At 39.3% G+C, this 110,731-nt stretch overlaps 1 protein-coding gene across 3 annotated transcripts; it reads left to right on the top strand.

Annotated features, from left to right (window-relative positions):
- The first annotated feature begins 674 nt into the window (after positions 1-674).
- Positions 675-74,802, top strand: LOC105605990 (butyrophilin subfamily 1 member A1-like). Of its 3 annotated transcripts, XM_042237237.2 has the most exons (15): positions 675-823; positions 1,638-1,813; positions 18,095-18,205; positions 19,104-19,124; positions 26,075-26,095; positions 29,225-29,245; positions 64,711-64,731; positions 65,396-65,416; positions 69,649-69,669; positions 70,799-70,819; positions 71,299-71,319; positions 72,154-72,180; positions 72,654-72,680; positions 73,230-73,256; positions 73,433-74,802. In XM_042237237.2, exons 2-15 carry the CDS (start codon positions 1,720-1,722, stop codon positions 74,002-74,004), a joined length of 1,026 nt encoding a protein of 341 aa, XP_042093171.1. In that variant the 5' UTR covers positions 675-823; positions 1,638-1,719; the 3' UTR covers positions 74,005-74,802. The 3 variants fall into 3 exon arrangements, with proteins under 3 accessions (XP_042093171.1, XP_042093172.1, XP_042093173.1); XM_042237238.2 differs by lacking the exon at positions 71,299-71,319; XM_042237239.2 differs by lacking the exon at positions 26,075-26,095.
- The last annotated feature ends 35,929 nt before the right edge of the window (positions 74,803-110,731 follow it).

Raw genomic sequence — 110,731 nt, forward strand, 5'->3', positions numbered from 1 at the left:
GGGCTGCCGTCTATGGGGTCGCACAGAGTCGGACACGACTGAAGTGACTTATCAGCTTAGCAGTAGGATTAATAAGGCTAAGACTGCAAAAACTTCTAGAGGTAGCATATGTACACATTCCTCTCTCTGATCTAGGTAAATACATAAATCTGGGACCCTGGTGTGAGAAAGTATCATTTAAAGTCTCTACTATATGCTAGGAGAAGGAAATGGCAACCCACTCCAGTACTCTTGCCTGGAAAACTCAATGGATGGAGGAGCCTGGTAGGCTACATTCCATGGTGTCGCAAAGGGTCAGACATGACTGAGCGATTTCACTTTCTTTCTTTCTATAGTTCCTTTTGGAGAAGGAAATGGCAACCCACTCCAATGTTCTTGCCTGGAGAATCCCCTGGATAGAGGGGCCTGGTGGGCTGCAGTCTATGGGGTTGCAAAGAGTTGGATACGACTAAGCAATTAACACACACATATGCACACTATATGCTATGATCTTTAAAATAATAATAAAAGTAATAAAAGCAGGGGGAAAGGCAGTCTGTACATGTTCATATGAGCACATATATATCTGAATTAAATACTTGGCTTTATTGTCATGTGAGGTTTTTATTATGGTCACATGAATGGAAAAGAGCAGAGTGCAGTCTAAAGTCCCCTCCCAGCTATCTCCTTTCCTTGTGCTACGCTTATGTCCCTGTTGGTTGGAGTACATAGAAGGGAAACAAGTGAGTGGTCTAACTGATGCTTCTAGGGCATCAGTATTTCAGAGAAGGCTTAAAAGGAGAAGAGAGATGCCCAGTGTATGCTAAGAAACTGATTAAGCCAGGTAAGTGTAAAAAGAAACTTTTATCATGTAGGAAAAGGGTAGTGTTGAAGAGAGAGAGAGAGAGAGAGAGAGAGAGAGAGTGTGTGTGTGTGTGTGTGTGTGTGTGAAGAATGTGAGAAAGGTCAATAGAGACAGCAAAGAATCTAAGCAAAATAAATTTAGCATCTTCAACTCTCATGATTTGTCCATCTTTGTTCTAGTTGGAAAGCCTTGAGGACCCTTCTAGAAAAGCTGTAATCCTCTCCAACCTTAGATATTAGGCTTTTATCTTGCTGTCTCTGGTCCTGAATTTATCTAGTTCTATCCTAGTTGGTTCTAGATCCTCTGCATGTTACTTGCATTATCTCTACATCCCTTGGTTTTCTTTCCATCACTGTCTAGCCAGCAGAGACATTTATTCTTTGTCAGATGAGAACAAGGTGAGTCTCTTTTCACCTGCACTCCCTCACCTGAACTCAATCATTCACCCAAAACCAATGCAAGAATTCATTCAGGCAAACCTTCTTCTAAAGGTCTGAAATCTTTCCAACACCTTCCAGCTTCTCATACCTCCTTCAGGAAGGAAGATGAGAATGAGAGCAGGTCTGTGGTCAGGTGGAGCGTCCCTCACTCCCGTGTACCGGTGCTGTCGGATGAGGCTACCTCACTCACAGCACAGGACCCAGGAGAGAAGCTCCTCCTCATCTCAACCCCTCCTTGATTTCCCACCTTGGATCAACCCAGACAGCAATCTTCCCTTGACTCCCCAGGGGATGCTGGAGGTCAGCTTTCCTGAGGAAAATGGTCCTGAGCTGTGATTTTTGTTTGTTTACAGGAAAGAAGCAAAGAAAAACTTTGTTTTCTATATAGGAGTCAACAAAGAAATCTCTGGGTTTCCATTTTTTACATCTTACATTATGATTAAATTATTCCATATCACTTCAGCTGCTCTTCTAACCGGCATGCTAGCTTTGTCTTATCAAGGCATCTCTCAGCAGCCTGGAGGAAATGGTAAGTTTGAAAAATGAGTGAAGTGGTATTTATAATACTAGACTTCTGCATGTTGCCAAGAAAAGATGTGAACAATGTCTTAATGTATCTGAAGAAAGTAATTTCCATGGACCATATCTGATAAACTCGCTCTATCATTTCATCATTCAGTTCCGTTCAGTCTCTCAGTCGTGTCCAACTCTCTGTGACCTCATGGACTGCAGCACGCCAGGCCTCCCTGTTCATCACCAACTCCCGGAGTTTACTCAAACTCATGTCCATTGAGTCAGTGATGCCATCCAACCATCTCATCCTCTGTCGTCCCCTTCTCCTCCTGCCTTCAGTCTTTCCCAGCATCATCATTCAGTGGTCACATAAAATCTGTGTTAACTCTGGGATCAACAGTGCTAAAGACATCAGATTATATTTTCCAGAATCTGCAGGGTCCACAAACTCTAATGGAGAAAGAATGATTAAATAAATAAAAGACTTAGGGAAAGGAAAGCTTTGTGAGATGTAGCAATTATTTTACTTTCAAATACATAATGAACTATCTAGTTTGATCAATAGTCAACTGATGGAATTACTCAGGCAGAATTAAGACTAATCTGTATGAATTCTTTTTTAAATCCACAGTAATATTTTTCTTTCACATTTATTAAGATATAATAGCACTGTATAAGTTTAAGGCATATGGCATCTTTTGCCTTTCATTTATCATGAAATGATTATCATAATGATTTTAATAAACATCCTCATCTCATATAAATACATATTCATAAAATAGAAAAAATTTTCTTGTGATGAGACCTCTTAAGATTTATTCTCTTAACAATGCTCATCTATAATGTAAAGCAGTGTTAATTACCTCTGTCAGGTTGTTTATTATTTAGTAGTTATTCATCTTAGAGCTGAAAGTTTGGTGCTGGGAAAACTGGACAGCTGCATATAAAAGAATGAAATTAGAACATTTTCTCACACTATATATACAAAAATGTATTCAAACCAGATTAAAGTCCTTAATGTAAGACCAGAAACCATAAAACTCCAGAAGAATACATAGACAGTACACTCTTTGACATGTCTTAGCAATATTTTTTATAACTTTCTCCTCAAGCAAGGGAAACAAAAGAAAAATAAACAAATGCAACCTAATTAAGTTTAAAAGGTTTTGTACAAAAGGAAACAACCTATTGAATGGAAGAAAATATTTGCAAATGACATGATCAAAATGGGTTAATATTCGAAATAAATAGTTCATATAACTCAATATAAAAAAAAATAAACCTGATTTATGAAAGGGCAGAGGAACTGAGTAGAAGATGTTTTTTCCAAAGAGAATATACAGATGAGAAACAGGCCTTAGTATCCTTTTTTAAAAATTTCTCAGGCATCTTTATTTATTAGAGTCTTTTTTTTTCTTAATTAATCTTGAACGGCTAAGTGAAAGAAAGTGAAAGTGAAAGTACTAACTCTAGTCTGACTCTTTGTGACCCAAGGGAATTCTCTAGGCCAGAATATTGGAGTTAGCCTTTCCCTTCTTCAGGGGATCTTCCACACCCAGGAACTGAAGCAAGGTCTCCTGCATTGCAGGTGGATTCTTTCCCAATTGAGCTATTCAGTTCAGTTCAGTTCAGTTCAGTCACTCAGTCGTGTCTGACTCTTTGCGACCCCAAAATCCCAGCACACTAGGCCTCCCTGTCCATCACCAACACCCAGAGTTCACTCAGACTCACATCCATCGTGTCCGTGATGCCATCCAGCCATCTATTCCTCTGTTTTCCCTTTCTCCTCCTGCCCCCAATCCCTCCCAGCATCAAAGTATTTTCCAATGAGTCAACTCTTAACATGAGGTGGCCAAAGTATTGGAGTTTCAGCTTTAGCATCATTCCTTCCAAAGGAATTCCAGGGCTGATCTCCTTCAGAATGACCTGGTTGGATCTCCTTGCAGTCCAAGGGACTCTCAAGCGTCTTCTCCAACACCACAGTTCAAAAGCATCACTTCTTCGGCGCTCAGCCTTCTTCACATTCCAAAATTCACTTCCATACATGACCATATGAAGAACCATAGCCTTGATTAGATGGACCTTAGTCGGCAAAGTAATGTCTCTGCTTTTGAATATGCTATCTAAGTTGGTCATAATTTTTCTTCCAAGGAGTAAGCATCTTTTAATTTCATGGCTGCAGTCACCATCTGCAGTGATCTTGGAGCCCCCCCAAAATAGTCTCACACTGTTTCCACTTTTTCCCCATCTATTTCCCATGAAGTGATGGGACCAGATGCCATGGTCTTCGTTTTCTGAATCATAAGCTTTAAGCCAACTTTTTCACTCTTCACTTTCACTTTCATCAAGAGGCTTCTTAGTTCCTCTTCCCTTTCTGCCATGAGGGTGGTGTCATCTACATATCTGAGGTTATTGATATTTCTCCTGGCAATCTTGATTCCACCTAGTGTTTCTTCCAGCCCAGTATTTCTCATGATATACTCTGCATATAAGTTAAATAAGCAGGGTGACAATATACAGCCTTGACATACTCCTTTTCCTATTTGGAAACAGTCTGTAGTTCCATATCCAGTTCGAACTGTTGCTGCCTGGCCTGCATACAGATATCTCAAGAGGCAGGTCAGGTGGTCTGGTATGCCCATCTCTTGAAGAATTTTCCACAGTTTATTGTGATCCACACAGTCAAAGGCTTTGGCATAGTCAATAAAGCAGAAATAGATGTGTTTCTGGAACTCTCTTGCTTTTTCCCTGATCCAGCAGATGTTGGCAATTTGATCTCTGGTTCCTCTGCCTTATCAAAAACCAGCTTGAACATCAGGGAGTTCACGGTTCATGTATTGCTAAAGCCTGGCTTGGAGAATTTTGAGCATTACTTCGCTAGCATGTGAGATGAGTGCAATTGTGCGGTAGTTTGAGCATCCTTTGGCATTGCCTTTCTTTGGGATTGGAATGAAAACTGACCTTTTACAGTCCTGCGGCCACTGCTAAGTTTTCCAAATCTGCTGGCATATTGAGTGCAGCACTTTCACAGCATCATCTTTCACGATTTGAAATAGCTCAACTGGAATTCCAACACCTCCACTAGCTTTGTTCGTAATGCTGCTTTCTAAGGACCACTTGACTTCACATTCCAGAAGGTCTAGCTCTAGGTGAGTGATCACACCATCGAGATTATCTGGGTCATGAAGATCTTTTTTGTACAGTTCCTCTGTGTATTCTTTCCATCTCTTCTTAATATCTTCTGCTTCTGTTAGGTCCAGACCATTTCTGTCCTTTATCAAGCCTGTCTTTGCATGAAATGTTCCCTTGGTATCTCTAATATTCTTGAAGAGATCTCTAGTCTTTCCCATTCTGTTCTTTTCCTCTATTTCTTTGCATTGATCGCTGAAGAAGGCTTTCTTATCTCTTCTTGCTATTCTTTGGAACTCTGCATTCACATGCTTATATCTTTCCTTTTCTCCTTTGCTTTTTGCCTCTCTTCTTTTGACAGGTATTTTTAAGGCCTCCCCAGACAGCCATTTTGCTTTTTTGCATTTCTTTTCCTTGGAGATGGTCTTGATCCCTTTCTCCTGTACAATGTCACAAACCTCATTCCGTAGTTCATCAGGCACTCTATCTATCAGATCTAGGCCCTTAAATCTATTTCTCACTTCCACTGTATAATCATAAGAGATTTGATTTAGGTCATACCTGAATGGTCTAGCAGTTTTCCCTACTTTCTTCAATTTAAGTCTGAATTTGGTAATAAGGAATTCATTATCTGAGCCACAGTCAGCTCCTGGTCTTGTTTTTGTTGACTGTATAGAGTTTTTCCATCTTTGGCTGCAAAGAACATAATCAATCTCATTTCAGTGTTGACCATCTGATGATGTCCATGTATAGAGTCTTCTCTTGTGTTGTTGGAAGAGCATGTTTGCTATGACCAGTGCATTTTCTTGGCAAAACTTTATTAGTCTTTGCCTTGCTTCATTCCAAGTCATTCCAAGGCCAAATTTGCCTGTTACTCCAGGTGTTTCTTGACTTCCTACTTTTGCATTCCAGTCCCCTATAATGAAATGGACATGTTTTTGGGTGTTAGTTCTAAAAGTTCCTGTAGGTCTTCATAGAACCATTCAACTTCAGCTTCTTCAGCATTACTGGTTGGGGCATAGATTTGGATTACTGTGATATTGAATGGTTTGCCTTGGAAACGAACAGAGATCATTCTGTCGTTTTTGAGATTGAATCCAAGTACTGCATTTCAGACTCTTTTGCTGACCATGATGGCTACTCCATTTCTTCTGAAGGATTCTTGCCCACAGTAGTAGATACAATGGTCATCTGAGTAATTTCACCCATTCCGGTCCATTTTAGTTCACTGATTCCTAGAATGTCGACGTTCACTCTTGCCATCTCCTGTTTGACCACTTCCAATTTGCCTTGATTCATGGACCTGACATTCCAGGTTCCTATGCAATATTGCTCTTTACAGCATCGGACCTTGCTTCTGTCACCAGTCACATCCACAGCTGGGTATTGTTTTTGCTTTGGCTCCATCCCTTCATTCTTCCTGGATTTATTTCTCCACTGATCTCCAGTAACATATTGGGCACCTACTGACCTGGGGAGTACCTCTTTCAGTATCCTATCATTTTGCCTTTTCATAGTGTTCATGGGGTTCTCAAGGCAAGAATACTGAAGTGGTTTGCCATTCCCTTCTCCAGTGGACCACATTCTGTCAGACCTCTCCACCATGACCCACCCGTCTTGGGTTGGCCCGCTGGCATGTCTTTGTCAGGTTTTGGTATTAAGTTGATGATGGCCTCATAGAATGAGTTTGAAAGTTTGCCTTCCTCTGCAATTTTCTGGAAGAGTTTGAGTAGGATAGGTGTTAGCTCTTCTCGAAATTTTTGGTAGAATTCAGCTGTGAAGCCGTCTGGACCTGGGCTTTTGTTTGCTGGAAGATTTCTGAATACAGTTTCAATTTCCGTCCTTGTGATGGGTCTGTTAAGATTTTCTATTTCTTCCTGGTTCAGTTTTGGAAAATTGTACTTTATAAGGATGTGTCCATTTCTTCCACGTTATCCATATTATTGGCATACAATTGCTGATAGTAGTCTCTTATGATACTTTGTATTTCTGTGTTGTGTGTTGTGATCTTTCCATTTTCATTTCTAATTTTATTGATTTGATTTTTCTCTCTTTGCTTCTTGATGAGTCTGGCTAATGGTTTGTCAATTTTATTTATCCTTTCAAAGAACCAGCTTTTGGCTTTGTTGATTTTTGCCATGGTCTCTTTTGTTTCTTTTGCATTTATTTCTGCCCTAATTTTTAAGATTTCTTTCCTTCTGCTAACTCTGGGGTTCTCCATTTCTTCCTTTTCTAATTACTTTAGGTGTAGAGTTAGGTTATTTATTTGACTTTTTTCTTGTTTCTTGAGGTATGTTTGTATTGCTATGAACTTTCCTCTTAGCACTGCTTCTATAGTGTCCCACAGGTTTTGGGTTGTTGTGTTTTCATTTTCATTCGTTTCTATGCATATTTTGAATTCTTCTGTGATTTGTTGGTTATTCAGAAGTGTGTTGTTCAACCTCCATATGTTGGCATTTAAATAGATTTTCTCCTGTAATTGAGATCTAATCTTAATGCATTATGGTCAGAAAAGAGGCTTGGAATGATTTCGATTTTTTGGAATTTATCAAGTTTAGATTTATGGCCCAGGATGTGATCTATCCTGGAGAAGGTTCCACGAGCACTTGAGAAAAAGGTGAAATTCATTGTTTTGGGGTGAAATGTCCTATAGATACCAATTAGGTCTAACTGATCTAATGTATCATTTAAAGTTTGCGTTTCTTTGTTAATTTTCTGTTTAGTTGATCTGTCCATAGGTGTGAGTGGGGTATTAAAGTCTCCCACTATTATTGTGTTATTGTTAATTTCCCCTTTCATACTTGTTAGCATTTGTCTTACATATTGCGGTGCTCCTATATTGGGTGCATATATATTTATAATTCTTATATCTTCTTCTTGGATTGATCTTTTGATCATTATGTAGTGAGCTTCTTTGTCTCTTTTCACAGCTTTTGTTTTAAAGTCTATTTTATCGGATATGAGTATTGCCACTCCTGCTTTCTTTTGGTCTCTATTTGCGTGGAATATCTTTTTCCAGCCCTTCACTTTCGGTCTGTATGTGTCCCTTGTTTTGAGGTGGGTCTCTTGTAAGCAGCATATACAGGGGTCTTGTTTTTGTATCCATTCGGCCAGTCTTTGCCTTTTGGTTGGGGCATTCAACCCATTTACGTTTAAGGTAATTATTGATAAGTATGATCCTGTTACCATTTACTTTATTGCTTTGGGTTCGGGTTTATACACCCTTTTGTGTTTCCTGTCTAGAGAAGATCCTTTAGCATTTGTTGGAGAGCTGGTTTGGTAGTGCTGAATTCTCTCAGCTTTTGCTTGTCTGGAAAGCTTTTGATTTCTCCTTCGTATTTGAATGAGATCCTTGCTGGGTACAGTAATCTGGGCTGTAGGTTATTTTCTTTCATCCCTTTAAGTATGTCTTGCCATTCCCTCCTGGCCTGAAGAGTTTCTATTGAAAGATCAGCTATTATCCTTATGGGAATCCCCTTGTGTGTTATTTGTTGTTTTTCCCTTGCTGCTTTTAATATTTGTTCTTTGTGTTTGATCTTTGTTAATTTGATTAATATGTGTCTTGGGGTGTTTCGCCTTGGGTTTATCCTATTTGGAACTCTCTATGTTTCTTGGACTTGGGTGATTATTTCCTTCCCCATTTTAGGGAAGTTTTCTACTATTATCTCCTCAAGGGTTTTCTCATGGTCTTTCTTTTTGTCTTCTTCTGGGACTCCTATAATTTGAATGTTGGAGAGTTACATATTGTCCTGGAGGTCTCTGAGATTGTCCTCATTTCTTTTAATTCGTTTTTCTTGTTTCCTCTCTGATTCATTTATTTCTACCATTCTATCTTCTATTTCACTAATCCTATCTTCTGCCTCCGTTATTCTACTATTTGTTGCCTCCAGAGTGTTTCTGATCTCATTTATTGAGTTATTCATTATATATTGACTCTTTTTTATTTCTTTTAAGTCCTTGTTGAACCTTCTTACATCTTCTCAATCCTTGTCTCTAGGCTATTTATCTGTGCTTCCATTTTGATTTCAAGATTTTGGATCATTTTCACTATCAATATTCGGAATTCTTTCTCAGGTAGATTCCCTACCTCTTCCTCTTTTGTTTGGTTTGGTGGGCAACTCTCCTGTTCCTTTACCTGCTGAGTATTCCTCTGTCTCTTCATTTTGATTATATTGCTGCATTTGGGGTGGCCTTTTTATATTCCGGTAATTTGTGGAGTTTTCTTTATTATGGAGCTTCCTCACTGTGGGTGGGGTTGTATCAGTGGCTTGTCAAGGTTTCCTGGTTAGGGAGGCTTGTGTTGGCGTTCTGGTGGGTGGAGCTGGGTTTCTTCTCTCTGGAGTGCAGTGGAGTGACCAGTAATGGGTTATGAGACGTCAAAGGTTTTGGAGTAACTTTGAGCTGCCTGTATATTGAAGCTCAGGGGTGTGTTCCTGTGTTGCTGGAGAATTTGCATGGTATGTCTTGTTCTGGAACTTGTTGGCCCTTGCGTGGAGCTTGGTTTCAGTGTAGGTATGGAGGCATTTGATGCGCTCCTTTGCTTAATGTTCCCTGAATTCAGGAGTTCTCTGATGTTCTCAGGCTTTGGATTTAAGCCTCCTGCTTCTGGTTTTCAGTTTTATTTTTACAGTAGCCCCTAGACTTCTCCATCTATACAGCACCGATAATAAAACATCTAGGTTAAAGATGAAAAGTTTCTGCACATTGAGGGACACCCAAAGAGGTTCACTGAGTTACAAGGAGAAGAGAAGGGGGGGGGGGTAGTTAGAGGTGACTGGAATGAGATGCAGTGAGATCAAAAGAGGAGAGAGCAAGCTAGCCAATAGTCACTTCCTTATGTGCGCTCCATAGTCTGGACCTCTCAGAGGTAGTTACTGAGTTATACAAGGAAGAGGAAAGGGAGGAAGTAGACAGAGGTGGCCAGGAGTATAAGAGAGAGGAATGAGAAGGAGAGAGGCAAATCGTGCCAGTAACCAGTTCCTTAGGTGTTCTCCACCATCTGGAACACACAGAGATTCACAGAGTTGGATAGAGAAGAGATGGGGGATGAAAGAGACAGAGGCCACCCGGTGGAGAAAAAGGAGAGTCCAAAGGAGGTTACCTTAAAAAGAAAAAAAAAAAAAAAGAGTCTTTTTGTTGAAAAGTAATAGTAGGTTATAGAAATAAAAATTAGAGGAGAAATAGAAGACTTAACAATTTTTTTAAAAAACTTAGAAAAAATAAGAAAAAAAAAGTAATGATTGTAAAAATAGTAAAAATATATATCTGGCCCTTCTCTGATGTTGTGGGTAGTGTAGGGTCATTCCCAAGGCTGTTCCCTCTGTTTAACTTCTTCTGTTTGCTGGTTTTCTAGGCTCACTAGTTCAGTCGCGCTGTGGGGAGGGGGGATGCTGCAAACAAATAGCACTGTCATGTACACACAGTGTCTCAGCCCCGCTGGACCTGTCCCTTCTCGCGGTGCACAAACCGCTCCGGCTCTACGATGCTCAACCGGGAACCGTCTGAGGCCGGCCCTAGGCTGTGTGCACTTCCCCGGTCTAAGCCGCTCAGGTTCAGCGCTCAGGCAGCCCTCAGAGGCACAGATTCGGTTGGGACTGCGTTTTGTGCCCTTCCCAGGTCCGAGTAGCTCAGGAGTTTGGCAAGCGCGTTCGCTGCAACTTGTCACCTTTTCTGCCTCTGCTGCTCAGTTTTCTGGGTGGACCACTGGCGCCCCTTGTGAGGCAGATGGTGACTGTCCAGCACCCCCAGAAGTATTAGCAAAGAAGCCTGCTTGCAGTTTGGTAAGTAAAGTCTCTCCAGGTCTGCAATTGCCCCTCTCCAGCCCTTATGGCTCTGGCTGCCTGTCCCCGGCGGGGGATGGTCTGCAGCCGGCTTTTTCCGTTCTGTCCTTTGTTCTGTGCGTGGTCCTGGTGGTGTATTATGTTCGAGATTTTCACATGGTAGCTATCCTACAGTCTGGTTTGCTAGCCCAAGTTAGATCGTTCTGGTTGCGCGTGGGGCATTCCTGCCCGGTTCTTACAAAGCAATGCAGCCTGCGCCTCCCGCACTTCTCTGCCCTGCCCCCACTTCCCAGTGGTGGATGCAGGTGTCTGTGCTGCTTTTCCGCTGGGGGAGTTACTGTTGGGCTTGTAATCTCTTGGTTTTAATTATTTATTTATTTTTCCTTCCTGTTATGTTGCCCTCTGTGTTTCCAAGGCTTGCCACAGACTTGGCAGGGAGAGTGTTTCCTGGTGTTTGGAAACCTCTCTTCTTAAAATTCCCTTCCTGGGATGGGCTTCCCTTTCCACAGAGCTCCCTCCCCACCTCCTTTGTCTCCTTTTTCATCTTTTATATTTTTTCCTACCTGTTTTTGAAGACAATGGTTTGCTTTTCTGGTTGCCTGATGTCCTCTGCCAGCCTTCAGAAGTTGTTTTGTGGAGTTTGCTCAGCATTGAAATGTTCTTTTGAGGAATTTGTGAGGGAGAAAGTGGTCTTCCCGTCCTATTCCTCCGCCATCTTAGGACCCCCCCACCTTGGGTTTCTCTTACCTTGGGTGTGGGGTATCTCTTCACGGCTGCTCCAGCAAAGCACAGCCACTGCTCCTTACCTTGGACGAGGGCTATTTCCTCACCACCGCCCTTCCTAACCTTCAACATGGGATAGCTCCTCTAGGCCCTCCAGCGCCAGTGCAGCCACCGCTCCTTGAATGTTGGGTTGCTCCTCCGGCCACCACTCCTGGCCTCGGGTGCTGGGTGGCTGCTCCCGGCCACCCCTGACCTCAGACACAGGATAGCTCCTCTCGGGTGTCACCCCTGGCCTCGGACGCAGGGTAGCTCTTCCCAGCCGCCGACCCTGACCTCAGACTTGGGTAGCTCCTCGGCCGTCCCTGCGTTGTAGCAGCCTGGCACTCTCGGCCACTGCCCCTGACCTCGGATGTGTGGTAACTCCTCTTGGCCGCCAACCTTCGACAATGGGGTCTTCCCAGCCCCTGCCCCCAACCTCGGACATGGGGTAGCTCCTCTCGGCCTTGCCTATTGCACCAGTCACAGAGCTATTAGGGTCTGGCTAAGTCAAGAAGGGTGGCGGGAGGAGATACCACTCATCCAAGGTAAGTAGGAGCGGCTGCGCTTTGCTGGAGCAGCCATGAAGAATTACCCCAAGCCCAAGGTAAGAGAAATCCAAGTAAAATGGTAGGTGTTGCAAGAGGGCATCAGAGGGAAGACACACTGAAACCATACGCACAGAAATCTAGTCAATCTAATCACACTAGGACCACAGCCTTGTCTAAATCAATAAAACTAAGACATGCCAGCAGGCCAACCCAAGACGGGTGGGTCATGGTGGAGAGGTCTGACAGAATGTGGTCCACTGGAGAAGGGAATGGCAAACCACTTCAGTATTCTTGCCTTGAGAACCCCATGAACACTATGAAAAGGCAAAATGATAGGATACTGAAAGAAGTACTCCCCAGGTCAGTAGGTGCCCAATATGTTACTGGAGATCAGTGGAGAAATAAATCCAGGAAGAATGAAGGGATGGAGCCAAAGCAAAAACAATACCCAGCTGTGGATGTGACTGGTGACAGAAGCAAGGTCCGATGCTGTAAAGAGCAATATTGCATAGGAACCTGGAATGTCAGGTCCATGAATCAAGGCAAATTGGAAGTGGTCAAATAGGAGATGGCAAGAGTGAATGTCGATATTCTAGGAATCAGTAAACTAAAATGGAATGGAATGGGTGAATTTAACTCAGGTGACCATCATATCTACTACTGTGGGCAGGAATCCTTCAGAAGAAATGGATAGCCATCATGGTCAACAAAAGAGTCTGAAATGCAGTACTTGGATTCAATCTCAAAACTGACAGAATGATCTCTGTTCGTTTCCAAGGCAAACCATTCAATATCACAGTAATCCAAGTCTATGCCCCAACCGGTAATGCTGAAGAAGCTGAAGTTGAACGGTTCTATGAAGACCTACAGGAACTTTTAGAACTAACACCCAAAAACATGTCCGTTTCATTATAGGGGACTGGAATGCAAAAGTAGGAAGTCAAGAAACACCTGGAGTAACAGGCAAATTTGGCCTTGGAATGAGGAATGAAGCAGGGCAAAGACTAATAGAGTTTTGCCAAGAAAATGCACTGGTCATAGCAAACATGCTCTTCCAACAACACAAGAGAAGACTCTACACATGGACATCACCAGATGGTCAACACTGAAATCAGATTGATTATATGCTCTGCAGCAAAAGATGGAAAAGCTCTATACAGTCAACAAGAATAAGACCAGGAGCTGACTGTGGCTCAGATCATGAATTCCTTATTACCAAATTCAGACTTAAATTGAAGAAAGTAGGGAAAACTGCTAGACCATTCAGGTATGACCTAAATCAAATCTCTTATGATTATACAGTGGAAGTGAGAAATAGATTTAAGGGCCTAGATCTGATAGACAGAGAGTCTGATGAACTACGGAATGAGGTTTGTGTTATTGTACAGGAGAAAGGGATCAAGACCATCTCCATGGAAAAGAAATGCAAGAAAGCAAAATGGCTGTCTGGGGAGGCCTTAAAAATACCTGTCAAAAGAAGAGAGGCAAAAAGCAAAGGAGAAAAGGAAAGATATAAGCATGTGAATGCAGAGTTCCAAAGAATAGCAAGAAGAGATAAGAAAGCCTTCTTCAGCGATCAATGCAAAGAAATAGAGGAAAAGAACAGAATGGGAAAGACTAGAGATCTCTTCAAGAAAATTAGAGATACCAAGGGAACATTTCATGCAAAGATGGGCTCAATAAAGGACAGAAATGGTATGAACCTAACAGAAGCAGAAGATATTAAGAAGAGATGGCAAGAATACACAGAGGAATTGTACAAAAAGAATCTTCATGACCTGGATAATCTCGATGGTGTGATCACTCATCTAGAACCAGACATCTTGGAATGTGAAGTCAGGTGAGCCTTAGAAAGCATCACTAAAAAGCTAGTGGATGTGATGGAATTCCAGTGGAGCTATTTCAAATCGTGAAAGATGATGCTGTGAAAGTGCTGCACTCAATATGCCAGCAAATTTGCAAAACTCAGCAGTGGCCACAGGACTGGAAAAGGTCAGTTTTCATTCCAATCCCAAAGAAAGGCAATGCCAAAGGATGCTCAAACTACCGCACAATTGCACTCATCTCACATGCTAGTAAATTAATGCTCAAAATTCTCCAAACTAGGCTTCAGCAATACGTGAACCGTGACTTCCTGATGTTCAAGCTGGTTTTTGAAAAGGCAGAGGAACCAGAGATCAAATTGCCAACATCCACTGGATCATGGAAAAAGCAAGAGAGTTCCAGAAACACATCTATTTCTGCTTTATTGAATATGCCAAAGCCTTTGACTGTTGGATCACAATAAACTGTGGAAAATTCTTCAAGAGATGGGAATACCAGACCACCTGACCTGCCTCTTGAGAAATCTGTATGCCGGCCAGGAAGTAACAGTTCGAACTGGACATGGAACAACAGTCTCATTCCAAATAGGAAAAGGAGTATGTCAAGGCTGTATATTGTCACCCTGCTTATTTAACTTCTATGCAGAGTACATCATGAGAAATGCTGGGCTGGAAGAAACCCAAGCTGGAATCAAGATTGTTGGGAGAAATATCAATAACCTCAGATATGCAGATAACACCACCCTTATGGCAGAAAGGGAAGAGGAACTAAGAAGCCTCTTGATGAAAGTGAAAGTGAAGAGTGAAAAAGTTGGCTTAAAGCTCAATATTCAGAAGACGAAGATTATGGCATCTGGCCCTATCACTTCATGGGAAATAGATGGGAAACAGTGGAAACAGTGTCAGACATTATTTTGGGGGCTCCAAAATGACTGCAGATGGTGACTGCAGCCGTGAAATTAGAAGACTCTTACTCCTTGCAAGAAAAGTTATGACCAACCTAGATAGCATATTCAAAAGCAGAGACATTACTTTGCTGACTAAGATCCGTCTAGTCAAGGCTATGGTTTTTCCAGTGATCATGTATGGATGTTAGATTTGGACTGTGAAGAAAGCTGAGCACCAAAGAATTGATGCTTTTGAACTGTGGTGTTGGAGAAGACGCTTGAGAGTCCCTTGGACTGCAAGGAGATCCAACCAGTCCATTCTGAAGGAGATCAGCCCTGGGATTTCTTTGGTAGGAATGATGCTGAAGCTGAAACTCCAGTACTTTGGCCACCTCATGCGAAGAGTTGACTCATTGGAAAAGACTTTGATGCTGGGCGGTATTGGGGGCAGGAGGAGAAGGGGACGACAGAGGATGAGATGGCTGGATGGCATCACTGACTCAATGGATGCGAGTCTGAGTGAACTCTGGGAGTTGGTGATGGACAGGGAGGCTTGGCGTGCTGCAATTCATGGGGTCGCAAACAGTCGGACATGGCTGAGCGGCTGAACTAAACTGAACTAAGTGGTGTTGGAGAAGACCCTTGAGATTCCCTTGGACTGCAAGGAGATCCAACCAGTCCATTCTGAAGGAGATCAACCCTGGGATTACTTTAGAAGTAATGATGCTAAAAGCTGATGCTCCAATACTTTGGCCCCCTCATGCGAAGAGTTGACTCACTGGAAAAGATTCTAATGCTGGGAGGGATTGGGGGCAGGAGGAGAAGTAGACGACAGAGGACGAGGTGGCTGGATGGCATCACTGACTCGATGGATGTGAGTCTGAGTGACCTCCAGGAGTTGGTGATGGACATGGAGGCCTGCCGTTCTGTGATTCATGGGGTCACAGAGTCAGACACGACTGAGCGACTGAACTGAACTGAACTGAAGTACTTGCAAATTTTATGTTTTTAAAAAATCTCACTCATTCTTTTGTTAATTTTTTTCATTGTTCTTGCTTTCTGCCTTGCACCTTTTTATTTCCTTCCTTTTGCTTTGATTTTAGTTATTCTTTTTATAGTTCCTTGATTCAGTTCAGTTGAGTCGCCCAGTTCAGCCGACTCTTTGTGACCCCATGAATTGCAGCACACCAGGCCTCCCTGTCCATCACCAACTCCTGGAGTTTACTCAAATTCATGTCCATCAAGTCGGTGATGCCATCCAGCCATCTCATCCTCTGTCATCCCCTTCTCCTCCTGCCTCCAATCCCTCCCAGCATCAGAGTCTTTGCCAATGAGTCAATTCTTCGCATGAGGTGGCCAAAGTATTGGAGTTTCAGCTTCAGCATCAGTCCTTCCAATGAACACCAAGGGCGGATCTCCTTTAGAATGGACTGGTTGGATCTCCTTTCAGTCCAAGTGTTTCTCGAGAGTCTTCTCCAACACCGCAGTTCAAAGGCATCAATTCTTCAGTGCTCAGCTTTCTTCACACTCCAACTCTCACAGCCATACATGACTGCTGGAAAACCATAGCCTTGACTAGATGGACCTTTGTTAGCAAAGTAATGTCTCTGCTTTTGAATATGCTCTCTAGGTTGGTCATAACTTCCCTTCCAGGGAGTAAGCGTCTTTTAACTTCATGGCTACAGTCACCATCTGCAGTGATTTTGGAGCCACCCAGAATAAAGATTGACACTGTTTCCACTGTTTCCCCATCTATTTCCCATGAAGTGATGGGACCAGATGCCATGATCTTCGTTTTCTGAATGTTGAGCTTTAAGCCAACTTTTTCACTCTTCACTTTTACTTTCATCAAGAGGCTTTTTAGTTCCTCTTCCCTTTCTGCCATAAGGGTGGTGTTATCTGCATATCTGAGGTTATTGATATTTCTCCCAACAATCTTGATTTCAGCTTGTGTTTCTTCCAGCCCAGCATTTCTCATGATGTACTCTGCATAGAAGTTAAATAAGCAGGGTGACAATATACAGCCTTGACGTACTCCTTTTCCTATTAAGAACCAGCCTGTTGTTCCATGCCCACTTCTAACTTTTGCTCCCTACCTGCATACAGGTTTCTCAAGAGGTATATCAGGTGGTCTGGTATTCCCATTTCTTTCAGAAGGTTAGTTTCATTACCCTTTTTGCATCTACTTATTCACTACTGCTATTTTTTTAACTTTTCAATTTTTCCCTTGGACTTTCACCTTCCACTGCATTCCTTTATGATCCTAGGCATACTGCTAAGTCGCTTTTGTCATGTCTGACTGTTTGAGACCCCATGGACTGTAACCCACCATGCTCTCTGTCCATGGGCTTCTCCAGGCAACAATACTGGAGTGGGTTTCCATCTCCTCCTCCAGGGGATCTTCCCCACCCTTGGTTCAAACTCATCTCTCTTATGTCTCCTGCATTGGCAGGCAGGTTCTCTACCACTAGAGCCACCTGGAAAAATTTACCTCTCAGATTGAAGCTTGCATGTGCTCAATCGTGTCCAACTCTCTGTGACTCCCTGGACTGCAGCCTGCCAGGCTCCTCTGTCCCTGGAACTTTCCAGGCAAGAATACTGGCCATTTCTTACTCCTGGGAATCTCCCTTGCCCAGGGATCTAACTTGCATCTCCTGCATTGGCAGGTGGATTCCTTATCACTGTGTCACCTGAGAAGGCATATAAATATATTTAAATTTGTCTCTCAGTTTGAAGCCTACACAATTTTTAAATGTATCTTTCTTCCACACATTGCCTTATTTTTTCTTGACACCTCCTCTGATTCTGGCATTTCCACCTCCATCTTTCACTTGATCCTTGTGACTGCATTTGACCCACCAAGAGAATCAAAGATAGCCTCCCCATCTGGATGTCTTTAGCTTAATCACATTTGCATAGTCCCTTTTGCTATGTAAGATAATATACTGTCAGAATCCAAGAATTAATTAGTATGTGGGAATTTTTAGAAGACCATTATTCTTTCTACCACAAAATATACTTCTGCATCATTCTCAACAGTACATGGAGATGTTTTATAGATTTTGTGCTTTACTCTCTGCAAATTTTAAATTCTATTTCCTTTTGCTGTTTTGATTGGGTGCCATAAAAAGTCTCTGCGAGTTTTCTTTCCTAATTTAGTCCTCTATGGCTAAATTAAATTAACCAACCATTCATTGGCCAAACATAGCTGATGTTAAAAAACATGTTTTTATTTTTTTGAATAAAGAGACAACTCTTAAACTCCTACAGATAGGAGAAGAAAAATGAAAGTGGATTATTCAGGGATGAAAGGGGGCAAAAAAATGAATATTGAATCTAACTGCACATGTCTATATTTTGTTTTTCAGAAAAATTTTCATGGAAAGATATAACTTTAATTGTGTTTGGAACTGGAGTAATTTTCATAGTAATAATAATTGCATTTTTCTGTTGTCACAAAAAAGGATACAAAGAACAGGGTAAGATATAAACAATGCAATGCAATAAATTATAACAAAGCCCAACAAAATAATTGGGAAAATAAAAATAAAGAAAGAGTAATATCAATTTTGTCCTGTGTTATTTAGAAAAAAAAAAAAGAGAGATTCCCAGGGAAGGAAAAAAATTCCCAAACTCTCCTTTTGTTTTTCAGCTAGTCTAATAATTAAGTTGACACAGATAAATTAGCAGGATAAAAAAATTAATTTTGTCCATACAGAGAGATCTCATAGGTGTAAAAACTAAGAAGTCATCAAAGTAGGATTTTATATACTTTTTAAACAAGGAAAATAAATTTATGAAGAAATGACATGGCAAAACACCTGAGGCTTTGGTACTAATTAATGAGGAAGAAATTATTTTGCAAATATATATCATCATATTTTGGAAATACACATTATCATATTTTCTCATTTTTAAATTATTTTTATTCTGATCAAAACTTACTTGTTCAAGATGTATAATTTCTTCATATATTGTCATATAAGGTTAACTAACTTTTTATGAGAACTTTGCATTCATATTTATAAATATCATTAATTCCAAATAATTCTTTTCTCAGGTTTACAGGATGTTCTAATTAAATTTCACATAAATTTGGCCAAGGTCCATAAAATATCAAGCCTTACTTAATATAGCTATTAATGAATATGTTTTATAATAACTATGAGAATTGAAAACAGTAGGATTTAAAAGCTTTCAATACATCATAATGACTGAAAATAGTTTTTCTGAAAATTATTAAACAACTATACAATCATATAAAAACTATAACATTTTGACTATTTTATAACATAAAATATTGATTTATTATTATGCTTCTGCTCTCTCTTCCCCATTAATCTAAGAGGCCTAATGAAATATTCCCTTCCCTTTCAGGTGTTCACCAAGGATACTCAGGTAAGATTGAAATATTAATCCCTCCCAATAGAAATAATTAAATTACTTAAGCATAAAAATAAGATAATATTATAAACTATAACTTGGTGCTAGTGATAAAGAATCTGTGTGCCAATGTAGGAGACACAGGAGACCAGGGTTTGATCCCTGGTGTGGGAGGAGAAGGGAATGGCAACCTCCTCCAGTATCCTTGCCTAGAGAATTCCATGGACAGAGGAGTCTGTCGGGCTACAGTACCTGAGGTCTCAATGAATCAGACACAACTGAGTGCATTTCCTCCTTTCAGAGCTTATTTATGAAGATTTTCTTATTAGTTGCTAAAGCTTCCATAACAAATTGGATAGGTTAAGAAACAGAAATTGATTGTCTTATAATTCTGGAGAATATAACTCTGTGATCAAGAGACAGTAGTGTCCAACAATCAGAACTGCACATTATTGATCTGCCACAAAACGAACATACCTGTTTCACCAACAATGAGATCAGGAATAGAACATCAACACACACAGAAAGCTTCCTTCTTGCACGTCCCAATTATAACCCCCTTATCCACAAAGAACCACTATTCTGACATCTATTAGCACTATAGATGATTTTTTTAAAACCATCATAATTTAGTGCATCTATTAGAAACAAAAATGTCAGAAAATGAATTTCATGTATATAAGGTCAACGGCTAGATGAATAGTTACATTTAACAGATATATAGAAGCGACATACATTTGTAATAGAGTATAAATTAAGAATTTTATTATATTGTTTGTGTTTTTCAAATATTCAACAGTATGATTTATTCGTATATTTGGAAAATTAAGCCCTTATAGGTTGCCTCATTTGCAAATATTTTCTCCCAGTCTGTAGGTTGTCTTTTCATTTTGTTTACAGTTCCCTTTGCTATGCAAAAGCTTATAATTTTGATTAGGGAGATACAAGTTGGATCCTTGGGTCAGGAAGATCCCTTGGAGGAGGAAATGGCAACCTACTCCAGTATGCTTGCCAGGGTAATCCTATGAAAAAAGGAGCCTGGCAGGCTATAGCCCATGAGATCACAAAGAGTCAGACATAATTGGCCAATTGAGCATGCATGCATCTATTTGTTTTATTTCCCTCTGGAGCTTCTCTTGTGGCTCAGCAGTAAAGAATCCGACTACCAATTAAGAGAAATGTGTTCAATCCCTGGGTTGGAAAGATCCCCTGGAGAAGGAAATAGCAACCACTTCAGTATTCTTGCCTGGAAAATCTCATGGGCAGAGGAGACTGGTGGACTACAGTCCATGGGATCACAAAAGAGTCAGACATGACATAGCAACTAAACAACAGTGCTCTTGATGGTACACACTTACTGTTAAAATCCTTATTTATTTGTCTTAGGAAACTGATCTAAGAAAATATTGCTATCATTTATGTCAGAGAATGTTTTGCCTATGTTCTTTTCTAGGAGTTTATGGTGTCATGTCTTATATTTAAGTATTTTAGACATTTGGATTTTCTTTTTGTGTATAGTGTTAGGGTAAGTTCTAACATAACTGATTTACATGTGACTGTGCAGCTTTCCAAAAAGGCTGTCTTTATTGTATATGCTTGCTTCTTTTATCAAAGATTAACTGACTATAGGCACACAGGTTTATTTCTGGGTTCTCTATTCTCTTCCATTGATCCATATATCTGTTTCTCTGCCAATACCATACTGTTTTGATTACTGTAGCTTTGTAGTATTTTCTCTAATATGGAAGGCCTATGCCTCCAGCTTTGTTCTTTTGCTTCAGGATTGCTTTGGCAATTTTGGGTCTTTTGTGGGTCCATAAATATTTTAGGATTATTTTTTCCTAGTTGTGTGGAAAAGGTCACTGCAATCAAAAAATGGGAATAAGAAAAAAAAAATAGGCATAGGACCTAAGTAGATATTTATCCAAAGAAGATATACTAATGGCCAAGAGGAACATGAAAAGATGCTCAATATTGCTAATTATTAAAGGAAATACAAATGAAAGCTACAGTGAGGTATCACCTCACACTTGTCTGAAAGGCCATCATCAAAAAGTCTACAAATAATAAATGTTGGAGAGAGTGTGGAGAAAAGGAAACCTCATGAACTGTTAGTGAGAATGTAAACTGGAGCAACCACTATTGAAACAGTATGGATTTTCCTTAAAAACATAAATATAGAGTTGTCATATGATCCAGCAACCCCATTCCTGGAATAACTGGAAAAGACAAACATTCTAATTTGAAAAGTTACGTGTACCCTAATGTTCATGGTAGCACTACTTAAAATAGCCAAGACATGGAAGCAAAACAGTTCAATTCAGTCACTCAGTCGAGTCCAACACTTAGCAACCCCATGGAGTGCAGCACACCAGGCTTCCCTGTCCATCACCAACTCTTGGCGACTACTCAAACTCATGTCCATAGAGTTGGTGATGTCATCCAAGCAACTCATCCATTGTCGTCCTCTTCTCTTCCCCCCCTTCAATTTTTCCCAGCATTAGGGTATTTTTTAATCAGTCAGCTCTTCCTAGCAGGTGGCCAAAGTATTGGAGTTTCAGCTTCAACATCTGTCCTTCCAATGAATATTCAGGACTGATTTCCTTTAGGATGGACTGGTGGGATCTCCTTACTGTCCAAGGGACTCTCAAGAGTCTTTTCCAACACCACAGTTCAAAAGCATCAATTCTTCAGCACTCAGCTTTCTTTATAGCCCAACTCTCACATCAATACAAGACTACAGGAAAAACCATGGTCTTGACTAGACAAAACTTAGTTGGCAAAGTAATCTCTCTGCTTTTCAATATGCAGTCTAGGGTTGGTCATAAATTTCCTTCCAAGGAGCAAGCATCTTTTAATTTCCTGGCTGCAATCACCATCAGCAGTGATTTTGGAGTCCAAAAAAATAAAATCTGTCACTGTTTCCACTGTTTCCCCATCTATTTCCCATGAAGTGATGGGACCGGATGCCATGGTCTTCGTTTTCTGAATGTTGAATTTTAAGCCAACTTTTCACTCTCCTCTTTCACGTTCATCAAGAGGCTCTTTAGTCCTTCTTCACTTTCTGCCATCAGGGTGGTGTTATCTGGATGTCTGAGGTTATTGATATTTCTCCCAACAATCTTGATTCCAGCTTGTGCTTCTCCCAGCCCACCGTTTCTCATGATGTACTCTACATATAAGTTAAATAAGCAGGGTGACAATATACAGCCTTGACATACTCCTTTTCCTATTTGGAACCAGTCTGTTGTTCCATGTTCAGTTCTAACTGTTGCTTCCTGACCTGCATACAGATTTCTCAAGAGGCAGGTCAGGTGGTCTGGTATTCCCATCTCTTGAAGAATTTTCCACAGTTTATTGTGATCCACCCAGTCAAAGGCTTTGGTATAGTCAATAAAGCAGAAATAGATGTGTTTCTGGAACTCTCTTGCTTTTTCCATGATCCAGCGGATGTTGGCAATTTGATCTCTGGTTTCTCTGTCTTTTCTAAAACCAGCTTGAACATCTGGAAGTTCACTGTTCACGTACTGCTGAAGCCTGGCTTGCAGAATTTTGAGCATTACTTTACTGGCGTGTGAGATGAGTGCAATTGTGTAGTAGTTTGAGCATTCTTTGGCATTGCCTTCCTTTGGGATTGGAATGAAAACTGACATCTTCCAGTCCTGTGGCCACTGCAGAGTTTTCCAAATTTGCTGGCATGTTGAGTGCAGCACTTTCACAGATTCACCTTTCACGATTCAAAATAGCTTAACCAGGATTCCATCACCTCCACTAGCTTTGTTGGTAGTGATGCTTTCTATAGCCCACTTGACTTCACATTCCAGGATGTCTGGCTCTAGGTGAGTGATCACTCCATCGTGATTATCTGGATCATGAATATCTTTTTTGTACAGTTCTTCTGTGTATTCTTGCCACCTCTTCTTAATATCTTCTGCTTCTGTTAGGTCCATACCATTTCTGTCCTTTATCGAGCCCATCTTTGCATGAAATATTCCCTTGGTGTCTCTAATTTTCTTGACGAGATCTCTAGTCTTTCCCATTCTGTTCTTTTCCTCTGTTTCTTTGCATTGATTGCTGAAGAAGGCTTTCTTCTCTCTCCTTGCTATTCTTTGAAACTCTGCATTCACATGCTTATATCTTTCCTTTTCTCCTTTGCTTTTCGCTTCTCTTCTTTTCACAGGTATTTTTAAGGCCTCCCCAGACAGCCATTTTGCTTTTTTGCATTTCTTTTCTATGGGGATGATCTTGATCCCTGTCTCCCACACAATGTCACAAACCTCCAGCCATAGTTCATCAGGCACTCTATCAGATCTAGTCCCTTAAATCTATTTCTCACTTCCACTGTATAATCATAAGGGATTTGATTTAGGTCATACCTGAATGTTTTAGTGGTTTTCCCTACTTTCTTCAATTTAAGTCTGAATTTGGCAGTAAGGAGTTCATGATCTGAGCCACAGTCAGTTTCCAGTCTTGTTTTTTTGACTGTATAGAGCTTCTCCATCTTTGCCTGCAAAGAATATAATCAATATGATTTCAGTGTCGACCATCTGGTGATGTCCATGTGTAGGATTTTCCCTTGTGTTGCTGGAAGAGAGTGTTTGCTATGACCAGTGCATTCTCTTTGCAAATCTCTATTAGCCTTTGCTCTGCCTCATTCCATACTCCAAGACAAATTTGCCTGTTACTCCAGGTGTTTCTTGACTTCCTACGTTTGCATTCCAGTCCCCTATAATGAAAAGGACATCTATTTTGGGTGTTAGTTCTAAAAGGTCTTGTAGGTCTTCATAGAACCGTTCAACTTCAGCTTCTTCAGCATTACTGGTTGGGGCATAGACTTGGATTACTGTGATATTGAATGGTTTGCCTTGGAAACGAACAGAGATCATTCTGTCGTTTTTGAGATTGCATCCAAGTACTGCATTTCAGACTCTTTTGTTGACCATGATGGCTACTCCATTTCTTCTAAGGGATTCCTGCCCACAGTAGTAGATATAATGGTCACCTGAGTTAAATTCACCCATTCCAGTCCATTTTAGTTCGCTGATTCCTCAAATGTCGACATTCACTCTTGCCATCTCCTGTTTGACCACTTCCAATTTGCCTTGATTCATGGACCTGACATTCCAGGTTCCTATGCAATATTGCTCTTTACATCATCAGACCTTGCTTCTATCACCAGTCACCTCCACAACTGGATATTGTTTGGTTTGGCTCCATCCCTTCATTCTTTCTGGAGTTATTTCTCCACTGATCTCCAGTAGCATATTGGGCACCTACCAACCTGCAGAGTTCCCCTTTCAATATCCTATCATTTTGCCTTTTCATACTGTTCATGGGGTTCTCAAGGCAAGAATACTGAAGTGGTTTGCCATTCCCTTCTCCAGTGGACCACATTCTGTCAGACCTCTCCACCATGACCCTCCCATCTTGGGTGGCCCCACATGGCATGGCTTAGTTTCATTGATTTAGACAAGGCTGTGGTCCTAGTGTGATCAGATTGACTCGTTTTCTGTGATTATGGTTTCAGTGTGTTTGCCCTCTGATGCCCTCTCACAACACCTACCATCTTACCTGGATTTCTTTTACCTTGAATGTGGGGTATTTCTTCACAGCCGCTCCAAAAATGTGCTTGACATCACTAATCCTCAGGGAAAGGCAAATCAAAACCATGATGAGATATCACTCACACATATTAGAATGGGTATTATAAAATAAACAAAAAATAACAAATGATGGGAAAGATATGGAAAAAGGAGAACCCTTATCAACTGTTGGTAAGAATGTGAATTAGTACAACCACATGGAAAACCTTATGGACATTCCTCAAAATCTTAAAAATCAAACTGTGTATTTATCCAAAGAAATGAAGTTAGTATTTGGAAGAGATTTGCAATCCCACATTCATTGCAGCACTATTCACGTTGGCCAAGATATAAATAGATGGGGAAACAGTGAAAACAGTGACAGACTTTATTTTCTTGGGCTCGAAAATCACTGCAGATGGTGACTGCAGCCATGAAATTAAAAGACGCTTGCTCCTTGAAAGAATAGTTATGACCAACCTAGACAGCATATTAAAAAGCAGAGACACTACTTTGCCAAGAAGGATCCATCTAGTCAAAGCTATGGTTTTTCCAGTAGTCATTTATGGTTTTGAGAGTTGGACTGTAATGAAAGCTGAGCACTGAAGAATTGACACTTTCAAACTGTTGTGCTGGAGAAGACTGTTGACAGTCCCTTGGTCTGCAAGGAGATCAAACCAATCATTCCGGAAGGAAATCAATCCTGAATATTCACTGGAAGGACTGATGCTGAAGCTGAAGCTCCAATACTTTGGCCACCTCATGCGAAAAGCTGACTCACTGGAAAAGACCCTGATGCTGGGAAAAATTGAGGGCAGGAGGAGAAGGGGGAGACAGAGGATGAGATGTTGGATGGCATCACCGACTCAGTGGATATGAGTTTGAGCAAACTCAGGGAGATAGTGATGGACAGAGAAGCCTGGCATTCATGGGATTGCAAAGAGTCAGACATGACTTAGCGACTGAACAACAACAATGAATATAGTAAATCTCACATGACTAAGGTGACAAATACAGTTTGGCACAAATATATGCCTTCTCTGCATCCTTCCTCACTATTTAATAAGTACCTGTTCTGTGCATGTGTGTACATTTCTATTTTAAAGTGAAAAAGAATGTCCCAATGAAAGAAGAATGGCTGATATTGTACGTTTCATTTCCTAATTTAGTTTCTTTTGCACTAAGGGGTGGAATGATGTAAAATGACACTGTCTCTGACTGATGAGATATCCTTTGCAACCTTACGGCTCCAGTTTTCACAAATATGGATCAAGTTGTACCACGGAGTAAACAATGAAAGGAATCCCAATTTTTGTTTTCCTTTCTTACCAACAATATGCTTTTATTTGGAATGAATTTTTATTTCTTCTTTTTACTTATCAGGGAAGAGTAAACAGGAAAGAGGCAAGTACCAATAAGTTTTCCGTTGTGTACTTTGCTATTCTTTTATCTGTTTCCTATATCTTTGAAACTCTTAATGTTGAAACTTCTGGTGATCACCTGCCATATCTCAAACAGTGACATGTTTTTGCATGATTTTATGTCAGTATCTCAACTTTCAGTAGGTAACTTTTTTCACTAGGTAACTTTTCAGTTACCAGGTGTCATTTGCAATTCAGTTTATGCCATTATTACCTCTTTTGTATTTCGATCTATGTCAAGAAGGCAAAGTGCTTCTGTGAACAGAATTTTAGCACCAAATATATGTCACATTTGAGTATTCTAAAGTTCTGACCTGTCAGTTTTCCCCAAGATAGGCTTTTTCAATTTAGAAAAAGACCTGATGAGAGGGTTTCCTGGTGTTTGGAAACTTCTCCTCTTTTAAGACTCCCTCCCGGGACGGGTCTCCATCCCTAACTCTTTTGCCCCTATTTTTATATTTTGTATTTTGTCCTACCTCCTTTTGAAGACAATGAGCTACCTTTCTGGGTGCCTGGTGTCCTCTGCCAGCATTCAGAAGTTGTTTTGTGGAATTTGCTCAGCGTTCAAATGATCTTTCAATGCATTTCTGGGGGAGAAAGTGGTCTCCCAGTCCTATTCCTCTGCCATCTTGGGACCACCACTCTTCCAATTTTAAATTTTCAAAAATATGTAGGACTATTAAATGAAATAATTTTAACATTGTGTGGTTCTCAATATGTGTAGAGGTGATGCATGCAAAAAAGGAAAGTAAAGGTACATATATGGATGTAAGAGTTCTATGTTTTACTTGAAATGGTAGAATATTCAGTCTGAGCAGAATGTGAAAACTTAGGTACACACTTTTTAAAATTTCTAGAACATTCATATATGAAATAGAATATAAAGAGACACGGCCAAAAGCTAATAATCAAATTTAAATGGAATGCTAAAATGTACTGGAATAATTTATTTAAAAGTAAAAATGGGGAAATAGAAGAAAATAAGGGATAAAGATAAACCAAATATAAAGCAGTAAACCTAAGTCCAACCATATGAATAGCTATATTAAATCAAAATGAACTAAATATGACAATTAAAATGGCAAAGACTGTTATACCAGATTTTTAATACACTGTTAAAAATTCACATAAAAATATTATCAATTAAATAAAAAATATGAATAGTAAACAAAGTATAAAAAGATATGCAGTATAAACACTAAAATAAAGCTTTCTTATACTAATAACTAAAGTAGAATATTTTGAGTAGAAATGGACATTAATTAAGGAGGAAACAGTTAATTCATCAAAATACCATAATCTAAATTCACAACAGATATAAACTTTACAACAAAAAGCATCAAATACATGAAGCAAAAGCTTCATAGAATAATGCTTGAATACACCAATATTCCTCTTTCAGTAGACAGGAAACAATAGGATTTATTGATAGAAGATCTAAATAAGACTCTCAACTTGACATTTATAAAGCACTCTACACAGAACTGTAGAACACACATTTTTTCCAATTCTTCATAGAATGTACCCCTAAAACAAAATTCAGGTGACAACACATGCTGTAGCAAATCTGTAGTAATAGAAGTTATATTCTATGACCATAAATAAATTTAATTATAAATCAATAACAGAAAGATAAATGGATTACTCTCCCCCACAGTATTTGGATTTAATCAACACACTGCTAAACAGAATAGGAGTTAAGGAGGAAATAACTGAGAAATAAAAATGTATTTGAAAATAAAAAAGTATTATATCAATGTTTGTGGGAGAAGTTGAAATATTGCTTAGGGAAAATTTTATTAAATTATATTCTTATATTCAAAATGAAGAATATCTCAATGAATTATCTAATACTACAGATTAAGAAAGTTTTGAAATGAACAAAATAAAACCAGAGCAATTCAGAAAAGATAATAAATATAATATGAGAAATCAATGATATTAAAAGCAGAAAAACAGTAGAGAAAATTAATAAAACTAAGTTTGTTCTTTGAAAAAACAATGCAGTTGTTCAACCTCTAGCCAGACTGGTGAGTATAAAAAAAAAATGAGAAGACACAAATTACCAAGTTTCTGTTTTTATATGGAAAATGGCAAAAGATTCAAAGTACTGAGGAAAGGGAAAAAATAATGTCAAAGGAAAGGTTAAGCAGAAATGATAGATAAAGAAAGAATAAGAAAGAGGTATAAGACAGCTGAGGCTATTTGGGGATTTAGAAAGTCATAGTACTTACTAATTCATCCATGGTGGAATATAAGGCTATGTTATTGTAACACAGTGGACATTAATGTTACTGAAAACAGAAAAGTCAGTGGTTGTTAATTTCTTCTTCTTAACCATCAGCTTGCCACATTTACCCTTGTGCAAGCAGATTTTAAGATTTTAATCTATGTTTGTTTCCCACATCACCTATATGGTACTTTCCATTTTATTTTTCAGATCAATTTTTGCAAACACCTGGTAATGTTTGTTCTTCAAGCACTCTGCTAATTTGCCTGTTAGAGACTTTTTTCCCTTGTTTTCATTCTCTCATTTTGTTTCTTTTGCCTTTTACTTTCTCTTACTCTTACTTAGTTTCCAACATGTCATACTACGTTTCTGCTCTCAGATCTACTCCATGCTCTGTTTCATTCTTTCCCCTTCTTCCTTTCTCTTCCCTTCCTTCATTCTCTTTCCTTTTGCTTATTATCTTCACTTTGTGCTTCAGAAGTATTCTGTATCTTCATGATAAGGTTGATAAGAAACAGATTAAAGGATCCACTGCTGTGATCATCAGGGTCATTTTCCGGATAAAATCTCCAAAATTTTCTTCTTTACAATCTGTTTGATTCTAAGTTGATAAGTCCCTATCTGTGCACATTGTAGTCTTTCAACTATCCTGAGAGAGGAGTGCATATTTCCTCTCTAAAGTTTATTCACTTTCCCATAATCATTCCCAAGAGAATATCTATAAAAGCCATCAGAGAAGGCCATTTTCAATTAGCTCCCTGGCTCTGGGTTTGAGTAATATCCCATCTCTATTTTTTCAGAAAATGTGACACTGACAACAACCTATAATTATTCTGATTGAATAATCGACTAAATAAATTAATATTTCTCTCTGTTTTTCAGATGCAGTAGTAACAGAAAATGGTAAGTTCCATTAGCCATTTTACACTGTGCACATAGTCTTTTGGATCTTTTATCCATGTTGCCTTGTTCCTTGTTGTTTTGCTGTCCTTGAAACAACATGTTCCTTACATGCTGTATGACTTAAATTTACATCATTGTGCCTCATTTTTTCTCACTCCAACTAAAGTCAACAAAGTTGTTTCCATTTGCACTTAAACACTATTGCATTTAAATCATTCATACTACAAGTTGTTCTCTATTGAAAAATAGACATACATGAACCATATTTGATAATGAATTCCATTAATTATATACTTCTGAATTTCTGGAATTTTTAAGTAGAGGAAATATGCACTTTGTCTAAAATCTCAGAGAATTTGCTTTTTAAACCACTATACAAATTAAGTAAAGTTTATTTTACCTCTTATTGCAGATGTTTAGAATTAATTACCTTCTACTAGAAGGAATATTAGGTAATAAATAATTTTTTGTTCTCAGTGAGTGACATCAGTAAAAAGTAAAAACTGAAGAAATGGAAAAAAGTACTAATTGACAAATTATGGGGGGAATGAACTTTCACTTTTCATCTCTGTCTTTTTGAAGACACGGGTTCATAGTAGCAATACTGAGTATTAAGCTGATGAAAATTTTTGAATGAAGGTTTCCCTGTAGAAAGAAAATGGCCATGTGAAATTTGAACAAACTATAATTCAATAATTTCATTGTATTGTGGTAAGAACACTTATGTGAGATATAATAAAATTTTATGTGCACAATGCAATGTTGTTTACTATAGATACAATGTTGTACAGAAAATCTCTAGAATTTATTTCTCTTGCTTAACTGAAACTTCATGCCCATTCATTAATAATTTCCTATTTGACCATCAGCCTGACCCTCGACAATCTTCACTTCACATTTTTATTCTATGAATTTGACTATTGCAGATACTAGGTTTAGGTGGAATCATGCAGTATTTGTCTTTTTATGGCTGGTATATTGGCTTATAAATTTCTTTTCTTGTGGTTTTTGTGTTAGATTTCTTTTCCTCTGTGGTTTTGGCATTAGGGTGATACTGGCCTCATAAAATGAGCTGGAAAGTTTCCTCTTCCCTTCTTTTTTGAAAGAAATTGAGAAAGTTTGGCATTCAGTTCAGTTCAGTCACTCAGTTGTGTCCAACTCTTTGGGAACCCATGAACCACAGCACACCAGGCTTCCCTGTCCATCACCAACTGCCAGAGTCTACCCAAACCCGTCTCCATTGAGTCAGTGATCCCATCCAACCATCTCATCCTTTGTCGTCCCCTTCTCCTCCCACCCTTAATCTTTCCCAGAATCAGGGTCTTTTCAAATGAGTCAGCTCTTCACATCAGGTGGCATTAATTTTTCTTAAATACTTCATAGTAAAAATACAAAGAAAATAAAGAATTTTGAAAGAATCAAGAGAAGAGAGAAAACCATATACAAGAATACCCTCATAAAGCTATCAATGGATTTCTCAGAAGAAACTTTGTAGGTCAGAAGAGACTTGGATGATGTACTCAAAATAGTAAAAGAAAAATAACTGCCCACCAAGTATATTATATTTGGCAAAACTAAACTCCAACAATGAAAAAGAAAGAAAAAATTTGCAGACCAAAAAGCTGACTCATAACCACTAAACCTGCTTTACAAGAAATGTTAAATGAAGTTTTTCAAGTTGAAATGCAAGGGTATTAATTACAACATAACATTTGAAAATATGAAACTCATTGGTAAAGTTATGTAGTCAAATTCAGAATACTATAATACTGCAATGGTACATAAATCACTTTTACATAAATGGTACATAAATCACTTTTAACTCTAGTTTTAAAAAAGTTAAAAGACAAAACTGTTTAAAACAAATAAAGAAACAAACAGATAACTAGTGGGAAACTGCTGTATAATACAGGGAGCTCAGCCCTGTGCTCTGTGATGAACTAGGGGGGTAGGATAGGGGCTAGGAGGGCGGCTCAAGAGGGAGGGATATGTGTATACTTATAGCTGATTCACTTTGTTGTACAGCAGAAACCAACACAATATTGTGATGCAATTAGCCTCCAATTAAAAATGAATTAAAAATGATAATTTGTTAATAGATATGCAATACAAAAGAGGTAAATTATGACATCAACAACATAAAATAGAAGAATAAATGGAAATTTTCTTTCAAACTTATACAAAACTCAACTCAAAATGGATTAAAGACTTGACCTTCAGACTTAGAAGAAAACCTAGAGAAAAATCTCTTTGACGTTAGTCTGGGCATATTTTTTATATGACTCCAATAGCACAGACAATAAAAATTTTTTGAAAATAGACCAATGGGATTTCATCAAAATCTTCTGCACAGCAAGGAAAATGACCAACAAAGTAAGGAAACAACCTGAGAATAGAAGGAAATATTCACAAACCATGTATCTGAAAGGGTTAATATCCAAAATATATAAAGAATTCAACTCAATAGCAAAAACCAAATAACTCAAAATGGCAAAAATCAAAAAACTATTTTACTCAAAACAGCAAAAAACAAATGTCAATTTAAAATGGACAAAAAAATTTGAATAAACATTTCTCAAAAAAAAAAAACAACATACAAATGGCCAATAGGTTTGCAAAACAAATTTTAAAAAATGTTCCAAATCACTAATCATCAGTTCAGTTCAGTTCAGTGACTTAGTCGTGTCCGACTCTTTGCAACCCCATGGACTGCAGCACGCCAGGCCTCTCTGTCCATCACCAACTCCCGGAGTTTACTCAAACTCATGTCCGTTGAGTCAGTGATGCCAACCCACCATCTCATCCCCTTCTCCTCCCACCTTCAATCTTTCCTAGCATCAGGGTCTTTTCCAATGAGTCAGTTCTTCGCATCAGGTGGCCAAAGTATTGGAGTTTCAGCTTCAACATCAGTCCTTCCAATGAATATTCAGGACTGATTTCCTTTAGGATGGACTGGTTGGATCTCCTTGCAGTCCAAGATACTCTCAAGAGTCTTCTCCAACACCACAGTTCAAAACCATCAATTCTTTGGCGCTCAGCTTCAGGGAAATGCAAATGAAAACCACACTAAACTATCATCTGATAGCTGCTGAAGGGACTTTCCTGGTGACTCAGACAGTATGGAACCTGCTCGCAATGTGGGAGACCCAAGCTCAATCCCTGGGTCGGAAAGAATCCTGGAGAAGGGAATGGCTACCCACTACAGTATTCTTGCCTGAAGAAATCCATGGACAGAGGAGCCTGGTGGGCTACAGTCCATGGGATCACAGAGTCAGACACCACTGAGCAACTAACACCATCATAGCTGCTAAACAGCTTTATCAAAAAGACAAAAAATTCAAAAAGGAAACAAAGAAAAGTTTGGCACAGATGTGGAGAAAAGGGAAAAGTGTTGCTAAGAATGTAAACTGGTACAGTTATTGTGGAAAGTGCTATGTAATTTCTTTCAAAAATTATAACAAAAATTACCATATGATCCAGCAATCTTACCTCTGGATATAAATCCAAAGCAAATAAAATCAGTATCTCAAAGAGATAGCTACACTCCTGTGTTCACTGCAGCATTATTCACAAAAGCCAAGATATGGAAACAACCTCTATGCTCAGCAATAGAAAAACACATAAATATATGGAATGTATATATCCAGAATAGATATATAGAATATTAGTGCATTCTATTGTAATATAGAATATTGTAGAATATTATTTCTTTATAAAAAAGAAAGAAACTGTCATTTACAATAACATGTATAAACCTAGAGGACATTATACTAAGTGGAAATAAGCCAGAAATATAAAAGTAACACATGATCTCACTTATACTTTTTAGTTTAAATCAGAATGGCAAAAATGTATTGCTTTGCTGTTTCAAATCTTATGAACTACAAACCCAAATGTGACACAAGCAATTTTAAAAACTGTTTTCACCAGCCTTCCCAACCCCAAAGGAGATTAAAAAGTAGTAATGTAAAATATTAAGGTCAAGTTGCCTTAACTTGTTGTTCACTCTGTAAGTCATGTCCGACACTTTGTGATCCCATGATCTGCAGCATGCCAGGCTTCCCTGTCCTTCACCATCTCCCAGAGTTTGCTCAAACTCATGTCCAATGAGTCAGTGATGCCAACCAAAGATGTCATCCTCTGTTGTCCCCTTCTCCTCCTGCCTTCAATCTTTCCCAGCATTAGGATATTTTCCAATGAATTGGCTCTTTGCATCAAGTTGCCAAATTATTGGAGCTTCACCTTCAGCAGCAGTCTTTCCAATGAACATTCAGGGTTGATTTCCTTTAGGATTGACCGGTTTGATCTCCTTGTAGTCCAAGGGACTCTCAAGAATCTTCTCCAGAACCACAGTTTGAAAGCATCAATTCTTCAGCACTCAACCTTCTTTAGGAGAGCCTACTGGTGGCTCAGACAGTAAAGAATCTTCCTACAATGCAGGAGACCTGGGATTGATCCCTGTGCCAGGAAGATCCCCTGGAGAAGGGAAGAGCAACCCACCCCAGTATTCTTGCCTGGAGAATTACATGGACATAGGAGCCTGGCAGGCTTCAGTCCATGGGTTACAAAGAATTGGACATGACTGAACGAGTAACACTTTCGGCCTTCTTTATAGTCCAACTCTCACATCCATACATGACTACTAGAAAAATCAAAGCTTTGACTATACAGACCACGGTCGGCAAAGTGATGTCTGTTTCTGTTAGGTCCTTGCCGTTTCTCCGTGTGTGTGTGTGTGCATGTTTATGTATGTATATATACATTTTGTTACTCTAGGAAATCTCATTGATAACATGCCTCAAAAGTCTAGGGCTAGTTCTAAGATGCTTCTGAACCACTTTTCAGAATCATAACACAAGAATTATTTAAACCTTCGTATTTTTAGACATCAAATGATGTTCTTTAAATTGTAGTGATGTTTTCAATGGAATAGATTTTAGAAATCTACCTTTTTAATTATGGAATGGATGTGACAAAAATGTTGCGGGAAAAAACTATTAGAAGAGGTTTGTTGCAGCTTCTTTATAATGTTCATATATGTGTGTTTATATATTTTCTCTTGCCAAAAGGATCAAGAATATTTTTTACAAATTTACCACCACAATATTCCTGAAAATTTTGTCAATTAATTAAATTGATTGCATTTCCCCTTTTTTCATTTACTATAGAATATCTCTGGACAATATTGACTTCTGAAACAATTTGTGTGTGTGTGTGTGTGTATAATATCATATAAGAAACAAATCGCCAGTCTAGGTTTGATGCAGGATACAGGATGCTTGGAGCTGGTGCGCTGGGATGACCCAGAGAGATGGTATGGGGAGGGAGGTGGGAGGGGAGTTCAGGATTGGGAACACGTGTACACCCGTGGTGGATTCATGTTGATGTATGGCAGAGCCAATACAATATTGTAAAGTAAAATAAAATAAAAATTTTTTTAAAGCAACACTGTATTTTTTTTAATGAAAAAAAAAAATGAACCAGTCTGTTGCTCCATGTCCAGTTCTAACTGTTGCTTCCTGACCTGCATACAGATATCTCAAGAGGCAGATCAGGTGGTCTGGTATTCCCATCTCTTTGAATTTTCCACAGTTTATTGTGATCCACACAGTCAAAGGCTTTGGCATAGTCAATAAAGCAGAAATTGATGTTTTTCTAGAACTCTTTTGTTTTTCGATGATCCACTGGATGTTGGCAATTTGATCTCTGGTTCCTCTGCCTTTTCTAAAACCACCTTGAACATCTGGAAGTTCATGGTTCATGTATTGCTGAAGTGTGTCTTGGAGAATTTTGAGCATTATTTTACTAGCGTGTGAGATGAGTGCAATTGTGCGGTAGTTTGAGCATTCTTTGGCATTGTCTTTCTTTGGAATTGGAATGAAAACTGACTTTTTCCAGTCCTATAGCCACTGCTGAGTTTTCCAAATTTGCTGACATATTGACTGCAGTGCTTTCCCAGCATCATCTTTCACGATTTGAAATAGTTCTACTGGAATTCCATACCTCCACTAGCTTTAATCGTAGTGATGCTTTCTAAGGACCACTTGACTTCACATTCCAGGATGTCTGGCTCTAGTGAGTGATCACTCCATCGTGAATATCCGGGTCGTGAAGATCTTTTTTGTACAGTTCTTCTGTGTATTCTTGCCACCTCTTCTTAATATCTTCTGCTTCTGTTAGGTCCATACCATTTCTGTCCTTTATCGAGCCCATCTTTGCATGAAATGTTCCCTTGGTGTCTCTAATTTTCTTGAAGAGATCTCTAGTCTTTCCCATTCTGTTCTTTTCCTCTATTTCTTTGCATTGATTGCTGAGGAAGGCCTTCTTATCTCTTCTTGCTATTCTTTGGAACTCTGCATTCACATGCTTATATCTTTCCTTTTCTCCTTTGCTTTTCACCTCTCTTCTTTTCACAGGTATTTTTAAGGCCTCCCCAGACAGCCATTTTGCTTTTTTGCATTTCTTTTCCATGGGGATGGTCTTGATCGCTGTCTCCTGTACAATGTCATGAACCTCCGTCCATAGTTCATCAGGCACTCTATCAATCAGATCTAGGCCCTTAAATCTATTTCTCACTTCCACTGTATAATCATAAGGGATTTTATTTACATATACCTGAATGTTTTCAGTAGGGGCCCAATATGCTACTGGAGATCCATAGAGAAATAACTCCAGAAAGAATGAAGGGATGGAGCCAAGAAAAACAATACCCAACTGTTGATGTGACTGGTGATAGAAGCAAGGTTTGATGCTGTAATGAGCAATATTGCATAGGAATCTGGAATGTCAGGTCCATGAATCAAGGCAAATTGAAAGTGGTCAAACAAGAGATGGCAAGAGTGAACGTCGACATTCTAGGAATCAGCGAACTAAAATGGACTGGAATGGGTGAATTTAACTCAGATGACCATTATATTTACTACTGTGGCAGGAATCCCTTAGAAGAAATGGAGTAGCCATCATGGTCAACAAGAGTCTGAAATGCAGTACTTGGATGCAATCTCAAAAACGACAGAATGATCTCTGTTCGTTTCCAAGGCAAACCATTCAATATCACAGTAATCCAAGTCTATGCCCCAACCGGTAATGCTGAAGAAGCTGAGGTTGAACTGTTCTATGAAGACCTGCAAGATCTTTTAGAACTAACACCCAAAATAGATGTCCTTTCATTATAGGGGACTGGAATGCAAAAGTAGGGAGTCAAGAAACACCTGGAGTAACAGGCAAATTTGGCCTTGGAATGCGGAATGAAATAGGGCAAAGACTAATAGAGTTTTGCCAAGAAAATGCACTGGTCATATCAAACACCCTCTTCCGACAACACAAGAGAAGATTCTACACATGGACATCACCAGATGGTCAACACCGAAATCAAATTGATTATATTCTTTGCAGCCAAAGATGGAGAAGCTCTATACAGTCAAAAAAACAAGACTGGAAACTGACTATGGCTCAGATCATGAACTCCTTATTGCCAAATTCAGACTTAAATGGAAGAAAGTAGGGAAAAGCGCTAGACCATTCAGGTATGACCTAAATAAATCCCTTATGATTATACAGTGGAAGTGAAAAATAGATTTAAGGGCCTAGATCTGATTGATAGAGTGCCTGATGAACTATGGAATGAGGTTTGTGACACTGTACAGGAGACAGGGATCAAGACCATCCCCATGGAAAAGAAATGCAAAAAAGCAAAATGGCTGTCTGGGGAGGCCTTAAAAATACCTGTGAAAAGAAGAGAGGTGAAAAGCAAAGGAGAAAAGGAAAGATATAAGCATGTGAATGCAGAGTTCCAAAGAATAGCAAAAACAGATACGAAAGCCTTCTTCAGCTATCAATGCAAAGAAATAGAGGAAAAGAACAGAATGGGAAAGACTAGAGATCTCTTCAAGAAAATTAGAGACACCAAGGGAACATTTCATGCAAAGATGGGCTCAATAAAAGACAGAAATGGTATGGACCTAACAGAAGCAGAAGATATTAAGAAGAGATGGCAAGAATACACAGAAGAACTGTACAAAAAAATCTTCACGACCCAGATATTCACGATGGAGTGATCACTCACTAGAGCCAGACATCCTGGAATGTGAAGTCAAGTGGTCCTTAGAAAGCATCACTATGAACAAACCTAGTGGAGGTGATAGAATTCCAGTTGAGATATTTCAAGTCCTGAAAGATGATGCTGTGAAACTTCTGCACTCAATTTGCCCACAAATTTGGAAAACTTAGCAGTGGCCACAGGACTGGAAAAGGTCAGTTTTCATTCCAATTCCAAAGAAAGACAATGCCAAAGAATGCTCAAACTACCGCACAATTGCACTCATCTCACATGTTAGTAAAGTAATGCTCAAAATTCTCCAAGCCAGGCTTCAGCAATACATGAACCGTGAACTTCCATATGTTCAAGCTGGTTTTTGAAAAGGCAGAGGAACCAGAGATCAAATTGCCAACATCCGCTGGATCATCGAAAAACAAAAGAGTTCTAGAAAAACATCAATTTCTGCTTTATTGACTATGCCAAAGCCTTTGACTGTGTGGATCACAATAAACTGTGGAAAATTCTGAAAGAGATGGGAATACCAGACTACCTAACCTGCCTCTTGAGATATCTGTATGCAGGTCAGGAAGCAACAGTTAGAACTGGACATGGAACAACAGACTGGTTCCAAATAGGAAAAGGAATACGTCAAGGCTGTATATTGTCACCCTGCTTATTTAACTTCTATGCAGAGTACATCATGAGAAACGCTGGACTGAAAGAAACACAAGCTGGAATCAAGACTGCCGGGAGAAATATCAATAACCTCAGATATGCAGATGACACCACCCTTATGTCAGAAAGTGAAGAGGAACTCAAAAGCCTCTTGAAAGTGAAATTGGAGAGTGAAAATGTTGGCTTAAAGCTCAACATTCAGAAAATGAAGATCATGGCATCTGGTCCCATCACTTCATGGGAAATAGATGGGGAAACAGTGGAAACAGTGTCAGACTTTCTTTTGGGGGGCTCCAAAATCACTGCAGATGGTGACTGCAGCCATGAAATTAAAAGACGCTTACTCCTTGGAAGAAAAGTTATGACCAACCTAGATAGCATATTCAAAAGTAGAGACATTACTTTGCCGACTAAGGTCCGTCTTGTCAGGGCTATGGTTTTTCCAATAGTCATGTATGGATGTGAGAGTTGGACTGTGAAGAAACCTGAGCACTGAAAAATTGATGCTTTTGAACTGTGGTGTTGGAGAAGACTCTTGAGAGTCCTTTGGACTGCAAGGAGATCCAACCAGTCCATTCTGAAGGAGATCATCCCTGGGATTTCTTTGGAAGGAATGATGCTAAAGCTGAAACTCCAGTACTTTGGCCTCCTCATGCGAAGAGTTGACTCGTTGGAAAAGACTTTGATGCTGAGAGGTATTGGAGGCAGGAGGAGAAGGGGACGACAGAGGATGAGATGGCTGGATGGCATCACTGACTCAATGGATGCGAGTCTGTGAACTCTGGGAGTTGGTGATGGACAGGGAGGCCTGTCGTGCTGCGATTTCTGGGGTCGCAAAGAGTCAGACAGGAATGAGCGACTGAACTGAACTGAACTGAATGTTTTAGTGGTTGTCCTTTCTTTCTTCAATTTAAGTCTGAATTTGGCAATGAGTTTATGATCTGAGCCACAGTCAGCTCTCAGACTTGTTTTTGCTGACTGTATAGAGCTTCTCCATCTTTGGCTGCAAAGAATATAATCAATTTGATTTCGGTGTTGACCATCTGGTGATGTCCATGTTTAGAGTCTTCTCTTGTTTTGCTGGAAGAGAGTGTTTGCTATGGCCAGTGCATTCTCTTGGCAAAACGCTATTAGTCTTTGCCCTGCTTCATTCCGTACTCCAAGGCCAAATTTGCTTGTTACTCCAGGTGTCTTTGACTTCTTACTTTTGCATTCCAGTCCCCTATAATGAAAAGGACATCTATTTTGGGTGTTAGTTCTAAAAGATCTTGTAGGTCTTCATAGAACCATTCAACTTCAGCTTCTTAAGCATTGCTGGTTGGGGCATAGACTTGGATAACTGTGATATTGAATGGTTTGCCTTGGAAACGAACAGAGATCATTCTGTCGTTTTTGAGATTGCATCCAAGTACTGCATTTCAGACTCTTGTTGACCATGATGGCTACTCCATTTCTTCTAAGGGATTCCTGCCCACAGAAGTTGATATAATGGTCATCTAGTTAAATTCACCCATTCCAGTCCGTTTTAGTTCACTGATTCCTCAAATGTCGACATTCACTCTTGCCATCTCCTGTTTGACCACTTCCAATTTGCCTTGATTCATGGACCTGACATTCCAGGTTCCTATGCAATATTGCTCTTTACTGCATCGGACCTTGCTTCTATTACCAGTCACATCCACAACTGGGTATTGTTTTTGCTTTGGCTCTATCCCTTTATTCTTTCTGGAGTTATTTCTCTACTGATCTCCAGTAGCATATTGGGCACCTACTGACCTGGGGAGTTCCTCTTTCAGTATCCTATCATTTTGCCTTTTCATACTGTTCATGGGTTCTCAGGGCAAGAATACTGGAGTGGTTTGCCATTCCCTTCTCCAGTGGACCACATTCTTTGGGACCTCTCCACTATGACCCGCCTGTCTGGGGTTGCCCCACAGGGCATGGCTTAGTTTCATTGAGTTAGACCAGGCTGTGGTCCATGTAATTAGATTGACTAGTTTTCTGTGATTATGGTTCAATGTGTCTGCCCTCTGATGCCCCTCGCAACACTTACCGTCTTACTTGGGTTTCTCTTAGCTTGGATGTAAGTAAGCATCTTTTAATTTCGTGGCTGCAATCACAATCGGCAGCGATTTTGGAGCCCAAAAAAGTAAAGTCTGACACTGTTTCCACTGTTTCCCCATCTATTTCCCATGAAGTGATGGGACAAGATGCCATGATCTTAGTTTTCTGAATGTTGAGCTTTAATCCAAGGTTTTAGGTATAAAGTTAGGTTATTTATTTGACCTTTTTCTTGTTTCTTGCGGTAAGCTTGTATTGCTATGAACCTTCCCCTTAGCACTGCTTTTACTGAGTCCCATAGGTTTTCGGTTGTTGTCTTTTCATTTTCATTCATTTCTATGAATATTTTGATTTCCTTTTTTATTTCTTCTGTGATTTGTTGTTTATTTAGAAGGGTGTTGTTTATTCTCCATATGTTGGAATTTTTAATAGTTTTTTTTTCCTGTAGTTGATATCTAACCTTACTGCATTGTTATCAGAAAAGATGCTTGGAATGATTTCAATATTTTTGAATTTACCAAGGCTAGATTTATGGCCCAGGTTGTGATCTATCCTGGAGAAGTTTCCGTGTGCACTTGAGAAAAGGTGAAATTTATTGTTTTGGGGTGGAATGTCCTATAGATATCAATTAGGTCTAACTGGCCCATTGTATCATTTAAAGTTTGTATTTCCTTGTTAATTTTTTGGTTCATTGATCTATCCATAGGTGTGAGTGGGATATTAAAGTCTCCCACTATTATTGTGTGACTGTTAATTTCCCCTTTCATACTTGTCAGCATTTGCCTTACATATTGTGGTGCTCCTATGTTGGGCTAATATGTATTTATAATTGTTATATCTTCTTCTTCGATTGATCTTTTGATCATTTTGTAGTTTCCTTCTTTGTCTCTTTACACAGCCTTTATTTCAAAGTCTGTTTTATCTGATGTGACTATTGCTGCTGCTGCTGCTAAGTCGCTTTAGTCGTGTCCGACTCTGTGTGACCCCATAGACGGCAGCCCACCAGGCTCCCTCGTCCCTGAGATTCTCCAGGCAAGAACACTCGAGTGGGTTGCCATTTCCTTCTCCAATGCATGAAGGTGAAAAGTGAAGTGAAGTCGCTCAGTCGTGTCCAACCCTCAGCGACCCCATGGACTGCAGCCTTCCAGGCTCCTCTGTCCATGGGATTTTCCAGGCAAGAGTACTGGAGTGGGGTGCCATTGCCTTCTCTGTGAGTATTGCTACTCCTGCTTTCTTTTGGTCTCCATTTGCATGAAATATCTTTTTCCAGCCCTTCACTCTCAGTCGGTATGTGTCCCTTGTTTGGAGGTGGGTCTCTTGTAGACAACATATATAAGGGTCTTGTTTTTGTATCCATCCAGCCAGTCTTTGTCTTTTGGTTTGGCCATTCAACCCATTTACATTTAAGGCAATTAGTGATAAGTATGATCCCATTGCCATTTACTTTGTTGTTTTGGGTTAGAGTTTATACACCCTTTTTGTGTTTCCTGTCTAGAGAAGATCCTTTAGCATTTTTGAAGAGCTGGTTTGGTGGTGCTGAATTCTCTCGGCTTTTGCTTGTCTGTAAAGGTTTTGGTTTCTCCTTCATACTTGATTGAGATCCTTGCTGGGTGCAGTAATCTGGGCTGTAGGTTATTTTCTTTCATCTCTTTAAGTATGTCTTGCCATTCCCTCCTGGCCTGAAGAGTTTCTGTTGAAAGATCAGCTGTTATCCTTATGGAAATCCCTTTGTGTGTTGTTTTTCCCTTGCTGCTTTTAATATTTGTTCTTTGTGTTTGATCTTTGTTAATTTGATTAATATGTGTCTTGGGGTGTTTCACCTTGGGTTCATCCTGTTTGGGACTCTCTGTGTTTCTTGGACTTGGGTGATTATTTCCTTCCCCATTTTATGGAAGTTTTCAACTATTATCTCCTTAAATAATTTCTCATGGTCTTTCTTTTTGTCTTCCTCCGGGACTCCTATGATTCGAATGTTGGGATGTTTGGGTCTCTGAGGTTGTCCTAGTTTCTTTCCATTCTTTTATTTTCTCTCTCTCTCTCTCTCTCTCTCTCTCTCTGCTTCATTTATTTCCACCATTCTATCTTCCACCTCACTTATCCTATCTTCTGCCTCAGTTATTCTATTGTTGGTGCCCTCCAGGGTGTTTTTTATATCATTTATTGCATTATTCATTATTGATTGACTCTTTATTTCTTCTAGGTCCTTGTTAAACATTTATTGCATCTTCTCAATCCTTCTTTCCAGGCTATTTATCTGTAACTCCATTTCGTTTTCAAGATTTTGGATCATTTTTACTATCATTATTCTGAATTCTTTTTCAGGCAGACTCCCTATCTCCTCCTCTTTTGTTTGGTTTGGTAGGCATTTATCATGTTCCTTTACCTGCTGAGTATTTCTCTGCCTTTTCATCTTGTTCAGATTGCTTTGTTTGGGGTGGCCTTCCTGTATTCTGGCTGTTTGTGGTTCCTCTTAATTGTGGAGGTTCCTCCCTGTGGGTGGGGTTGGATGAGTGGCTTGTCAAGGTTTCCTGGTTAGGGAAGCTTGCATTGGTGTCCTGGTGGGTGGAGCTGGATTTTTTCTCTCTGGAGTGCAATGAACTGTCCAGTAGTGAGTTTTGAGATGTCTATGGGTTTGATGTGACTTTGGGCAGCCTGTGGGGGCGCTTCCCTGGTGGCTCAGACGGTAAAGCATCTGCAAGACCTGGGTTCGATTTCTGGGTCGGGAAGATCCCCTGGAGAAGGAAATGGCAACCCACTCCAGTACTCTTGCCTGGAAAATCCCATGGATGGAGGAGCCTGGTGGGCTGCAGTCCTTGAGGTTGCAAAGAGTCAGACATGACTGAGCAACTTCGCTTCACTTGGGCAGCCTGTATATTAAGGCTCAGGGGTATGTTCCTGCATTACTGGAGAATTTGCATGGTATATCTTGCTCTGGAACTTGTTGGCTCTTGGGTGGAGCTTGGTTTCAGTGTAAGTATGGAGGGTTTTATTCCCTGGTGGCTCAGACAGTAAAGCGTCTGTCTACAACGCAGGAGACCTGGGTTCGATCCCTGGGTCGGGAAGATCCCCTGGAGAAGGAAATGGCAATCCAGTCCAGTCCTCTTGCCTGGAAAATCCCATGGACAGAGGAGCCTGGCGGCCTACAGTTCATGGGGTCGAAAGGAGTCAGACACGACTGAGCGACTTCACTATATATACCTACACTGAAACCAAGCTCCACCCAAGGTATGGAGGGTTTTGGCTTCCCTAGTGGTTCAGAGGTTAAAGCATCTGCCTCCAATGCGGGAGACCCAGGTTCGATCCTTGGGTCGGGAAGATCCCCTGGAGAAGGAAATGGCAATCTACTCCAGTATTCTTGCCTGGAGAATCCCATGGACGGAGAAGCCTAGTAGGTTACAGTCCACGGGGTTGCAAAGAGTCAGACACGACTGAGCGACTCCACCTTATGGAGGGTTTTGATGAGCTCTTATCAATTAACATTCCCTTGAGTCAGGAGTTCTCTAGTGTTCTCAGGTTTGAGTTTTAAGCCTCCAGCCTCTGGTTTTCAATCTTATTCTTACAGTAGCCTCAAGACTTCTCCATCCATACAGCACCAATGATAAAACATCTAGGTTAATGGAGAAAGGAGTCTACACAGTGAAGGGCACCAAGAAAGGTTCGTTGAGTTACATGGAGAAGAGAAGAGGAAGGAGGGAGATAGAGGTGACCAGAAGGAGAATGGGGGGAATCAAAAGAAGAAAGAGCAATCTAGCCAGTAATCAAATCCCTATGTGCTCTCCACAGCCTGGAACACCCAGAGAGGCTCACAGAGTTACATAGAGAAGAGAAGAGGGAGGAAGTAGATAGAGGTGACCAGGAAGAGAAGAGCGGGGTCAAAAGGAGAGAGACAGATCTAGCCAGTAATCCGTTTCCTAAGTGTTCTCCACAGCCTGGAATATCCAAAGAGATTCACAGAGTTGGGTAGAGAAGAGAAGGGGAAGGGAAGAGATAGAGGTGACCTAGGAGAGAAAAAGGAGAGTCAAAAGGGGGAGAGGGAAACCAAGCCAGTAATCACACTCCTAAGTAAAAATGGGTACCGAAGATTGCATTCTTAAAGGTACAAAATTGATAACAAGTACCAAAAAACAAAGATTAAAAATCTAGAGTAGAGGTTAGACTCTCAAAAATACAATATTTAAAAAAAAAAGGAAACAAAATCAAAAAATTTTTTTTAATGTATATGAAATTTGCTTTAAAAGTAGGATCTTTTCTTTTTTGCAAGGTTATAAAAATGAAAATAGAAGGAGTAATTAAGGAATTAAGAATTTGTTTAATGATAATAGTAAAAATATATCTAGGAATTTCTCTGGAGCTGTTCCGGGCAGTGTGGGGTCAGTTCAGTTTCAGATAGTTCCTTGTTCCAGCTTTTACTTCTCAAGGTCTATAGGCCCCTTCCAATGTAGTCGGTGATAACTACAGGGTTTTAATCTGTTGCACCTATCACTTCAAAGCAGTTCCCTCTGTTTACTTTGGCTTCGTCTGTCTCTTCAGTGTCTAATTTCCATCCTGACACAAGGGGGCGGTGGTGGACACTTTTTTAGGCTCATTTGTTCAGTCGTGCTGTGGGGAAGGAGGAACACTGCAAACAAATATCACTGGTGTGTGTGGGGAGTGCTCGCAGTGTGCTCACAGTGTCTTGGCCACACTGGGTTTGGCCTCACTTATGGCGTGTGTGCTTTCCCAGTCTACACTGCTCAGGCTCCAGGTTGCTCTGCAGGGTAACTGTCTAAAGCGGGCCCTGGGTTGTGTGCACTTCCCAGGTCTAAGTCGCTGAGGTTCAGGTTCTCAGGTACTCCACAAAGGTGCAGACTCAGTTGGGCCTACGTTTTGTGCTCTTCCCAGGTCCGAGCAGCTCAGGCGACCAGGTGCTTGGCAAGCGCACTCTCCCCAGGTGGAGCTGTAGGTCTTATCACCTCCTCCTCCCAGCCACTCGGTTTCCTGAGTGCACATTGGGAGCACTGTCTCAGGTGTGCCATGTGTTTCCTCTGGGCTGATGATCTCTGGCTGCGACGCTCCTGGGGGATGTCAACCGTCCAAGATCCCAGGAAGACTTGGTTAGCAACTGGGAGCCTGCTCGCAGTTTGGTAAAGGATGCCGTCTCTGGGGCTGAGATTGCCCTTTGCCTGCTGGCTCTGGCTGTAGCTGCCTGCCTCTGCCTCTGGCAGGGGATGGGCCGGTCTGCAGCCGGCTAGCTCTCCTCTGGTATTCGCTCAGTATTTTGTTCTGTGAGCCAGCCAGCATGCCTTAGGTTAAAGCTTTTCAAGGGAAAGTTCTCTCTTTCTCTTTTTTATCTCTCTGGCTATCCCACAGTTTGGGTTGCTATCTCATGTTAGCTCCCTCAGATTGCCCTCAGGGCATTCAGGCCCAGTCCCTACCCTAAGAAATGTAGCCCGCACCTCTCTGTTTAGCCTCTGCTTGCTGGTGATGGATGCGAGCATCTGGGCTTCTTCTAAGCTGGGAGTTGCCATTAGGCACATAATCTGTTGGGTTTATTTATTTATTTATTTATTTATTTTTCCTCCTGGTTATGTTGTCCTCTGTGATTCCAAAACTCCGAACAGACCCACCAGTGGTAGGGTTTCCTGGTGTTTGGAAACTTCTCCTCTTTTAAGACTCCCCTTGTAGCTCAGGTGGTAAAGAATCCGCCTGCCATGTGGGAGACCTGGGTTCGATCCCTGGCTTGGGAAGATCCCCTGCAGAAGGGAAAGGCTACCCACTCCAGTATTCTGGCCTGGAGGATTCCATGGGCTGTTCTCCAGCCCATGGGGTCGCAAAGAGTTGGACACAACTGAGCGACTTTCACTTTCACTTTACTGAGATGGGTCTCCATTCCTAACTCTTTTGTCTCTCTTTTTATCTTTTATATTTTGTCCTACCTCCTTTCGAAGACAATGGGCTGACTTTCCGGGTCCTCTACGGGAGAAGGCAATGGCACCCCACTCCAGTACTCTTGCCTGGAAAATCCCATGAATGGAAAAGCCTGGTAGGCTGCAGTCCATGGGGTCGCTAAGAGTTGGACACGACTGAGCGACTTTACTTTCACTTGTCACTTTCATGCACTGGAGAAGGAAATGGCAACCCACTCGAGTGTTCTTGCCTGGAGAATCCCAGGGGAGGGGGAGCCTGAAGGGCTGCCGTCTATGGGGTCACATAGAGTCGGACACGACTGAAGTGACTTAACAACTGTCCTCTGCCAGCATTCAGAAGTTGTTTCGTGGAATTTGCTCAGCTTTCAAATGATCTTTCGATGAGTTTGTAGGGGAGAAAATTGTCTCCATATCCTATTCCTCTGCCATCTCAGGACCACCCCCCTTCCAATTTTAAACTTTCAAAAATATTTATGACTTATTAAATGAAATAATTTTAACATTGTGTGGTTCTTAATATGTGTAGAGGTGATGCTTGCAAAAAAGGAAAGTAAAGGTACATATGTGGATGTCAGAGTTCTACATTTTACTTGAAATGGTAGAATAATCATTCTGAGTAGAATGTGAAAACTTAGGTACACACTTTTTAAAATTTCTAGAACATTCGTATATGAAATGGAATATAAAGAGACATGGCCAAAGGCTAATAATCAAATTTAAATGGAATGCTAAAATGTACTGGAACAATTTATTTAAAAGTAAAAATGGGGAAACAGAAGAAAACAAGGAACAAATATAAACCAAGTAGAAAGTAGTAAACCTAAGTCCAAACATAAATAGCTATATTAAATCAAAATGAACTAAATATGACAATTAAAATGGCAGAGACTGTTATACAAGATTTTTAACACACTGATAAAAATTCAGATAAAAATATTATCAATTAAATAAAAAATATGAATAGTAAACAAAGTATAAAAAGATATGCAGTATAAACACTAAAGTAAAGCTTTTTTATACTAATATACTAATATAAAAAAGAATTTAAGTAGAATATTTTGAGTAGAAGTGGACATTAATTAATGAGGAAACAGTAAATTCATCAAATATCGTAATCTAAATTCACAACAGATATAAACTTTACAACAAAAAGCATCAAATACATGAAGCAAAAACTTCATAGAATAATGCTTGAATACACCAATATTCCTCTTTCAGTAGACAGGAAACAATAGGATTCATTGATAGAAGATCTAAATAAGACCCTCAACTTGACATTTATAAAGCACTCTACACATAATTGCAGAACACATTTTTTTTCTCAATTTTTCATAGAATGTACACCTAAAACAAAATCCAGGTGACAACACATGCTGTAACAAATCTGTAGTAATAGAAGTTATGTTCTATGACCATAAATAAATTTAATTATAAATCAATAACAGAAAGATAAATGGATTACTCTCCCCCACAGTATTTGGATTTAATCAACACATTGCTAAACAGAATAGAAGTTAAGGAGGGAAAAGCTGAGAAGTAAAAATGTATTTGAAAATAAAACAGCATTATATCAATATTTGTGGGAGAAGTTGAAATATTGCCTGGGGAAATTTTCTTAAATTATATTCTTATATTCTTTTTTTTTTTAACTTTAAAATATTGCATTGGTTTTGCCATACATCAACATTAATCCACCATGGGTGTACACATGTTCCCCAACCTGAACCCCCCTCCCACCACCCTTCCCATACCATCCCTCTGGGTCATCCAAGTGCACAAGCCCCAAGCGTCCTGTATCATGCATCAAACCTGGACTGGTGATTCATTTCACATATGATATTATACATGTCTCAATACCATTCTCCCAAATCATCTCACCTTCACCCTCTCCCACAGCGTCCAAAAGACTATTCTATACATCTGTGTCTCTTTTGTTGTATCACATACAGGGTTATCATTACCATCTTTCTAAATTCCATATATATGCATTAGTATACCAAATTGCGGAGAAGGCAATGGCGACCCACTCCAGTACTCTTGCCTGGAAAATCCCATGGGTGGAGGAGCCTGGTTGGCTGCAGTCCATGGGGTGGCTAAGAGTTGCAGACGACTGAGCGACTTCACTTTCACTCTTCACTTTCATGCATTGGAGGTCATGGCAACCCACTCCAATGTTCTTGCCTGGAGAATCCCAGGGACGGAAGAGCCTGGTGGGCTGCCTGCTATGGGGTTGCACAGAGTCGGACACAACTGAAGCGAGTTAGCAGCAGCAGCAGCAGCATACTGTATCGGTGTTTTTCTTTCTGGCTTACTTCACTCTGTATAATCGGCTCCAGTTTCATCCATCTCATTAGAACTGATTCAAATGTATTCTTTTTAATGGCTGAGTAATACTCCATTGTGTATATGCACCACGGCTTTCTTATCCATTCATCTGTTGATGGACATCTAGGTTGCTTCCATGTCCTAGTGATTATAAACAGTGCTGTGATGAACATTGGGGTACATGTGTATCATTCAATTCTGGTTTTCTTGGTGTGTATGCCCAGCAGTGGGATTGCTGGGTTGTATGGCAGTTCCATTTTCAGTTTTTTAAGGAATCTCCACACTGTTCTCCATAATGGCTGACTAGTTTGCATTCCAACCAACAGTGTAAGAGGGTTCCCTTTTCTCCACACCCTCTCCAGCATTTACTGTTCATAGACTTTTGGATCGCAGCTATTCTGACTGGTGTGAGATGGTACCTCATTGTGGTTTTGATTTGCACTTCTCTGATAATGAGTAATGCTGAGCATCTTTTCATGTATTTGTTAGCCATTTCTATGTCTTCTTTGTCTGTTTAGTTCTTTGACCCATTTTTTGATTGACTCGTCTATTTTTCTGGAATTGAGCTGCAGAAGCTGCTTATGTATTTTTGAGATCAATTCTTGGTCAGTTGCTGCATTTGCTATTATTTTCTCCCATTCTGAAGACTGTCTTTTCACCTTGCTTATAGTTTCCTTTGTTGTGCAGAAGCTTTTAATTTTAGTTAGGTCCCACTTGTTTATTTTTGCTTTTACTTCCAATATTCTGGGAGGTGGGTCATAGATTATCCTGCTGTGATTTATGTCGGAGAGTGTTTTGCCTATGTTTTCCTCTAGGAGTTTAATGGTTTCTGGTCTTAGATTTAGATCTTTAATCCATTTTGAGTTTATTTTTGTGTATGGTGTTAGAAAGGGTTCTAGTTTCATTCTTTTACAAGTGGTTGACCAGTTTTCCCAGCATCACTTGTTAAAGAGATTGTCTTTTCTCCATTGTATATTCTTGCCTCCTTTGTCAAAAGATAAGGTGTCCATGAGTGCATGAATTTATCTCTGGGCATTCTATTTTGTTCCATTGATCTATATTTCTGTCTCTGTGTCAGTACCATACTGTCTTGATGACTGTGGCTTTGTAGTAGAGCCTAAAGTCAGGCAGGTTGATTCCTCCAGTTCCATTCTTCTTTCTCAAGATTGCTTTGGGTCTTTGAGGTATTTTGTATTTCCATACAAATGGTGAAATTATTTGTTCTAGCTTTGTGAAAAATACCGTTGGTAGCTTGATAGGGATTGCATTGAATCTATAGATTGCTTTGAGTAGTAGACTCATTTTCACTATAATTGATTCTTCTGATCCATGAACATGGTATATTTCTCCATCTATTAGTGTCCACTCTGATTTCTTTCACCAGTGTTTTATAGTTTTCTATACATAGATCTTTTGTTTCTTTAAGTAGATATATCCCTAAGTATTTTATTCTTTTCATTGCAATGGTGAATGGAATTGTTTCCTTAATTTCTCTTTCTGTTTTCTCATTATTATTTTGTAGGAATGCAAGGGATTTCTGTGAGTTAATTTTATACCCTGCAAATTTACTATATTCATTGATTAACTCTAGTAATTTTCTGGTGGAGTCTTTAGGGTTTTCTATGTAGAGGATCATGTCATCTGCAAACAGTGAAAGTTTTACTTCTTTTCCAATTTGGATTCCTTTTATTTCTTTTTCTGCTCTGATTGCTGTGGCCAAAACTTCCAGAACTATGTTGAATAGTAGCGGTGAAAGTGGGCACCCTTGTCTTGTTCCTGACTTTAGGGGAAATGCTTTCAATTTTTCACCATTGAGGATAATGTTTGCTGTGGGTTTGTCATATATAGCTTTTATTATGTTGAGGTATGTTCCTTCTATTCCTGCTTTCTGGAGAGTTTTTATCATAAATGGATGTTGAATTTTGTCAAAGACTTTCTCTGCATCTACTGAGATAATCATATGGGCTTTTATTTTTCAATTTGTTAATGTGGTGTATTACACTGATTTATTTGAGGATTTTGAAGAATCCTTGCATCCCTGGGATAAAGCCAACTTAGTCATGATGTATGATCTTTTTAATGTGTTGTTGGATTCTGATTGCTAGAATTTTGTTAAGGATTTTTGCATCTATGTTCATCAGTGATATTGGCCTCTAATTTTCTTTTTTTGTGGCATCTTTGTCTGATTTTGGTATTAGGGAGATGGTGGCCTCATATAATGAGTTTGGAAGTTTACCTTCCTCTCAAGTTTTCTGGAAGAGTTTGAATAGGATAGGTGTTAACTCTTCTCGAAATTTTTGGTAGAATTCAGATGTGAAGCCATCTGGACCTGGGCTTTTGTTTGCTGGAAGATTTCTGATTACAGGTTCAATTTCCATGCTTATGATGGGTCTGTTAAAGTTTTCTATTTCTTCCTGGTTCAGTTTTGAAAAGTTGTACTTTTCTAAGAATGTGTCCATTTCTTCCACGTTGTCCATTTTATTGGCATATAATTGCTGATAGTAGTCTCTTATGATCCTTTGTATTTCTGTGTTGTCTGTTGTGATCTCTCCACTTTCATTTCTAATTTTATTGATTTGATTTTTCTCCCTTTGCTTCTTAATGAGTCTGGCAAATGGTTTGTCAATTTTATTTATCCTTTCAAAGAACCAGCTTTTGGCTTTGTTGATTTTTGCTATGGTCTCTTTTGTTTCTTTTGCATTTATTTCTGCCCTAATTTTTAAGATTTCTTTCCTTCTACTAACCCTGGGATTCTTCATTTCTTCCTTTTCTCATTGTTTTAGGTGTAGAGTTAGGTTATTTATTTGACTTTTTTCTTGTTTCTTGAGATATGCCTGTATTGCTATGAACCTTCCTCTTAGCACTGCTTTTACAGTGTCCCACAGGTTTTGGGTTGTTGTGTTTTCATTTTCATTTGTTTCTATGCATATTTTGATTTCTTTTTTTATTTCTTCTGTGATTTGTTGGCTATTTGGCAGCGTGTTGTTCAGTCTCCATATGTTGGAATTTTTAATAGTTTTTCTCCTGTAATTGAGATCCAATCTTACTGCATTGTGGTCAGAAAAGGTGCTTGGAATGATTTCAAGCATTCAAAATTCAAATTTTTTGAATTTACCAAGGCTAGATTTATGGCCCAGGATGTGATCTGTCCTGGAGAAGGTTCCATGAGCACTTGAGAAAAAGGTGAAATTCATTGTTTTGGGGTGGAATGTCCTGTAGATATCAATTAGGTCTAACTGGTCCATTGTATCATTTAAAGTTTGCGTTTCCTTGTTAATTTCTGTTTAGTTGATCTATCTATAGGTGTGAGTGGGGTATTAATGTCTCCCACTATTATCATGTTATTGTTAATTCCCCTTTCATACTTGTTAGCATTTGTCTTACATATTGAGGTGCTCCTATGTTGGATGCATATATATTTATAATTGTTATATCTTCTTCTCAGATTGATCCTTTGATCATTATGTAGTGTCCTTCTTTGTCTCTTTTCACAGCCTTTGTTTTAAAGTCTATTTTATCGGATATGAGTATTGCTACTCCTGCTTTCTTTTGGTCTCTATATGCATGGAATATCTTTTCTGAGCCCTTCACTGTCAGTCGGTATGTGTCCTTGTTTGGAGGTGGGTCTCTTGTAGACAGCATATATAGGGGTCTTGTTTTTGTGTCCATTCAGCCAGTCTTTGTCTTTTAGTTTGGCCATTCAACCCATTTACATTTAAGGCAATTAGTGATAAGTATGATCCCTTGCCATTTACCTGTTGTTTTGGGTTTGAGTTTATACACCCTTTTTGTGTTTCCTGTCTAGAGAAGATCCTTTAGCATTTTTAAAGAGCTGGTTTGGTGGTGCTGAATTCTCTCAGCTTTGGCTCGTCTGTAAAGGTTTTGGTTTCTCCTTCATATCTGAATGAGATCCTTGCTGGGTACAGTAATCTGGACTGTAGGTTATTTTCTTTCATCACTTTAAATATGTCCTGCCATTCCCTCCTGGCCTGAAGCGTTTCTGTTGAAAGATCAGCTATTATCCTTATGGGAATCCCCTTGTGTGTTATTTGTTGTTTTTCCCTTGCTGCTTTTAATATTTGTTCTTTGTGTTTGATCTTTATTAATTTGATTAATATGTGTCTTGGGGTGTTTCACCTTGGGTTCATCCTGTTTGGGACTCTCTGTGTTTCTTGGACTTGGGTGATTATTTCCTTCCCCATTTTATGGAAGTTTTCAACTATTATCTCCTTAAATAATTTCTCATGGTCTTTCTTTTTGTCTTCTTCTTCTGGGACTCCTATGATTCGAATGTTGGGGCATTTAACATTGTCCCAGAGGTCTCTGAGATTGTCCTCATTTCTTTTAATTCGTTTTTCTTTTTTCCTCTCTGTTTCATTTATTTCTACCATTCTATCTTCTACCTCACTAATCCTATTGTTTGCCTCTGTTATTCTACTGTTGGTTCCCTCCAGAGTGTTTTTTATATCATTTTTTTTGCATTATTCATTATTGATTGACTCTTTTTTATTTCTTCTAGTTCCTTGCTAAACCTTTCTTGCATCTTCTCAATCATTGTCTCCAGGATATTTATCTGTGATTCCATTTTGTTTTCAAGATTTTGGATCATTTTCACTATCATTATTTGGAATTCTTTATCAGGTAGAATCCCTCACTCTTCCTCTTTTGTTTGGTTTGGTGGACATTTATCCTCTTCCTTTACCTGCGTGGTATTCCTCTGTCTCTTCATCTTGTTTATATTGCTTTGTTTGGGGTGGTTTCTGTATTCTGGCAGTTTGTGGAGTTCTTTTTATTGTGTAATTTCCTCACTGTGGGTTGGGTTGTACAGGTGGCTTGTCAAGGTTCCCTGGTAAAGGGAGCTTGTGTTGATGTTCTGGTGGGTAGAGCTGGATTTCTTCTCTCTTGAGTGCAATGAAGTGTCCAGTAATGGGTTATGAGATGTCAGCTTGTTTGGAGTGACTTTGGGCAACCTGTATATTGAAGCTCAAGGCTATGTTGCTGTGTTGCTGGAGAATTTGCATAGTATGTCTTGCTTTGGAACTTGTTGGCGCTTGGGTGGTCCTTGGTGTCAGAGTACGTATGGAAGCATTTGATGAGCTCCTATCGATTAATATTCCCTGGAGTCAGGAGTTCTCTGGCGTTCTCAGGATTTAGACTTAAGTCTCCTGCCTCTGGTTTTCAGTCTTATTTTTACAGTAGCCTCAAGACTTCTCCATCTATACAGCACTGATGATAAAACATCTAGGTTAAAGATGAAAAGTTTCTCCACAGTGAGGGACACCCAGAGAAGTTCACAGAGTTACATGGAGAAGAGAAGAGGGAGGGAGGAGATGGAGATGACCAGGATGAGATGAGATGGAATCAAACGAGGAGAGAGCAAGCTAGCCAGTAATCACTTCCTTATGTGCACTCCACAGTCTGAACCACTCAGAGATGTTCAGGGAGTTATACAGAGAAGAGAAGAGGGAGGGAGGAGACAGAGGTGACCAGGAGGAGAAAAGGGGGAATCAAAAGGAAAGAGACAGATCCAGCCAGTAATCAGTTCCCTAAGTGTTCTCTACCATCTAGAACACACAAAGAGATTCACAGAGTGGGGTAGGGAAGAGAAGGAGGAGGGAGGAGAGAGAGGCGACCTGGAGAAGAAAAAGCAGAGTCCAAAGAAGGAGAGAGCAGTCAAGTCAGTAATCTTACTCCCAAGTAAAAATGGGTACTGAAGATTGGGTTCTTAAAGGTACAAAGTTGGTAACAAATACCAAAAAACAAAGATTAAAAATCTAGAGTAGAGGTTGGATTTTCAAAAATACAATAATAGGGGGAACTGTAAAGAAGGCAGAGGAATAGGATGGGAAGACCACTTTCTCCCTCACAAATTCCTCAAAAGAACATTTCAATGCTGAGCAAACTCCACAAAACAACTTCTGTAGGCTAGTAGAGGACATCAGGCAACCAGAAAAGCAGACCATTGTCTTCAAAAACAGGTAGGAAAAAATACAAAAGACGAAAAAGGAGACAAAGGAGGTGGGGAGGGAGCTCCGTCCTGGGAAGGGAAGCCCGTCCCAGAAAGGGAATTTTAAGAAGAGAGGTTTCCAAACACCAGGAAACACTCTCCCTGCCGAGTCTGTGGCGAGCCTTGGAAACACAGAGGGCAACATAACAGGAAGGGAAAAATAAATAAATAATTAAAACCAACAGATTACAAGCCCAACAGTAACCCCCCAGCGGAAAAGCAGCACAGACGCCTGCATCCACTACAAGCTAGTGGGGGCAGGGCAGGGAAGCGCGGGAGGTGCTGGCTGCAGTGCTTTGTAAGAATCAGGCAGGAACGCCCCATGCGCAACCAGAACGATCTAACTTGGGCTAGCAAACCAGACTGTGGGATAGCTACTGCACAAAAAGCTCGAACATAAGACACCGCCAGGACCGAGCACAGAACAAAGGACAGAACGGAAAAAGCCGGCTGCAGACCATCCCCCGCCGGGGACAGGCAGCCAGAGCCATAAGGGCTGGAAAGGGGCAATTGCAGACCTGGAGAGACTTTACTTACCTAACTGCAAGCAGGCTTCTTTGCTAAGACTTCTGGGGGTGCTGGACAGTCACCATCTGCCTCACAAGGGGCGCCAGCGGTCCACACAGAAAACTGAGCAGCAGCTGCAGAAAAGGCGACAAGTCGCAGTGACCGCGCTCGCCAAACTCCTGAGCTACTTGGACCCAGGAAGGGCACAAAACACAGTCCCAACCGAATCTGTGCCTCTGAGGGCTAACTGAGCGCCGAACCTGAGCAGCTTAGACCGGGGAAGTGCAAGCAGCCTAGGGCTGACCCCAGACGGTTCCCGGCTGAGCATCGTAGAGCCGGAGTGGTTTGTGCGCAGCAAAATGGGACAGGTCAAGCGGGGCTGAGACACTGTGTGCACATGACAGTGCTATTTGTTTGCAGCATCCCCCCTCCCCACAGCGCGACTGAACTAGTGAGCCTAAAAAACCAGCAACAGAAGAAGTTAAAAAGAGGGAACCACCTTAGAAGTGATCCCATACGGCCCACAACATCAGAGAAGGGCTAGAAATATTTTTACTATTTTAAAAATCATTCCTTTTTTTTTTCTTTTTTTTCTAACTTTTTTTTAATTGTTAAGTCTTCTATTTCTCCTCTAATTTTTATTTCTATAACCTACTATTACTATTTTTTTAAAAAAGACTTTTTTTTTTAAGGAAAACACCATATATAGTCTTTGGGTGGTTGGTGGTGGTTTTTTGTGTATTTTTTGTTTTTTTCTAATAATTCTTGATTTTTTGGTTTTTTTTCTCTTTTTTTTCTTTCTTCCTTTTTCCTTATGCTTCTTTTCTTTAATATTGTATTTTTGAAAATCCAACCTCTACTCTAGATTTTAAATCTTTGCTCTTAGGTTTTTGTTGTCAATTTTGTACATTTAAAAACCCAAACTTCACTACCCAATTTTACCTGAGAGTGAGATTACTGGCTTGACCACTCTCTCTTCCTTTGGACTCTCCTTTTTCTCCACCGGGTGGCCTCTGTCTCTTTTCTCCCCCATCTCTTCTCTATCCAACTCTGTGAATCTCTGTGTGTTCCAGACGGTGGAGAACACCTAAGGAACTGGTTACTGGCAGGATTTGTCTGTCTCCTTCTCATCCCTCTCTCTTATCCTCCTGGCCACCTCTGTCTACTTCCTCCCTCTCCTCTTCCCCATATAACTCCGTAAATACCTCTGAGCGGTCCAGACTATAGAGCGCACATAAGGAAGTGACTACTGGCTAGCTTGCTCTCTCCTCTTTTGATCTCACCGCATCTCATTCCAGTTACCTCTAACTACCCCCTCCCTCTCCTCCTCTCCTTGTAACTCAGTGAACCTCTCTGAGTGTCCCTCAATGTGGAGAAACTTTTCATCTTTAACCTAGATGTTTTATCATCGGTGCTGTATAGATGGAGAAGTCTAGAGGCTACTGTAAAAATAAAACTGAAAACCAGAAGCAGGAGGCTTAAATCCAAAGCCTGAAAACATTAGAGAACTCTTGAATTCAGGGAACATTAAGCAATAGGAGCTCATCAAATGCCTTCATACCTACATCGAAACCAAGCTCCACCCAAGGGCCAACAAGTTCCAAAACAAGACATACCACTCAAATTCTCCAGCAACACAGGAACACTCCCCTGAGCTTCAATATACAGGCAGCTCAAAATTATTCCAAAACCTTTGATGTCTCCTAACCCATTACTGGTCACTCCACTGCACTCCAGAGAGAAGAAACCCAGCTCCACCCACCAGAACTCCAACACAAGCCTCCCTAACCAGGAAACCTTGACAAGCCACTGATACAACCCCACCCACAGTGAGGAAGCTCCATAATAAAGAGAACTCCACAAATTACCAGAATATAAAAAGGCCACCCCAGACGCAGCAATTAATCAAGATGAAGAGACAGAGGAATACTCAGCAGGTAAAGGAACAGGAGAGTTGCCCACCAAACCAAACAAAAGAGGAAGAAGTAGGGAATCTACCTGAGAAGGAATTCCAAATATTGATAATGAAAATGATCCAAAATCTTGAAATCAAAATGGAATCACAGATAAATAGCCTAGAGACAAGGATTGAGAAGATGCAAGAAAGGTTTAACAAGGACCTAGAAGAAATAAAAAAGAGTCAAAATATAATGAATAATGCAATAAATGAGATCAGAAACACTCTGGAGGCAACAAATAGTAGAATAACGGAGGCAAAAGATGGAATTAGTGAAATAGAAGATAAAATGGTAGAAATAAATGAATCAGAGAGGAAACAAGAAAAACGAATTAAAAGAAATGAGGACAATCTCAGAGACCTCCAGGACAATATAAAACGCTCCAACATTCGAATTATAGGAGTCCCAGAAGAAGAAGACAGAACGAAAGATCATGAGAAAATCTTGAGGAGATAATAGTTGAAAACTTCCCTAAAATGGGGAAGGAAATAATCACCCAAGTCCAAGAAACACAGAGAGTTCCAAATAGGATAAACCCAAGGCGAAACACCCCAAGACACATATTAATCAAATTAACAAAGATCAAACACAAAGAACAAATATTAAAAGCAGCAAGGGAAAAACAACAAATAACACACAAGGGGATTCTCATAAGGATAATAGCTGATCTTTCAATAGAAACGCTTCAGGCCAGGAGGGAATGGCAAGACATATTTAAAGTGATGAAAGACAATAACCTACAGCCCAGATTACTGTACCCAGCAAGGATCTCATTCAAATACGAAGGAGAAATCAAAAGCTTTCCAGACAAGCAAAAGCTGAGAGAATTCAGCACCACCAAACCAGCTCTCCAACAAATGCTAAAGGATCTTCTCTAGACAGGAAACACAAAAAGGGTGTATAAACCCGAACCCAAAGCAATAAAGTAAATGGTAACGGGATCATGCTTATCAATAATTACCTTAAACGTAAATGGGTTGAACACCCCAACCAAAAGGCAAAGATTGGCCGAATGGATACAAAAACAAGACCCCTCTATATGCTGCTTACAAGAGACCCACCTCAAAACAAGGGACACATACAGACTGAAAGTGAAGGGCTGGAAAAAGATAGTCCACGCAAATAGAGACCAAAAGAAAGCAGGAGTGGCAATACTCATATCCAATAAAATAGACTTTAAAACAAAGGCTGTGAACAGAGACAAAGAAGGCCACTACATAATGATCAATGGATCAATCCAAGAAGAAGATATAACAATTATAAATATATATGCACCCAATATAGGAGCACCGCAATATGTAAGACAAATGCTAACAAGTATGAAAGGGGAAATCAACAATAACACAGTAATAGTGGGAGACTTTAATACCCCACTCACACCTATGGACAGATCAACTAAACAGAAAATTAACAAAGAAACGCAAACTTTAAATGATACATTAGACCAGTTAGACCTAATTGATATCTATAGGACATTTCACCCCAAAACAATGAATTTCACCTTTTTCTCAAGTGCTCATGGAACCTTCTCCAGGATAGATCACATCCTGGGCCATAAATCTAAACTTGATAAATTCAAAAAATCAAAATCATTCCAAGCATCTTTTCTGACCATAATGCATTAAGATTAGATCTCAATTACAGGAGAAAAACTATTAAAAATTCCAACATATGGAGACTGAACAACACGCTGCCAAATAGCCAACAAATCACAGAAGAAATCAAAAAGAAATCAAAATATGCATAGAAATGAAAGAAAATGAAAACACAACAACCCAAAACCTAGGGGACACTATAAAAGCAGTGCTAAGAGGAAAGTTCATAGCAATACAGGCATACCTCAAGAAACAAGAAAAAAGTCAAATAAATAACCTAACTCTACACCTAAAGCAACTAGGAAAGGAAGAAATGGAGAACCCCAGAGTTAGTAGAAGGAAAGAAATCTTAAAAATTAGGGCAGAAATAAATGCAAAAGAAACAAAAGAGACCATGGCAAAAATCAACAAAGCCAAAAGCTGGTTCTTTGAAAGGATAAATAAAATTGACAAACCATTAGCCAGACTCATCAAGAAGCAAAGAGAGAAAAATCAAATCAATAAAATTAGAAATGAAAATGGAGAGATCACAGCAGACAACACAGAAATACAAAGGATCATAAGAGATTACTATCAGCAGTTGTATGCCAATAAAATGGACAAGGTGGAAGAAACGGACAAATTCTTAGAAAAGTGCAATTTTCCAAAACTGAACCAGGAAGAAATAGAAAATTTTCACAGACCCATCACAAGCACAGAAATTGAAACTGTATTCAGAAATCTTCCAGCAAACAAAAGCCCAGGTCCAAACGGCTTCACAGCTGAATTCTACCAGAAATTTCGAGAAGAGCTAACACCTATCCTACTCAAACTCTTCCATAAAATTGCAGAGGAAGGTAAACTTCCAAACTCATTCTATGAGGCCACCATCACCCTAATACCAAAACCTGACAAAGATGTCACAAAAAAAGAAAAAAACAGGCCAATATCACTGATGAACATAGATGCAAAAATCCTCAACAAAATTCTAGCAATCAGAATCCAACAATACATTAAAAAGATCATACACCATGACCAAGTGGGCTTTATCCCAGGGATGCAAGGATTCTTCAATATCCTCAAATCAATCAATGTAATTAACTACATTAACAAATTGAAAAATAAAAACCATATGATTATCTCAATAGATGCAGAGAAGGCCTTTGACAAAATTCGACATCCATTTATGATAAAAAAAACTCTCCAGAAAGCAGGAATAGAAGGAACATACCTCAACATAATAAAAGCTATATATGACAAACCCACAGCAAACATTATCTTCAATGGTGAAAAATTGAAAGCATTTCCCCTAAAGTCAGGAACAAGACAAGGGTGCCCACTTTCACCGCTACTATTCAACATAGTTCTGGAAGTTTTGGCCACATCAATCAGAGCAGAAAAAGAAATAAAAGGAATCCAAATTGGAAAAGAAGAAGTAAAACTTTCACTGTTTGCAGATGATATGATCCTCTACATAGAAAACCCTAAAGACTCCACCAGAAAATTACTAGAGCTAATCAATGAATATAGTAAAGTTGCAGGATATAAAATCAACACACAGAAATCCCTTGGATTCCTATACACTAATAATGAGAAAACAGAAAAAGAAATTAAGGAAACATTGCAACGAAAAGAATAAAATACTTAGGAATATATCTTCCTAAAGAAACTAAAAACCAAAACACTGATGAAAGAAATCAAAGAGGACACTAATAGATGGAGAAATATACCATGTTCATGGATCGGAAGAATCAATATAGTGAAAATGAGTATACTACCCAAAGCAATTTACAAATTCAATGCAATCCCTATCAAGCTACCAGCCATATTTTTCACAGAACTAGAACAAATAATTTCAAGATTTGTATGGAAATACAAAAAAACCTCGAATTGCCAAAGCAATCTTGAGAAAGAAGAATGGAACTGGAGGAATCAACTTGCCTGACTTCAGGCTCTACTACAAAGCCACAGTCATCAAGACAGTATGGTACTGGCACAAAGACAGACATATAGATCAATGGAACAAAATAGAAAGCCCAGAGATAAATCCACACACATATGGACACCTTATCTTTGACAAAGGAGGCAAGAATATACAATGGAGTAAAGACAATCTCTTTAACAAGTGGTCCTGGGAAAACTGGTCAACCACTTGTAAAAGAATGAAACTAGATCACTTTCTAACACCGCACACAAAAATAAACTCAAAATGGATTAAAGATCTAAATCTAAGACCAGAAACGATAAAACTCCTAGAGGAGAACATAGGCAAAACACTCTCCGACATAAATCACAGCAGGATCCTCTATGATCCACCTCCCAGAATTCTGGAAATAAAAGCAAAAATAAACAAATGGGACCTAATTAAAATTAAAAGCTTCTGCACAACAAAGGAAAATATAAGCAAAGTGAAAAGACAGCCTTCTGAATGGGAGAAAATAATAGCAAATGAAGCAACTGACAAACAACTAATCTCAAAAATATACAAGCAACTTATGCAGCTCAATTCCAGAAAAATAAATGACCCAATCAAAAAATGGGCCAAAGAACTAAATAGACATTTCTCCAAAGAAGACATACGGATGGCTAACAAACACACGAAAAGATGCTCAACATCACTCATTATTAGAGAAACGCAAATCAAAACCACAATAAGGTACCACTACACACCAGTCAGAATGGCTGCGATCCAAAAATCTGCAAGCAATAAATGCTGGAGAGGGTGTGGAGAAAAGGGAACCCTCCTACATTGTTGGTGGGAATGCAAACTAGTACAGCCACTATGGAGAACAGTATGGAGATTCCTTTAAAAATTGCAAATAGAACTACCTTATGACCCAGCAATCCCACTTCTGGGCATACACACCGAGGAAACCAGAATTGAAAGAGACTCATGTACCCCAATGTTCATCACAGCACTGTTTATAATAGCCAGGACATGGAAACAACCTAGATGTCCATCAGCAGATGAATGGATAAGAAAGCTGTGGTACATATACACAATGGAGTATTACTCAGCAGTTAAAAAGAATTCATTTGAATCAGTTCTGATGAGATGGATGAAACTGGAGCCGATTATACAGAGTGAAGTAAGCCAGAAAGAAAAACACCAATACAGTATACTAACACATATATATGGAATTTAGGAAGATGGCAATGACGACCCTGTATGCAAGACAGGGAAAGAGACACAGATGTGTATAACGGACTTTTGGACTCAGAGGGAGAGGGAGAGGGTGGGATGATTTGGGAGAATGACATTCTAACATGTATACTATCATGTGAATTGAATCGCCAGTCTATGTCTGACGCAGGATGCAGCATGCTTGGGGCTGGTGCATGGGGATGACCCAGAAAGATGTTATGGGGAGGGAGGTGGGAGGGGGGTTCATGTTTGGGAATGCATGTAAGAATTAAAGATTTTAAAATTTAAAAAATAAAAAAGAAAAAAAGATGAAAAAAAAAAAAGAAAAAAAAAATAAAAATTGCAAATAGAACTACCTTATGACCCAGCAATCCCACTTCTGGGCATACACACCGAGGAAACCAGAATTGAAAGAGACTCATGTACCCCAATGTTCATCACAGCACTGTTTATAATAGCCAGGACATGGAAACAACCTAGATGTCCATCAGCAGATGAATGGATAAGAAAGCTGTGGTACATATACACAATGGAGTATTACTCAGCCGTTAAAAAGAATTCATTTGAATCAGTTCTGATGAGATGGATAAACTGGAGCCGATTATACAGAGTGAAGTAAGCCAGAAAGAAAAACACCAATACAGTATACTAACACATATATATGGAATTTAGGAAGATGGCAATGATGACCCTGTATGCAAGACAGCAAAAAAGACACAGACGTGTATAACGGACTTTTGGACTCAGAGGGAGAGGGAGAGGGTGGGATGATTTGGGAGAATGGCATTCTAACATGTATACTATCATGTAAGAATCGAATCGCCAGTCTATGTCTGACGCAGGATACAGCATGCTTGGGGCTGGTGCATGGGGATGACCCAGAGAGATGTTATGGGGAGGGAGGTGGGAGGGGGGTTCATGTTTGGGAATGCATGTAAGAATTAAAGATTTTAAAATTAAAAAATAAAATAAAAGTCTCTAAATAGCCAAGAAAAAAAATACAATATTAAAGGGAAAAAGTCACAAATATTATAAAGTATATACACGAAGTTTGCTTTAGAAAATAGGGTCTCTCTTTTTTTTGGCAAAGTAATATTAGGTTATAAAAATGAAAATTAAAGGAGTAATAGGGGACTTAAATTTTTTTAATTTTTATTTAAGTTAAAGAATGATAGTAAAATAGTAAAAATATATCTAGGAATTTCTCTGGTCTTGTTGTGGACAGTGTGGTGTCAGTTCATTTTCAGATATTTCCTTGATCCAGCTTATATTTCTCAAGATCTATAGGCCCTTTCCTATGTAGTCGGTACTAACTACAGGGTTTTAATCTGTTGCACCTGTCACTTCCAAGAAGGTTCCCTGTTTTAGCTTCTTCTGTTTGCTGGTCTCTTCAGTGTCTAATTTCCATCCTGACACAAGGGGGCAGTGGTGGACACTTTCTTAGGCTCACTTGTTCAGTGGCGCTGTGGGGAGGGAGGGACACTGCAAACAAATAACACTGGCTTGTGCTCCCAGTGTCTTGGCCACACTGGGTTTGCCCCTGCTCACGGCGTGTGTGCTTTCCCTGTCTACACAGCTTAGGCTGTAGGTTGCTCTACCAGGATCTGTCTGAGGCCGGCCCTGGGTTGTATGCATTTCCCAGGTCTAAGCCGCTCAGGTTCAGGTACTCGGGTAGTCCTCAAAGGCACAGACTCGGTTGGGCCTGTGTTTTGTTCTCTTCCCAGGTCCGAGCGGCTCAGGTGACCAGGTGTTTGGCGAGCAATGTCACTGCAACTTATTGCCTCCCCCGTCCCTGCAGCTCGGTTTTCTGGGTGTACAACCGGTGCACCTTCTCAGGCGATCTGACCGTCCAGAATCCCAAGAAGTCTTGGTTAGTAACAAAGCCTGCTTGCAGTTTGGTAGATAATGCCTCTCTGGGGCCATGATTGCCCCACTTCCCCCTCTGGCTGCCCTCGCCTGCTGTCACCGGAGGAGGATGGGCCGGTCTGCAGCTGGCTAGCTCTGCTCAGTCCGTTGTTCTGTGAGCAGGCCTGGCAGTGTCTTAGGTTGGGGCTTTTCATGTGGTAGCTATCCCACAGTCTGGTTTGCTATCCCAAGTTAGTTCCCTTAGATTGCCCTCGGGGCATTCTGGCCCGGTCCTTACTCTAAGCAATGTAGCCCATGCCTCCCTGCCCAGCCCCCACTTCCCTCACCAGCCCCCGCTTGCTAGTGGTGGATGCAAGAGTCTGCACTGCTTCTCCCCTGGGGGAGTTACCGTTGGGCACATAATCTGTGGGTTTTAATTATTTATTATTTTTCCTCCCGTTATGTTGCCCTCTGTGGTTCCAAGGCTTGCCACAGACTTGCCAGTGAGAGTGCTTCCTGGTGTTTGGAAACTTCTCTCTTTTTTAAGACTCCCTTCCTGGGACAGAGCTCTGTCTCTAACTCTTTTGTCTCTCTTTTTATATTTTACATTTTTTCCTACCTCCTTTTGATGACAATGGGCTGTTTTTCTGGGTGCCTGATGTCCTCTGCCAGCATTCAGAAGTTGTTTTGTGGAATTTACTCAGCGTTCAAATGTTATTTTGATGAATTTGTGCAGCAGAAAGTGGTCTCCCTGTCCTATTCCTCCACCATTTTAGTAAATTATATTCTTATATTCAAAATGAAGAACATCTCAATGAATTATCCAATACTACAGATTAAGAAAGTTTTGAAATGAGAAAAATAAACCCAAAGCAATTCAGAAAAGATAAATAATAAATATAATATGAGAAAGCAATGATATTAAAAGCAGAAAAACAATAGAAAAATTAATAAAATTAAGTTTAATCTTTGAAAAAACAATGGAACTGATCAACTTCTATCCAAACTGGTGAGTATTTAAAAAAAAAGAGAGAGAGAGAAGACACAAATTACCAGGTTTCTGTTTTTATATGGAAAATGGCAAAAGATTCAAAGTACTGAGGAAAGGGAACAGATAATGTCAAAGGAAAAGTTAAGCAGAAATGATAGAGTAAGAAAGAATAAGAAAGAGGTATAAAACAGTTGAGGCTATTTGGGGATTTAGAAAGTCATAGTACTTACTAATCCATCCGTGGCAGAATATAAGGCTATGTTATTGTAACACAGTGGACATTAATGCTACTGAAAACAGAAAAATTAGTGGTTGTTAATTTCTTCTTCTTAACCATCAACTTGCTACTTTACCCTTGTGCAAGCAGATTTTAAGATTTTAATCTGTTTGTTTTACACATCATTAATATGGTACTTTCCATTTTATTTTTCAGATCAACTTTCGCGAACACCTGGTAATGTTTGTTCTTCAAGCACTCTGCTAATTTGCCTGTTAGAGACTTTTTCCCCTTGTTTTCATTCTCTCATTTTGTTTCTTTTGCCTTTTACTTGCTCTTACTCCTACTTAGTTTCCAACATGTCATACTACGTTTCTGCTCTCAGATCTACTCCATGCTCTGTTTCATTCTTTCTCCTTCCTTTCTCTTCCCTTCCTTCATTCTCTTTCCTTTTGCTTATTATCTTCACTTTGTGCTTCAGAAGTATTCTGTATCTTCATGATAAGGTTGATGAGAAACAGATTAAAGGATCCACTGCCGTGACCATCAGGGTCATTTTCTGGATAAAAGCTCCAAAATTTTCTCCTTTGCAATCTGTTTAACTCTAAGTTGGTATGTCCCTATCTGTGCACATTATATTTTTTCAACTGTCCTGAGAGAGGAGTGCATATTTCCTCTCTAAAGTTTATTCGTTTTCCCAATCATCTTGGGAATCATTACATTCCCAAGAAAATATCTATAAAAGCCATCAGAGAAGGCCATTTTCAATTAATCCTCTGACTCTGGGTTTGAGTAAAATCCCATCTATATTTTTTTCAGAAAATATGACACTGACAACAATCTATGATTATTCTGATCTAATAATCAACTAAATAAATTAATATTTCTCTCTGTTTTTCAGATGCAGTAGTAACAGAAAATGGTAAGTTCCATTGGCCATTTTACACTGTGCACATAGTCTTTTGGATCTTTTATCCATGTTGCCTTGTTCCTTGTTGTTTTGCTGTCCTTGAAACAACATGTTCCTTACATGCTGTATGACTTAAATTTACATCATTGTGCCTCATTTTTTCTCACTCCAACTGAAGTCAACAAAGTTGTCTCCATTTGCACTTAAACACTATTGCATTTAAATTATTCATGCTACAAGTTTTCTCTATTAAAAAAATAAACATACATGAATCATATTTGATAATGAATTCCAATAATTATACACTTCTGAATTTCTGGAATTTTTAAGTGGAGGAAATATTTTGTCTAAAATGTGCTAAGAGAATCTGCTTTTAAACCACTTTACAAATTAAGTAAAGTTTATTTTACCTCTTATTGCAGATGTTTAGAATTAATTACCTTCTACTAGAAGGAATATTAGGTAATAAATAATCTTTTGTTCTCAGTGAGTAACATCAGTAAAAGGTAAAAACTGAAGAAATGGTAAAAAGTACTAATTGACAAATTATGGGGGGAATGAACTTTCACTTTTCATCTCTATCTTTTTGAAGACAAGGGTTCAGAGCAGCAATACTGATCTTAAGCTGATGAAAATTTTTGAGTGAAGGTTTCCCTGTAGAAAGAAAATGGCCATGTGAAATTTGAACAAACTATAATTCAATAATTTCATTGTATTGTGGTAAGAACACTTACGTGAGATATAACAAAAGTTTACATGTACAATGCAATGTTGTTTACTATAGATACAATGTTGTATAGAAAATCTCTAGAATTTATTTCTCTTGCTTAACTGAAACTTCATGCCCATTCAATTAATAATTTCCTATTTGACCATCAGCCTAGCCCTTGACAATCCTCACTTCACATTTTTATTCTATGAATTTGACTATTGTAGATGCTAGAATTAGGTGGAATCATGCGGTATTTGTCTTTTTGTGACTGATATATTGGCTTATAAATTTCTTTTCTTGTGGTTTTTGTGTTAGATTTCTTTTCTTCTGTGGTTTTGGCATTAGGGTGATGCTGGCCCCATAAAATAAGCTTGAAAGTTTCTTCTCCCCTTCTTTTTTGAAAGAATTTGAGAAAGTTTGGCATTAATTTTCCTTAAATATTTCATAGTAAAAATACAAAGAAAATAGAGAATTTTGAAAGAATCAAGAGAAGAGAGAAACGCATATTCAAGAATACCCTCATAAAGCTATCAATCGATTTCTCAGAAGAAACTTTGTAAGTCAGAAGAGACTTGGATGATATACTCAAACTACTGAAAGAAAAATAACTGCCCACCAAGTATATTATATCTGATAAAACTAAACTCCAACAATGAAAAAGGAGGAAAAAATTTGCAGACCAAAAAGCTGACTCATAACCACTAAACCTGTCTTACAAGAAATGTTAAATGAAGTTTTTCAAGTTGAAATGTAAGGATATTAATTAGTAACATAACATTTGAAAATATGCAACTCACTGGTAAAGTTATGTAGTCAAATTCAGAATACTGTAATACTGCAATGGTACATAAATCATTTTTACATAAATGGTACATAAATCACTTTTAACTCTAGTTTTAAAAAAGTTAAAAGACAAAACTGTTTAAAACAAATAAAGAAACAAGCAGATAGCTAGTGGGAAACTGCTGTATAATACAGGGAGCTCAGCCCTGTGCTCTGTGATGAACTAGAGGGGTAGGATAGGGGCTAGGAGGGCGGCTCAAGAGGGAGGGATATGTGTATACTTATAGCTGATTCACTTTGTTGTACAGCAGAAACCAACACAATATTGTGATGCAATTAGCCTCCAATTAAAAATGAATTTAAAATAATAATGTGTTAATAGATATGCAATACAAAAAGAGGTAAATTATGACATCAATAACATAAAATAGAAGAATAAACGGAAATTTTCTTTCAAACTTATACAAAACTTAACTCAAAATGGATTAAAGACTTGACCTTCAGACTTAAAACTATTAGAAGAAAACCTAGAGAAAAATCTCTTTGACGTTAGTCTGGGCATATTTTCTATATGACTCCAACAGCACAGGCAATAAAAAATTTTTGAAAATAGACCAATGGGATTTCATCAAAATCTTCTGCACAGCAAGGGAAATGACCAACAAAGTAAAGAGACAACCTAGAGAATAGAAGAAAATATTCACAAACCATGTATCTGAAAGGGTTAATATCCAAACTATATAAGGAATTCAATAGCAAAAGCCAAATAACTCAAAATGGCATAAAACAAAAGCCATTTTGCTGAGAAAAGCAAAAACCAAATAAGTCAATTAAAAATGGACAAAAATTTTAAATAAACATTTCTCCAAAAAGACATACAAATGGCCAATAGGTTTATAAAACAAACAAACAAAAATGTTCCAAATCACTAATCATCAGTTCAGTTCAGTTGTTCAGTCATGTCCAACTCTTTGCAACCCCATAGACCACAGCATGCCAGGCCTCCTTGTCCATCACCAACTCCCAGAGTTTACTGAAACTCATGTCCATTAAGTCAGTGATGCCATCCAACCATCTCATCCTCTGTCATCCCCTTCTCCTCCCACCTTCAATCTTTCCCAGCATCAGGGTCTTTTCCAATGAGTCAGTTCTTCACATCAGGTGCACAAAGTATTGGAGTTTCAGCTGCAACATCAATCCTTCCAACACTAGTCCTTCCTGGCCCAGTTATTTTCAATTTCCAACCATAGTTATGAATCATCTTTCATTTTATTTTTACTCATTTGATTGTTAATTTGCCAAATCGCTCTTCCTTTTGGACCCTATACATATTTTTTTCACTCATATGTCATTGATAATAAATCACTAAAGTCTAAAGTTATGTCCTGACGACCCTGTATGCAAGACAGGGAAAGAGACACAGATGTGTATAACGGACTTTTTGGACTCAGAGGGAGAGGGAGAGGGTGGGATGATTTGGGAGAATGACATTCTAACATGTATACTATCATGTGAATTGAATCGCCAGTCTATGTCTGACGCAGGATGCAGCATGCTTGGGGCTGGTGCATGGGGATGACCCAGAAAGATGTTATGGGGAGGGAGGTGGGAGGGGGGTTCATGTTTGGGAATGCATGTAAGAATTAAAGATTTTAAAATTTGAAAAATAAAAAAACTAAAAAAAAAATAAATAAATAAAGTTATGTCCTGAGATAATTACACAGTTCTTTTTAATATTATAGCACAAAAATTATTTAAAATTCTATGTCTCTACATATCACATGATAGTGTTCTTCAAATTGTAGTGATATTTTCAGTAGAATGGGTTACCTGGTGGCTCAGACGGTAGAGTGTCTGCCTACAATGCCGGAGATCTGGGTTCAATCCCTGGGTCGGGAAGATCTTCTGGAGAAGGAAATGGCAACCCACTCCAGTATTCTTGCCTGGAAAATCCCATGGATGGAGGAGCCTGGTAGGCTACAGTCCATGGGGTCGCAAAGAGTCAGACACCACTGAGCGACTTTGCTTCACTTCAGAGCTTTAGTTGCAGCTTTATAATGTTCAGAAAACCTGTCCTATATTGTGTGTTTAGATATTTTCTCTCAAAGAGGAGTAGAAACAGTAAAAGCATGGTTGTTGAGAAACAGAGTCTCTCTCAGAAAACCTACTCCTTTCTCCTGGATTCAGCACCCATGTGATTGGGTTAAGTTTCATTCACGCATGAATTAAACAGAAACTCACATACAACAAGGTAGCAAATTAATTGGTGGCAATAATGGTTGTAAAAAGAGGCACTCAGAAACCTGACAGTGTATGATCTATGCCAGCAGTGCTTCGGTATTCCTTTAAACAGTGTCTGCGGCAACTTTATACACTGTAGCTACTGCCATGATAAGAACTGACTAATACACCTAAAAACATCCAATGACCATACTAAAGCTAATAAACAAAACAATAGGAGCCTAAATATTGCCAAAGGGATCAAGAGTAATTTTACAAATTAACCACCAGAAGTAATAATCCTAAAACATTTGTCAATCAACTCCATTAACTCCATTTCTCCTTTCTTCATTTACTGTAGCATATCTCTGAACAATACTGACCTCTGAGTCAATTTCTCTGTGTGTGTGTGTGTTCATCTGAAACTGGATATGGTTAATTTTAAATATGAATTTTCCAATAAATTCACATTCTCTTTGTAGTTTTTCCCATGTGGTTACACTTATTTTTCCTTTTTTTTTTTTTTTAGAAGTACTTCGGAAAAAACTAGGTAAATTTTCTGGTGTCTCATTAGTCTTGATCCCCTTTAAAATGACTGATGCAACATTTAACATTGCCTGACTTCTCATCTGTATTCCTTGTATTGGCATGCCTTTCTTCTGCATGTCTATTAGTTCCACCCTAATATTTTGGTGTGGGAATTCTCCCATTTTAAATTTGTCCATTTCTGTTTCCATACCTTCTCTAGTTTTCCATTCCTTCTCTTTTCACTTCATACCATGCATTCCCTATAAAGACTGGCTTCTTCTCTCTTGCAGGGACTTGAAAGTTTCATTAAGAAGTTGGTGAGATGAAATGCATGAAGTTGATAGGTAGATGGTTTCTATTCTATATATGTTTTCTAGAAAACATTCAATGATGTAAGTTAATAGGAATGGAAAGAATTTAGAGCCATGACACTCAATTCTTTGGCTTTCTGTGGTAGATGATAAAACCAGAGACTACAGGCTTTCACAATTGATTTTGAAAGTCCTTTAGTTGACAACTAAATTAAATATATTGCAGTTGTGTTAAGTGTAAAGATTTAGAAACCATCTGCCTTACAAAAATATTGTACCCTGACTTATTACAGCCATTCACTTTATCAATGTTTGTGACATCTTCCTGAAAAAATTTTTCAGGACTTATACATGTTTTCCCTAAATATACAAATGATGTTTTCACTTAATGATATCCTGCTTAATCTGATATATTTAGAAAGATTTGTAAAATTAGAAAATCAACATCACTACACTACAACCAAGATAACATTCACTCTAAGATTATTTTATTAAGTATATTTTTGATCAAAAATTTTAACTACTTGTATCCTTAAAACTATGCATAAAAGAAATATGTACCAGATCAAATCCTAGTTAGTTTCTGTCAACACCTTAGCCATTCTTCTTATTCAGTCAATTATGAAATTCATTTCTTTTCCTCACTTTTCTAAGATAGAAGTGGAATTCCTTGCCATTTTCCCATTTTTGTATTGTTTTGTTTTGTTTTCTGATTCCATTCATCCTATCATTTTCTGTGAACTGGAAATTTTCCGTGAACTGGAAATTTTCAGCCTATTTTCACTTTCTGTGTTGTTTTTCCTTGACACTGATTTGAGTTTCTTCCATTTTACTTTTCAGGGGAACTTCAGAATGAAATTGGTAACTATTATTCTTCCACCCTTTTGGTGATGTAATTTCTAGAAACATACTTTCTTTGTTTCCCTTCCTTCCTCTGATATAATCCTCAGATAATTATCATAATTTTATCATATGCTTATTGACATGAAAGGGATTAGGCTAGAAGAATGTGGTTTTCTCCATTAAGAATAAATTTTCTTTAAAATGTGGTTTTCTCCATTTAACAGAAAGTTTTCCTTAACTTGGGTTCTCCAAGTTGTCCTCCGAAATGCAAGGCCCATTGTTTTGCACACGATATTGTCCCACTTCTTAGAAGGGTTCAGTCTCCAAACCCAGTGAGTGAGAGAAGTTCATCCAGAAGGACCTCGTTTACTGATAACAAATGTAATCTTAAGACTTGCTAGTGAACTTTTCTGTGACCCAGAAATTTTCAGCTTATTTTCATTTTCTGTGTTGTTTTTCCTTGACACTTATTTGAGTTTCTTCCATTTACTTTTCAGGGAAACTTCAGGATGAAATTGGTAATTGTTATTCTTACATCCTTTTAGAGATATAATTTCTAGAAACATACTTTCTTTGCTTCCCTTCCTTCCTTCGATATAATCTTCAGATGATTATCATAATTTTATCATAAGCTTGTTCACATGACAGGGATTAGGCTAGAAGAATGTGGTTTTCTCCACTTAATAGAAAGTTTTCTTTAACTTGGGTTCTCCAAGTTGTCCTCTGAGATGCAAGGCCCATCATTTTGTACATGATATTGTCCCAGTTCTTAGAAGGCCGAACTCAGGCTCCAAACCTGGTGAGTGAGAGAAGTTCATCCAGAAGGACTCTGTCTATTGATAACAAATGCAATCCTAAGACTTGCTAGTGAACTTCTCTTGACCGTATTCTCAAGATACCAAGGTATATAAATGTTTTTATTGATTTTGCCTTATTTTTGTTTCCTATCATAGTTATTATTCTTCTTTCATATTTGCTTTGATTAATTCAATTATTCAACAAACTTTTCATCCTTCAGTCTTTTGTACTGCATTTTGACTCAGATAAACTTCATTGATAATATATTCTTAAATTCTAAAATGATTTTATAAGATATTCCTATATAATTTTAGTAACCTATTATAAGAATTATTTATATCCTCATCACTCTACATATCAAACTGTATTCTTCATACTCTAGTAAATGTTTCATATGGAATGAACTTTAGAGATTTCTGTCAATATTTTTGAATGAGCAATACCTGATTAGTATGCAAACACAAGCATTGGCAGATGTGTGGCTTTAATTGCCTCTTCCTTATGATGTTAAGAAATCCTGTCTCATATATGTGTGTTTCTATATTGTCTCTCAGATAAGAGGAAGGCTCAATACAAACATGGTGAGTAATGCTTAGCTCTCAGAAAACTCCATTCTTGTGTCTATCTTGAGTCTTGCCTCTAGTGCAGTAGGAAAATAAAAATGTCTGTGGTCAGCAAAGAAGAATTTCTAACATTACCTTCTAAATTTCTGTAATTTCAGTGAATTGTCTTTGAAGGTAAATGATGAGTGATTCAGCATATTTTTTCTTCTTTCCTCCTTTCTTCCTTGTCCTCTTTATTTAATCTTCCTCACCCTCCTCCAATATCCTTCTGATCTTTTGTTGCTTCTTTATTTCTACCTTTCCTACACCTGACCTCTTTTATTTTCATGTTTGAAAAAAACAGAGTATGAAGATAATACAGGATAGAAAGAGAAAGCCCAAGGGATTCAAAACAAGAAAGGGAATAAAGACAACAGAAAAAGAAAACAATAGTAAGAGAAATCTGGTAAGGAAAAAAAAGGTAAAGGGTTTCCTATTTTGTTCTTTTGCAGCCTGGAGGAATGTACCATTATACCCTGGTGAGTTACATAGACCCTGCTGAAGAAAATCCTATGATCAAAAATATTTTAAATGAACATCTACTGTGTGTAAAACATATACTGAAAATCAAAGAAACTCCAAAGCATACATTACATGAATTCCATAGATTACTCATATGATAAGAGACAATAATGTATATGAAATGCTAACTTTTAGCAGACTTTTTAATTGTGTCTTACATTATATATAAAGTGGTTTTCATTGGCTAAAATCTGAGGAAACTAATGTGATCAACAAGCTATTTTGTCAGAAACACGACGTTCCCTATTTTCTCTCAAACACTGTAAATAGAGTCTAGATATTTATCCTGCAGGAATGTCAACTTAAAGGGCATAGGGATGGGTCAAGTCTCAAGTCAGACATAATTTAGAATGTTTTAAAAAAGAGTTTAACTTATAAAAGGGTATTTTCTTTGATTGCTATTATTCTTGAATTAATCCTAGGGAGTTTATACTCATAGTATTTTGGACAGACAGGCAGCTTTGCTTTTCAGATGATAGGTTCTCATGTTCACTTGTTCCTTGTAGATTGGAGGAAAGAAGAATTCAAAGCTGGTGAGTATGTGATGATCCACAAGGGACCTTTTTCTTCGTGGGACAGTCTGGAGGAATGTTGGGTGGAATTGAGCTGATCTACCCAGGCTCAAAAGAGTCCTCAGAGAATAAGAACCCTCTGGCCCAGGCCTACTGAGACCCTTCCCAGAAACATGATGGTCTACTTGTCTTTGCAGTAAATATGACCCTGGATGCAGCCACTGCTCATCCTGCCCTCCTCCTGTCTGAAGAAGGGAGACGAGTTTCCTGGCAAGAAAGGTGTCAAGAAATTCCCAGCTCCTCAGAGAGATTCAGCTCCATTCCCTGTGTGCTGGGTCAATTGCACATCATCTCAGGGAGATACTCCTGGGACATAGAGGTTAGGGATGCCTGTTCCTGGGACCTGGGAGTTTGTAGGGATAATGTAACAAGGAAGGGGAGGGTCACAATGTCCCCAAAGAATGGTTTCTGGGCCATTAGGTTCTATGAGGGGGAGTACTGGGCCCTCACCTCCCCAGAAACCCGTCTTACTCTAAGAGAAAAACCCTTTATTGTGAGGGTATTTCTGGATTATGAGGCTGGAGATGTATCTTTCTATAATATGACAGATGGATCCCACATCTTCACCTTTTCCCAGAACACATTCTATGGTGCCCTAAGACCACTTTTCAGACTTTGGTCCTCTGAGTCAGGCTCCCTAACCATCTGTGCAGGTGAAAAATGTGCTGATGTTGTAATTCATATGTCTACCCCACTCCATGAGAAATGATTACTTTGATCCCCAATGAAAATCACAGTTCTCCCCCAATGAGATACAAATAGATATTTTTCTTATTCCTTACTTGTTCATTCTCAAGATGAAGCTCTGGACACAGACTGATGATTGCCTCATATCAATTCTCCCTTCTTCCTTATTTTATCCTTCTTTATTTATCCTTATTATTATACTTTCCTATGACAGCTAATATAAATATTAGATTTCCTTATCTCCTCTACTGAAAGTGGATAAATGATGATGTTGTATATCAGCTGAATTATAAGGATGTGTCCTTAAAGGTAAATTGTGCCTTTCTATTGTTTACTTTCTGCTGGCTGTAATATATCATGATGGCTAGAACTCAAAAACTATATAACATGTAATACGACATGAATGGTGGAGAAATTAAAATGAACTGGGTTTTTGACAATTTATTGGGGCTACTCTATTACCCAATTCCAGAATTCTTTTCTGTGAGACATAAACTTATATCTTTAATCAACTTATATGTTGGATATTTGTCACTTGTGATTCTTCCCCTTACTGTTGCACTCTCCCTTTTAAGTTTGGCAGCAGATGACACCCACAATTGAATATGCAGTTGAAACAGAAGGTGTAAAGTTCCGTACTTGATCACTTAACTACTCCTACTCCTCCAGTGTGTCAGTCTCATTAAGGCCCTTTATTTCTTCTAATTCATCAGTCACTCCTGATTTCATACCCTTTCCTATTTATGTATCGTGGCTAATAATTTCAAGTATGTTCTTGTTAATAAATAAAACTCTCATTGTCATTGTCCTGTCACATCAACCTGGCAAAATTCCAAATATGAATTGATCTAATTATCCACTTCTTATGTTGGCAATTTATCGTGTGATAACAATTCATGCAAATGAGTAGACTGTTTTCCTTATACATGTGTAATCACTTATCCACTCTTGCACACTAGTATTATCTGGTAATGCTCCCATGCATCTCTAGCTATTTGCAATTCCTTATTTTGCAATCAATTTCATTTAAAAGGGCAGGGATAGATATAGTTATGAATGATTTGCATTGTATGGCAGAAACCAACACAACATTGTAAAGCAGTTATCCTTCAATTAAGGAGTAAATAAATAAAATAAAAATACAAACACCTACTCAGCAATATCTTCTAGGGAATAATATAAATGAAAAATATTTTGACAATAAATACAATAAAAAATTCTAATTAAGACTGACAAAAAATTTTTATTAAAATTTCCCTTTCTTTAAACTTCTAAGTCTTATTGTTGTTCAGTCACCCAGTCATGTCTGGCTCTTTGTGACCCCATGGACTGCAGCATGCCAGGCCTCCCTGTCCCTCACCATCTCCCAAAGCTTGCCCAAGTTCATGTCCATTGCATCAGTGATGCCATCCAGCCATCTCATCCTCTGATGCCTTCTTTTCCTCCTGCCCTCAATCTTTCCCAGCACCAGGGACTTTTCTGATGAATCAAGCTGTTCGCATCAAGGTGACCAAAATACTGGAGCTTCAGCTTTAGCATCAGTCCTCCCAATGAGTATTCAGGGTTGATTTCCCTTAAGATTGACTGGTTTGACCTCCTTCCTATCCAAATGACTCTCAGAACTCTTCTCCAGCACCACGGTTCAAAGGCATCAATTCTTTGGTGTTCTGTCTTCTTTACAGTCCAGCTCTAACAATCATATGTGACCACTAGGAAGACCATAGCCTTGACTATACAGACATTTGTCAACAGTTATGTCTCTGAATTTCAACACACTGTCTAGGTTTGTCATAGCTTTCCTGCCAAGAAGCAATTGTCTCCTGATTTCAAGGCTGCAGTCACCATCTGCAGTGATTTTAGAGCCCAAGAAAGGAAATCTCTCACTACTTCCACATTTTCCCCCTCTATTTGCCTTGAAGTAATGGGACCAGATGCTATGATCTTAGTTTTTTTAGTATTTAGTTTTAAGCTGACTCTTTCACTCTCTTCCTTCACTCTCATCAAGAGGCTCTTTAGTTCCTTTTCACTTTATGATATTAGAGTGGTTTCATCTGCATATCTGAGGTTATTGATGTTTCTCTCTATTTTGATTCCAGCTTGTAACTCATCCAACCTGGCATTTCTCATGATGTGCTCAGCATATAGATTAAATAAAGAGGGTGACAGCAGACAGCCCTGTTGTACTGCTTTTTCAGTCGTTAACCAATCCGTTGTTCCATACACGGTTCTAACTGTTGCTTCTTGACCTGCATACAGGTTTCTCAGGAGACAGGTAAGACAGTCTATTATTCCCATCTCTTTAAGAGCTTTCCAGTTTGTTGTGATCCACAGAGGCTTTACCCTAGTCAATGAAGCAGAGGTAGATTTTTTTTTTTAATTCCTTTGCTTCCTCTATGATCTAGAGAATGTTGGCAATTTGATCTCTGGTTCTTCCTCCTTTTCTAAACCCAGCGTGGACATCTGAAGTTCTTGGTTCATGTAATGATAAAGCCTAGGATGCAAGACTTTAAGCATGACCTTACTAGCATGGGGGATGAGTGCAATTGTCTGATGGCTTGAACATTCTTTAGTACTAGCCTTCTTGGGAATTAGGATAAGGATTGATCTTTTCTAGTCCTGTGGTTACTGCTGGGTCTTCCAGATTTGCTGACATATTGAGTGCAGCACTTTGATAATATCATCCTTTAGGATTTTTAATAGCTCTATTGGAATTACATCTCATCAACTAGCTCTATTAACAGCAGTACTTCCTAAGACCAACTTGACTTCACACTCCAGAATGTCTGGCTCCGGGTGACTAACCACACCATCATAGTTATCCAGTTCATTAAGATCTTTTTTGTTAGTTCTTCCAAGTATTCTTTCCATCTCTTTAGCATCTACTAGATAGACATTGTTTCTGTCCTTTAATGTGCCCATCTTTGGGCGAAATGTTCTCTTGATATTTCCAATCTTCCTGAAGAGATCTCTAGTCTTTCCCTTTCTGTTGTTTTCCTCTATTTTTATGCACTGTTCATTGACGAAGTCTTTCTTGTCTCTCTTTCCTATTCTTTGGAATTCTGAATTTAGTTGGATGCACCTTTCCCTTTCTCCCTTGCTTTTCATGTCTCTTCTTTGTCCAGCTGTTTGTAAAGTTTCCTCAGATAACAACTTTGCCTGCTTGATTATCCTTTTCTCCAGGAAGTTCTTGTTCACTGCCTCTTGTACAATATTATGGATCTCCATCCATAGTTCTTCAGGCACACTGTTTACTAGATCTAATCCCTTGAATCTATTCATCAACTGCACTGCATATTCATAGGAGATTTGATTTAAGTCATACCTAAACTGTGGAAAATTCTTCAAGAGATGGGAATACCAGACCGCCTCACCTGCCTCTTGAGAAATCTGTATGCAGGTCAGGAAGCAACACTTAGAACTGGACATGGAACAACAGACTGGTTTGAAATAGGAAAAGAAGTACATCAAGGCTATATATTGTCACCCTGCTTGTTTAACTTATATGCAGAGTACATCATGAGAAACGCTGGGCTGGAAGAAGCACAAGCTGGGATCAAGATTGCCAGGAGAAATATCAATAACCTCAGATATGCAGATGACACCACCCTTATGGCAGAAAGTGAAGAGGAACTAAAAGCCTCTTGATGAAAGTTAAAGAAGAGAGTGAAAAGGTTGGCTTAAAGCTCAACATTCAGAAAACGAAGATCATGGCATCCAGTCCCATCACTTCATGGGAAATAGATGGGGAAACAGTGGAAACAGTGTCAGACTTTCTTTGGGGGGGCTCCAAATTCACTGCAGATGGTGACTGCAGCCATGAAATTAAAAGACGCTTACTCCTTAGAAGAAAAGTTATGACCAACCTAGATAGTATATTCAAAAGCAGAGACATTACTTTGCCGACTAAGGTCCATCTAGTCAAGGCTATGGTTTTTCCTGTGGTCACATATGGATGTGAGAGTTGGACTGTGAAGAAGGCTGAGTGCCGAAGAATTGATGCTTTTGAACTGTGGTTTTGGAGAAGACTCTTGAGAGTCCCTTGGACTGCAAGGAGATCCAACCAGTCCATTCTGAAGGAGATCAGCCCTGGGATTTCCTTGGAAGGAATGATGCTAAAGCTGAAACTCCAGTACTTTGGCCACCTCATGCAAAGAGTTGACTCATTGGAAAAGACTCTGATGCTGGGAGGGATTAGGGGCAGGAGGAGAAGGGGATGACAGAGGATGAGATGGCTGGATGGATCACTGACACTATGGACGTTTGTCTGAGTGAACTCCGGGAGTTGGTGATGGACAGGTGCTGGGGTCCAGCCCCAGCGGATCAAGGGAATTCGAAGTGGGGACAGAGTTGGCGAGGAGAGATTTATTTATTCAGAGATATAAAGAGAGATTAGGAAGGAATAGTGTAGTGGGAAATCTAGTGGAGAAAAGAGGCTAAATAACTTGGTTTATGCAGAGAACCAATAAAACTCCGAGATAAGGAGTTTGCACCACCTACGTAGGCCACAGGCATCTTCCCGGTTTCCTCGTCCCGATCTTAGAAACCTGGGCCAAATTAGTAGGCCTGGCGAGTTTCCACATTCCAGATGGGAATTCAGCCAAAAGAAAACAAGAAAGAACAACACGGGGGAAATCAGTCTTTCCAGAGACTGATCCATTTCTTTATTTTCCAGGTTCGTTTTTATACTTTTTGTTATACATAGAGATAAATGGATAATACAAAGTCATGCAGGGTCAGCAGCCCTGACCCTTATCTAGACCAGGCTTTCTTTTTGCATATCTTTTTGTATACAAAAGGTCTCAGGTAATTTACATTATCTTCTGGCCAAGAGGCCTATTAACACTTTATGGCTCTCTTCCTTGATGAATGTTATTCTCATTTTCCCTGAAGTGTTTTTCTTTAATTTGCATCACCCTCAAAGCACTCAACAAAGTTACATTCCTACAGAACAAAGGTGCAATGGGTTACAACAAAGAAAGCACTTAACTCAAAGATCTATGTTGCTACTTGTTTTTTCTATATACCAACTATATCAACAAATAAAAGGTATGAAAGCTTGGCAGCAAGTATTGGCTCAACATAGAAATCCTTAATCAGTTTTATTCTAACGATTTTTCCTAGAATCTTTTAAGCTTTCTGTGCCTCTCATGGTCGGAAGGCTGTAAACAATCACATGCACCATTGTAAAAACCCAGACAGACCTGTCAGGCAAGTTAGGAAGCTATCAGAGGGGTTTGGATTGGAAAATTCTATTATGCCCAGGAGACCAGAGCTCTAAGTTGAATTCTTTTAGAGAAAGGTAGTTGGGGATAGCCCCTTGCAATGTCAGAAGAGTGGAAAGCACAGCACAGTAAGGCAGGCAGACTCTGGTTTTTGGGATTGGATGCTCAGGAAATTCCAGGGGGAACCCCTGAAGCCTGATCATGCCCTTGCGTATGTCAGGCTTCCTTCCTCATGACCTTTGCCATGGGCGGGATTCCTCACGCTGGCTCCCAGCATCCAAGGAGGCCTGGTGTGCTGCAATTCATGGGGTCACAAAGAGTCGGACACGACTGAGCGACTGAACTGAACTGAACAGAACTGGCTGACCTAGTGGTTTCTCTCACTCTCTTTAGTTTAAGCCAGAATTTTGTTATAAGGAGCTGATGATATGAGCCACAGTTAGCTTCAGGTCTTCTTTTTGCTGACTGTATACAGCTTCTCCAACTTCATCTACAAAGAATGTAATCAATTTGATTTTTGTATTGATCATTTGGCAATGTCCATGTGTAAAGTCATCTCTTGTGTTGTTGAAAAAGGGTTTTGCTATGACTAGTGCTACTGTGGGCAGGAATCCCTTAGAAGAAATTGAGTAGCCATCATGGTCAACAAAAAAATCCAAAATGCAGTACTTGGATGCAATCTCAAAAATGAAAGAATGATCTCTGTTCATTTCCAAGACAAAACTTTCAATATCACGGTAATCCAAGCATATGCCCCAACCAGTAATGCAGAAGAAGCTGAAGTTGAACGGTTCCATGAAGACCTACAAGACCTTTTAGAACTAATACCCCAAAAAGATGTCCTTTTCATTATAGGGGACTGGAATGCAAAAGTAGGAAGTCAAGAAACACCTGGAGTAACAGGCAAATTTGTCTTGGAGTACAGAATGAGGCAGAGCAAAGGCTAATAGAGTTTTGCCAAGAGAATGCACTGGTCATAGCAAACACCCTCTTCCAGCAACACAAGAGAAGACTCTACACATGGAAATCACCAGATGGTCAACACCAAAATCAGATTGATTATGTTCTTTGCAATCAAAGATGAAGAAACTCTACACAGTCAGCAAAAACAAGACTGGAAACTGACTAAGGCTCAGATCATGAACTCCTTATTACCAAATTCAGACTTAAATGGAAGAAAGTAGGGAAAACCACTAGACCATTCAGGTATGACCTAAATCAAATCACTTATGATTATACAGTGGAAGTGAGAAATAGATTTAAGGGACTAGATCTGATAGACAGAATGCCTGAGGAACTACAGACGGAATTTTGTGACACTGTACAGGAGAAAGAGATCAAGATCATCCCCATGGAAAAGAAATGCAAAAAAAGCAAAATGGCTGTCTGAGGAGGCCTTACAAATGAAAAGAAGAGAAGCAAACAGCAAAGGAGAAAAGGAAAGGTATAAGCATCTGAATGCAGAGTTCAAAAGAATAGCAAGGAGAAGAAAGCCTTCCTCAGTGATCAATGCAAAGAATAGACAAAAACAACAGAATGGGAAAGACTAGAGATCTCTTCAACAAAATTAGAGATACCAAGGGAACATTTTATGCAAAGATGGGCTCGATAAAGGACAGAAATGATATGGACCTAACAGAAGCAGATGATATTAAGAAGAGGTGGCAAGAATACATAGAAGAACTGTACGAGAATATCTTTACAACCCAGATAATCATGATGGTGTGATCACTAACCTAGAGCCAGACATCCTGGAATGTGAAGACAAGTGGGCCTTAGAAAGCATCATTATGAACAAAGCTAGTGGAGGTGATGGAATTCCAGTTGAGCTGTTTCAAATCCTGAAAGATGATGCTGTTAAAGTGTTGCACTCAATAGGCCAGCAAATTTGGAAAACTCAGCAGTGGCCACAGGAATGGAAAAGGTCAGTTTTCATTCCAATCTCAAAGAAAGGCAATGCCAAAGAATGCTCAAACTACCACACAATTGCACTCATCTCACAAGCTAGTAAAGTAATGCTTAAAATTCTCCAAGCCAGGCTTTAGCAATACGTGAACCGTGAACTTCCTGATGTTCAAGCTGGCTTTAGAAAAGGCAGAGGAACCAGAGATCAAATTGACAACATCTGTTGGAGCATCGAAAAAGCAAGACAGCTCCAGAAAACATCTATTTCTGCTTTATTGACTATGCCAAAGCCTTTGACTGTGGGAATCACAATAAACTGTGGAAAATTTTGAAAGAGATGGGAATACAGAGCACCTGACCTGCCTCTTGAGAAACCTCTATGCAGGTCAGGAAGCAACAGTTAGAACTGGACATGGAACAACAGACTGGTTCCAAATAGGAAAAGGAGTACGTCAAGGCTGCATATTGTCACCCTGCTCATTTAACTTATATGCAGAGTACATCATGAGAAACGCTGGGCTGGAAGAAGCACAAGCTGGAATCAAGATTGCCGGGAGAAATATCAATCACCTCAGATATGCAGATGACACCACCCTGATGGCAGAAAGTGAAGAGGAACTCAAAAGCCTCTTGATGAAAGTGAAAGTGGAGAGTGAAAAAGTTGGTTTAAAGCTCAACATTCAGAAAATGAAGATCATGGCATCTGGTCCCATCACTTCATGGGAAATAGATGGGGAAACAGTGGAAACAGTGTCAGACTTTATTTTTTTGGGCTCCAAAATCACTGCCCATGGTGATTGCAGCCAGGAAATTGAAAGACAGTTACCCTTGGAAGGAAGGTTATCACCAACCGAGACAGCATATTAAACAGCAGAGACATTACTTTGCCAACTAAGGTCCATCTAGTCAAGGCTATGGTTTTTCCAGTGGTCATGTATGGATGTGAGAGTTGGACTGTGAAGAAGCTGCGAGCCAAAGAATTGATGCTTTTGAACTGTGGTGTTGGAGAAGACTCTTGACAGTCCCTTGGACTGCAAGGAGATCCAACCAGTCCATTCTGAAGGAGATCAGTCCTGGGATTCTTTGGAAGGAATGATGCTAAAGCTGAAACTCCAGTACTTTGGCCACCTCATGCGAAGAGCTGACTCATTGGAAAAGACCCTGATGTTGGGAGGGATTGGGGGCAGGATGAGAAGGGGACAACAGAGGATGAGATGGCTGGAAGGCATCACCATCTCGATGCACATGAGTTTGGGTGAACTCCGGGAGTTGGTAATGGACAGGGAGGCCTGGCGTGCTGCAATTCATGGGGTCACAAAGAGTCAGACACGACTGAGCAACTGAACTGAATTCTGTAAATACTTCAAGATTAAGCTTGAATCAAATAAGCATGGGAAAATAATATACATGCGAAGTGACTTCACTCAGTCGTGTCCAACTCTTTGTGACCCCATGGACTGTAGCTTACCAGGCTCCTCCATTTATGGGGTTTTCCAGGCAAGAATACTGGAGTGAGTTGCCATTTCCTTCTCCAGGATATCTTCCTGACCCAAGGCTTGAACCTAGCTCTCCAACATTGTAGGCATACACTTTACTGTCTGAACCACCAGGGAAGTTCATTGATAATTTAAATGAAAAGTGTTAGTCACTCAGCCATGTCTCACTCTTTGTGATCCTATGAATGTAGCCTGCCAGGCTCCTTTGTCCATGGGATTCTCCAGCCAAGAATAAGGTGTGGGTTGCCATTTCAACCTCCAGGGGATCTTCCCAACCTAGGAATCAAACTCAGGTCTCCTGCATTGCAGGCAGATTCTTTACCATCTGAGTCACCAATAATTTCTGTAGACCACATGTAAAATGGACCTAAAAGGGACTTCCTTGGAGGTCCAGTGGCTAAGGCTTCATGCTCCCAGTGCAAAGAGACCAGGTTCAATCCTCAGTCAGGTAACTAGATCCCACACTCCCCCCAACCAACAGTTTATATGCCACAATTAAAAGATCCTGCATTTTCCAACAAACATCAAAGATCCTGTATGACACAACTAAGACCTAGGACAGCCAAATAAACTAGATAAATAAATATTTTAAAAAGAAATGGACTTAATAATCCCCAACTCCTGTTATTCATACCTTCGAGCAATCCCCTCCCACATCATACCAAGATTGGTTTATCACTTCCAAGATTTGACTCTATTTTTTTTCTTTTTATTTATTTTAATTGCAGGCTAATTATTTTACAATATTGTGGTGGTTTCTGCCATACATTCACATAAATCAGCAATGGGTGTACATGTGTTCCCCATCCTGAACCCCCCTCCCACCTCCCTCCCCATCCCATCCCTCACAGTCATCCCAGGGCACCTGCCCTGAGCACCCTGTCTTGTGCATTGAACGTGCACTGGCAATTTATTTCACATATGTTAATATACATGTTTCAATGCTATTCGCTCAAATCATCCTACCCTCACCTTCTCCCAAAGAGTCCAAAAGTCTGTTCTTTACATCTGTGCCACTTTTGCAGTCTCACATACAGGGTCATCGTTACCATCTTTCTAATCCCATATATATGCATTAAAATACTGTATTGGTGTTTTTCTTTCTGACTTACTTCACTCTGTATAATAGGCTCCAGTTTCATCCACCTCATTAGAACTGATTCAAAGGCATTCTTTTTAATGGCTAAGTAATATTCCATAGAATGTTGATGATGAATTGATGCCGAAGAATTGATGCTTTTGAACTGTAGTGTTGGAGAAGACTCTTGAGAGTCCCTTGGACTGCAAGGAGATCCAACCAGTCCATTCTGAAGGAGATCAGACTTGAGATTTCTTTGGAAGGAATGACGCTAAAGCCGAAACTCCAGTACTTTGGCCACCTCATGCAAAGAGTTGACTCATTGGAAAAGACTCTGATGATGGGAGGGTTTGAGGGCAGGAGGAGAAGAGGACGACTGAGGATGAGATGGCTGGATGGCATCATTGACTCGATGGAAGCAAGTCTGAGTGAACTCCAGGGTTGGTGATGGACAGGGAGGCCTGGCGTGCTGCAATTCATGGGGTCACAGAGTCGGACACAACTGAGCGACTGAACTGAACTGAACTGAATATTCCATAGTGTATATGTACCACAGCTTTCTTATCCATTCGTCTGCTGATGGACATCTAGGTTGCTTCCATGTCCTGGCTATTGTAAATAGTTCTGCAATGAACATTGGGGTACACATGTCTCTTTCAATACTGGTTTCCTCAGTGTGTATGCCCAGCAGTGGGATTGCTGGGTCATAAAGCAGTTCTATTTCCAGGTTTTTAAGGAATCTCCACAGTGTTCTCCATAGTGGCTGGACTAGTTTGCATTTCCACCAACAGTGTAAGAGGGTTCCCTTTTCTCCACATCCTCTCAGCATTTATTGTTTGTAGACTTTTGGATAGCAGCCATTCTGACCGGTGTGAGATGGTACCTCATTGTGGTTTTGATTTGCATTTCTCTGATAATGAGTGATGTTGAGCATCTTTTCATGTGTTTGTTAGCCATTTGTATGTCTTCTTTGGAGAAATGTCTGTTTCGTTCTTTGGCCAATTTTTTGATTGGGTCACTTATTGTTCTGGAATTGAGCTGCAGGAGTTGCTTGTATATTTTTGAGATTAATTCTTTGTCAGTTGCTTCATTTCTATTATTTTCTCCCATTCTGAAGGCTGTCTTTTCACCTTGCTCATAGTTTCCTTCGTTGTGCAAAAGCTTTTAATTTTAATTAGGTCCCATTTGTTTATTTTTGCTTTTATTTCCATTACTCTGGGAGGTGGGTCATACAGGATCCTGCTGTGATTACATCAGAGGGTGCTTTGCCTATGTTTTCCTCTAGGAGTTTTATAGTTTCTAGTCTTACATTTAGATCTTTAATCCATTTTGAGTTATTTTTGTGTATGGGGTTAGAAGGTGTTCTAGTTTCGTTCTTTTACAAGTGGTTGACCAGTTTTGCCAGCACCGCTTGTAAAAGAGATTGTCTTTTCTCCATTGTATATTCTTGTCTCCTTTGTCAAAGATAAGGTGTCCATAGGGGCATGGATTTATCTCTGGGCTTTCCATTTTGTTCCATTGATCTATGTTTCTGTCTTTGTGCCAGGACCATACTGTCTTGATGACTGTTGCTTTGTAGTAGAGCCTGAGTCAAGCAGGCTGATTCCTCCAGTTCCATTCTTCTTTCTCAAGATTGCTTTGGCTATTCGAGGTTTTTTTTGTATTTCCGTACAAATTGTGAAATTATTTGTTCTAGCTCTGTGAAAAATACCGTTGGCAGCTTGACAGGGATTGCACTGAATCTATAGATTGCTTTGGGTAGTATACTCATTTTCACTACCTTGATTCTTCCGATCCATAATCATGGTATATTTCTCCATCAACTAGTATCCTCTTTGATTTTTTTCACCAGTGTTTTATAGTTTTCTATATACAGGTCTTTTGTTTCTTTAGGTAAATATATTCCTAGGTATTTTATTCTTTTCGTTGCAATGGTGAATGGAATTGATTCCTTAATTTCTTTTTCTATTTTCTCATTGTTAGTGTATAGGAATGCAAGGGATTTCTGTGTGTTGATTTTATATCCTGGAACTTCAGTATATTCATAGGTTAGTTCTATTAATTTTCTGGAGGAGTCTTTAGGGTTTTCTATGTAGAGGATCATGTCATCTGCAAACAGTGAGAGTTTTACTTCTTTTCCAATTTGGATTACTTTCATTTCTTTTTCTGTTCTGATTGCTGTGGCCAACTCTTTCAAAACTATGTTTTCTAGTAGTGGTTAGAGTGGGCACCCCTGTCTTGTTCCTGACTTTAGGGGAAATGCTTTCAGTTTTTCACCATTGAGGATAATATTTGCTGTGGCTTTATCATATATGGCTTTTATTATGTTGAGGTATGTTCCTTTTATTCCTGCTTTCTGGAGGGTTTTTATCATAAATCGATGTTGAATTTTGTCAAAGGCTTTCTCTGCATCTATTGAGATAATCATATAGTTTTTATTTTTCAATTTGTTAATGCGGTGTATCACATTGATTGATTTGTGAATGTTGAATCCTTGCATCCCTGGAATAAAGCCCAGTTGGTCATGATGTATGATCTTTTTAATATGTTGTTGGATTCTGTTTGCTAGAATTTTGTTAAGCATTTTTGCTTCTATGTTCATCAATAATATTGGCCTGTAGTTTTCTTTTTGTGTGCCATCTTTGTCTGATTTTGGTATTAGAGTGATGGTGGCCTCGTAGAATCAGTTTGGCAGTTTACCTTCCTCTGCAATTTTCTGGAAGAGTTTGAGTAGGATAGGTGTTAGCTCTTCTCGAAATTTCTGGTAGAATTCAGCTGTGAGGCCATCTGGTCCTGGGCTTGTGTTTGTTGGAAGATTTCTGATTAGAGTTTCGATTTCTGTGCTTGTGAAAATCTTAACGGATTTTCTATTTCTTCCTGGTTCACTTTTGAAAAGTTATACTTTTCTAAGAATTGGCCATTTCTTCCAAGTTGTCAATTTTATTGGCGTATAGTTGCTGATAGTAGTCTCTTATGATCCTTTGTATTTCTCTGCTGTCTGTTATAACTTCTCCATTTTCATTTCTAATTTTGTTGATTTGATTCTTCTCCCTTTTTTTCTTGATGAGTCTGGCTAATGGTTTGTCTACTTTATTTATCTTCTCAAAGAACCAGCTTTTAGCTTTTTTATGGTCTCCTCTGTTTCTTTTGCATTTATTTCTGCCCTAATTTTTAGGATTTCTTTCCTTCTACTAACCATGGGGTGCTTCATTTCTTCATTCTAGTTGCTGTAGGTGTAGAGTTAGGCTATTTATTTGATTTTTCTCTTGTTTCTTGAGGTAAGCTTGCAATGCTATTAACCTTCCCCTTAGTACTGCTCTTACAGAGTCTTGTAGGTTTTGGATTATTGTGTTTTCATTTTCATTCATTTCTATGCATAGTTTGATTTCTTTTTTATTTCTTCTGTGATTTGCTGGTTATTCAGAAGTGTGTTTTTTTAGTACTGGAGCTTCAGCTTTAGCATCAGTCCTTCCAATGAACACCTAGGACTGATCTCCTTTAGAATGGACTGGCTGGATCTCCTTGCAGTCCAAGGGACTCTCAAGAGTCTTCTCCAACATCACAGTTCAAAAGGATCAATTCTTCAGCACTCAACTTTCTTCACAGTCCAACTCTCACATCCATACACGACCACTGGAAAAACTATAGCCATGACCAGATGGACCTTTGCAGGCAAAGTAGTGTCTCTGTTTGTAGAGTTAAGTTATTTATTTGACTTTTTCTTGTTTCTTGAGGTATGCCAGTATTGCTATGTGCCTTCTCCTTAGCACTGCTTTTACAGTGTCCCATAGGTTTGGGGTTGTTGTTTTCATTTTCATTCATATCTATGTATATTTTTATTTCTTTTTTATTTCTTCTGTGATTTGTTGGTTATTTAGAAGCATGTTGTTTATCCTCCATATTTTGGAATTTTTAATAGTTTTTTTTTCCTGTAGTTGATATCTAATCTTACTGCATTGTGAGTCAGAAAAGATGCTTGGAATGATTTCAAATTTTTTGAATTTACCAAGGCTAGATTTATGGGCCAGGATGTGGTATATCCTGGAGAAGGTTCCTTGTGCACTTCAGAAAAAGGTGAAATTCATTGTTTTGGGGTGAAATGTCCTATAGATATCAATTAGGTCTAACTGGTCCATTGTATCATTTAAAGTTTGTATATCCTTGCTAATATTCTGGTTAGTTGATCTATCTATAGGTGTGAGTGGGGTATTAAACTCTCCCACTATTATTGTGTTATTGTTAATTTCCCCTTTCATACTTGTTAGCATTTGCCTTATATATCACGGTGCTCCTATGTTGGGTGCATATATATTTATAATTGTTATATCTTCTTCTTGGATTGATCCTTTGATCGTTATGTAGAGTCTTTCTTTGTCTCATTTCACAGCCTTTATTTCAAAGTCTATTTTATCTGATATGAGTATTGCTACTCCAGCTTTCTTTTGGTCTTCATTTGCATGAAATATGTTTTTCTAGCCCTTCACTTTCAGTCTGTATGTGTCCCTAGGTTTAAGGTGGGTCTCTGTAGACAGCATATATAGGCGTCTTGTTTTTGTATCCATTCAGCCAGTCTTTGTCTTTTGGTTGGGGCATTTAACCCATTGACATTTAATGTAATTATTGATAAGTATGATCCCATTGCCATTTACTTTATTGTTTTGGGTTAGAGTTTATACACCCTTTCTGTGTTTCCTGTCTAGAGAAGATCCATTAGCATTTGTTGGAGAGCTGGTTTGGTGGTGCTGAATTCTCTCAGCTTTTGCTTGTCTGTAAAGCTTTTGATTTTTCCTTCATATTTGAATGAGATCCTTGCTGGGTACAGTAATCTGGGCTGTAGGTTATTGTCTTTCATCACTTTAAGTATGTCCTGCCATTCCCTCCTTGCCTGAAGAGTTTCTATTGAATGATCAGCTGTTATCCTAATGGGAATCCCCTTGTGTGTTATTTGTTGTTTTTCCCTTGTTGCTTTTAATATTTGTTCTTTGTGTTTGATCTTTGTTAATTTGATTAATATGTGTCTTGGGATGTTTCACTTTGGGTTTATCCTATTTGGGACTCTCTGTTTTTCTTGGACTTGGGTGATTATTTCCTTCCCCATTTTAGGGAAGTTTTCAACTATTATCTCCTCAACTATTTTCTCATGGCTTTTCTGTCTTCTTCTGGGACTCCTATGATTTGCATTATGGAGCGTTTGACATTGTCCCAGAAGTCTCTGAGGTTGTCCTCATTTCTTTTAATTATTTTTTGTTTTTTCCTCTCTGCCTCATTTATTTCCACCATTCTATCTTCCACCTCACTTATCCTATCTTCTGCCTCAGTTATTCTACTGTTGGTTTCCTCCAGAGTGCTTTTGATTTCAGTTATTGCATCATTCATTGTTGATTGACTCTTTTTAATTTCTTCTAGATCCTTTTTAAACTTTTCTTGCATCTTCTCAATCCTTGTCTCTAGTCTATTTATCTGTAACTCCATTTTGTTTTCAAGATTTTGGATCAGTTTTACTATCATTATTCTGAATTGTTTTTCAGGTAGACTCCCTATCACTTCCTCTTTGGTTTGGTGTGCATTTATCATGTCCCTTTACCTGCTGAATATTTCTCTGCCTTTTCAACTTGCTTTGGTTGCTGTGTTTGGGGTTGTCTTTCTGTATGCTGGAAGTTTGTGGTTCCTCTTTATTATGGAGGTTTCTCCCTGTGGGTGGGGTTGGATGAGTGGCTTGTCAACGTTTCCTGGTTAGGGAAGCTTGCATCAGTCTTCTGGTGGGTAGAGCTGGATCTCTTCTCTCTGAGTGCAAGGAAGTGTCAAGAAGTGAGTTTTGAGGTGTCTATGGGTTTGGTGTGACTTTTGGCCACCTATACTTTTGTGCTCAGGGTTATGTTCCTTTTTTTGTTGGAGAATTAGCTTGGTATGTCTTTTCTGAAACTTGTTGGCTCTTGGGTGGATCTTGGGTTCAGTGTAGATATGGAGGCTCTTGGATGATCTCTTGTCAATTAATGTTCCCTGGAGTCAGGAGTTTTCTGGTGTCCTCAAGTTTTGGATTTAAGCCTCCTGCCTCTGGCTTTCAGTCTTATTCTTATAGTAGCCTCAAGACTTTTCCATCCATACAGCACCAATGATAAAACCTCTAGGTTAGTGGTGAAAGATTCTCCACAGTGAGGGTTCACAGAGTTACATGGAGAAGAGAAGAGGGAGGAGGGAGATAGAGGTGACCAGGAGGAGAAGAGGGGAAATCAAAAGTGGAGAGAGCAATCTAGCTAGGAGTCAATTCTCTATTTGCTCTCCACAATCTGAAACACTCAAAGAGGTTCACAGAGTTCCACAGAGAAGAGAAGAGGGAGGAAGGAGATAGAGGTGACCAGGAGAAGTGGAGGGGAAGTCAAAAGCAGAGAGACCAATCTAGATAGTGATCAGTTCCCTAAGTGTTCTCCACAGCCTGGAATACCCAAAGAGATTCACAGGGTTAATTAAGTAGAGACAAGAAAGGGGAGTAAGGAGATAGAGGTGACCTGGGGGAGAAAAAGGAGAGTCAAAAGGGGAGAGAGTAATCAAGCCAGTAATCACACTTCTAAGTAACAATGGGTACTGAGGATTGGATTCTTAAAGGTACAAAATTGATATCAAATACCAAAAAGCAAAGATTAAAAATCTAGAGTAGAGGTTAGATTCCCAAAAATACAATAAAAACAAAACAAAACAAAATCGCAAAAATAATTTTTTTAATATATGAAATTTGCTTTAAAAATAGGGTCTCTTTTAACAAGGTAATAGTAGGTTTTAAAAATGAAAATTAAAGGAATAATAAAGAACTTAAATTTTTTTAATTTTAAAATTAAAAAATGATAATAGTAAAATATACCTAGGAATATCTCTGGAGCTGTTGAGTGCAGTGTGGGGTCAATTTCAGATAGTTCCTTGTTCCAGCTTATACTTCTTCTCAAGGTCTATAGGTCCCTTCCAATGTAGTCAATGCTAACTACAAGGTTTTAATCTGTTGCACCTGTCACTTTCAAAGCAGTTTCCTTTTCTTTGTTTATTTTTGGTTTCCTCTGTTTGCTAGTCTCTTCAGTATCTAACTTCCTCCCTGACACAAGGGGGTGAAGGTGATAATTTATTTAGGCTCACTTGTTCAGTTGTACTGTGGGGAGGGTGGAACACTGCAAACAAATATCACTGGCGTATATGTGGAGTGTTCGCAGTGTCTGGGCCACACTGGGTTTGCCCCCACTCCCTGCATGTGTGCTTTCCCTGTCAACACTGCTCAGGCTCCAGGTTGCTCTGCAGGGGAACTGTCTAAAGTGGGCCCTGGGTTGCGTGCACTTTCTAGGTCTAAGCCACTCAGGTTAAGGTTCCTGAGTACCCCACAAAGGCACAGACTCGGTTAGGCCTGTGTTTTGTGCCCTTCCCAGGTCCAAGCAGCTCAGGCGACGAGGTGCTTGGTGAGCTCACTCTCCTCAGGTCGGGCAGTGTGTCTTATCACCTCCCCAGTCCCGGCCGCTCAGTTTCCCAGATGCACAGTGGGAGCACCATCTCAGGTGTATCGTGTGTCTCCTCTAGGGAGCTGATCTCTTGCTGCAACCCTCCTGGTGGATCTCAACCATCCAGGATCCCAGGAAGACTTGGTTAGCAACTGGGAGCCTGCTCGCAGTTTGTTTGGGTTTTGTTTTGTTTTGTTTTGTTTTCTCTCTCTCTCTCTTTCTCTCTGGCTATCCCACAGTTCGGGCTGCTTTCTCACATTAGCTCCCTCAGATTGCCCTCAGGGCATTCAGGCCTGGTCCTTACCCTAAGCAATGCAGTCTGCGCCTCCCTGTTCAGCCCCCACTTGCTGGTGCCAGACGCCAGCATCTGGGCTACTTCTCCACTGGGAGTTGCAGTTAGGTGCATAATCTCTGGGGTTTATTTATTTTTTTCTTCCAGTTATGCTTCCCTCTGAGATTCCAAAAGTCCCCACAGACCCGCCAGTGAGAGGGTTTCCTGGTATTTGGAAACTTCTCTATTACAACTCCCTCCCCGGGTGGGTCTCCGTCCCTAACTCTTTTGTCTCTCTTTTTATCTTTATATTTTGTCCTTCCTCTTTTCGAAGACAATGGGCTGCCTTTCTGGGTGCCTGGTGTCCTCCACCAGCATTCGGAAGTTGTCTTGTGGTGTTTACTCAGTGTTCTAATGATCTTTCAATGAATTTGTTGGGGAGAAAGTGGTCTCCCCGTTCTATTCCTCCACCATCTTAGGACCGCCCCTCTCCTCCAAGATTTAATTTTAAAAGGCAGTGAGGCCTTTGTCTTATTGCTCTCTTAGTCTCTCTCTTGGATCACTCACAGAAGAAAACTAGCTATCATGTCATGAGCAGCCCTCCTAAGGAAGCCCACATGGCAAGGAATCAAAGCCTTCTGCCAACAGTCATGAGTAAGATATCTTGGAAACACATCTTTCAGCCCTGATCAAGCCTTCAAATGACTACAACCCCAGTCAACAGCTTGACTGCAATTTCATAAAAGACCTTAAACAACAACCACCCCCCTAAGCTACTCTTACCCTCAGAAAATAAGTGAGATAGTAGATGTTTGTTGTCTTGAGCTGCTAAATTTGGGGGTAATTTGTTTCTTATCAACAGATGTAATAATAAGACCAGACTGTCAGATAAAATAGTTAAGTAAGTTCACAATGAGTGAAGTCAGTTCAGATCAGTTCAGTTGCTCAGTAGTGTACAACTTTTTGTGACCCCATGAACTGCAGCATGCCAGGCCTCTCTGTCCATCAACAAATCCCAGAGCCTGCTCAAACTCTGTCCATTGAGTCGGTGATGCCATCCAACAATCTCATCTTCTATCATCTATCTCCTCCTCCTGCCCTCAGTCTTTCCCAGCATCAGGGTCTTTTCCAGTAAGTTAGTTCTTCACATCAGGTGGCCAAAGAATTGGAGCTTCAGCTTCAGCATCAATCCTTCCAATGAATATTCAGGACTAATTTCCTTTAGGATTGACTGGTTTGATTTCCTTGCAGTTCAAGGGACTCTCAAGAGTCTTCTCCAACACCACATTTCAAAAGCATCAATTCTTTGGCACTCAGCTTTCTTTATGGCCCAAGTCAATCATCTTTAATGTCATACCCTCTAAGCGCTACCTCATAATCCAACAACAGGCATTTTCAAAGAACACATGCAGTTGGAACTCCTATACACTGCCTGTGGGAGTGTAAATTATTGTAGCCACTTTTGAAAACTATTTGGTAAGTATCTACTTAAGCTAAACATAGCCTAGCTATGACCCAGCAATTTCACTCTCAGATAAATGCCCAACAGAAATTGGTGCAAATACTTATCAAACAATATATATGATTGCTCATAGAAACTTTGTTTACAAGAACCAAACATTATATATAACTCAAATGTTCAAGCACAGAAGAATACATAAGTAAGTTGTAGTATATTTCTAAAATGGAATATTGTGCAGCAATGAAAAAGAATAAACTACAGCTGCAAGAACAACAACATGGATGAATCTCACCTCATAATTTTAAGCTAAAGAAGCCAGATAGCAAAGGGTATATAATCTATAATTCCATTTATATAAAGTCTAAGAACAGAGAAAACCAACCCTTGCATAGAAATCAAACCATAGGTACTTTTGGTAGGGGTGATATGGAAAGGGAACAAAAAAAGAGCTTTCTAGAGGGCTAGAAGTGTTGTATATCTTGATCTAGGTAGAGTATAACTGATATACCTTCACATAAAAATACATCAAGCTGTGCAGTTAAGGTTTATGCACTTTTCTGCACATATATTAGATTTAACAACAAACTCTGAACTTTTAACATGGTCAAGATCCAGTTCCAGAATTACCAAAAGAAATTTTTTTTCTTTTCAGCTTTATGATTGTCTATAATTTTTATTTTAATAAAAAGTATGCATCTTTTTTAATTTAAAAATGCCAGTTCAAAAAAACTGTAGATTATAATTTAGCTGTCATTTATTACAACTATGAAAAAGCCAAATGACTAGGAGAAAAGACACTGAAATGCTAAATGACTTTTCTCTCCAGAAAAAGGTGTAATTAGGGGAACTGTAAAGATGGTGGAGGAATAGGACGGGAAGACCACTTTCTCTCTCACAAATTCCTCAAAAGAACATTTCAACGCTGAGCAAACTCCACAAAACAACTTCTGTAGGCTGGCAGAGGACATCAGGCAACCAGAAAAGCAAACCATTGTCTTCAAAAACAGGTAGGAAAAAATACAAAAGACAAAAAAGGAGACAAAGGAGGTGGGGAGGGAGCTCCGTCCCAGGAAGGGAAGCCCGTCCTGAGAAGGGAATTTTAAGAAGAGAGGTTTCCAAACACCAGGAAACACTCTCCCTGCTAAGTCTGTGGCGAGCCTTGGAAACACAGAGGGCAACATAACAGGAAGGGAAAAATAAATAAATAATTAAAACCAACAGATTACAAGCCCAACAGTAACTCCCCCAGGGGAAAAGTGCGTCCGCCACTAGCAAGTGGGGGCAGGGCAGGGAAGCACAGGAGGTGCGGGCTGCAGTGCTTTGTAAGAATTGGGCAGGAACGCCCCATGTGCAACCAGAACGATCTAACTTGGGCTAGCAAACCAGACTGTGGGATAGCTACTGCACAAAAAGCTCGAACATAAGACACCGCCAGGACCGAGCACAGAACAAAGGATGGAATGGAATAAGCCGGCTGCAGACCATCCCCCGCCAGGGACAGGCAGCCAGAGCCATAAGGACTGGAAAGGGGCAATTGCAGACCCAGAGAGACTTTACTTACCTAACTGCAAGCAGGCTTCTTTGCTAAGACTTCTGGGGGTGCTGGACAGTCACCATCTGCCTCACAAGGGGCGCCAGCGGTCCACACAGAAAACTGAGCAGCAGAGGCAGAAAAGGCAACAAGTCACAGCGATCGCACTCGCCAAACTCCTGAGCTACTCAGACCCAGGAAGGGTACAAAACGCAGTCCCAACCGAATCTGTGCCTCTGAGGGCTACCTGAGTGCTGAACCTGAGCAGCTTAGACCGGGGAAGTGCACGCAGCCTAGGGCCGGCCTCAGATGGTTCCCGGCTGAGCATCCTGGAGCCGGAGCGGTTTGTGCGCTGCAAGAAGGGACAGGTCAAACGGGGCTGAGACACTGTGTGCACACGACAGCGCTATTTGTTTGCAGCATCCCCCCTCCCCACAGCGCGACTGAACTAGTGAGCCTAAAAAACCAGCAAACAGAACAAGCTAAACAGAGGGAACCACCTTGGAAGTGACCCCACACTGCCCAGAACATCAGAGAAGGGACAGATATATTTTTACTATTTTTAAAATCATTCCTTTTTTTTTTTTTCAAACCTTATTTTTTAATTGTTAAGTCTTCTATTTCTCCTCTAATTTTTATTTCTATCACCTACTATTACTATTTTTTTAAAAAAAAGGACTCTTTTTTTCTTATGGCAAACACCAAATATAGTCTTTGGGTGGATGTTGGTGTTTTGTTGTTGTTGTTTTTTTTTTAATAATTCTTGTGGTTTTTTTTCTCTCTTTTTCTTTTTTTCTTTCTTCCTTTTTCCTTCTGCTTCTTTTCTTTAATATTGTATTTTTGAAAATCCAACCTCTACTCTAGATTTTTAATCTTTGCTCTTTGGTTTTTGTTATCAATTTTGTACATTTAAAAACCCAAATTTCACTACCCAATTTTACCTGAGAGCAAGATTACTGGTTTGACCACTCTCTCCTCCTTTGGACTCTCCTTTTTCTCCACCAGGTGGCCTCTGTCTCTTTTCTCCCCCATCTCTTCTCTATCCAACTCTGTGAATCTCTGTGGGTTCCAGATGGCGGAGAACGCCTAAGGAACTGGTTACTGGCAGGATTTGTCTGTCTCCTTCTCATTCCTTTCTCTTATCCTCCTGGCCACCTCTGTCTACTTCCTCCCTCTCCTCTTCCCTGTATAACTCTGTAAATACATCTGAGCAGTCCAGACTATAGAGCGCACATAAGGAAGTGACTACTGGCTAGCTTGCTCTCTCCTCTTTTGATCTCACTGCATCTCACTCCAGTCACCTCTAACTACCCCCTCCCTCTTCTCTTCTCCTGTAACTCAGTGAACCTCTCTGAGTGTCCCTCAATGTGGAGAAACTTTTCATCTTTAACCTAGATGTTTTATCATCGGTGCTGTATAGATGGAGAAGTCTAGAGGCTACTGTAAAAATAAAACTGAAAACCAGAAGCAGGAGGCTTAAGTCCAAAGCCTGAAAACATTAGAGAACTCTTGAATTCAGGGAACATTAAGCAATAGGAGCTCATCAAATGCCTCCATACCTACACTGAAACCAAGCTCCACGCAAGAGCCAACAAGTTCCAGAACAAGACATACCATGCAAATTCTCCAGCAACACAGGAACATTCCCCTGAGCTTCAATATACAGGCAGCTCAAACTTATTCCAAAACCTTTGACGTCTCATAACCCATTACTGGTCACTCCACTGCACTCCAGAGAGAAGAAACCCAGCTCCACCCACCAGAACTCCAACACAAGCCTCCCTAACCAGGAAACCTTGACAAGCCACTGATCAACCCCACCCACAGTGAGAAAGCTCCATAATAAAGAGAACTCCACAAATTACCAGAATATAAAAAGGCCACCCCAAATGCAGCAATATAATCAAGATGAAGAGACAGAGGAATACTCAGCAGGTAAAGGAACAGGAGAGTTGCCCACCAAACCAAACAAAAGAGGAAGAGGTAGGGAATCTACCTGAGAAAGAATTCCGAATATTGATAGTGAAAATGATCCAAAATCTTGAAATCAAAATGGAATCACAGATAAATAGCCTAGAGACAAGGATTGAGAAGATGCAAGAAAGGTTTAACAAGGACCTAGAAGAAATAAAAAAGAGTCAAAATATAATGAATAACGCAATAAATGAGATCAGAAACACTCTGGAGGCAACAAATAGTAGAATAACGGAGGCAGAAGATAGGATTAGTGAAATAGAAGATAGAATGGTAGAAATAAATGAATCAGAGAGGAAACAAGAAAAACGAATTAAAAGAAACGAGGACAATCTCAGAGACCTCCAGGACAATATGAAAAGCTCCAACATTCGAATTATAGGAGTCCCAGAAGAAAAAGACAAAAAGAAAGACCATGAGAAAACCCTTGAGGAGATAATAGTTGAAAACTTCCCTAAAATGGGGAAGGAAATAATCACCCAAGTCCAAGAAACACAGAGAGTTCCAAATAGGATAAACCCAAGGCGAAACATCCCAAGACACATATTAATTAAATTAACAAAGATCAAACACAAAGAACAAATATTAAAAGCAACAAGGGAAAAACAACAAATAACACACAAGGGGATTCCCATAAGGATAACAGCTGATCTTTCAATAGAAACTCTTCTGGCCAGGAGGGAATGGCAAGACATACTTAAAGGGATGAAAGAAAATAACCTACAGCCCAGATTACTGTACCCAGCAAGGATCTCATTCAAATACGAAGGAGAAATCAAAAGCTTTACAGACAAGCAAAAGCTGAGAGAATTCAGCACCACCAAACCAGCTCTCCAACAAATGCTAAAGGATCTTCTCTAGACAGGAAACACAAAAAAGGTGTATAAACCCGAACCCAAAGCAATAAAGTAAATGGTAACGGGATCATACTTATCAATAATTACCTTAAACATAAATGGGTTGAACGCCCCAACCAAAAGGCAAAGACTGGCCGAATGGATACAAAAACAAGACCCCTGTATATGCTGCTTACGAGAGACCCACCTCAAAACAAGGGACACATACAGACTGAAAGTGAAGGGCTGGAAAAAGATATACCACGCAAATAGAGACCAAAAGAAAGCAGGAGTGGCAATACTCATATCCGATAAAATAGACGTTAAAACAAAGGCTGTGAAAAGAGACAAAGAAGGCCACTACATAATGATCAAAGGATCAATCCGAGAAGATATAACAATTATAAATATATATGCACCCTATATAGGAGCACCGCAGTATGTAGACAAATGCTAAGAAGTAGGAAAGGGGAAATCAACATTAACACAGTAATAGTGGGAGACTTTAATACCCCACTCACACCTATGGACAGATCAACTAAACAGAAAATTAACAAAGAAACGCAAACTTTAAATGATACATTAGACCAGTTAGACCTAATTGATATCTATAGGACATTTCACCCCAAAACAATGAATTTCACCTTTTTTTCAAGTGCTCGTGGAACCTCCTCCAGGATAGATCACATCCTGGGCCATAAATCTAAACTTGATAAATTCAAAAAAATCGAAATCATTCCAAGCATCTTTTCTGACCATAATGCATTAAGATTAGATCTCAATTACAGGAGAAAAACTATTAAAAATTCCAACATATGGAGGTTGAACAACACACTTCTGAATAACCAACAAATCACAGAAGAAATCAAAAAGAAATCAAAATATGCATAGAAATGAATGAAAACGAAAACACAACAACCCAAAACCTAGGGGACACTATAAAAGCAGTGCTAAGAGGAAAGTTCATAGCAATACAGGCATACCTCAAGAAACAAGAAACAAGTCAAATAAATAACCTAACTCTACACCTAAAGCAACTAGAAAAGGAAGAATTGGAGAACCCAAGAGTTAGTAGAAGGAAAGAAATCTTAAAAATTAGGGCAGAAATAAATGCAAAAGAAACAAAAGAGACCATGGCAAAAATCAACAAAGCCAAAAGCTGGTTCTTTGAAAGGATAAATAAAATTGACAAACCATTAGCCAGACTCATCAAGAAGCAAAGGGATAAAAATCAAATCAATAAAATTAGAAATGAAAATGGAGAGATCACAACAGACAACACAGAAATACAAAGGATCATAAGAGACTACTATCAGCAGTTGTATGCCAATAAAATGGACAAGGTGGAAGAAATGGACAAATTCTTAGAAAAGTACAATTTTCCAAAACTGAACCAGGAAGAAATAGAAAATCTTAACAGACTCATCACAAGCATGGAAATTGAAACTATAATCAGAAATCTTCCAGCAAACAAAAGCCCAGGCCCAGACGGCTTCACAGCTGAATTCTACCAGAAATTTCGAGAAGAGCTAACACCTATCCTACTCAAACTCTTCCATAAAATTGCAGAGGAAGGTAAACTTCCAAACTCATTCCATGAGGCCACCATCACCCTAATACCAAAACCTGACAAAGATGCCACATAAAAAGAAAACTACAGGCCAATATCACTGATGAATATAGATGCAAAAATCCTCAACAAAATTCTAGCAATCAGAATCCAACAACACATTAAAAAGATCATACACCATGACCAAGTGGGCTTTATCCCAGGGATGCAAGGATTCTTCAATATCCGCAAATCAATCAATGTAATTCACCACATTAACAAATTGAAAAATAAAAGCCATATGATTATCTCAATAGATGCAGAGAAGGCCTTTGACAAAATTCAACATCCATTTATGATAAAAAAAAAAACTCTCCAGAAAGCAGGAATAGAAGGAACATACCTCAACATAATAAAAGCTATATATGACAAACCCATAGCAAACATTATCCTCAATGGTGAAAAATTGAAAGCATTTCCCCTAAAGTCAGGAACAAGACAAGGGTGCCCACTTTCACTGCTACTATTCAACATAGTTCTGGAAGTTTGGGCCACAGCAATCAGAGCAGAAAAAGAAATAAAAGGAATCCAAATTGGGAAAGAAGAAGTAAAACTCTCACTGTTTGCAGATGACATGATCCTCTACATAGAAAACCCTAAAGACTCCACCAGAAAATTACTAGAGCTAATCAATGAATACAGTAAAGTTGCAGGATATAAAATCAACACACAGAAATCCCTTGCATTCCTATACACTAATAATGAGAAAGTAGAAAAAGAAATTAAGGAAACAATTCCATTCACCATTGCAACGAAAAGAATAAAATACTTAGGAATATATCTACCTAAAGAAACTAAAGACCTATATATAGAAAACTATAAAACACTGATGAAAGAAATCAAAGAGGACACTAATAGATGGAGAAATATACCATGTTCATGGATCGGAAGAATCAATATAGTGAAAATGAGTATACTACCCAAAGCAATTTACAAATTCAATGTGATCCCTATCAAGCTGCCAGCCACATTTTTCACAGAACTAGAACAAATAATTTCAAGATTTGTATGGAAATACAAAAAACCTCGAATAGTCAAAGCAATCTTCAGAAAGAAGAATGGAACTGGAGGAATCAACTTGCCTGACTTCAGGCACTACTACAAAGCCACAGTCATCAAGACAGTATGGTACTGGCACAAGGACAGACATATAGATCAATGGAACAAAATAGTAAGCCCAGAGATAAATCCACACACATATGGACACCTTATCTTTAACAAAGGAGGCAAGAATATACAATGGAGTAAAGACAATCTCTTTAACAAGTGGTGCTGGGAAAACTGGTCAACCACTTGTAAAAGAATGAAACTAGATCACTTTCTAACACCACACACAAAAATAAACTCAAAATGGATTAATGATCTAAATCTAAGACCAGAAACGATAAAACTCCTAGAGGAGAACATAGGCAAAACACTCTCAGACATAAATCACAGCAGGATCCTCTATGATCCACCTCCCAGAATTCTGGAAATAAAAGCAAAAATAAACAAATGGGATATAATTAAAATTAAAAGCTTCTGCACAACAAAGGAAAATATAAACAAGGTGAAAAGGCAGCCTTCTGAATGGGAGAAAATAATAGCAAATGAAGCAACTGACAAACAACTAATCTCAAAAATATACAAGCAACTTATGCAGCTCAACTCCAGAAAAATAAATGACCCAATCAAAAAATGGGCCAAAGAACTAGACATTTCTCCAAAGAAGACATACGGATCGCTAACAGACACATGAAAAGATGCTCAACATCACTCATTATTAGAGAAATGCAAATCAAAACCACAATGAGGTACCATTTCACACCAGTCAGAATGGCTGCGATCCAAAAATCTGCAAGCAATAAATGCTGGAGAGGGTGTGGAGAAAAGGGAACCCTCCTACACTGTTGGTGGGAATGCAAACTCGTACAGCCACTATGGAGAACAGTGTGGAGATTCCTTAAAAAATTGCAAATAGAACTACCTTATGACCCAGCAATCCCACTGCTGGGCATACACACCGAGGAAACCAGAATTGAAAGAGACTCATGTACCCCAATGTTCATCACAGCACTGTTTATAATAGCCAGGACATGGAAACAACCTAGATGTCCATCAGCAGATGAATGGATAAGAAAGCTGTGGTACAGATACACAATGGAGTATTACTCAGCCGTTAAAAAGAATTCATTTGAATCGGTTCTGATGAGATGGATGAAACTGGAGCCGATTATACAGAGTGAAGTAAGCCAGAAAGAAAAACACCAATACAGTATACTAACACATATATATGGAATTTAGAAAGATGGCAGTGACGACCCTGTATGCAAGACAGCAAAAAGGACACAGATGTGTATAACGGACTTTTGGACTCAGAGGGAGAGGGAGAGGGCGGGATGATTTGGGAGAATGACATTGAAACATGTATACTATCATGTAAGAATCGAATCGCCAGTCCATGTCTGACGCAGGATACAGCATGCTTGGGGCTGGTGCATGGGGATAACCCAGAGAGATGTTATGGGGAGGGAGGGGGGGGGGGTCCATGTTTTGGAATGCATGTACACCCGTGGTGGATTCATGTCAATGTATGGCAATAAAGAATTTTATTAAAAAGGAAAAAAAAAGAAAAAGGCGTAATTAATTTTTTCTTATTTTTTTGTTTCTCTATTTTCAGCATGTAGTGTGGAGCATGAATTGCTTTTATAAGAGGGAAAAATGTTTAAAGGTTGACTAGCAGAGCTGTCCTTTGCCATAACTGTCACCAGGAGCACCAGGACAGGAAGATGAGCCAAAATATAGTATTTCTGAGGAACTTGTGGAAGGGTTTACTGACAGAGGGTTACATTTTTCAAGGTTTGTATTCGATTTTAAAATCTGTTATTTCGTGTCATTTTAAATAGGTATTGCTTGACCTATAGGACATTGCATGCAGTACGTATGGAATAAATATTTACTTTATCAATGAACAGGAGCATTAAACAGGAGCTCATGTGCCTCATATATACTATGTACTAGTATCATCTACCAAAACAGTAAAGGCAACTGTTGTAGCCTAGTGAACCACTGTGAATAGAGTCTCCAAAGGCCACTCATCTCAGAGCAACCTTCTTATGCAATGAGACTTTCCCTGCAACACCCTAGGCAACTTTGGCCTATCCAGGCCAACACAAAACATAAAATCAAGCAGAGAAGACCATAAATGTTTCCCTATGAGAAATTTTATGTGTCTATCTTTACTTATGCATCTATCTATCTACTACTTTTATGATTTAAAAGGCAAAGCAAAATCACTGTACAGAGGAGGCCGTCCTAAGATGGCAGAGGAATAAAACGAGGAGACCACTTTCTCCCCCACAAATTTATCAAAAGAATGTTTGAACGCTGAGTAAATTCCACAAAACAACTTCTGAATGCTGGCAGAGGACATCAGATACCCAGAAAAGCAGCCCATTGTCTTCGAAAGGAGGTAGGAAAAATATAAAAGATAAAAAAAGAGACAAAAGAGGTAGGGATGGAGATCAGTCCCAGGAAGGGAGTCTTAAAAAAAGAGAGAAGTTTCCAAACACGAGGAAACACTCTCACTGGTGAGTCTGTGGCGAGGCTTGGAACCTCAGAGGGCAACATAACTGGGAGGAAAAATAAATAAATAATTAAAACCCACAGATTATGTTCCCAATGGTAACTCCCAGCAGAGAAGCAACACAGACAACCACATCCACCACTAGCAAGCGGGGGCTGGTCAGGGAGGTGCCGGCTGCATTGCTTAGGGTAAGGACTGGGCATGGATGCCCCAAGGGCAATCTGAGGGAACTAACTTGAGATAGCAAACTAGACTGTGGGATAACTACCCCTTGAAAAGCCCTAACCTAAGGCACTACCAGGCCCGCTCACAGAACAAAGAACTGAGCAGAGATAGCCGGCTGCAGACCAGCCCATCCCCTGCCGGAGTCAGGCAGATGAGGGAAGCCAGAGCTGGAAGGGGGCAATCGTGGCCCCAGAGAAGCATCATCTACCAAACTACAAGCAGGTTTCATTGCTAACCAAGACTTCTTGGGATTCTGGATGGTCAACATCTGCCAGGAGGGTCACAGCCAGAGATTAGCTCCCCAGAAGGGACACACGGCACACTTGAGAAGGTGCGCCAGTTGTACACCCAGAAAACCAAGCGGCAGGGACAGGAGAGGCAACAAGTTGCAGCAACCACGCTCGCCAAACACCTGGTCACCTGAGCTGCTTGGACCTGGGAAGGGCACAAAACACAGGCCCAACCGAGTCTGCACCTCTGAAGACTACCTGAGTACCTGAACCTGAGCGGCTTAGACCTGGGAAGTGTGTACAACCCAGCACCAGCCTCAGACAGTTCCTGGCAGAGCAACCTAGAGCCTAAGCAGTGTAGACAGGGAAAGAACACACACATGAGCAGGGGCAAACCCAGTGTGGCTGAAACACTGTGAGCACACGCCATTGTTATTTGTTTGCAGTGTTCCTCCCTCCCCACATCACAACTGAACAAGTGAGCCAACAAAGTGTCCACCACCGCCCCCTTGTGTCAGGGCAGAAATTAGACACTGAAGAGACCAGCAAACAGAAGAAGCTAAAACAGAGGGAACCACCTTGGAAGTGACAGGTACAATAGATTAAAACCCTGTAGTTAGCACCGACTACATAGGAAGGGGCCTATAGATCTTGAGAAGTATAAGCTGGATCAAGGAACTATCTGAAAATGAACTGACCCCACACTGTCTGCAACAACACCAGAGAAACTCCTAAATAATATTTTTACTATTATCAGTCTTTTAATTTTTTAATTTTTTTATTTTTAAGTCCTCTATTACTCCTTTAATTTTCATTTTTATAACCTACTATTACTTTGCCCAAAAAAAAACCCTAATTTTTAAAGCAAACTTCATGTATATATATTTTATAATTTTGGTGACTTTCTTTTTTTTTCCTTTAATATTGTATTTTTGAGAATTCAACCTCTACTCTAGATTTTTAAATCTTGGCTTTTTGGTATTTGTTATAATTTTGTACCTTTAAGAACCCAATCTTCAGTATCTATTTTTACTTGGGAGCAAGATTACTGGCTTGACTGCTTTCTCCCCCTTTAGACTCTCCTTTTTCTCCACCAGGTTGCCTCTATCTCCTCACTCCCCCTTCTCTTCTCACCCAACTCTGTGAATCTCTGTGTGTTCCAGACTGTGGAGAACACTTAGGGAACTGATTACTGGCTGAATCTGTCTCTCTCCTTTTGATTCCCCCCTTTATCCTCCTGGCCACCTCTATCTCCTTTCTCCCTCTTCTCTTCTCTGTATAACTACGTGAACATCTGTGAGTGGTCCAGACTGCAGAGCACATAAGGAAGTGATTACTGGCTAGCTTGCATTCTCCTCTTTGATTCCCCCTCTTCTCCTAGTCACCTCTATCTCCCTCCTCCCTTTTCTCTCCTCCATGTAACTCTGTGAACCTCTCTGGGTGTCCCTCACTGTGGAGAAACTTTTCATCATTAACCTAGATGTTTTATCATCAGTGCTGTATAGATGGAGAAGTCTTGAGGCTACTGTAAGAATAAGACTGAAAACCAGAGGCAGGAGGCTTAAGTCCAAATCCTGAGAACTCCAGAGAACTCCTGACTCCAGGGAACATTAATCAATAGGAGCTCATCAAAAGCCTCCATACCTACACTGACACCAAGGACCACCCAAGCGCCAACAAGTTCCAGAGCAAGACATACCATACAAATTCTCCCACAACACAGGAACATAACCCTGAGCTTCAATATATAGGCTGCCCAAAGTCACTCCAACCCACTGACATCTCATAAGTCATTACTGGACACTTCATTGCACTCCAGAGAGAAGAAATCCAGCTCCACCCACCAGAACACCGACACAAGCTTCCCTAACCAGGAAACCTTGACAAGTCACCTTTCCAACTCCACCCACAGAGAGAAAACTACACAATAAAGAGAACTCCACAAACTGGCAGAATACAGAAAGGCCAAACCAAACACAGCAATATAAACAAGATGAAGAGACAGAGGAATACCCAGCAGGGAAAGGAACAGGATAAATGCCCACCAAACCAAACGAGAAAGCAATGAGGATCTATCTGATAAAAAATTTTGAATTATGATAGTGAAAATGATCCAAAAATCTTGAAAACAAAATGGAGTTACAGATAAATAGCCTGGAGAAAAGGATTGAGAAGATGTAAGAAAGGTTTAACAAGGACCTAGAAGAAATAAAAAGAGCCAATCAATAATGAATAATGCAATAAATGATATCAAAAACACTCTGGAGAGAACCAACAGTGGAATAATGGAGGCATAAGATAGGATAAGTGAGGTAGAAGATAGAATGGTAGAAATAAATGAAACAGAGAGTGAAAAAGAAAAACGAATTTAAAGAAATGAGGACAATCTCAGAGACCTCTGGGACAATGTTAAATGCCCCAACATTTGAATCATAGGAGACCCAGAAGAAGAAGACAAAAAGAAAGACCACGAGAAACTATTTAAGGAGATAATAGTTGAAAACTTCCCCAAAATGGGGAAGGAAATAATCACCCATGTCCAAGAAGCCCAGAGAGTCCCAAACAGGATTAAACCCAAGGCAAAACACCCCAAGACACATATTAATCAAATTAACAAAGATCAAACACAAAGAACAAATATTAAAAGCAGCAAGGGAAAAACAACAAATAACACACAAGGGGATTCCCATAAGGATACCAGCTGATCTTTCAATAGAAACTTCAGGCCAGGACAGAATGGCAGGACATACTTAAAGTGATGAAAGAAAATAACCTACAGCCCAGATTACTGTACTCAGCAAGGATCTCATTCAACTATGAAGAAAAATCAAAAGCTTTACAGGCAAGCAAAAGCTGAGAGAATTCAGCACCACCGAATCAGCTCTCCAACAAATGCTAATGGATCTTCTCTAGACAGAAAACATAGAAAGGGTGTATAAACTGTAACCCAAAACAATAAAGTAAATGGCAAGGGATCATACTTATCAATAATTACCTTAAATGTCAATGGATTGAATGCCCCAACCAAAAGACAAAGACTGGCTGAATGGATACAAAAACAAGATCCCTACATATGTTGTCTACAAGAGACCCACTTGAAAACAAGGGACACATACAGACTGAAAGGGAAGGGTTGGAAAAAGATATTCCACACAAATAGATACCAACAGAAAGCAGGAGTAGCAATACTCATATCAGATAAAATAGACTTTAAAACAAAGGCTGTGAAAGAGACAAAGAAGGACACTACATAATGATCAAAGGATCAATCCAAGAAGAAGATGTAACAATTATACATGCATCCAACATAGGAGCACTGCAATATGTAAGACAAATGCTAACAAGTATGAAAGAGGAAATTAACAATAACACAGTACTAGTGGGAGACTTAAATACCCCCACTCACACCTATGGATAGATCAACTAAACAGAAAATTAACAAGGAAATGCAAACTTTAAATGATACAATAGACCAGCAAACCTAATTGATATCTAAGGACATTCCACCCCAAAACAATGAATTTTACCTTTTCTCAAGCGCACAAGGAACCTTCTCCAGGATAGATCACATCCTGGCCCATAGATCTAGCCTTGGTAAATTCAAAAAAATTGAAATCATTCCAAGCGTCTTTTCTGACCACAATGCAGTAAGATTAGATCTTAATTACAGGAGAAAAAATATTTAAAATTCCAACATATTGAGGCTGAACAACACGCTGATGAATAGGCAACAAATCACAGAAGAAATCAAAAAGAAATCAAAATATGAATAGAAACGAATGAAAATGACAACACAACAACCCAAAACCTGTGGGACACTGTAAAAGCAGTGATAAGGGAAAGGCTCATAGCAATACAGGCATACATCAAAAAAAAAAAAAAAAAAACAAGAAAAAAAGTGAAATAAATAACCTAACTCTACAATTAGAGACATAACTTTGCCAAGAAAGGTTCATCTAGTCAAGGCTATGGTTTTTCCAGTGCTCATGTATGGGTGTGAGAGTTGGACTGTGAAGAAACCTGAGTGCCAAAGAATTGGTGCTTTTGAACTGTGATGTTGAAGAAGACTCTTGAGAGTCCCTTGGACTGCAAGGAGGCCCAACCTGTCTATCCTAAAGGAGATCAGTCTTGGGTGTTCAATGGAAGGACTGGTGCTAAAGCTGAAGCTCCAGTAGTTTGGCCACTTCATGCGAAGTGTTGACTCATTTGAAAAGACTCTGAAGCTGGGAAGGATTGGGGGCAGGAGGAGAAGGGGACGACAGAGAATGAGATGGCTAGATGGCATCACCAACTCAATGGACATGAGTTTGAGTAAACTCCAGGAGTTTGTAATGGACAGGGAGGCCTGATGTGCTGCGACTCATGGGGTTGCAAAGTGTTGGACACGACTGGGTGACTGAACTAAACTCAACTGAACTGACACCTAAAGCGACTAGAAAAAGAAGAAATGAAGAACCCCAGGTTAGTAGAAGGAAAGAAATCTTAAATATTAGGGCAGAAATAAATGCAAAAGAAACAAAAAAAGACCATAGCAAAAATCAACAAAACCTAAACCTGGTTCTTTGAGAGGATAAATTAAATTGACAAACCATTTGCCAGACTCATCAAGAAACAAAGGGATAAAAATCAAATCAATAAAATCAGAAATGAAAATGGAGAGATCACAGCAGACAACACAGAAATACAAAGGATCATAAGAGACTACTACCAGCAATTATATGTCAATAAAATGGACAATGTGGATGAAATGGACAAATTCGTAGAAGAGTACAACTTCCCAAAACTGAACCAGGAAGAAATAGAAAATCTTAACAGACTCATCACAAGCATGGAAATTGAAACTATAATCAGAAATCTTCCAGCAAACAAAATTCCAGGTTCAGACGACTTCACAGCTGAATTCTACCAGAAATTTCGAGAAGAGCTAACACCTATCCTACTCAAACTCTTCCAGAAAATTGCAGAGGAAGGTAAACTTCCAAACTCATTCTATGAGGCCACCATCACCCTAATACCAAAACCTGACAAAGATGTCACAAAAAAAGATAACTACAAGCGAATATCATTGATGAACATAGATGCAAAAATCCTCAACAAAATTCTAGCAATCAGAATCCAACAACACATTAAAAAGATCATACATCATGACCAAGGGGGCCTTATCCCAGGGATGCAAGGATTCTTCAATATCCGCAAATCAATCGATGTAATACACCACATTAACAAATTGAAAAATAAAAGCCATATGATTATCTTAATAGATGCAGACAAAGCCTTTCACAAAACTGAACATCCATTTATGGTAAAAACCCTCCAGAAAGCAGGAGTAGAAGGAACATACCTCAACATAATAAAAGCTATATGTGACAAACCCACAGCAAACTTTATCCTCAATGGTGAAAAATTGAAAGCATTTCCCCTAAAGTCAGGAACAAGACAAGGGTGCCCACTTTCACCGCTACTACACAACATAGTTTTGGAAGATTTGGCCACAGCAATCAGAGCAGAAAAAGAAATAAAAGGAATCCAAATTAGAAAAGAAGAAGTAAAACTCTCACTGTTTGCAGATGACATGATCCTCTACATAGAAAACCCTAAAGATTCCTCCAGAAAATTAATAGAACTAATCCATGAATATACTAAAGTTCCAGGATATAAAATCAACACACAGAAATCCCTTGCATTCCTATACACTAACAATGAGAAAATAGAAAAAGAAATTAAGGAATCAATTCCATTCACCATTGCAACGAAAAGAATAAAATACTTAGGAATATATCTACCTAAAGAAACTAAAGACCTATATATAGAAAACTATAAAACACTGGTGAAAGAAATCAAAGAGGACACTAATTGATGGAGAAATATACCGTGACTATGGATCAGAAGAATCAATGTAGTGAAAATGAGTATACAACCCAAAGCAATCTATAGATTCAGTGCAATCCCTATCAAGCTGCCAACGGTATTTTTCACAGAGCTAGAACAAATAATTTCACAATTTGTATGGAAATACTTAAAGCCTCAAATAGCCAAAACAATCTTGAGAAAGAAGAATGGAACTGGAGGGATCAATCTGCCTGACTTCATGCTCTACTACAAAGCCACAGTCATCAAGACAGTATGGTACTGGCACACAAAGACAGAAATATACATCAATGGAACAAAATGGAAAGCCCAGAGATAAATCCACTCACCTATGGATACCTTATCTTTGACAAAGGAAGTAAGAATATACAGTGGGGAAAAGGCAATCTCTTTAACAAGTGGTGCTGGGAAAACTGGTCAACCACTTGTAAAAGAATGAAACTAGAACACTTTCTAACACCATACACAAAAATAAACTCAAAATGGATTGAAGATCTAAACGTAAGACCAGAAACTATAAATCTCCTAGAGAAGAACATAGGCAAAAAACTCTCTGACATAAATCACAACAGGATCCTCTATGACCCACCTCCCAGAATATTGGAAATAAAAGCAAAAATAAACAAATGGGACCTAATTAAAATTAAAAGCTTCTGCACAACAAAGAAAACTACGAGCAAGGTGAAAAGACAGCCTTCAGAATGGGAGAAAATAATAGCAAATGAAGCAACTGACAAAGAATCTAAAAAATACACAAGCAACTCGTGCAGCTCAATTCCAGAAAAATAAACGAGCCAATCAAAAAAATGGGCGAAAGAATGAAACAGACATTTCTCCAAAGAATACTACAAATGGCTAACAAACACATGAAAAGATTCTCAACATCACTCATTATCAGAGAAATGTAAATCAAAACTACAATGAGGTACCATTTCATGCTGGTCAGAATGGCTCTATCCAAAAGTCTACAAGCAATAAATGCTGGAGAGGGTGTGGAGAAAAGGGAACGCTCTTACACCGTTGGTGGGAATGCAAACTAGTACTGTTCTCTATAGAGAACACTGTGGAGATTCCTTAAAAAACTGGAAATAGAACTGCCATATGACCCAGCAATCCCACTGCTGGCATTCACAGTGAGGAAACCAGAACTGAAAGAGACACGTGTACCCCAATGTTCATCGCAGCACTGTTTATAATTGCCAGGACATGGAAGCAACCTAAATGTCCATCAGCAGATGAATGGATAAGAAAGCAGTGGTACATATACACAATGGAGTATTACTCAGCCATTAAAAAGAATACATTTGAATCAGTTCTAATGAGGTGGATGAAACTGGAGCCTATTATACAGAATCAAGTAAGCCAGAAAGAAAAACACCAGTACAGTATAATAATGAATATATATGGAGTTTAGAAAGATGGTATTGATAACCCTGTATGCGAGACAGCAAAAGAGACACAGATGTATAGAACAGTCTTTTGGACTCTGTGGGAGAGGGTGAAAGTGGGATGATTTGGGAGAATGGCATTGAAACATGTATATCATCATATGGGAAATGAATTGCCAGTCCAGGTTCAATGCATGATACAGGATGCACTTGGATGACCCAGAGGGATGGGATGGGGACGAAGGTTGGTGGGGAGGGGGGTTCAGGATGGGGAACACATGTACACCCATGGGGGATTCACGTCAATGTATGGCAAAACCACCACAATATTGTAAAGCAAATAGCCTCCAATTAAAATAAATATATTTATATTAAAAAATAATAATAATAAATCACTGTGCAAACACAGAAAATATTAGAAAATACAAAAAATTAATTCTTCATAATACCACAATGAAAGATCATTATTATTAATTTAATGCATGTTTTGACTTTCAGATTAATTTGTATTTTAATTTCTTTGAGCTCCTTTTTTCTGTGTAACTAATTATATCATGTGCTCTTCCCATGTCATTAAAAATTCTATAAAAACATGCTTTTCTGTGTTGTGTAAT

This window comes from Ovis aries, chromosome 20 (genome assembly GCF_016772045.2).
Source record: "Ovis aries strain OAR_USU_Benz2616 breed Rambouillet chromosome 20, ARS-UI_Ramb_v3.0, whole genome shotgun sequence".
NCBI lineage: Eukaryota > Metazoa > Chordata > Mammalia > Artiodactyla > Bovidae > Ovis > Ovis aries.

What these genes read in the sequence shown, in the direction of transcription:
- LOC105605990 (XM_042237237.2), top strand. Translation starts at nt 1,720, where the DNA reads ATGATTAAATTATTCCATATCACTTCAGCTGCTCTTCTAACCGGCATG. An exon ending in TGCAGTAGTAACAGAAAATG is followed by an intron (nt 65,417 to 69,648) that starts GTAAGTTCCATT and finishes TTTTTTTTTTAG; the next exon opens with AAGTACTTCGGAAAAAACTA. An exon ending in GAAGGCTCAATACAAACATG is followed by an intron (nt 72,181 to 72,653) that starts GTGAGTAATGCT and finishes GTTCTTTTGCAG; the next exon opens with CCTGGAGGAATGTACCATTA.